Source organism: Mesoplodon densirostris, chromosome 7 (assembly GCF_025265405.1).
Source record: "Mesoplodon densirostris isolate mMesDen1 chromosome 7, mMesDen1 primary haplotype, whole genome shotgun sequence".
Classification (NCBI taxonomy): domain Eukaryota; kingdom Metazoa; phylum Chordata; class Mammalia; order Artiodactyla; family Ziphiidae; genus Mesoplodon; species Mesoplodon densirostris.
Window position 1 is genome coordinate 16,429,778 of NC_082667.1, and position 143,382 is coordinate 16,573,159.

Below are 143,382 nucleotides of genomic sequence, written 5' to 3' on the forward strand. Positions count from 1 at the left end.
ACACTGGTCATTTTCTGCCGTATATGATAGATATTTGGGTAAAGGTCACGTCTGCCTTCCTGCAGCTCTTGAGGCCAAGTGTGAGCTGAGTCCTGCCGTGTGGTGCCCAAAGGGTGCTTAATCCAGTGCCTTGGACGCGAGCAAGGGGAACTGACATTTACTAATCTAGTAACTTTGCCCTTGCTAGTAGTTCTTACTTATCTCAGTAGTCCTCACACAGGCATGGCGAGGCAGGCAGTACCGTCCACATTTTACAGATGTGGCAACTCTCATAAACACTATCATTTTTTATTATTTACATTTTCCAGTAGTATTGAGACATACAAGCAGGATGGATTCTTTTCTGTGTTGATTTTGTATCTGGCAGCCTCGCTAAGTTCTCTTGTTAAGCCTAACACTATATCCATGAATTCTTTTGGGTTGTCCATGAAAAAAATCACATCATTTGCAAGTAGTTATTATTATTTTTTCTTTCCAATATTTATATCCTTTAATCTTAAAAAACTTAACTTTATCTTATTATCTGTCTTACCATGCTGTCTGGGACTTCCAATACAATACTGACTAGAAGTAGCATTAGTAGGCAACTTTGTCTTACGTCTGATTTTAAAAGGAATGTTTTCAATCACTCCTCATGCTTTATGATGTTTGCACTAGGGTTTCTGTAGCTACTACTTATTGGGCTAAAGAAATGTTTCTTCTCTTTCTAGGTTTCTAACAGTTTTTGTCATGAGGAGATATTGAAATTTATTGAACTTTTTCTGCATCTGTTGAGATTATTATATAGCATCTGTCCTTTGACTTGTCTGATGTGGTAAATTACATTAATCTATTTTCCAAAGTCAAACCAACTTTGCATTCCTGGGGTAAATTGAGCATGTCAGGATGTGTTGTCATTTTTATTCATTAGAATATTCAGTTTGCTAACATTTCGTCCAGAGCTTTATCTCTATGTTCACAAGTGAAGTAGCTTCCTTTTCCATCATGTTGTGTCTGGCTCTGGTATCAAGGTTTAACTTGTCTTATAAAAATGAGCTGGGGATTACCTTCATTTTTCTGACCTCTGGAATATTTTGTGTAAGATTAGAATTATCTGAAACTTGACTGTTTGGTATAACTTGCCTATAAAGCTGTGTGAGCCTGGTGTTTTCCATTTGGAAAGTCTGGAACTTCAGATTCCATTTCTTCCGTGGTTCTAGAACTATTTAGATGGCGGGGGGCGGGGGGTGGCATATGCACAATTTTAGAGACACGATTTTACCTTGTATTTCTTCTGGTTCCAATTTTTAAAGTTTTATTTTTCTAAGAATTCATTCATGTCACATAATTTTAAAAATGTATTTGAAGAAAGTTCATAATATCTTCTGATAATTTTGGCAGTTTAATTGAGCTATAACTGACATGAATTAACTTTACATATACAAAGCATGAAATCTGATGAGTTTTGACAGAGGTATACACTTGTGAAACCATCACTACTTTCAAGATAGTGAACACATCTCTTATCACCCCAAAATTTCCTCATGTCCCTTGGTAATTCCTTCCTGCCTCCCCGACTTTCCGTCCAGGTAGCTACTGATCTGCTTTATGTCACTATACATTTGTTTTCATTTCCTAGAATTTTATAAAATAGAATCATACAATACATACTCTATTTTGTTTGGCTTCCTCACTCAGTAGAATTATTTTGAGGTCTCCCTAAATTGCTATGTATATCAATAGTTCATTCTTTTTTATTACTCAGGAATATTCCACTGTACGGATATACCACAATTTGTTTATCCTTTTCCCTTTCAATGGACATGTGGGTTGTTTCTAATTTTGGTGACTAGAAATAAAGCTGCCATGAACATTGGTGTACAAATCTCTGAATGAAACACATGATGGAGCTGGAATGGCTGGGATGTATGGTTGGTATATGTTTAACTTTTCAACAAACTGCCAAACTGTTTCCAAAGTGGTTGTACCATTTTACATTCCCATCAGCAGTGTGTGAGTTCTTAACATATCCTCACTGACACTTGGTATGGTCAGTCTTTTTCATTTTAGACATTATAATAGTGTATATTGATATCTCATTGTGGTTTTAATTTGCATTTCCCTGTTTGGCTAATGATGTGGAGCACATTTTCATGTGCTTATTTGACATCTGTATTGTATATCTTCCTTGGCAAAGTATCTGTTCAAAATTTTGCCCATTTCTGGTTTTTATTTGTTGACTTTTAAAAGTTCATTATGTATCCTGGACTTGTCTTTTCATTCTGTTAACAAAGTCATTTGAAGACCGCAAGTTCTTATTTTTGAGGAAGTCTAGTTTCTCCACTTTTTCTTTAATGGCTCAAGGTCACAAAGATCTTCTCTTACATCTTCTTTCAGAAGTTTTATAACTTTAGATTTTACATTTAGGCCTATTACTTATCTTGAGTTCATTTTTGTATATTGTGTGAGGTATGGATCAAAGTTAATTTTTAAAATACAGACGTCCAATTGTTCAGCACCATGTCTTGACAAGACTACTGTTATGACTTTGTTAAATTAACACTTGTTAAGTAGAGCACAGGGCGTGGGATGGTGAGTCTCAGTTCAACATGAGACCACAAAAGACATCAAAATAGAGAAATTTATTACTCACAGGTCCAGAGGAAGCACATGGCATACCTCAAGGGGCCACAGTGGGAGGTCAAGGCAGAGTGCAGACAGAGAGAGCAATAGGACCTAGAGCAACAACCCTTTATTAGGATCCGTGGGTGGAGTGCTTTGGGGTTCCCAAGCCAATCCCAATCTTAAAGCCAGATTGGTGAATTCAAACCAAAAGAACAAGTTTTTGGTAAACTCTATGGGGTCTCATCTAAGGGGTACAAAAGGGGAAGGCCCTGGGAGGCGGGGTTGACTTGATCAACAAGGGCTTTTTGTCATATCAGAACTTATACTTGCTTCTGACTCTTCAAGCTTCTATCTAGGTCATGCGCTTACATGAGGAGGCTGGTATTATTTTAAGGCTGCTGCAGGCCGCTTGGCCAAACAAAACAGATGTCGTGGCTGCAATACATGGAATAGACTAGCTAAACTCAAAAACTATCCTTTCTCCACTGAATTGCCTTTGTACCTTTGTCCAAAATCATTTAATTGTATACACATGAGTCTAGTAACAGACTATCAGTTCCATCAAACTATTTGTCTATTTTTGATGCTAATACCACACTGTTTTGATTACTGTAGCTTTATACTAAGTCCTGAAGTGAGGTAGTATAAGTCTTCCAACTCTGTTCTTCTTTTTCAAAATTGTTTTAGCTGATTCTAGGTCCTTCACATGGCCAAATGAATTTTAGAATGAGTTTGTCAGTGTCTGAATCTGTAGATGGATCTGAGGAGAACTGACATATTAACAACACTGAGCCTTCCAATCCATGAACGCAGTATGTCTCTCCATTTTTTTTAGCCTTCTTTAACCTCTTTCAGCAGTGTTTGTTAGTTTTCAGCGTACAGATTTTTCACATCTTTTCTCAGATTTATCCCTAAGTTTTTCATATTTTTGATAGATTATAAGTGATATTTTTTGCTTCATTTTCCTATTGTGACCAGTATATTGAAATACAATTAATTTTTATATATTGATCTTATATCCCATCACCTTTATCAATTCACTTATTAATTATTGCAGTATTTTTGCTATTCCAGGGGATTAGTTGCATAGATCATCATGTCGCTTGAAAATAAAGGCAGTTTTACTTCTTCCTTTCAAATCAGAATCCCTTTTATTTCTTTTTCTTGCCACATGCACTGGCCAGAACCTCCAGTACAATGTTGAATTGAAGTGGTGACAGGGGACATCCCTGCCTTCTTCCTGATCTTGGGGGAAAAACACTCAGTCTTTCATCATTAAGTATGATGTTAGTTGTAGGGTTTTATAGTTACTCTTTTTTATGTTGAGGAAGTTCCCTTCTATTTTATTCTATTGCTCAGAGTTTTTATAAGGAATGGATATTGGATTTGACAAATGCTTTTATTTCTTCCATTCAGATGATCAAATGGCTTTTCTTTTTTTTAGTCCCTTAATAGGGTGATTTGTATTGATTGATTTTTGAATGTTAACCCAACCTTACATTTTTGTAATAAAACCACACTTGGTTGTGATGCATTATCAATTTAATGGCTATCATTAAAAAGTCAGATAATGGGCTTCCCTGGTGGCACAGTGGTTGAGAATCTGCCTGCCAATACAGGGGACACGGCTTCGAGCCCTGGTCTGGGAAGATCCCACATGCCGCGGAGCAACTAGGCCTGTGAGCAACAACTACTGAGCCTGCGCGTCTGGAGCCTGTGCTCCGCAACAAGAGAGGCTGCGATAGTGAGAGGCCCACGCACCACGATGAAGAGTGGCCCCCGCTTGCCGCAACTAGAGAAAGCCCTCGCACAGAAACGAAGACCTAACACAGCCAAAAATAAATAAAAATAAATAAATAAAAATTAAAAAAAAATAAAGTCAGATAATAATAAGTGTTGGAGAGGGTGTGGAGAAATTGGAACCCTGACATTTTGCTAATGTGGTGCAGCCATTCTGGAAAAATCTTGTCAGTTCCTCAAAAGGTCAAACATAGAGTTTTACCATATGACCCCCCAATTCCAGTCCTAGAAAACAAATGTCTACACAAAAACTTATACATGAATGTTCATAGCATCTTCATTCATAATAGCCGAAAAGTAGAAACAACCCAAATGTCCTTTGGCTGATGAATGGCTGGGTAAAATGTCTGTCTGTCAGACAATGGGATATTATCTGGCAATAAAAAGGAAGGAAGTACTGAAACATGCTACAACCTGGGTGAACCTTAGAAAGATTATGCTAAGTGAAAGAAGCCAGTCACAAAGCAGCACATAATGTGTGATTCCGTTTATGTGAAATGTCCAGGACAGGGAAATCTATAGAGACAGAAAGTTGAACGTAGTGGCTACTTAGGGCTGGGGATTTTGAGAGAAATGGGGAGTGACTGCTAATGGGCATGGGGTATCTTTCAGGGGTGATGAAAATGTTTTAAAATTGATGGTTGTGCAACCCTGTGGACATACTAAAAACCACTGATTTGCAAACTTTAAATCGGTGAATCGTGTGGTATATGAATTATACCTTAATAAAGCTACTATTTAAAAGAAGAAAGGCAGGAACATACAAGCAAACATAGGCGCAAAGATTAAAAAATAACTAGCTTTGGGCTTCCCTGGTGGTGCAGTGGTTGAGAGTCCGCCTGCCGATGCCGGGGACACGGGCTCGTGCCCCTGTCTGGGAAGATCCCACATACCGCGGAGTGGCTAGGCCCGTGAGCCATGGCCACCGGGCCTGCGCGTCCGGAGCCTGTGCTCCTCTGCAGCGGGAGAGGCCACAACAGTGAGAGGCCCGCGTACCGCAAAAAAAAAAAAAAAAAAAACTAGCTTAGAGCTGGAATTTAACTTTTAATTGAGTCTAAAATTTTGTCTTTTAATGAGAACATTTAGTCCATTTGTATTGAATGTGATTACTGTTTAATGGGTTTATTCCCACCATTTTATTTTGTGCTTTTATTTGTACAGCTCTTCCTGTTTCTTTTCTTTTATGCTTCACTTTGAATGAAATGGGTTTGGCCCTCACTGAAGAACACATTAACAGGAGAAAAACAAACAGGAGGGACAAAAAGTAATGTTATCTGCCAATTCCCCCAGATCCAGCCCCCAGAAAAGTCAATCTGTTTTATTTTTGTTTTGTTTGTTTGTTTTCCTATTTATTTATTTATTTGGCTGCGTTGGGTCTTCATTGCTGAGCGCAGGCTTTCTTTGTTGCGGTGCGTGGGCTTCCCACTGCGGTGGCTTCTCTTGTTGTGGAGCAGGGGCTCTAGGTGTGCAGGCTCAGTAGTTGTGGTGCACAGGCTTAGTGGCTCTGCGGCATGTGGGCTCTTCCCAGACCGGGGCATGAACCCATGTCCCCTGCACTGGCAGGCGGATTCTTAACCACTGCGCCATCAGGGAAGCCCCGGTCAATCTCTTCTGAGGTGAGCTTTATCTTCTCTATGGCACTCTGCCCGTAGAGCCAGCTGTTCTGGGATCTGCTTATATGCCCAGTCGAAGTCCAGATTTCCATGCATATTGAGTTCCATTCCCTCCCCACTAGTTCAACAGTTTTATTTTCTTTATCAATTCTTTGTTACCTTTAATATTTTCACATTCTTACGTAGCATAACAAAGCTAAGTTCTACCTCTTTATATTAGACTCCCTTCAATTAGACATTATTTGCTTTGTATGATACAGTCATTGGGTTTAGAATTTAACCACACATTTACCATCATTGCTCACCATTCTTTCTTGCATCTCAGTCCTTCCAACTCTGAGATATTTTCTTTTCTGCTTAGAGTACATTTTTAAAAAACTGCTTTATTGAGCTACAGTTCATATACCATATAATTCATTCATTTAAATTGTACAGTTCAATGATTTTTTAACATATTCACAGAGTTGCTTAAACACCACCACAGTCAACTTTTGAATATTTTCATCACCCCAGTAGGAAACTCCGTAACCTTAACCATTTGTAGTCAGTCTACATTTCCCCCCAAATCCCCCAGCCCTAGGAAACAACTAAACTATTTTCTATTTCTGTAGATTTGCCTATTCTGACATTTCACATAAATGGAATCATACAGTACATTTTTTCTGTGATTGGCTTCTTTCACTTAGCATAATCCTTTCAAATTTATCACGTTGTAGCATGTATTAGTACTTCATTCCTTTTTATTGCCAACTAATGTTCCATTGTATGAATATACCACATTTTATTTATCTATTCATCAGCCAAAGGACATATGGGTTGTTTCCACTTTTTTATTGAGTTGTTTCCAATAATGCTGCTATGAACATTTGTGTATAATTTTTTTGTGTGGTTGTATGTTTTCATTTCTCTTGGGTATATATCTAGGAGTGGAATTGCTGGCTCATATGGTAACTCCATGTTTAATATTTTGCGGAATTGCCAAACTGTTTTCCCAAGTGACTACACCATTTTACATTCCCATCAGCAATGTATGAGGGTTCTAACTTCCCCCAGTCCTCACCAATACTTGACATTTTCTTTCCTTCTGGGTGTAAAGTGGTATCTCATTGTAGTTTTGAATTGCAGTTCTGTGATGACATTATATTAAGCATGTACTTCTGTTTTCATGCACTTGTTGGCCATTCGTATGTATTCTTTGGAGAAATGTCTATTTAAGTCTTGTGCCTATGTTTCACCTCGGTTATTGGTCGGGTTGTCTTTTTACTATTGAGTTGTAAAAGTTCTTTATATATTCTGGTTAGTTCTTTATCAGATAGATGATTTGCAAATATATTCTCCCATTCTCTGTTTGTCTTTTCATTTTCTTGTTGGTGTCCTTTGAAACATGAAAGTTTTAAATTTTGATTAAGTCTAATTTATCTATTTTTTCTTTTGTTGCTTGTGTTTTTGGTATTGTATCCAAGAAGGATCTAAGATTTACACCAAGGTCACTAATATTTACACCTATGTTTTCTTCTAAGAGTTTTATAGTTTTAGCTCTTACATTTTGGTTTATGATCTATTCTAAGTTAGTTTTCATGTGTGATGTAAAGAAGGGTCCAACTTCATTCTTTTGTACAGGGATATCCAGTTGTCCTCGTACCATTTGTTGAAAAGATTATTCTTTCCCCATTGAATTGTCTTGGCACCATTTGCCATAAATGTACTAGTTTATTCCTGGATTTTCAGTTCTGTTCCATTGATCTATATGTCTATCCTTATGCCAGTACCACACTGTCTTAATTACTACAGCTTTGTAATAGGTTTTAAATTCAGGAAATGTGAGTCCTCCACTTTGTTCTTTTTCAAGTTTTAGCTATTCTTGATCTCTTGAATTTCCATATAAATTTTAGGATCTGCTCATCATTTTTTTTTTTTTTTTGGAAACAGCCAGCTGGGATTTTGAAAGAGGTTGCCTTGAATTTGTAAATTACTTTGTAGTGTACTGTCATCTCAACAATACTAAATCTCTCAATCCATGAACAGGAGATCTCTTCCCATTTACTTTGTTCTTCTTGATTTATTTCACAAGTGTCCAGCAGGTGAAAGCTGGCATTGATATTGATTTACATCCCAAATTTCCTGAATTGAAAATCATTTTTGGCCTCTGTTAGTTTTTGTTTTATAATATTTTATCTGGCTTGTTTTAGTTGATGTATTTAGGAGGGAATGTCAGAGTAGCTCATTCTTCATATGACTTGAAGAGCCCAAGCATTTTACATGTATAAACTCACTTAATATTCTTAACAACCCTGTATATAGGTACTATTATTATACCCTTTTACAGAAAAGAAAACTGAGGTGTAGGGAAGTTAATTAACGTGTCGACCATTGCACAGCTAGCAGTGCGGAAATGGAGATTTTAGCCCAGGGACTCTGGCTTCAGATTCATGCACTCAGCCACTGTGCTCCAGCTGCCTCTAAGTGCAAGGGAGGACGAAACCAGTGGCAGCATCCAGATGGAAAAGCTCAAATGGAAATTACTTGAGTCATCCTGAAGGTCACCTATACTGGCTGCCATTAGGTGACATGTTCTTTGGTAATAGCCACAATTAAACTCTCAGTCCAAACTTCTCAATGATCCAGAGTTGATCAGGTTCATGGACGCTGATTCACACCTCCCACCTCCCAAAGGATGCTGTATAAGTCAGAATGCCAGCTGGTAACGTACATAATCACGACTGCCTGTATGTCAGCTTCCCACTAGGAAAGCCAAGGCTCCAGACGTTAGCATGGGGAAAGGGGAGCTAGATGTGTGATTTGAGTGTGCACTAGTTCCCAAAGTATACTCTGAAAGTCACCCCTTCTACAAGATTAGTGTTATGGATGTCAGAGGAGTTTGACAAATACCAAAGGAGAAGGAAAAAAGGTAAAGCCATTTTTTTTTTACTGAAGTATAGGTGATTTACAATGTTGTGCTGTTTTTTAATACCAGAGCTCATTCATTCATTCATTTATTCACTCAAAAATATTAACTGAGGTTCTCCCGTTTTCTCCTTCGGCTGCCTTGCGGATAAGCCGTGTCTTTGCTGTAGACGTCAGCGTCTCCGCGTTTTGGTTGCTGTGCTTCAGAGTCTCCAGGACTGTGGGGTCTTCCCTAAAAGGGTGGCTGAGAGAGCATCGCAGGTGACCACGGCCAAGAATCACCCATCCTGACGTGTCCCTGAATAAAGGACAGTCCTTCACAGATACACCAGAAATACAGCTACACGTGGAACAACTCCTACAGAACACCTACTGAACGCTGGCAGAAGACCCCAGACCTCCCAAAGGCAAGAAACTCCCCACATACCTGGGTAGGGCAAAGCAGAGAGATTCCCGCACAGAGGAGCGGTGCCGAGCGGCACTCACCAGGCCGGGAGGCTTGTCTGCTCCCCCGCCGGGGCGGGCGGCGCTGGAGCTGAGGCTCGGGCTTCGGTCAGAGCGCAGGGAGAGGACTGGGGCTGGGGGCGAGAACTCAGCCTGAAGGGGGCTAATGTGCCACAGCTAGCCGGGAGGGAGTCCGGGAAAACTCTGGAGCTGACAAAGAGGCAGGAGACTTTTTCTTCCCTCTTGGTTTCCTGGTGCACGAGGAGAGGGGATTAAGAGCGCCGCGTAAAGGAGCTCCAGAGAAGGGCGCGAGTCGCGGCTGAAAGCGCGGAGCCCAGAGACGGGCGTGGGACGCTGGGGCTGCTGCTGCCGCCGCCAAGAAGCCTGTGTGCGAGCGCAGGTCACTGTCCACACCGCCCTTCCGGGAGCCTGTGCAGCCTGCCACTGCCGGGGTCCCGGGATCCAGGGGCGGCTTCCCTGGGAGAACGCACGGCGCGCCTCGGGCTGGTGCAACGTCACGCCGACCTCTGCCGCTGCAGGCTCGCCCCGCACTCCGTGCCCCTCCCTCCCGCCCAGCCTGAGTGAGCCAGAGTCCCCGAAGAGCCTGCTCCTTTAACCCTGTCCTGTATGAGCGAAGAACAGACGCCCTCCGGCGACCTACACGCAGAGGCGGGGCCAAATCCAAAGCTGAGACCCAGGAGCTGTGAGAACAAAGAAGAGAAAGGGAAACCTCTCCCAGCAGCCTCAGAAGCAGCGGATTAAAGCTCCACAATCAACTTCATGTACCCTGCATCTGTGGAATACATGAATAGACAACAAATCATCCCAAATTGAGGAGCCAGGAGTCAGTGCTGTGCCTCTGAGGTGGGAGAGCGAACTTCAGGAAACTGGTCCACAAGAGACCTCCCAGCTCCACATAATATCAAACGGCGAAAATCTTCCAGAGATCTCCATCTCAACACCAGCACCCAGCTTCACTCAACGACCAGCAAGCTACAGTGCTGGACACCCTATGCCAAACAACTAGCAAGACAGGAACACAACGCCACCCATTAGCAGAGAGGCTGCCTCAAATCATAAAAAGTCCGCAAACACCCCAAAACACACCACCAGACGTGGACCTGCCCACCAGAAAGACAAGATCCAGCCTCATCCACCAGAACACAGGCAGTAGTCCCCTCCACCAAGAAGCCTACACAACCCACTAAACCAACCTTAGCCACTGGGGACAGACACCAAAAACAACGGGAACTACGAACCTGCAGCCTGCAAAAAGGAGACCCCAAACACAGTAACATAAGCAAAATGAGAAGACAGAAAAACACACAGCAGGAGAAGGAGCAAGATAAAAACCCACCAGACCTAACAAATGAAGAGGTAATAGGCAGTCTATCTGAAAAAGAATTCAGAATAATGATGGTAAAGATGATCCAAAATCTTGGAAATAGAATAGACAAAATGCAAGAAACAGTTAACAAGGACCTAGAAGAACTAAAGACGAATCAAGCATCGATTAAAAACACAATAAATGAAATAAAAAATACTCTAGATGGGATCAATAGCAGAATAACTGAGGCAGAAGAACGGATAAGTGAGGTGGAAGATAAAATAGTGGAAATAACTGCTGCACAGCAAAATAAAGAAAAAAGAATGAAAAGAACAGAGGACAGTCTCAGAGACCTCTGGGACAACATTAAACGCACCAACATTCGAATTATAGGGGTTCCAGAAGAAGAAGAGAAAAAGAAAGGGACTGAGAAAATATTTGAAGAGATTATAGTTGAAAACTTCCCTAATATGGGAAAGGAAATAGTTCATCAAGTCCAGGAGGCACAGAGAGTCCCATACAGAATAAATCCAAGGAGAAATACACCAAGACACATATTAATCAAACTGTCAAAAATTAAACACAAAGAAATCATATTAAAAGCAGCAAGGCAAAAACAACAAATAACACACAAGGGAATCCCCATCAGGATAACAGCTGATCTCTCAGCAGAAACTCTACAAGCCAGAAGGGAGTGGCAGGACATACTTAAAGTGATGAAGGAGAAAAACCTGCAACCAAGATTACTCTACCCAGCAAGGATCTCATTCAGATTTGATGGAGAAATTAAAACCTTTACAGACAAGCAAAAGCTGAGAGAGTTCAGCACCACCAAACCAGCATTACAACAAATGCTAAAGGAACTTCTCTAGGCAAGAAACACAACAGAAGGAAAAGAACTACAATAACGAACCCAAAACAATTAAGAAAATGGGAATAGGAACATACATATCAATAATTACCTTAAATGTAAATGGACTAAATGCTCCCACCAAAAGACACAGACTGGCTGAATGGATACAAAAACAAGACCCATATATATGCTGTCTACAAGAGACCCACTTCAGACCTAGAGACACATACAGACTGAAAGTAAGGGGATGGAAAAAGATATTCCATGCAAATGGAAACCAAAAGAAAGCTGGAGTAGCAATTCTCATATCAGACAAAATAGACTTTAAAATAAAGACTACTAGAAGAGACAAAGAAGGACACTACATAATGATCAAGGGATCAATCCAAGAAGAAGACATAACAATTGTAAATATTTATGCACCCAACATAGGAGCACCTCAATACATAAGGGAAATATTAACAGCCATAAAAGGAGAAATCGACAGTAACACAATCATAGTAGGGGACTTTAACACCCCACTTTCACCAATGGACAGGTCATCCAAAATGAAAATAAATAAGGAAACACAAGCTTTAAATGATACATTAAACAAGATGGACTTAATTGATATCTATAGGACATTCCATCCAAAAACAACAGAATACACATTTTTCTCAAGTGCTCATGGAACATTCTCCAGGATAGATCATATCTTGGGTCACAAATCAAGCCTTGGTAAATTTAAGAAAATTGAAATTGTATCAAGTATCTTTTCCGACCACAATGCTATGAGACTAGATATCAATTACAGGAAAAGAGCTGTAAAAAATACAAACACATGGAGGCTAAACAATACACTACTTAATAACAAAGTGATCACTGAAGAAATCAAAGGGGAAATTAAAAAATACCTAGAAACAAATGACAATGGAGACACGACGACCCAAAACCTATGGGATGCAGCAAAAGCAGTTCTAAGAGGGAAGTTTATAGCAATACAATCCCACCTTAAGAAACAGGAAACATCTCGAATAAACAACCTAACCTTGCATCTAAAGCAATTAGAGAAAGAAGAACAAAAACATCCCAAAGTTAGCAGAAGGAAAGAAATCATAAAAATCAGATCAGAAATAAATGAAAAAGAAATGAAGGAAACGATAGCAAAGATCAATAAAACTAAAAGCTGGTTCTTTGAGAAGATAAACAAAATTGATAAACCATTAGCCAGACTCATCAAGAAAACAAGGGAGAAGACTCAAATCAATAGAATTAGAAATGAAAAAGGAGAAGTAACAACTGACACTGCAGAAATACAAAAGATCATGAGAGATTACTATAAGCAACTCTATGCCAATAAAATGGACAACCTGGAAGAAATGGACAAATTCTTAGAAATGCACAACCTGCCAAGACTGAATCAGGAAGAAATAGAAAATATGAACAGACCAATCACAAGCACTGAAATTGAAACTGTGATTAAAAATCTTCCAACAAACAAAAGCCCAGGACCAGATGGCTTCACAGGCGAATTCTATCAAGCATTTAGAGAAGAGCTAACACCTATCCTTCTCAAACTCTTCCAAAATATAGCAGAGGGAGGAACACTCCCAAACTCATTCTACGAGGCCACCATCACCTTGATACCAAAACCAGACAAGGATGTCACAAAGAAAGAAAACTACAGGCCAATATCACTGATGAACATAGATGCAAAAATCCTCAACAAAATCCAACAGCACATTAAAAGGATCATACACCATGATCAAGTGGGGTTTATTCCAGGAATGCAAGGATTCTTCAATATACGCAAATCAATCAATGTGATACACCATATTAACAAACTGAAGGAGAAAAACCATATGATCATCTCAATAGATGCAGAGAAAGCTTTTGACAAAATTCAACACCCATTTATGATAAAAACCCTGCAGAAAGTAGGCATAGAGGGAACTTTCCTCAACATAATAAAGGCCATATATGACAAACCCACAGCCAGCATCGTCCTCAATGGTGAAAAACTGAAACCATTTCCACTAAGATCAGGAACAAGACAAGGTTGCCCACTCTCACCACTCTTATTCAACATAGTTTTGGAAGTTTTAGCCACAGCAATCAGAGAAGAAAAGGAAATAAAAGGAATCCAAATTGGAAAAGAAGAAGTAAAGCTGTCACTGTTTGCAGATGACATGATACTATACATAGAGAATCCTAAAGATGCTACCAGAAAACTACTAGAGCTAATCAATGAATTTGGTAAAGTTGCAGGATACAAAATTAATGCACAGAAATCTCTGGCATTCCTATATACTAATGATGAAAAATCTGAAAGTGAAATCAAGGAAACACTCCCATTTACCATTGCAACAAAAAGAATAAAATATCTAGGAATAAACCTACCTAAGGAGACAAAAGACCTGTATGCAGAAAATTATAAGACACTGATGAAAGAAATTAAAGATGATACAAATAGATGGAGAGATGTACCATGTTCTTGGATTGGAAGAATCAACATTGTGAAAATGAGTCTACTACCCAAAGCAATCTACAGATTCAATGCAATACCTATCAAACTACCAATGGCATTTTTCACAGAACTAGAACAAAAAATTTCACAATTTGTATGGAAACACAAAAGACCCCGAATAGCCAAAGCAATCTTGAGAACGAAAAACGGAGCTGGAGGAATCAGGCTCCCTAACTTCAGACTATACTACAAAGCTACAGTAATCAAGACAGTATGGTACTGGCACAAAAACAGAAAGATAGATCAATGGAACAGGATAGAAAGCCCAGAGATAAACCCACGGACATATGGTCACCTTATCTTTGATAAAGGAGGCAGGAATGTACAGTGGAGAAAGGACAGTCTCTTCAATAAGTGGTGCTGGGAAAACTGGACAGGGACATGTAAAAGTATGAGATTAGATCACTCCCTAACACCATACACAAAAATTAGCTCAAAATGGATTAAAGACCTAAATGTAAGGCCAGACACTATCAAACTCCTAGAGGAAAACATAGGCAGAACACTCTATGACATAAATCACAGCAAGATCCTTTTTGACCCACCTCCTAGAGAAATGCAAATAAAGACAAAAATAAACACATGGGACCTAATGAAACTTCAAAGCTTTTGCACAGCAAAGGAAACCATAAACAAGACGAAAAGACAACCCTCAGAATGGGAGAAAATATTTGCAAATGAAGCAACTGACAAAGGATTAATCTCCAAAATTTATAAGCAGCTCATGCAGCTCAATAGCAAAATAACAAACAATCCAATCCAAAAATGGGCAGAAGACCTAAATAGACATTTCTCCACAGAAGATATACAGACAGCCAACAAACACATGAAAGGATGCTCAACATCTTTACTCATTAGAGAAATGCAAATCAAAACTACAATGAGATATCATCTCACACCAGTCAGAATGGCCATCATCAAAAAATCTAGAAACAATAAATGCTGGAGAGGGTGTGGAAAAAAGGGAACACTCTTGCACTGCTGGTGGGAATGTGAATTGGTACAGCCACTATGGAGAACGGTATAGAGGTTCCTTAAAAAACTACAAATAGAACTACCATATGACCCAGCAATCCCACTACTGGGCATATACCCTGAGAAAACCATAATTCAAAAAGAGACATGTACCAAAATGTTCATAGCAGCCCTATTTACAATAGCCCGGAGATGGAAACAACCTAAGTGTCCATCATCGGATGAATGGATAAAGAAGATGTGGCACATATATACAATGGAATATTACTCAGCCATAAAAAGAAATGAAATTGAGCTATTTGTAATGAGGTGGATGGACCTAGAGTCTGTCATACAGAGTGAAGTAAGTCAGAAAGAGAAAGACAAATACTGTATGCTGACACATATATATGGAATTTAAGAAAAAAATGTCATCAAGAACATAGGGGTAAGACAGGAATAAAGACACAGACCTACTAGAGCATGGACTTGAGGATATGGGGAGGGGGAAGGGTAAGCTGTGACAAAGTGAAAGAGCGGCATGGACATATATACACTACCAAACGTGAGGTAGATGGCTAGTGGGAGGCAGCCGCATAGCACAGGGAGATTTTGTGACCGCCTGGAGGGGTGGGATGGGGAGGGTGGGAGGGAGACGCAAGGGGGAGGGGATATGGGAACGTATGTATATGTATAACTGATTAAATTTGTAAAATAAAAAAATATATATATATATATTAACTGAGCATCTACTCTATGCCTGGCTCTGTACTAGACACTGGGGACACAGTGAAGAAGAGCAAAGCAGACAGAAATCCACCACGAGGGTGAAGCTGCCAGTCTAGCGAAGTACAGATGACAAACCTATATGCTAAACGATCCATAGCACAGTGTCAGGTGGTGTTTTATGCTATGAAGGAAAACAAAACTGGGTGAGGACAGCAGAGCATAACATGGGGTGGGGGACTATCTAATTAGGGCGGCCATGGAAGGTGTCCGAAGAGGGGACCTGAGCTGAACCCTGAGTGAGCGGAGGAACTTTATCTTCAGTTTATATTTGTCTCCATCGTGTGAGCTTTTTACTGTAACCATGTGTTATTTTTATAACAGAAGCTTAAAGTGTTCACCATGAAAAGCCAAGGTGGGGTTGGGTAGATGGGGGGAGGTGGGGAAGGTTTTTTGCCTTGCTTGCCGAATTTACTCAACCACATACCCTCACTACCGTTATTTTACTGGTGGTGGTGGTGGCAGTGGCGTGTGTAGGTGTGTATCTGATGAAGCACCTTGCAGGACTGGCATCCTGGGGGACACAGCTGAGAGGTGTTGGCTGGGTGGCACCTGCTGGGGCAACCTGGGGGATCTCCTCCGTGGAGAACTCCAGGGGCAGCCAGAGGATGTGATGCAGGAGAGCGATCTCCCAGCGGGAGGGACGGGAAGGCTCTCCCCTCTCCCTGCTAAGCCAGCCGCCCTCTGCATTCGAATTCTGGGTCCCAGGTGGCAGCCGGGGGGGATTAAGAGCCTCACTGTGTTTCAAGGTCATTCCTGAATAAAACCTCCATCCAGGTATTTGCTCGGGAGTCACAATCCCCTTGATGGGAAGGATGAACAGCCAGTGCTGGTATTGTAGCCTTGGCTCCCAGCTGGAGCTCCTGCAACCAGAGCGGTCCGGTGCCGAGAATTTGCACACGTGGCCGTGCCTCACACTGGCTGCTGTGGTGCCAGGAGGTGGGTGTTGAAAGCATGGGTGGGAGGTCCTCGTCCCCCAGATGGCCATGACAGCAAAGGACCAGACATTTAACTTTGAAATGGACCTTGAGGACTTAGGAATAAACATCCCACTGGCAACCAAGATGGCCCAAAGATCCCATTCCCCCGGGCGGGACCCTGATGGACATGACCCCATTTAAGCCTCACAATCTTCCTGCGAGGCAAGTCTGATTACTGTCCTCGTTTTAGAGATGAGGCTTAAGGAGATAAAGTTACTTGTCCAGGGCCGCCCAGCTGGTGAGTGGAGAAGCCTGAGTGTGTATTTGTATCTGATGGCTCTGCCTTTAGGACCATGACTGCTCCAGCCAAGACAGAGAACCAGCTCAGAGGGGAGAGGCAAGGCAGCCTGAGCATGCTAAGCCCAGGGCTGAGGACCCAGGGGACAGCTCCCTCCCCGACCCAGGATGTGTTATATTCTCAGGGGCAGCCAAGGGTGAAGGGTAAGCTGGCTGGGGTGGGGTCGGACTCTGGAGGGTGACATCACCACCTTCTCAGTAATGCTTTGGCAGACCTGAAGCTCCCACCTTGGGAGGGAGGGGTGAGGAGGGGCAGCATTGGAGCCAGCGGCCAGGAGGCTGCCAAGTTGGTGATCAGGAATGGGCACCCTGCCATAAGCACCCAGGACCAGGCCTCCCGGGCAGGGGGTCTCCGGGAAAGGAGAATTCCCAGAGTCTTGGGAGGGGACTCCGGAAGGGAGTGTCCACATCGGATTGAGTGTGGAGTGATGGTCTGTCTGGCAAGGCTGGCAGCCGGACATCCCCTGATCGATGCTCTACTATCTGATGGCCTGACCATTCATTCTCCTCACTGTGTGATGGACTGTCTGATTTATGTGACTGACACTTGAAGATGGTGGCAGGGATGGGCTGAATCTCTGTCTACTTTTATGAAGCCTTGGGCTAACTTCTCACAGGTGCCAGATGCCATCCTTTCTGAGCACTCAGGGTCAGGTGGAAGGCAGGGAGGAAATTAACATCCAAGGGTGGCCAGGTGCCGGAGGAACGGAGGTGAATCTGACAGAGGGCCTTCCCACAAGCAGCTTGCATACTGGGAGGGGAGACAAATACATACCCATGAGGACAGAAACCAGTGAGCACTTGGGACAAGCTGGACTCATGGGGTGGACATGGAAAGCAGTTTTACTCTTGTCTCCTGATGTCTCTTTACAATCTCTTCATGGGAGCAAGTTCTTCCCCCATTCCTGGATGAAAACTCAGGCAGTTCCTCTAGTTTTCCATCTTCCATTAGGGGACAAAAATTCTTACGTCACTTTAAGTTGCAAACATGAAGTCAAGCTAACAATTCAAAGCATCTGGTCCCAGGTAAGAGTCACACCTTTGAACTTGGTTTAGACTTAATACTCCTGCCCTTGCTGTCCCTCACTGTCTGTGAGCTGGAGAAGGGCGTTAGACCCTCCTTCACCCCTACATGGGCCCTTGCTCTTCCTCCCTCTTCCCTCATCTTGTTTTTGAGTTTCAGAGGCTGCCAGAGCCTAGAGAGGAAGAGACAGAAGTCGAGGGAAGGAAAGGTTTGATTTCACTGGTTCCTTTCTGAGCTGGATTCTGCTCATGGGACCCTGCAGAGGGTAGGACTGACTCGGGGGGTCCTCAGGCCGTTTCCACCTCTCACGATGTGGGCGTGTGCCTTCTCCATGTGGCTGCTCCCCCGTCAACCTCAGGCTTTCCAGGGCCACACAGACTCTCTGATTATTGTTTCTCGAATTTACTAGACCACATAATGGTGATGATGTTCTGTGTCTTGTAAAACACCTCGGCAGACCAGGCCCACGTGTGGATCACAGAAAACACACATGTGTCCTGTACGAGCTCTGGGGTCCTGGGCCATTCTGCTCACCCCTAGCAGGTAGCAGCCCTTTTCTGGCCCTTTTAGATTTCCCTGGTGGGAGCCAACTACGTCTGGGCCACTATGTGCCAACCTACTGGAGACACACGTGACCATCTTCTTATGGTCCCCTGGGAAGCCTCTCACCAAGCCGGAAGGAGGGGTGAGTAGTCCCACCTCTCCCCCCTTCACAGGGGCCGGAAATTCAAGCACCCTCAGATCTCCCTCTAAAGAAGTCCTTTTGACAAAATCTCTCTCCTCCTCTGCAGCCACCTGACCCATTTACACCCTCAACATGGCGTGTCGAAAATCTGTTTTCTGCCCAAGTTCCTGTTCATCATGACCCCTTATTTGTTCCCAGTCATGCCCCTCCTCCAGGTTCCCAAGCTTGTAAATGTCCCGTCATCATATTCAGTTGCCCAAGCTGGAACCTGGGAACCTTCTCTGACCCTTCCTCTCTAACCCCAGTCGGCCCCCTTGTTCTGGGGACTCACCCATCCTGGAGTGACCAACGCATCCCGTTTGCCTGGGACTTTCCAGGTTTTAGCACTGACAGTCCCACATCCCGGAGAATCCCTCAGTCCCAGGTAGACCAGGATGGCTGGTCACCCTCCTCCATCTCCCCTGCTCCAAATAGTCCAGGCTGCCAACACCTCTTATTCGGACTACTGGTCTCCCTGCCCCTACTCAAGCCCTTCCAACCTGCTTTCCACACAGCAGCCAGAGTTATTCTTCAAGGTACAAATAGGGTCACGGCTCCCTCCTCTGACACCCTCCCAAACCCTCAACACTTGGTCCTCACTCACCTCTCCTCCCTCCTCTCTCTCCTCTCCCTAGCTCTGTACTTTCTGCCCCAACCGCGGGGCCTGGAAATTTCCATCGCTAAGAAGAGACTCAGGTGATTGTTAAATCAGGAAAGTGTGGGGCACTGCTCAAGGGATCGTTGCCTGAGCTCTTTTCTGCATCACCCTATTTCATTCTGGCATGGAAATGACATTATGTTCATTCATTCAACAAATATGCATCAAATGCCTGTCTGTGCCAGGCATTGTGTTCCAAGCTGGGGGCACGGCAAAGAACAAGCCAGAAGCCCCCTGCCCTCCAAGAACTGAGAGTTCAACAGAAGACACAAACTTTAACCAGCAATTACAATTTACTGTCACCAGAGCTCCAATGGGGAAACAGTGCCCGTATCTGGCCCTGAGAGTCTGCTCCTGGTTGGGCAGCAGTTCTAGGCCTGCACATGTGCTAATTCACTCCATCCCTCCAGCAACCCTTTGAGGTGGGACTATGATTATGCCCGTTTTACAGAGGAAGAAACAGAAGGTTAACCCACTCACTGAGGGTCACACAGCTTGGGAGGGCAGGGTCTGTATTTGAACCCGTGGCCCATGTGCGGGCAGCCAGGAGGCCGTGCTATCTTGTCTCGGGAGGAGATCTTGGGAAGAGAGGGCCGTGGGCGAGCAGAGCAAGGCCACCCATGTCATTAGGGGGTGTGGTCAGGGAAGCTCCCTGAAGGCTGACCTGAAGGCGGAGCAGGGCTCGACACAAGACCAGAGGGAGATTGTTTCAGGTGAAGCGGACTCGTTTCTGAGCGCGCTAGCACGACAGAGGAATTCAGGGCGCTCAGGGAGTACAGGGTCAGCAACAGTCCAGAGCACCAGGTGAGTAAGTGTGGGAGGGCCACCTGCCCAGCAGCTGATGAATCTGGCAGGGTGTCCACGCACTTGCAAATGGTACCTCCCCCAGAAGGAGGGCCAGCGGCCATGAGGCCGAGCCCCTGTGCTGGAAATTGGGGTGGCTCAGTTCAAATGCCCTGTGGCCACCCATTTGCCAGCTGTGAGACTCGGCAAGCTACCTAACCTTGCCAAACCTCCTCAGTTTTCTCACCCGTAAATGGGGAGGATGCTAAGAATTTTTCGGTCTTAGGGTTGTTTGGAAAAATAACTAAGATACTGTGCCGTGAAGTTCTGAGCGCTTGCTAAACGTTGGTTTTAGCTGCTGTGCGTACATGGCTCTGAGCGCTCTCTGTCCAGTTTAAAGATGAAGAGATGGAGGACCAGAGAGACAGAGTGACTTGTCGAAGGTTTCTCAGCCCGTGGGGGCCCCTAGTGCAGGGATCTTCCCGGCACCCAAGTTGAGCCAGGGGAAGAGAGCCACGTGTAGCTGCGGGGTGTGAAATCCCTGCCATCGCTGAGAAGACCCTCAGGCCTCCTAGCCTAGTCTCTCTGTGCCCTTCCTGCCCTGCAGACACACCTGCTGCTGCTCCTGGGCCACGCGAAGGCTCCTTGCAGCTAGACTCTGATCGGTCGGGGCAGCTAGGTGAGGCCTGCTGCCAGCCTGGAGGAGACAGCCTTGGTGGGAACAGGACTCTGGCAAACTTCGAAGGCCTATGGCTAAGCCCCCAGCCTGGGAGTGTAATCACCCTGGGAGGAGGAGACAGCCTGGACCGTCCCTGAATTCCCCGTTTGTAAACAGTTCAGCCAGGAGGAACAGGGCACTGTGCCCGGTGCCTGGTGCTGGAAGATGGCTGCGGTCCAGCAGCTAAGCAGAGGGGAGGGGCTGGTGGAAGGGGGTTGAAGGATGGCTGGGACTTGTCAGCTGTGGACACAGGGGAGCAAGATGGAGGCTGTGGTTGTCTCTCCACCCCACCGCACATGCTCCCTCTTTCCTGGCCTGATGCAGCTCACAGGGTTACCTGGGCCTGAGCATTGTGGCAGGGCGCCTGACAGCTCTTGGAGTCAGGGAACATTCTCCAGCACCCCACTATGCTTCCTTTCTCGTCTCAGCCTCCCAGTCCCCTATCTGCTACTCAGAGCCCAGGGTAAATTTCAAAAAAAGTCTTTTTTTAAAAAAGCCACAGCTATGGTGATAGAGTAAGAAGAGGACCATCCTGAACTCAGCCAAATCTGGAATAAAATCATGTCCCAGCCACTTACTAGTTAGGTGGCCACTTCACTTCTCTGGAACCTCAGTTTTCCCATCTGTAAAGTGGGGATGATCTTAACTACCCCAGTGTTGCTGTAAGGATTACATATACTAAGTGAGGGCCTGCCACACAATAGGGGTTCAGGAAATGTCATGAGAGAAAGAATGCTATGGAAATAGGCACATGACAGACCCTCAATAAGTATTTTCTGATTAAATAGGAGGTTGAATAAAAAAGAAATAAATGACCCCAATATCTGTGCCTTTGTCTTTCTAAAACACATGGGAATTAGAAGTATTGGCTGGGGTGAGAGAGGAGCAGGGTGAGACAAGGCATAATTCTGGGGGAATGGAAGTCTGAGAACATTCTTAATGACGTCAGCTCCTGTGTGCAGAATACATTATGATCTCAAGGGCTGCTGGCTTGCTCTGACACTGAGGTTCATCTAGGAAGGAGATTCAGAACTGAGTCCATGAAAACAGACTTTAGGTTCCAATCTTGCTTCTGCCACCGGCCATTCAGGCAGGCATGGACGAGGCCCATGTCTTCCCCGAGTCTCAGTTTTCTTGTCTGTAAAGCAAAGATCTGAACACCAATGCTCAGAGCTGCTAGGAGGATTAAATGAGGTGATCTATGTCGAGAGCTTGGGCCTGGGCCTGGTGTACAGTAGGCTCAACAAATGATAGCCATCATTATTATTACCTAAGCTCATCACTGTATCAGTTAGCTATTGCCGTGTAATAACTACCCTCAAATTTAGGGGCCTAAAACAACCACCATTTAGTTAGCTCACGATTCTGTTTAGCACATTAACAATTTAGGTGAGCTCAGCTGGGTGATTCCTTGGCTCTCCTCTTGCGTCTGTGGCTGGCCAGAGGTGAGCTGGGCAGCTCTGCTTCCAAGGGGATGCTGGCTACCAGCTGGGGTTATGAGGTGACTGAGAGGATGCTTCTCATCCTCCAGCAGGCCAACCTGGGCTTCTTCACTGGGCAGTGGCAGGGTTTTGAGAGAGAGAGAGTGGCAGTGCCCAAAACTTCTTGAGGCTTGGGCTCAGATCTGACCTGCTATCCCTTCCCCAGCATCCCATTCACCACAGCAATTCTCAAGGCCAGTCAAGATTCGGGGGCGGGGCAGCGGGGGGAGCTAGCTGCACGGTCATGGTGCAAAGGGCATTGACACAGGAAGGGGGAGAGTGTGCCCATTTCTGGAAACAACTGACCACGGTGCAGCCTATGAGGGGACCTCTGGGACAGGAACCAGGTCTCTTGATTCGCAGTGCAGTGACCCCCCCTCAGCTACCTGCTCTGCCCTGCGACACCAGCAGCAAAGTCTGGTGCTTTCTCAGATGGCTCCACTGCTCCAAGCCCCAACCCCAGTCAGAGCCAGGTTGCCACCTTCAAATGCCTGCACCCTTAGGAGATGGAGCCCAGGCTCTGCACAGGGCCAGACACATGCATCCCGTTCATTCATGAAGTCATGGGAACCTGATGACCTGCATCCGCCATGGAAACTCTACGGAGTCCCTGTCCCCTCAGTCCTCAGGGGAAGGAAATATACACAGCACACCTGGACATGCATGTGTCCTCTGCCCTCCCCACAGGGCAGCCCCAGCTGTCTGCTAATTAAACTCATTAAACTTATCTCTGACGAGGTGTTTTAGGCCATCGTAAGCTATAGATAGCTCCTTCTGCCCACGTTGCATGGACAGGAGGGCATGTCCGTTCCCCTTGGGGGTAGGGGGTACCTGGTTCTCATTTGCATTCACATTTTGATCGGTTCCTGTGCATCCTCTCCGGTCGGCCAGCCTCCTGGTAGAGCGGCAGCCCTGCAGTGCTCCAGGCCATGAGGACGTCAGGTCAGGTGGGCAGTCTGGGGACAGGCGTCTTCCACCCTCTGTGCATTTACTGACAGGCAGAGACACAGTCTTGGTCATACGTCCCCGATAGGGGGCACATTTTCCAGTTTATGTTTGTACTTATGGCCTGTGCCCCACCCTAGACTGTAAGCTCCACCATGTCAGGGATGATGGCGAACCCTGATTCCTTCCACAGAGCCTGGCACACAGTGGTTGCCCAATAGTTATTGCATGGATGGATGGATGAAAAGTTGGATTTAATTGCATTGAGCCTCCTCACAGAAGGCTTACCTCCCCTACTCCTTTTCTGAACCAGGGGTCTTTACTCCCATTGGCCTTGAGGCCTAGTAGAAAGAGCCATGAACACAGAGCCACAGGCCTGGGGGCCAATCCCAGCTCCTCCGCTTACTGTGTGACCGTGGACACGAGGTGGTCACGTGCAGTGGTACTGGCTGTCTACTGCCGCCTCCGGGGGGAGCCATTTATTTAGACTACAATGTGAATGACTCCTCCTGGGCTCGTGCAGTGGGGCAGGCCTGCAGCAAGCGACTTAGATGTTCCACGTCTCAGTTTCCACAACCATAGGGTGCGTCTACTGTGCTGGGGTGTGAAGGGTAAAGGTTGACGCTAAGTACATGGCGGTTGCTGTGACGGTGCTGCTGATGGTGATGATGACTGGGAAGGAAGCAGGTGCCAGGGAAATGCGCCTGGACCGCACGTCTGCTGGCTGCCCGCCCTCTCTCCTCTTGCCTCCCCGCCTGCCCCCTGTCAAGTCATGCCTTGCCCTGCAGAGTTGGCCCAGCTCTTATTCCCAGCTCTGCCGCCGGCCAGGGTCCTGTTCACAGCATCCTTCTCACCCTCGCCCTCCCGACCTCCTCTCTGCGGCTCCCTGGGTGAGCCTGCCCGTCCTCTCATCCTAGCAGACCCCAGGACAGGGACACCTATGGGTCCCCCAAGACCCTGAGTCCCCCAGGGACCGTCACCAAGAGGGTCGTTGTCCCCCCGGAAGCCCCAGAGTGGGCTCACCCAGGTGTGTGACGCGGGGCAGAGGCCAGACCGCTCCACTCCTGTCAGCTGCCGTCAGCAATTTCCCACCCCTGGAGGCTGCTGGGGCCTCTTCAGCTCCCACCTTGCATCCTTCCCTCGCGCCAGCCCCTCTGTACTTGAAGCTGTTCCTGCCGATACCCCTACACCCCCAGCATCCTGCAGGAAGCCCACTCCTGTTTCCAGAGGGCGCTGCTTGAGGCATCTGAGGTAATAGTGAGCGAGCAGGGAGCTTGGCTCTGGGCCTGACATCCCCCCAGCCCAGAAGGCAGGTGCTGGGGAAGTGACTTCAGAGGGGGCAGCTGGCGTGGGGGGTGCTCATAGCTCGCTGCCCTCTAGCGGCCCCTCCTACCCGCTGCACCTTCCCCAGAAGCTGGGAGGCTCCGCCCCACCGGGCAGGGGCCTGGACACAGATTCCTTCCTGCTGGCAGCAGCCTCTTGGACCAACCAGCAGTTCCTGAGCCGGAGGCTCCAACCTGCCCGTTCCGGTCCAAGGAGGCCCACCCCAAGGGGATGAGGAATCCCACTGAGGCCAAGGACAGTCATGGGAATAGGCGGCATGGGAAGTAGCTCATTTTGTACCTTACATCATTTGATTCCCACGATAACCCTGGGAGTTAGGAATTATAGTCCCCATTTCACAGATGAGACTAAGAGAGGTGAAGTCACTGGGCCCATCAGCCCCCAGGACCAGGAGGTGTTTTGATTTTATTTGGTTTCGGCTGGAAAGGGGGTGGCCAGGGGAATGGCTGACTCGTGTGGAGTGTGACTGGAGCGGAGGGGGCTGAGTGATGGGCCTTCCACCCCCTTTCCTGTTTGTTCCACTCGCTGTTCATTATTCTACTTCCTTCCACAGGATGCCAGAGGCCTTGGATGGGCCCCAGGGGTCCCAAGCAACACTCAGCAGGGACCGCGCTGTCAGCAGCTGGCGGTTGTGTGCGTGCACATGTAGATGTGTGCAGGTGAGTGTACAAGACTCCCTACATTCACCAGAACACAAGTGCCATGTAAGTGTCTTCACAGCCGTGTTATCAAGAGCCTAGAACAGTGCCTGGCACATAGCAGGTGGCCATTAAGTATTCCTGGCATGAATAAATGAATGAATGAATGAATGAGCCTTAGCCCACAGGTTCCAAAGACCCCAGGGAGCAGTGGGCTATTTTCCCTGAGGCAGTGTGGTAACTTAGGTCTCTGTCCCTCTGCAGGGGAAGGAGGTGGTGGCAGTCCTTGCCCACAGCAAGTGCTGGTGGCTGGCCACTCCAGTGTCACGGTGACCCCCTTCACTGCTCCTTGGCCTGGGGGACTTGCTCACCTGGAAGACCCCAGGGCAGGGCCTGGAGGAGGCTCTGCCCTGAAACAGGCAGGATCGGGGTCGGTGGTGGGTTGCTCTGCCTGTTCTGGAATGTTCCAGGCTGGCAGACATTTGGCCTTTCCTGCCTACCACTGGCTGGCCACCCACAGCTTAGTCTGAGCAGAGAAGAGCTGGGAGTCTTCCCAGCCGGGAATGGACTGAGCTCAGGGGGTTTCAGGGCCCCTGTGTGTGTGTGTGTGTGCACACACGCGTGCACACAGGGGTGACGTCCAGCAGTACTCACCCATACAGCCATGCCAGTTATTAAAACACGGAAATAGTTCTCTACTGGTGGATGAGAATCCCCCCAGGCCAGCCCCTAGGTGGCCCTGCACCGCCCACCAATCCACACAGAAGGACCCTATTCCAGCTCAAGTGTGGCTTCCATTCCCAGTGGTCAGTGTCCATGCCACACAGCTCCTCTGAAGTCCAGCCTCCTGGACACTTCCTGGGCACTGCCATTGGCTCCCCTAAAACCCAGAGAGCAAGCTGGCGCCCACCTAGGCCTCCTGCCTGGCCCCAGGGGCTCAGCAGCCAGGCACCGTGGGACCCTTGGCCAGTCCTCAGAATGGCATGTGCCCTGGCCTGGACCTTGGTGGGACAGACAGCGGCCCGGGGGTGGCCCCGCCCCACAGAAGGCCTGGCAGCAGCTCAGCTGGCCCAGCCGCCAGGGAGGGAGGTCAGAGGCTGGAGGCCCTAGGCCCCTGTGGATACATGACCGGCTCTCGGGGCCAGCTGGAAATTAGAGAAGCCAGTCCACAGCACCTCCCTGTGGAATTTCACAGGCCTGGGGCAGAAGCAGGTGGAGAAACTCGGTCCTCCCAGGAGGTAGGAGTGAGCGGCCAGCAGGCTCAGGGCGATGGTGACCAGGTTTCACAACACAACCCTGGGGTCATCCCAGGAAATCTGGGGCAGAGGGAGGCTGTGGAGGCAGGAGGATGTCCTTAGAGTCCGCTCCATGCCGTTCCAGTCCTGGCTCTGGCACTTTCCAGCTGCCAGGCCAGCACGTGCCTCAGGAGGTGGGCATGCCAGAAGAAGCCGGCTCTGGGATTTAGCCCACCCCCTAATCACTTATGACATCTTCTCTGTCTTCTCTAAAATATTTTCGGGCACAGTTTTGAACCCATTCCTACTCTCTGTGGCACAGGGCCCGTGAGGAGAGGCCAGGTAGAACCTTCTATACTCCCCCATCCCTCCGCTTCACCCACTCGAGAGGGAGGTAGCCAAGGTCCCATTTAGGTCGGAGGTCAGCAGGTGGCCGGGACAGGAGTTACCTCAGGTCTCGCTTGCCCCCCCACCTTCTTGAGACTCCCAGCCTCAGCCCCAGAGCCCCAGGCATCGGGGCCTGACCCACCCAGATTTCACGCTGTGTTCTCAGCCAGCTAACATCTGCTGTTGCTTTTTGGGGAAGGGGCTCTGGGCTTCCTGGACCATCCTGGCTCCCCCATTCTTCCACCCAGGATGAGGAGGGTGGAGGAGAGCTGTGCACGGGGAAGAAAGGGGCCCGAGGTTTCCTTGTGCTCATCTGATTGCTAGCCCCACCCTGGTGTCGTCCCCAACTCCTGGGTCCTGATGGATCCTGAGAAAGGAGAAAGCGCCCGGGCAGAGACCCCTGTCTGCAACACCCAACACCCTCACACCTACCTTTCCAGGTGTCCCACTAGGGGCCCCATCCGCAGGCATCACTGAAGGGCAGGAAAGCGCTGCCATCTGGGCACCTAGACTCTCCCGCCACTGCCTACAGGGCCCCGGGCTCCTCCGCCCCCACCTCCTGCAGCCCCTCACTGTGCATTTGCCATCAACAGGTTGGGCAAATCAAATAAACTTGTGTTTATTTCACCCAAGTCTATACTTCCTCATAAATGTACTTTTCTCTAAGTTTTTATATTTTATTTGATGTACTTCCTTTGTGGAATGAGGCAGATTATAAATAAAATAAGCTGGAACAGCTTCACTCAGAGCCCTCAGCCCTCTGAGCTTGGTAAGAGTTCCAGGGAGAGTCCCTGACTGCGGTGAACAGCCCCTCGGAGTTTAAGGTTTTTTCAGCCCAGGGCTGTGCCCGGCATCTCCCACAGGCCCGAAAGCGGGTTTGCCCTGGATTTTAGCGGCAGAAAGCCTCTTGCAAGAAATTAACTGGGTTCAGATCAAGAATTAGACTGTCTCTAAGGTGTACCCCCTCCCTCCTTCCTGTATAGACAAGGGCTATCTTTCCCAGGTCCACCCTCCAGCCCATCTCTCTTTGGGGAGCATCTGTAGCTACATCTTTTCAGAGCCTGAGAAACTAAAGCAACTTGATTCAGGAATTACCTTGGAGGGCTGCTCAAGATGCAGTTTCTTTCTCCCCAGCCCAGATCTGCTGAGCCCTGGAATCTGCACTTTAACCAACCCACCCGACTGAGAGACCCACAGGCCTGGAGCTGGTGAAGCACCTGGAGTGACCTGGCAACAACTCTGGGTTCCACCAGCTCCAAGGCTGGGGCAGCAGCGCCCCCTGGTGGGTCCCGCTGAAACACCTCCACCACCCTTCTCGCCCCACTTTAGGGAGGCAAGTCCCCCGCCGGCCCCTTCCTCTGTCTCTAGGGCCCCGGAGAAGTTGGAGAGGAGGAGATGGCAGAGCAAGTGCCACCCTAGACTGGCCGTTCTCCCAGCCTTCCCCACCCACCACACCGCCCCCCTCCACCCCAGGGAACTTCCTCCATCCTATGTCCTAAAGCCGCCGTGATGGCAGAGCGTCTGAACCCCTCCTCTGGGCTTCGTGATGCTGGGCAGGGGGTGTGCTGGGGCTCACCCCTGTGCACAAGTAAGAGCTTTCTTTAAAGTCTCACCTTGCATCTTTAAAAACCTCCCGAACTGTGCACATCTTACTCCATCACATTTCTTTAATATGAAAATGTTTCCTTCCTTTGTGAAAAACAGATGCTCTAGAAAGGGGCTGAGTTTATTCTGTGGCTTCACTGATGCACCCCCGCGGCTAGCCCAGGGGCACCTGTACCCTGGTCTCGGAGGCCGGAACCTAGGGGTACCATCTACACCTGTTTGAACACACAAATCAAACTCCAGCCACGCCGGCAGCCAGGCAAATGGACAAGAGCCAGGCATCACTCTTCTCATGGTCCCAGCTTGAACAGGGGACCAGAGATGCCCCAAAAGGGCCCCGGGCCCTGGAGACAGCAGTGAGGCGCCCACAACTCTCTCCTGCAGACCCAGCCACTCTGTTAACATTACCTCTCCCCTTTGGTCCTCCCCCAACCCAGGGAAGCAGCATCCCCACCATGGCAGGCTGGATTGTTACAAATCCTCTTTAATAATCAGTCATCTATGTTTTACAGAACTGTACACAGGGCCCCTCCCCACTCCCCTACAAGGCACAGCCTTACCCACCCGTTCCCCGGGGGACAGGGGACAGGAAAAAGCATCCTCTAGCTTCCCTGGACAGCTCAGGGTCCTGGAGAATGCAGGGCCAGCTCTGTGCCACACCCAGAGGGTTCACCTCTCTGATTCCCTAAGCGGCCCAGGGCCAGTCCAGACCCTCTGGCCCAGGCAGCCCCGCTCCAGCCCAGCTCACCTAGGCACTGTTCCCACAGCACGGCCCAGACTGATCTGAGCTGCCTGGGTGGGGCTGGCTCAGGCTGGGGAAGGGGTGCTGCTCCTCATGTCAGGTAAAGCCCCCCTCTCCCGTTACCTCAACGAAAATGTGAAAACCGAGGACAGAAGCATCGTAGTGGAAACAAAGTTGACCCACGCAGTGGGCAGTCACCTGACAGCCCAGGGTGCCTTATCCACCCCACCTCCAAGTTTTTAATACACTTTCTCCCGTACAATATACACAGCCCCCAAGGCAGGTAGAAACCCAGCCCACCTGTGCAGGGAGAGTTTTCTCGGAATTGCTAAGACAACCCTGGCAGACAGTGAGTGGAGGAACCACAGAAGAGCTGGGGCTTAAGGCTGGCGGCAGAAAATCAAAGGAGAGGGGTCCAGGCCCCAGGACGCCCCCCACTTCCAGCCAGCACAGGACGGACAAGGGGTGTTGGCAGTGAGGTGGGAGGCAGGCCTGGAGGGGGAGCCAGGGAGACCCCTAGGAGCCCTGAGGTTGGGGGACAGGCAGGGAGGCGGGGACAGCGGCCGCTTCAGTACTTGGGGACCTTGCTGTAGTCTTCGGAATGGACGTGCCGGCACAAGAACATGGAGAGGAGCATCCCCAGGAGCTGTCGAGGGAGAGGGCGAGAGTCAGAGTCAGGCAGGGCTGCCTGGGTTCCCAGAGGCCCCAGAGCAGCATCCCGCTGTCCGGGTCAACACACGGGACTTGACCTGGATGAAGCTGACCCTCAACTAGAGCCTCAGGACCAGCCTGTGATTCAGGCGGCAGAGGGGCCGGTGAGGGGCAGTGGTCAGGCCAGGCTAGCCGCAGGACCTCTAGAAGCTGCTGAGCCTCAACCCACCCCTCCCCGCACCGGACATCTGCAGAGCAGGGACGATCTGGGAGGGCAGCATGGGGAGGGTTGGAGGGGATGGGACCCAGACCTCGATGACAGCGACGCCCACACACACGCCAAGGATGATGCCCAGGTTCTCCTGCAGCCAGGCCTGCACCTTCTCCATGCAGCCCTATAAGCGGAGAACACAGCCACGTCACCCCACGATGGGCCGCTTCAACCCGTCACTCAGAATCACCTGCAGGGGCCACCCCCAGCCTGGAGGGCCGGCAGAGAGGGGTCTGGGTGTTCCTTGAATGGATACATTGATGAATACATAGATGAAGGTGCACATGACAAGCAAACAAATGAATCAAAGGCAGGAACAGCTCAGTGAAGAAAGGTCGATGGAGCAACAGGCCAGGCGAGCCAGGGGGACTGAGGGTCTGAAGCCACTGTGCCGAGCCCAGCCCTAGCCGACAGCCAAGCACGCACCTCCTTGTACACAGGCCAGTCATCGGGGTCGTTGCTGCTCTGGGTCCTACTGCCAGCGGGGGCCTCGCAGAAGCCCATCTGCGGCAAAATGCTGCTTTCATTCTTGCTCTTTTTCTCACAGGAACAGGGGTAGGTGGTATTGGTGCGATTCATGAGCTCGGCGTTTTCCGTCCAGTTGTAGAAGCTGACCCAGCCGCAGCACTGCACCTGCGCAGAGAAGGGGACAGGCTGTTCGAGCCCATTGCCCACTCAACCGGGGTCTCCCTGGACAGGAGCTCAGATCTGCCTCTTCCAGCTCCCCCAAACCCCGGTCTCAGCCAAACCACCAGGATTAGAGTTTAGGTTTCACTTTGGCATTTGTGAGCCACAAGGAATTTAAAGGGGTTCTCAGGATATACCATAAACTATGAAAACAGCAGGAAACAAAATCAGCAAAAATATAAAGCAGAGCAGGAGGGATGGTCAAGTTGAAAGGAGATGGTCAAGGTATACGGGACGTGAGGAGGGCAGATGGCATACGGCTAAGAGTATGGGGGCTGGAGTCAGGCTACCGGGTTCAAATCCCATTTCTGCCACCTACCAGCTACTCAACTCTGATCAAAGTGCTGACCTCAACTTCCCCATCTGCAAAATGGAGGGAACAAAGGTTCCTAACTCGGTCTGTTATAAGGACTAAATGAGACGAGGCAGGCAAGGCATCCAGCCCAGGTTGGAGAGCACAGTAATCGCCCAGGTAAGGCCAGTTCCACTGTTAGGCTCTGAGAACATGCTGGAGCTGAGGTTTGGCTCTGAGCTTACTGGTTGCCAGAGTGAAAGGGGAGACACGGTGCATCTGCCTTTTTAGAGGAGAAAATGCTCTAGTTCCTGAGGCAAAGAAAGACTTTCTGGGCTCCATGGGGTTCATGAAGAGGACCCCGAGAGGCTTCAGATCACATGTGGGCTTGAATTCCCGACAGGACTGGGACCTCAGGGACTAAGCCTGTGCCGGGCCAGGAAGGCAGAGCAGAGTCGGGGGAGGGCCCTTTCAATTTCTGGCCCTGCCCTGAGCCTCGGTTTCCTCACCGGAGAACGGGGTGATGACAGCCACTCTGCTAGGGCCCCCGGGAGGCTGAAAGGCTAGCATGGGAGAGCTGTGTGCCACCTTGCCCAGCACGAGGTCACTTCCCCACCTGCTTCCTTCCTATCTCAGGTGGGAAGTCCCTGACCAGCAGCCCGGTGGCCAGCAGAGGGCGTGCCAGGCACGCTCAGGCGTTCTCCGGCTCCAGGCAGTTTCTAGTCTAGGATTTATTTTTTATGTTGCAGGTGCCTGGCTGCCTCCTCTCCAGCAAGAAAGGCTGGCACCTCAAACCTCTGAGGGGCACCCACAGGCCCTCCCATACCCAAGCAAAATGAGGCAGCTTTCCTTGGTCCTTCGACTGCACCAGGCAGAGCCCCGCTCACCAGGACCCCCTGCACCGACCCGCCCTGTGTCTCAGTGGTTGTGCATGATGATTAAACATCACCACCCACATGCCACATGATAAGTGCCTCGGGCTTTATAAACTCATCTCACGTGAGCATGGGTCAACAGCCCCATTTTATACATGAGGAAACAGGCTCAGAGAAGGCCTGGCCAGGAAGTAGCTGAGTTTTGTATTTCAGCTCTGGGAGCCTGACTCACCGTCTGTTTTCTTACCACCATCCCAAGCAGCATCTGACAGACATCAAATCACCTAGAGGCCCTGCGAACTGCAGGAATCCCCAAGTCAGTCCACCACCTCCCATGACGGGGTGCTCATCACCTCCCCAGGGACCCGCCTCTGCCCCCAGGCTCCTTGAAGGGTGACACTTGTTCATCCTGGGACACCCCGCTCCCTCTAATCTTAGCAAAGGGTCTCAGCCACTGCGGATCAAACCAAAGGTGGCATGAAAAAAGTCTTCCTGTGCGCCTGGAGCCCTCCAGATGACACAGGCCCCCCGTGTCACCAAAACTCTGTGACGCACACAGCCCAGAAAGTGTCACAGCTCAGATGATGGACGTGCCCATGTTGCCGGGACAGAGAACCATCTAGTCTCCACGCTGTCCTGGTGTCAGGCTTTCTCGTGCTGTCCTGTCCCTGCCCCTCACATCCCACAGGTCTCCCCAAAGGCAGCCGGCAGGCAGTGCCGGCAGGTCCTAAGTGATTGTTGTGTGCAGGGCCCTCTTGTGACAGAGGGGGAGGCTGCAGCCTGGAGAGGGCGGCTCCTGGCCAAGGGCACACAACATCTGGGACCACCAAAGGCGGGCGGCTGGGATCCCATCACTGAGGGCGCTTTGCGTGTGTGCTGATTGGTTCATCGTCGAGGCAGGCTGGGAACCCAGTCAGTCAGTCAGTCAGTCAGTCGTCAGTTGTTTCATCCATCAGTCTGTCATTCATTCGTTTCGACAATCAGTCAGTCATTCTGTCAGCCGGTTTGTCAGTCATTCTGTCAGTCGGTCTGCTTGTGAGTCAGTCAGCCCATCAGTCATTCTGTTAGTCTGTCATTCTATCAAGCAGTCAGTTAGTCTGGTATTTTGTCAGTCAGTAAGTCAGTCGGTCAATCAGTCAGTCAGCCAGTCTCTCTCTTTCGCTTTAACTGAGGGGGAAGTCACACACACACCAAAGTGTACAAATTCAGCTTGACGAACTTTTCCACCCATATTGGCAAAACCACCACCTGGATCAAGATTTGAATAGAACATTCCTTTCACCCCTGAAGGTTCCCACGGCTCCTCCCCAAGGCAGCCTCCACTCGGACCTGCGTCAGCATCTCAGGTCTGGCACCCAGTTTCTTTTTTTTTTTTTTTTTTGATCAAATATTTTTATTTGAGGAACTTAAGGCTAATCAATAGTAAGAAATCTGACAACATACCTTATTATATCAGCAAATCATATAATCATTTTAATAGGTAAGGAAGTTTTCAATAAAAGTTAATTTTCATTCCCAATTAAACTAGAAGTAAAATGGAAACAAGGGAATTCTTTGGGGCAGTACATTTTAGCTGACAACCATTATTTAAAAAATTAAGCTTTCTTACCTTTATGATAAATACAAGTATTCTGAACTTGCTAACCAGCTGATCGCAAACAGCTGGCCAGGTAACCACATAAATTTCCAGAGAACTAGTTAGCCAGACAAGTTATCCTTTTTTAGCTAACCACCAAACTCTTTTATGTTACAAAATGCTCATGACATTCTGCAGAATGTCATGGCACCCAGTTTCTTAACCTCCGGGCTGAGCTGCCAGCGTGCCCCAGTCCGGCTTGAGAGGAGAGGGTCGAGGGCTACTCCTGCTTCTGGCCACTTGGGGAGCACTGTGAGCCCTGGAGCAGCCTCCAGGGCCTGGGGCCCCTGGGTGAGGAACTGCTGGGGTTGGCAGGAAGCAGGGCTGCTCAGGAGCCTTGCCCCCAACAGACACACACTGACACTCAAACACTCAAAACACTCAAAAAATCTTCTGTCTGTCAGGCACACCCAGGCCCCCAGACGACCAGCCACAGACACACAGACACACAGAGGCCAGTCTCCCAAGTCCCCTCACCTGAGCCTGCACGTAGTCCCAGGCCTCCTGAAGGCTGTCCTCGTGACCATCCGTGTAGTTCTGAATGAGCTTGGTCACGATGCTGCCCATCTCCTGCTTCAGCTGCAGAGAGGAGAGTGAGGACCGAGGTCAGAGTCCCTGAAACCCGCACCCCACCTCTGGTCACATGTGCTTAAGCTGCCTCTCCCCCACTCCCCCCAAACACTGGGGACACACTCACAGCTCAAAAGCGTTTCGTCACCCATTCCAACCAATTTCCACTTCCCTGGTACTTCCTGGGTACCTCCTCCCCTGGTCACCATGCTAAGCCCAGCGTGGTCAGGGTCAAAAACTCCCACCTGACCGTCTCCTCCTCAGCACTCAGCAGCACATGACCCTTTAGATGGGAATCTGTCCACGTCACTGCTAAAAAACATCCAGGGGCCTCTCACCACGTTCCGGAGTAACACGCCATCTTCTCAACAGCCCACAAGGCCCTACACCATTTGGCCCTGCTTTTTCCAGACCTCGTTTCCTCTGCTTGTCCTCCCGCTATTTCAGTTACACAGGTCTTGCTGTCTTTGTGAGAGGCATACTCCTGCCTCAGGGCCTTTGCACTTGCTGTCCCCTCCGCCTAGGATCCTGTTTCCCCAAATATGAATGTAGCTGACTCTTCCACTTTCTTTAGAGCTCTACTCAAATGGCACCTCCTCAGAAAGGCCTTCCTGGACCACCCAAAAACTGTCAGCCCTTCTCTATGTCCTCCAAGACCCTCCTTATCCTACAAGGGGAAGCATGATATATTTTTCTTCATAGTCTCGTCATTACCTGCTCCTCTGTCTCCAGGATTTATGGTCTCTCTCCCCGACTGGAACATCAGCTCTGCGGGGGCAGGGACTGGGTCTGACCCAGCCTGGCCAGAGTATGTGTGTGGCGAGCACGGATAAGGGACGCATGTGTAACCCCGCCACCTGCCCCACACCAGGGCCCCACAAAGTTCGCATCCCGCCTGTGCTGGGACTCCAGGGCCCCCCATGGAGGAAGAGAGAAGCACCTGCTTTTCACTAACCCCACAGAGAAAACAGTCATTTACAGTGAAGGCAGGCGAGGGGTGCAGGGATCAAAGGGCTTCAGCCCCCAAGGCCTCTTACTGGGGCTCTGAATAGAGGATCTTACCATGGCAGCTTTTCAGGAGCAAGTCAGCTGTGCAAGGGAGGCAAACCCGAAACCAGCCTAAGGGCTGCGGACATGCTTCCCTCGGCCCAGAGGCCGGGCCCCACCTGCCGACTTTGCCCAGGGGCCTCCCCGGGTGCCCCAGCAGGGACAGGCTGGTCATGGTCACCTGCTGTCCCTGCAGAACCCGGGGGCGAGGTGCCCGAGAGGGGTAGGGGCACCGAAGGGACAGCCCCGCACCTGGTCCTCTGCTGCTGAGAAAGAGGAATTGGGGAGATGGGACAGGTGCCTCCAAGCGGGGGCTTTCAGAGCCTGGCTCAGAAGCCCGTGAACAGGGCTTCCGCCAGTTCCTCATGAATGCAGCGCTCAGAGAACCCACATCCTCCAGACCGACCTTTGAGCTGCGGGCCTGGCTCCCCGCCCCACTCCCTTCACCAACCCTGCGAGACCAGCCCCACCCCCAGGCAGCCCCACCCTCTGGAACTGCTCTCTGCCCCTCTCCCTTTCCATAAAACTCTTAGCGAAGCATCAATACTTCTTTGATATCACTCACACGGAGCTCTACGATTTGCAAAGCTTGCCTGTCAGTAACTTATCACAACAACAGCAGCAGGTAACTTTGATCAAATGCTTATTATTACCAGCACCATGCTAAGGACTTTTAATGCAGTATTTCACTTGAATCCTCTGAGCAGACCTATGGCCCAGGTACTGACCTCGTTCCCTCATTATGGAGATGCAGAAAACGAGGCCCAGAGAGGTTAATTAACTTGCCCAAGGACTCACAGACAACATGTGAAGAGCTGGGGTTTGAACCCAGGCTTGTCTGATTCCGGAACCCAAGTTTTTACGCATTAAGCTCTATCGGCATTTAAACCACACGGCCGTACCTTGCAGCAGGTCAGAGCAGTTTTAAGGAGGGCCCAGAGAAGCTCAGTTGTTTGCCCATGTCACACAGCAGGGGCTGTCTGCCTGCAGAATCTCAGTCTTTTTGCCCCCACTGTCTCTGCTCCACCTCGACTCCCCGGTGAGCAGATGATCCCTGAGGCATGGAAAGGAGGGGGTCCCCAGAGGCATGTGCATAGACAGCCATCTCCCCACATCCTCCCACCCACCCTCCCCCACCGACCTGGGCTCTATTTATACCCGCAGCAGCACAGACTTCCCTGTTTCAGGCCCCAGAAATGAGAAGGTCATGGAAGCTGGGTGGTTTCCACTGAGGCTGGGTGGTTTCCATGGAAACACCACATCCATCCTCCAGCCCAGAATGGGGCTGAGGGACACAACTGGGCCATGGGGACCATGGCTGCAGGGGCTGGTTCAGCTTGGAGCTGAAGCCAATGCCCAAGAGGCGGTGTCAGGAGCCCAGGAAAGTTACCCTGGCAACCAGGTCATTCCTGAGACAAGAAGGAGCAGAGAGGGAGACTGAGAAGACACTCACCATCTCACTTCATCCCTGCGGCAGCCTCTCTGTGGTTTCTGCCTGCCCCACGGCTACTCTCCCATCTTGAAACAGCAGTTCCCTTGCTTAGCAGTAAGCACCCCTCAATCCCTCCATGGGGCTGGGAAGCCCTGCCCCCTTGCTGCCATGGGCAAAGACCCAGGCTGCCACTTAGTGCCTTCCACACCCTGACCACAGCAAGCGGTCTAGGGATGGGCATGTGACCCGAGGTCACACACATGGCCCTCTATTTCCGCTAATCTGGTGGGATGAGGGCCTGAGCTGTTGGTGGCCACGCCAAGAGCCACTGGGGATAGCTGGCCTGAGGAGGGAGCCAACGGAGGAGAGCAGGGTTGAGGATGGAGAGGGACAGTCTTGGTGGCAGCCTTCAGAAACCTGGATCCAGCTGAGCCTGAAGTCAGATCTGGCCAGATCTGGGTTACTTTCACATGTAATAAAGAGTCTTGCCCAGGAATGGGCTCATAACTTACAACCCAGTGCAAAATGAAAATGCAGCACTCCTTATTTCAAAGTGATTACGAATTTCAAGACATCAAACCAAGCACGGGGCCCTTCTAAGTGTGGGACACTGTGTGGCTGCTCAGGGTACACACCCAGGAAGCCAGCCCTGGTCTTGCCCAATACCATCCTCCCCACTTCCCAGAAGAGAAAACCAAGGCTCAGGGAGTGAGAACAACTTCCCAAGATTAGACAGCCGGCAAGCAGACGAGATATGACCATAACCTGCCATATGCAGCTCTGGAACCCTGAGATTCTAATCATAGCAAGCCACCCACCATCTCCACCTGGCCTGAGATCCTGCCATCCTCTGGCATGACTCTCTTCCCCCCCAACCCCATGCTGTGCTTTTATGTCACCTTGTAGTGTGACTTTTCTCAGAGAGATAGAAATAGAAGACACCTTTGAGTCCAACGTATCATCCAAATGTAAGAATCCTCCCCATACTTTTCCAGGCTCTGCTTAAATGCTCCCTGTGATGGGGACCTCAGTACCACACAAAATAGCACATTGCAGGTTGGGGAGGCTCTTGATACAAGCAATTCACTTTAAGTTGAGCCTAAATGACTTCTACCCATTAGTTTTTATCCTCCCTCTCCCTCCCAAGTCCCAGCTGGGACCACAGAAAACAAATCAAATTGTTCTCTCCCAGGACAAACGTCATTCAGATATTTGAGACTCAACCACGTCTCCCTTTACCGCCTCCTCCCCAGGGTAAGTCTCCAGGCTCCTCTGATGGCTCTTTGGGATGGTGTTCAGCCCTCTCTCCATGCTCTAATGTGTCAAATTGCCTCTTACAATGAGGTGCCCCCATGCAATGTAAGGGACCCACACCTTCCTGTCCCCTCCCCGGTTTCCCACAGAATGTGTTGCCAATGCTTTGAGGCTTCATCCTGGGATCCTGGCAAGAAATAAGGACCCTTTGCCCTGGTGAATGTGGAGGGGGTGGCATGTTTACTTTTAGTGACCATCCAAGTCTTTTCTGAGAGTCCGGCTGCAATCTACATAACCAGCTACCCCAGATTTCAGCAGGAGGACCACATCGTGTGCTCCCGGCCCTGCCCCCATAGGCGCCCTGAGGGTGGGGCCTGAGTCAGCTATGGGAGCCAGGCACGCAGGTGCTTGAGAGTCTCCGCCCATTGCTCTCCACATTCCTTTCCAGAAGGACAGCCTGGACGCCTTCTTCCCCCCTTCCCAAAAGGGAAGAGAAAGATCACCATCGCCTCCCCCTGTCCTGGCTCCAGCTGCCTCCCTATGGCAGTAGAAACCCAAGCTAGTGGGTCAGGAAGCTTCCACCGCAGGGAAACAGACATCTCAGATGTCTCACAGAGCGGCACTGTCCTCAAGGAACACGTTTTACCACGTGTGCGCTCAGTCCTTACGCGCATGGTTATTTGGCTACTTTGGGCTTCTTAGGTGGGAGAGGGAAGGAGGAGGGAGGGAATCACAGTTCTCCTGGCTGGCCACCCTCTCTGGGGAGCACACGGCAGTCCAGCCCAGCCAAGGTCACCACCCCCACCCCCCGGCTCCCACCCAGACCCTGCGAGCCCCTTCCCTCCACGCTCTCAGCCCTCAGACCTTCTGCACAAGCCCCTGACATAACCTTTCAGAGCCTCAGCAGTCTCACACGTGCAGGTCAGTGGTGCAGCCTGCGTGAGGGCACCAAACCCAGCTCCCAGCACACCCTGGGAAACAGTTACAAGTTCACCTCCTTCCTCACGGACCTCCCACCCTTCACTGCCTGGAGAGAACAAGTCAGAATCCCAGAGTGGCAGAGCTGGGAATGGCCCAAGAGGTCACCTGAGGCTCAGAGAGGCTGGGTAACATGTCCAAGGTCACACAGCAAATAGCGGCCGAGCCCCACCCCCCACCAGAACACAGGGCCCTGAATCCCAGACCTGTCCTTTTCCCACTAAACGGGGGCTAGATAATGATCAGCTGAGGAAACAGCCAGAGGAATCTTAACTCCACACCTAAATCCTGGTTCCCACAGCCCTTGTTAATACGAATATTAATACTGGTGACAACAGGAACAGCTGCCATTTACTGGGCCCTTACTAGGCATTAGCGAAGTTAGTAATGGTGACAGTAATAATAAACTCTTGCAACGACGCCAGCAAACATCTGCTCTGCACCAGGCGGACACTATGCCCTTCCCGTCTGTCAATGCTCTCCATCCTTGCCACCACGCTATCAGGTGGCCTTTGGGGCCAGTGGGCTCTGGCACTGAGAAATGTTCAGATTTTAGGAAGAGCTGGGAGCTTTGTGTCACCCCGCCCCCGACAACCTCTCCCATTCATATTTCCCAAGGGGCACCTAAAGGGGGTAAACCATGGCCATCAACAAGCTCATTTCCGTTCAGGTTCCATTTTGCCACCAAATGAGTTGCAAATGGTATTTTTGTTTTTCAAAGTGTTTTTTTGGACTTTGGAATCGCAGATAGGTGAGAGCAGACCTGTAGGATTACTACCATTTGACAGAGGAGGGAACTGAGGCACAGAGAGAGGCTGAGTAACTTGCCGAGGGTGTCAGAGCAGGGCTCCAGCATGGGCAGTTTGGTGCTGGGGTCCAAGCCCTGGGCCACCACTCTATATTTTCTACGAGCCTCGCAGTCTGGGTTCCCTGCAACCCTGGCAGGGGTGGGGGCCAGCCAGGTCTCTTCTCCTCCATTGACAGACGCAGAACCCACGGCTTGGAAGGCCTGTGCTTTGCCCAAGGCACCCAGCCTCCCCTGTTGCTGCCCTGGGAACAGTGGCTGATGGGAGGAAGGACAGATGGCGGCCCTGGAGACCACCTCAGGGAGAGCCCAGAGGCTCAGTCCCTCCCACCTGCCCAGGAGGCCTGGAGAGAGAAGGAAGGTTGGACCCATCGCCTTCCAGAAAGCCTGTTTCCTTCAGGCTCACGCAAGTCCCACCTCCCCAACTGGGCCTCATCTGCAGGAATAAACACCACCAGGGCATGTTTAGTCTTCCACTGGGATTTACAATGCGCTAGGAAAGAAAAAATAAAGCATTCATTCCAACTCGGGCGATCGAGTGGCGCCAGAACTTCCCCAGCAAAGCCAGGAAATTTCCCCCTGCTTTCCAGAGAAGGAGGTGGGCCAAGGTGAGGCCGGCTGGGGGAAGGAGGTGTGAGATGTGGAGCCTGGGGGTTGCGGGGAAGCACAGGAGGGGATGGTGAGGTAACACGACAGATATAGCCTGGACTGGAGTCGGGAGAGCTGATTCTCCAAACAAGCCCTGCTCTGGGGCCGGGGGGCGCCTCTAAGGCATGGCTCCCTGTCAGCAGCCAGGCAGATTATACCAGCTCGAGGGGAGGAGCATGGAGTAGAGGAAGGCATGGCCTTGGGTCGGAGGGATGGAGATGGAAATCTCTGCTCTGATGCATCTGAGCTGAGTGTGACCATGGCCCAAAGTCACTGTTTTTCTGGGCCTCAATTTCTTAAACTTGAAAATGCTCTTAAAACTAAAACGTGCGCCAAGTGACTAGCTCAGCCCCTGGGACGTGGTTGGCGCTCATAGATGGGCACTGTCTTTATTACTGTGAGATGGGGAAACACGGGGGTGAAAAGGTAGACTGCCTGACACCCCTGCCATGTTGACCAGCTTCTGAGTCACAGGAACCCGCTCACTGGGGCCCAGTTCTTAACCACTCTCTTTGTAATGTACCACTGACTGGGTCCCAGAGAAGCCCCAGGTGCCACAGGGTGGAAATGAAGACCTAATCCCATAGTCCTTGCACTGGAAAAGTAGTTTCCCTTCCCTAAACACTGGCTTTCTGTCTGGCACCAAGCAAACTTCCTTTCATCTACTAAACTGCTATTTCCCCTTTTGCCTTGGCTGCCAGGAAGCTCAGTGTTCAAGTTAGCTCTCAGCTGCTGTGGGTATGCTGTCCCCTAGCTTCAGGAACAATGGCCTTCTTCTGTCCCAGTGTGCATTTGGATCTTTCTCATACTGATTTTAGTTGCTCTATGCCTATGTTGAAAGCCAGCTCCAATTCTCCTGGGAAACAGGCTGGGTGGATTATAAATAAGTAAAGCAGATTCAGGTAGGAACCACTATAATGAAAAATTCACCAGCATGAACCCAGAAGCCAGGCTGCCAGGGTTCAAATCCTGGCTTTGCCACTTACTAGCCGTGTGACCTTTGGCCCAGTGACTTAACCTCTCTGTGCCTCAGCTTCCACATCTGAAAATGAGGGTATTCATACCCATGACCTCAAAGGCTTGCTGTGAGGAACGAATAATTAAATGCAGTATATGCAAAGCGTTTAGTGCCAGGCTTGTTCTAAATTCTATTAAGCATTAGTTGTTGACGTTGCTGTAATGTTTTCTCAGCTTCCTTCCAAGAGAGATCTGTGGCAACTTGACCTTCAAGTGGTAAAATGTAGGAGATCACCTGGCTGCTGGCTCTGCCAGCCCAGTCAGTGGACAAGAACTGTAGCCCTGGAGGAAGGCAGGGTCCCAGCCTCAGCTGAGCCATGGGTGAACTCCGACTGGCCTCAGGGAGCTTGGGCTCTCACCTGGCCTGGCCACTGACCACTGTGTGCCCTCACCCCTCACCTGTAGGATGAGGAGGTGAGGCTCAGGGAAAGAAGGAACGTAAAGTGACTAACACTGTGCCCAGGATCTGGTGTGTGCCGAACAGGGATTAGGGATGAGGGGTTATCGTCACTACTTCTGATGCTGTCATTGTTATTCATCTCTCTGGGCATCTGCTTCTCTGCCCGTCAACGTGACACTTACACGGCAGAGCTGCTGGGAGGACGAGACAATGTATATAAAGCTTCTAGAAAATACCATGTGCACGGAGTAGGTGCTCCACAATGATAACTGTGACAGCCACAATCGACTGGCAGGCCCAACAGCCATGACCAGCTCCCTTCTCTCTTGTCTCTGTCTTTAGAGCCTGAAGGCTGGATACTCACTTTCTCAGCCTCCCTTGAAGATAGGGGTGTGTTAATAACCCAGACTGGGGGAGACTGTTGGGAGACTTGCTTTTCTGATAAAAGGGGAGGCCATGGCTGGCACTACCCCACTCCCTTCCTTCAGGCCACAGCAGCACAGATGTTGTACCTGGTGCTGTGGCAGCCATCTTGCGGCCATGAGATGAGTGGCAATATGAAGGAAAGCCATCACAATGAGGATGCTGAACAGGCAGCCAGAACCAGGGCCTCTGAGCTTCCAAACCTGACTTCTGGTTAAGTCAACAACAAATGTCCTTAGAGTTGAAGCCCCAGTATGTCTGATTTTTTATTCCTCAACGCTGACTGTCTTGCCTCTGACACGGGAATAATGTGTTTTTTTGTTGTTTTTTGGGGTTTTTTTGCGGTACGTGGGCCTCTCACTGTTGCGGCCTCTCCCGTCGCAGAGCACAGGCTCCGGACGCGCAGGCTCAGCGGCCATGGCTCACGGGCCCAGCCGCTCCGCGGCATGTGGGATCTTCCCGGACCGGGTCACGAACCCGTGTCCCCTGCATTGGCAGGCGGACTCCCAACCACTGCGCCATCAGGGAAGCCCAAGGGAATAATGTTTTTATTGACAGTCTCCTCCCTGGGCCTCATCTGTGGATGAGGTACCGAGAACTGTGCTAAGTGTTTTGCTAAGATAAAGATCATCTCACTGAATCATCACAGAAACCCTGAGAGTTAAATTTATTAATGTCTCCAGTTTACAGAAGGTGAAACAGGCACAGAGAGGAAAGCAGCTTGCCCACGGCCACACAGCTAGAAAGTGGTGGGATGGAGCCAAGATTTGGGCCCAGCAGCGACTCCACCGACCTGTACTGTCCTCTCCTCTAACGTTCTGCCATGTGATCACAGGGAGCTGGAAGCCTGGGAGCCTGACCTGGCACCTATGGGTTTCCTGTTTTTCTTTTCTCGGCTGCAATGCATGGCTTGCGGGATCCTAGTTCCCTGACCAGGGATTGAACCCGCACCCCTGGCCGTGAAAGTGCGGAGTCCTAACCACTGCACCACCAGGGAATTCCCCACCTAGGGGTTTCTCTGTGACAACTAAGAGGCCTCTTGTCTAGCCCCCATCCCCAGGCCAACCCTGCCCCCGACCCCGCGTGGCTGGTCCAGCCCAGGTCGGGGGGGTGGGGACGAGGGGGGTGCTTACCTTGCCCATGTTGAAGTAGAATAAGACCCCAGCAGTCACCTGGGCGATGAGAATCAGGAGGAGGAAGGCAAAGTACTGGGAACACAGAGCAGGCACAGAGTCAGCTGGGGGCTCCCCCCAAGTCCTACGCCCCTCAGACGCCCTCACCCAGGCTGGGCCGGGGCTCTACTCAGGCCCCTCTGGGCAGGATGAGGGGGGCTGGGCGGGCGGTGGTGGAGGACCATACTCACCATCCCCAGCAGGCAGCGGACCTCATTGACAGCACCAATGCAGCCCAGGAAGCCCATGAGCATGGTGAAGCCCCCCACGCCGATGAAGACATAGGCCCCCGCCTTGAGAGAGGTGGAGGAGGTTTCTGCGGGTGGACAAGGGCATCCGATTCAGCCCGACTATCTGGCCCTTATTAAGTACAAAACCGGGGCAGGGCTGCTACCAAATCCCTGCCTTGGGGTCAGGGCACTGGGGTCAGCCATCCCGCCGGAAGCCTGTTCCTTCTCCAGCTTTGGAAGCTGCCTCCCCTAGATGTGCACCCCATCCCCCATCTATCCTATCCCCACCTCCCACCCGTCCCCGCTTTAGCTTTTCTCCTTAGCACTTACCAGCACTGAAAGGACTCTCGTTCTACTGGCCTATCTTGCTCATTGCTTCCTCCACAAGCCTGTGAGCTGCACGAAGGCAGGGACTCTGGTCCCTGCTGAACCCCCCGCCCCCAGAACTGTGTCTGGCACAGCAAAGTGCTGTATGAATAACTGTTGAATGAAAGACACAGCCTGGCAGGTTCCGCTGAGGCCACAGATGCTGAGCGCCTGCCTTCCTCCTCGTCCGTGAACAAATGCCGGCCTCCCTCGCCCACTCCCTAGGCCTCAGGGGCTTCACATGTGCCGTCTCCCCTCTGCCAGAACTCTACCCAGTAGGTACGAGCACAGCCATCTCACAGATGAGAAAACCGAGGCTCAGAGAGGCACAGCAGCATGGGCCAGAGCTGGGATTTGGAGACAGGCAAAGCCCCAGCGCCACACTCTTCGAAATGAAGCACCGGGCACGTGTACTGACACAGGCGTGACGCTCATTCATGTGTTCAGCCCCCAGAGATTTACCAGGGGCCCACTGTATGCCAGGCGCTGTGCCGCCTGCTGGGGATACAGCCGTCAGCCTGCCGAGGTCCCCACGCCGTGAAGCTGATGGGGTGAGGAGTGTCTCTTCTGGCTGTGTGAAGGGTCGGGAAGCTACTGACGCCGGCTAAGGTCAAGGACGTGGGCAGGGAGGGGCCGGGGTGGTGGGGGAACCCTGGTCTGAGCAGGTGACATGATCGCTCAGATGAGAATGAAGAAGTCAGAGTGAAGATCTGAGGAAAAGCATTCCAGGCCGTGGGAACAGCAGGTGCAAAGGCCTGAGGAAGGAGTAAGCTCGGCGTGTATGAAAAATAAAAAGCAGGTGAGAAAGAATGGATCAGTGTGAGTGAGAGAGGAGTCTGACAGGAGACACACCTGAGTTGGAGAGACAGGGGCCTACAGGCAATGACAGAGCCCCCGGAGTGGAGGTGGAGGTCAGAAGTTTCACTGGGGCACTGGACCAGCATTTCCTAAGAATCCCAATGGATCACACAGGGCGAAGCTCATGTCCTTCTCCAGCTCCCCGGTGTGGGGTGCGTGGGGTCCCCTCTACCCTGAGGCTGTGATGCGCTAGGTGGCCCAGGGTGGACACGCCCCGCCGGCAGGCAGGGCGCTGCGGGCTCTCTCCCGACAGCCCAGGCACTCCAGAGAGGCTGGCGCGGCACTCTCGGGGTGTGGGGTGTTTCTAGAAGGGTCCATATTTCTTGCCTCAATTAACTTTCTTTCAGGAAAGTGTTCCACTATCCCAAAGTCTGATTTACACAGAGCTGCCACTGCATCCTAGATACACCTCTACCTTAGCACCTTTGTATTTATTGGTGCAGAACATCCCGGAGAGCCTCAGCAGATCAGCAGGACCTCTCAGGGAGGCAGACCCCCGGGTCTGTCAGAGCCAGGCAGACTTTCCAGGAGACGGTCTGGAATCTGCACGGTGAATGTGCTTCCCCGGTGACTCTGGCACAGCCAGGGATGCCACAGTTGCCCGTCAATAGGCTGACTGACCACCATTCCCTGGGGGCACCTCAGAGGGGCTGAGATCCCCACCTCGACCACAGACGGGGCGTTAGGGCCCTTAAGGAATAGCGACAAAGCTGGAGTGTGGGTGGGTAGGAGAGTGTGATCCAGCTCCATCCACTTCTGGGCACAGACAGAATGTTCTGGAGCTCAGGAAAAGCCCTGGCCAGCCCACTCCACGCTCAGGCACCAGGGCAGGGAGGCCCCCGCTCAGCTCCTCACAGGAGCCCCCAGGAGCCGGACAGAGGCCCCGAGGGGCTGAGTGAGGGGCTTCCTTTTTCCTCCAGGCCCTCACCGCTCTGGCTCTCAGCCATCAACAACAGCAGGGGAAGGCCATCAGAGTTTGCTTTGCTTAAACTTCCTGGGTTTGGGTTCCAACAAGCCTTCCCAGCGAATACTCCCCCATCAAAAGGCAAGTGGCACTGCCTGGAAATCCACGGTGTGCCAGCCCTGAAAAAGGCCCTTTATCCAAACCATCCTGCTGAATTTCTGCCGTGGCCCAATGAGGGTAGATCTGCACCCTGATCTGTCTGTAAGGGCCCAGAGGCCCAGAGCAGGCAAGAGGCCGCAGATGGGGCCCAAGGGGCAAGGCTGGAGGCTGAGACCCCCGCTCGGGTCCTTCTCTTGGGAGGCCAGCCGAGCTGCGGTGTGGCGTCTCTCTTTTCTCAGAAAATTTCATCAATACCAGTCCCTGTCCTCCTCCTGGGTCTCAGGCTGGCCCTGATCTGAGGAACCTGACTTAGGGAGGAGTGGGGTAGCCCGCCCACTGTGCACCAAGACCAGCATCTTCTTGGTTTTATCGGGCCTCGGAGGTACCAGCGAGGTGGGGAGGAAGTGGCCCAAACTGAAAGTGACTGAGGAGCACGAGAAGAGGGTGCCACTTAATCCCAGCTTTGCTGCTAACAGGCTCTGACCCCGGGCAAGCCATTTTCTGGGCCTCTATTTTTGGCTCTGTGAAATAAAACTAATTCCTACTTCTTAAAGATGTTCTAAGGTTCAGATGGTCTAATAAACTAATTTAACAATCACTTAGGTAGGGTTTACTATTTACTAGAAACTGTTATTAACTCGCCTCGTGTCTCACGATAGCCTTATGACATATTGTCTATTATTGTCTCCACTTCACAGATGAGGAGACACAGAGGGTGGAGTAACTTGCCCAGGATCACACAGCTAGTAGACAGCAGAGCCAGGATGGGAACCGTGGCTGCCCGGCTCCACGGTTTGTGCTCTTAACCACTGTGCTTGCTTCCGCCTGTTACGGTGTGAATGCGTGGCGTGCTGCAGAGCCCTGTGGTACAGGGGATGGGGGCTCAGGAGCCATGCCCCCTGGTTCACATCCCAGCTCCCTCACCCTCTAGCTGTGTGTGTGCCCTTGGACACGTTCCTTCCCTTCCCTTCAATTTCCTCCATTGTAAAATGGGGTTAGTAATGCCTAGCCCCATGGACCCATGGAGAGGATTCAGTTGGTAAGGGAAGAGCCGTGTCACGCAGGCCTGGCACACCATAGGCCCTGGGTTCCCAGTTCTGACCCTCACTTGCTGTGTGACGCTTAGCAAGTCTTTCTCCTCTTCTCTGAGCCTCAGTTTACCCAAGGGTATAGTGACCGGGCTAGCAGATGGGTGTTTTTGAACTCTGGCTGCCCGGGGAACCCCTGGGAAGATTCTTAAAAACCTCAGTGCTGATCTGAAGTCAGATCCCTTGGGGTGGGGCTAGGCCTTGGTATCTGTAAAAGCACTCGGGTGCATCCAGGGGGCCTCTAAAGCTTGGCCGGCCTGAGATTCTCAGCCCTGAACGGGGAGGAGCAGCAGGAGGTCCCCGGAGCCCCAGTCGGGGTGCAGAGGGCGAAAATGCAGCGGGCGGGTTGGGCTTTGAGACTTTGCCCCGAGATGCAGTGCCCGCTGGGTGTGGGCCACAGCCCAGGAAGCGGGAGCCTGGGCCGAGCAGGGCCAAGGAGGATGTGTCCCATGTGGGGAGGGCGTGGGGCTGGAAACCTAAACCTTAGCCCCAGAATGGGGAGCAGCCCCAGCAGAAGTGAGGACTGACAGCCCCAGATGCGTCGGAAGTGGCTGGAGGGTGGATCATCCTTGCTTCCCTTCATGTGTGAGGGGAGGCCGAGCCCCCAGGGCCCCTCCATCACCCATCCTAGCCTGGTTCCGTTTCATTTAAATCAAGCAGCTGTCATGGGCCTGAGTCCAAACCCGCTGCCTCGGGCAGGGCAGCTGCTGGGAGGGGAAGTGAGCCAAGGCTGCACTTGCTGAGGGGAGTGGCATCTCTGGGCTCTGCTGTGCTTCCCTCCCTCCTCAGGACGTCCTCTAGAGCCTAGTGCAGCAAGCCTGGCAGCCTTCCTGGAGGTGACCGTGAGTAGATCGGAAAGGCCTCTCATCATCATCATTGGGCTTCTTCTCCTCCAGCTTCAAGAGTGAGACAAGGGGCTTCCCCTACCATGTGCAGCATTTAGGACCAAAGCTCTGGGGGTTCGAGTCCCACAGCTATCACTCAGAGGCTGGGTGAACCTGAGCAAGGGACGTTACTTCTCTGAGCCTCATTTCTTCATTTGTAAGGCAGGAAGTTGCTACTGCACGGGGCTGTTGTGAGATTAAGACAGTTTACCTATGCCAAATGCTTGGCCCCATGCCCGGCCCATCATGACCACAAAGGATAGACACTGGGCCCAGCACCTCCTCGTCAGCACACTTGCCTGACCCACCTGGCTGGTGCCAGGCACACAGTAGGCGCTTCACGCATACTGGACGATCTGCCACTCCTGTGGCCCTTTTTCTGAACTAGGAAGGGGAGGGGCTGTTGGCCACAGTTTGCTGAGCAGGCAAATGGAAGAACTGAGGATGTAAGAGGCTTTCTCAGGTCAGGGCAGAGGGAGGGGCCAGGATGAAGAACACGCCTCTCTCATCCCCCACCCAGTGTTCTCCAGACAACAGCAGCTTTGTCTGGGGAGGGAGAGAAAATTCCTTCTGGAAACCCCTGCAGAGAGGCCCAAGGCGGAGCGGTCAGCATGCAGGACCTAAGCGAGGCCCTGAGGGCAGCTGGAAAAGGGACCGGCGTTGAGGTTCAAGTACTCGTGGGAGCAGCCCTGCCTGCTGCCCCGGCCCCCTTTCAGAGGCAGCTGGGGCAGGCGGAGCAGAGGGGTCCTTACGCAGGACAGAGATGAAACTGCTCCTGTCAGCCAGGATCCACACCCCGAAGCCCAGGATCACCGCGCCCAGGACCTGGAAGGAGAAAGGGGCACTTAGTGGGGGGCCGCTCCCAGCCACCCCTGCAGCCTGGCCGGGGGGACACAGGGGAGCTGCCTACGTCCTGGTCCAGCCCAGGGATGTCAGGGTAGCCTCAGGCCCCGCACCTCAAGTCCAGTCAACTCCGGCAACCCAGACAGCAGGGCCGTGAGTGGGGAGGCCCTCCTGCCTCCCGTCTCCCCTACCCTACGCCCGCGTGTGGTCAACCTGAGCATACCGGCTCTGGGGGTGCAGCCTCCTGCCATGGGTACCCTCCTACTTATCTCCTGGCCCTGCCCCAGCCTGGGGGCTGGGAGCTTCCCCAACAAGCCAGGCTCAGGGTGGGGAAACCCTCAGGAGACATGACCGTCAGAGCCCAACCCGTCTTCCAGATCTCTCCGCTCCAAGGCCACCTTCCGCAGGAGGCTTCCTGACCCCCAGGCAGACTAAGGGGCCTCTACTGTGTGGCAACCACCGTGGGACCCTTCTTTAATAGCCTTTCCCTCTGGGTTTAACTCTGCCACGTGTCTCTCTGGCTAGACTGTGAGCTCCCTGAGGGCAGGGCTGGGTTGCATGCAGCTCTGTGGGCCTGGGCGCACCAGGTGCTGAGGGCCCCGCGGGTGAGTGAGTTCATGAACCAAACTGTGTAAAGTCAGGATTAGAAAAGCAAATGAAGGGTGGTGGGGACGGGGTAGGGTGGCTGGCATAGGCCCAGGTATTCCCTGCCTCTCTTCCCTCCACCAGGGGGCAGACCCACAACCGGAGCCCACCTCCCCCAGCCAAGATCAGCCCAGCAAGATCCCATTAAGCCAGCCAAGGCTGGGGAAGGGCCTGCAGTCTAGGCAAAAGCACAGATTCCCTTGAGGGTATGGAGGTGGGGAGGTTTGCATCACCCCATAAGTTTGGCCTTTCCCTGGGGCCTGGCCTGGGTCTACCTGGGGGATAACCCACCTTCAGGGTCCCAGCATGTCACCACCCACCTTTACTACCAGCCCGGGATCCCCGCCTCAGCCAGCATCCTGTAAAGGTGCAAGAGCAGCAGCTGCTGATAAAGCCCTCAGCCTGGGGTGAGCCGCTGGGTCCCAGGGGTTTATCAGCCTTGCTCTACAGATCTTAAAAACCAGAGCTGGGACGCTGGGTAAGGTGAGTGGGGCATTTGCCTCACATGTGAAAATTCAGGGGACACCAAAAACACTCAGGAACCAAGATAAATGAGTTTATAGCGATCATTTTTAAGAAGTGAAAATTAATGGGGAAAAAATCCATCATGATGAACAAAATATCAAGCTTTTAAATAAAGACAGGCTTGGTGTTCCTGATTTTTCCTTTTTTTTTTTTTTTTTTGCGGTACGCGGGCCTCTCACTGTTGCAGCCTCTCCCATTGCGGAGCACAGGCTCCAGACGCGCAGGCTCAGCGGCCATGGCTCACGGGCCCAGCCGCTCCACCGCATGTGGGATCTTCCCGGACCGGGGCACGAACCCGTGTCCCCTGCATCGGCAGGCGGACTCTCAACCACTGTGCCACCAGGGAAGCCCTCTGATTTTTCCTTTTGAAAAGGAGCGGGGCCTCGATGTGATGCAGTGCCGTGCTGTTTCTGATCCCAAAGTGAGTGCCTCACTCGTCTCACCCTGGCCCGGGTTCCTTAAAGACAACAGCAGCTGACGACCAGGAAGAGGAAGGCACAAGGACCTCCCCACATTTGTCCCCAGCAACTCACTTGTCCCCTCCTCTCTCCTTGTCAGATGGGCCCTGTTATTGTCCTCACTTGAGAGATGGGGAAACTGAGGTCCTAACCTCACCCGAGGTCACCCAATTCACTCATCAGGGGCTCCAAGTCAGGTCTGACTATACAGCTACGCCAGATGGTGGCACATCAGCTGCAGGGATACTTCGGGTCCGTCCCGGGCCTTAGCCTAGAAAGCCAGTCCCTGGGGAGAGGAAGTGCCCACCCGTAAGTGGGGGCACCTCAGACCGCACAGCTTGCGGGGAGGAAGGTGGGCTTTACAGGACCTGGCAGGTAGGTTCCCAAAGACTCCTGAAGCCCTGCTCACCCCAGCCTCACACCTCACAGCACAGCTGGCCCGTGGTCTGCCCCTGCTACCTCAGACCCACGTGGCGGAGCCCCTGTCCGCTCACCTCCTGCACTCACGGGGCAGGGCTGCAGGGAGAACAGTCCTCCCAAATAGAGAATTCAAGACGGCAGAAAATTCCCTCTGGGCAAATATAATCCCAAAGAGAGTAAAATCCCAGACTGCCCAGCCAAGCTCCTCAGCTCGCCTCCCGCAACCCAGGGAGCGAAGTACCTGGGGCTGCCATCTCAGCTCCCCTGCACGTCTGATGACTATGGCCTGAGCGCCAGGTATGGCTGGATCAGCGCCAGGCCACGGGACAGCCAGAAACGAGGCCAGGGCAGGGGGCCGACCAGACTGGGGGAGGAATCACGAAACCCCCTTTCTCTGTGAACCACCACTGGGGCCGCAGGACACACCCCACATTAACCCACCCCCCCAGACCCACCAGAATCTCCCGACAGGAGCCAGGAGTCTCACAGCCAGTGTCCTATCCCCAGAACGGCCACGGCCGCTGCGGCCTCAGGGTCTCCTAGGATCTGAGAAAAGCTGACGACAGGGCAGTTTCCTGGGGAGTTTGGGGTCCGGAGGGAGTGAAGGCGAGGATGTACACGTGGACCCGCGCGTGTGCCTGAGCACACACGGCAACCAGAGTGATTCTGCCAGACCGCGAGTTCAATCATGTCACCGCTTCCCACTGTGCATGAAACAAAGACCCAGATCCTTCCTGGAAGGGCTACGCGGCCCAAGCCCCGGAGAGGCACGCTCTAGCCCACTCCCCCTGTGCTGGACTTCCACTCCTGCTGCCGGGACCCCACTCTCCCCAGCCTCACATATAACTCCAGGCAGCTCTTGCTGACCACCCTGACAAGGTCAAGTGCCTTATTATCTGCTCTCCCTTAGGGGCCATATCCTTCTTTCCCAGGACCGCCTACAACTGCAATTTTATCATCCATTTGAGTAAGCATTTGATCAAAGCCCATCACCCCCCAGAACATAAGCCCTGTGAGTGAAGAAGTCACGGCTCTTCTGCTGGTGAATGTCTAGCTGGCACCCAGGACGGGGTCTGAATACACAGGGGTGTCAAATACACATTTGGTGGATAAGTATTTGTGAAGGCACACACACACACACACACACACACACACACACACACACAGTCTCCTCTCACTCTCTCCTTTCCCTCTCACCCTCCTGTGATAAAAGCTTCCCCTCTCCCCCACTACATCCCCTCCACCACCATCCATCCTGATGGGCCCCATCCTGGGCCCCAGCACACAGGGAGTGAACACCTGTCCCCCAGGGCCCTGGAGTAGCTGGGAGGAGGCCAAGCGAGACCAGTCCCCAGAGCTCGGGCCCAAGGGAAGCTCTTCTAGGCTCTGGCTCCATAGGGGAGACTGGGAGCGGAAGGGACACCTTGGCCCCAAACCATCAACTCCTCTCCCTTTCTCCATGAAGTCTCTACCTCCCTCCCTCCCACTGCATGGGGGGAGAGGGGGTGTCTGTGCCCTTGAACCCCAAGCCCCGCCACCTCCTAGGCTATAGCCCAGACTCCTCCCTCCAGTCCCTAGAGCCCCAGGGACAGAACCACAGGGCTCCCACGCTCCCCACCCAATCCTGGCCAGCTGGCCCTTAAAGCTGGGCCTCAGCCTGGGAGCCAAGTGCCTGCCAGGAAAGGCGTGCCTGTGTGGGCAGCCACTTTTTCCCAGAAGCCTGGCCCAGCTGGGAGGGACCTGACTGCCAAGCTGGGAAACCCAGGTGCCCAGGCCCGGCTGCCATCAGTGGAGGGCCAGAGCTGCAGTGGGGCCCCAGCGCCATCCTTGAAGCGGGGAGCTGGGGCCGGAGCCAAGGTGGACGACCAGTAGGGCAGGCAACACCAGGGCTGTCCACGTGCATGTGCGTGTGTGTGTGTGTGTGTGCATGTGGGTGTACTTGTGTGTGCCAGGAACACACTTGTAAGTATCTGTGTGTTGGGTTAAAGTTATGAGGGGGAGTTTAGAAAGGTTCTTTATTTTCCAAACTTTCTATAATCCTTTGTAACTTGTAATGTAAAACTTTTTTTTTCTACAAGAAATTCATGTCTGTTGTAGAAAATTTGGAAACTGCAGAGAAGCAATAAAGAATAAAACCCAAATTCCCAGGAACCCCAACACTAACATTAGGAGGTATTTTCTTCTCCTCTCAAAAATATTCATGTATGTGTACATTTTTAAAACTAAAATTGAATCATAATAAATATCCTATTAAAAAATCTGATGTTTTTAACAGTATAGGGTGAACCAACACCATGAGAGGCCATAGTCTCCAGCAGCACTCCTTTGAAGGTCTCTCCAGGCCACTCTCCCCACAGCCCCACCCCCATCAGACACACTCACACTCCCACACATGCACACTCATATACTCACACACACACTTGCTCACACACCCACACCCTCACACCCATATACACTCACACATACACACACTCACACAAAACCTCATATATACTCACACACATATATACTCACACATAATCTCACACACGCACACACTCATTCCATCATCCTGGCAACTCCAAGGCAGGAGTCTGTCTTGCCAAACCAGAGAGGAAAATTGGGGCCCCAGGAAAAGCAGCTCCAGATGTGCACAGAGCTTATATCTGGGCGGCCCCGGGGCTCATGACCGGGTGAGGCCTGCCAGGGAGGGTCTGGGGAAGGGTCACTGTGTCCTCACCCCGGCCCAGAGCCCAGCCTCCTCTTGCCCACCCTCTGGCAGCTCCAGGGACACCCTCCACCGTGTGGGTGGGAGTGTGATGGGGGCAGTTGAGACCCAGACCTGTAACAGGCAAATTCTTCAGAGCGGGCGGAGGAGGATGGGGAGTCAGGAGAGGAAGAGAAAGATCCCAGAGGCTCCCCTACAACTTCCTGATGAGGAGTCAGGGGATGCCCCAGGGGTTCTCCTCTCCCCACGCCCACCTCCGGCCCTGATAGCCCGGGTACGGCGGCCTCGGTGCTCCAGGAAGGGGGAGTGCTGGGGGGGGGCATCCAGCGCTCTGCCATCCAGCCAGCTGGAAACGCTGGGAATCTCCTCACTGCTCCCACCTGCTTCCATTTCCAACAGTCTGGCCTCAGCCCCCTGACCCCAGCCACACCCCACCACCATCCCCAGGCTGGAGGGTCTTGGACGGGGATGTGCCCGGGAGGAGCATCTCTTTTGGAGGCATCTGGGTAGCACGGGTCATACTTACAAAGAAGAGCAAGTTGAAGAGGAAGAGGAAGTATTTGGTGACTTTGATACAGGCTGACCCCATCCTGCTGGTCCGGGAGCTCCCTGGGGAGAAGGCAGGTCGGTCAGCACGGGGCGGGACCTGGCTGGGGGCTGGGGAGAGGAGAGGGAATCGGTGCTGGTGGGTACCCCAGACCCACCGGCCCCAAATCATCCCAGCCCACCCCCCCCCCACCCACCCAACAACCTCATGAGGTAGGTACTAAGGTCAGGTCCTGTTTCAGGGGACCCGGAGGCCCAGAGAGCTTAGATGACTGACCCAAAGCCATGCAGCAGGGTGTGGGTGGTAGGTGGCAGCTGGGGTCCGGGTCAGCCACTCCACCAGGGCTCAGCCTAGAGGAAAATTATGGAGGAGACCCTCAGGCTCCCTGAGGCCAGAAACCCCAGAAATGGCCGTGGCCGTCATGCCCCATGGGGCTAAGGGAGCCAGTACAGGCAGCTGGGGCTGAGACAGCCGGACTGGGACAGCTGTGTGGGCAGAGCTGGGCTGGGGGGTGGGGAGAAGCAGGCCACTGAGCAGAGGGAACAGAGGGCCCAAGGCATGGGCTTTATCCCTTCTTCCTCCTGCAGGGGTGAAAGGCAGTCCTAAGCCTTGGGACTCTCCCCTGTCCACACGGAGGTCCCCTCGCCCTTCTCGTATCATTTTTGCCAAGTGGGAGCCCAGCTTCGACTTTACACCTCCAGTGACCGGGGTAGGGGAGTTAAGGGGGAGATTTGGGCACAGCATGAAGCAAAGCCTCCAACGAAGCAAAAGACTGCCTGGCAACGAGCACCCTGTCACAAGTGGCATGGAAGCAATATCTGACTAAAGACTTATGGGGAATTCAAGAGCTACGTGGGGAGATGAGACTGAACACTCTTCCAGGCTCCAGGGTCCAAGACCTGGGTCTGAGAAATGCGGGGACAGCAGTGACTCAGAACCAAGGAAGCCCGGCCTCAGCAACTCCACCTGGGGCTTCCCCCAGGCCCAGAGGGGGAGAAAACAAGGGCTTCCCCCCCGCGCCCCACCCCCATGGCAGGAGATCCTGAGATCTGAGATCCTGAACCCAGGCCTGGCCCCAGGAAGGCCTGCTGGGGATGGTCCACATGAAGGAGAGCTATTGTTTCCGCTCTCCCCTCCCAGCGCAGCGCCTGACAACCACAGGCGCTTCGTGAACTGGCGCGGAGTGAAACAGCAAGAGAGGAAAGAGTGTCTCACCAAAGGAGGCCTGTTTTTCTTTCCTATCAGGGACCTGCTTGAGTCTCTCAGCCCCAAGCAGCTTATAGATAAATCATCATTTCCCCAGAAGAACTCCACCACAGCATCTGAGCGGGCAGCAGCAGGAACGGGACGCTGGCTGCATTCTTGTGAAATTGGAGAAGTGTTGAAACGGTCCTTTGGCAACTGATGTCCGCCAGCAGTGTTGCACAGGCAAGGGAGTTTCTCCACTCTCCGGCTCCTACATCCTCCGCTCAGGCTGGGTGTCTGGGGCAGCCTTGCTGGGTGGTGGGTGTTCAGAAAGGGGCAGTTCTTAGACAACAGTGAACAGCATCTGCTCTGGACAGCCATTGGCATGTGTCATCCCTTTAATCCTCACGACCTGCCCAGAAGGTGAGGAAGGTCTTCCTGTCCTGGGGAGCATGGGGTCGGGGGACAGCCTCAGAGAGATGAGGTAACTTGCCCGAGAAACATAGCTCGTTAGGCAGTGGTAACTCCCGAGGTCAAGATCTGTAAAGGGCTACCTTCCGGGGAGCGGCCACGGCTGTATAAAGGGGTCTCTGGGGATGGCTAGGAGTCCATTGTCCAGGGAGGTGGTGAGCACCAAGGTCACTGCTCAAAGGAGCTCTGGTTTGTGGGCAAGGAGGCAGAGGCTGCTGGGCTGGTATCCCCCGATTCTCCGGGCAACCCCGCTGGCCTCTCGTCACTCACACAAACTGAACTAGGCGTAGGGCAAAGAAAGCCCTTCAGCATCCTACAAGCAAACTAAAGCTCAGAGGGGTGAAGGAGCTTGCCCAAGGTCACAGGTACATGGACCAGCAAGGACAGAACCCAGCCCTCCTGGCCTCTTAGGCCGCCTCCTCCTCTCCAGGAGGCAGCTGGGTGGGTTCAGACACTAAAACAGGAGCCAGGCAGCCCCATGACTGGCAGGTGGGTTGGCCAATCAGGGCAGGCCCAGAGACTACCTGGGAATCACCTGAGGGAAGAGAAGGGGCTGAGAATCAGAGCCTGGGGTGGGTGGCTCCGGGGCCTGTTGGCCAAGATCCAGGATACAAAGTGTTTCTGCCGCGCAAGTGTTGACATTCCCCGCTCACAGAAGCAGGGAGCAGGAGATGAACACCTTCTCCATAGTGGGCAGAAGCTGGGCGGTTCCACGAAGGGCTGCGAGTCAGCTCAGGCTGGGGGCGTATCCAGGTTGCCCTATGATGGGGGCTGGCATCAACCTCAGGGAGCCCATAACCACCACCAAGCCCCGGGGAGACCCCAAAGTCGGACTCAGAGGGCCTGGGGTTACACTCTAGCTCTGCTCGCCCACCCTGAGAGGCCTGAACCTCAGTCTCCTCAGCCACAACAATAAGAAGAAGGGTTGGTGTAGGGCAGGGATTAGCCAGTTGGGGCCTGTGGATCAAATCCAACCCACCGCCTCTAGTCTGTACGGCTTGCAAGCTAAGAACAGATTTTTCATTTTCAAATAGTTGGGAAAAAATAAAAAGACTATTTTGTAACACGGAAAATTAAAATAAATAAGTTCAGTTGTATTGGCCCCCAGCTGTATTGTCCACAGCTGCTGTCACAGGCAACGGCAGAGTGGGCCGGTTAGGACAAGAGGCCACTGCCCCGCAAAGCCTAAAACATTTACTGCCTGGCCCTTTATGGAAGAAGTTTGCCAGCCCCTGGGGCAGGGGATCAGATGGTACACACACACAATGTCTGTAAAAGGTGGCAAGGATTAGGACCGCCATTAGCTCGGGATCTTGGGGGAGGACGAGCTGGGCGGCAGGAATCGAATAGACAAGGGTTCGAATCCTAGCTCTGCCAACGCACAGCCACAGAGAAAGGACTCCCAGGGCCTCGTTTCCCAACTGAACTCCCTGTTATAAAGAAAAGTGAGATCAGCGCCTCACACAGTCGGGGCTGGATGAGCTGGAGCTGGGTAAGCGTCTTTATCGGCACTTGTGGAAGGAGTGAAGGGTGAGCGTTTCACTTGCCCATGAAACTAAACAAAGAGAGATTCTCCCAATATTGTGCTTTACAGAAACACTAGAAGGTCTGGCCATGCTTTCCTGTGAGGATGTCTGGAAAGCCACAAAACAAGGGAACGAGATGCAAGCACATCTTATTTGGAAAATTCTGGAACAGTCACTGACAGCTCTGTGAGCAGTAGCAAGGAGGTGCTGATTTTATGTTATACTCTATAGCAGGTAAACTGACCATTTCTAAGCAACTCCAATTTAAATTGACCAAATATATAATTTTATGCCATATCAGTTTATACAATGGAATTATCATACTACTAATATTTTACTAACTCCTGCTCATCCTTGTATACACACCTCAGACATCCACCTCCTCCAGGACACCTCCTACTCCAGCCACCCTTGTCACCACCATCAGGGCTACACGCTCCCCACCAACACATATGCTGGTTAGGAGCCCTCGCCCTCTGCTTCCTTCCAATGGCACTGGATAGTAGAGCAGTTCCTGCGATGGGCTCTGGCATCAAACTGCCTGGGTTTGAATGATGTTCTATCACCTCCTAGCTGTGTGACCTTGGACAAGTGACTTAACTCCCTGAATCTCAACTAACTCATCTGTGAGAAGAGGAAAATAAAACCTTTTTGGCAGATTTGCCCAGAGATTAAATGAGATAATGTGGGTAAAATGGCTGGCATGAAGTAGGTTTTCAATAAATGGAGGTTACTATTATCACTCATGACGCTGTACAGTAATTTCCTACTTACTTGCCCATCTCCCCCGTGGACTGTGATAGCTTGAGGGGAGAGACCATGTATTATTTACGAGGTCAAAGTAGGCTCCCAACAAATTTGCTGAAGGAAAGACTAGATGCATGGATGGAGGAAGGGATGGAGGGAGAGAAGGAGGGATGAGTACATGGATGAAGGGATAGATGGGTGATGGAGGGATGGGTGGATGGAGGGAGGGATGAGTGGACGGACGGTTGGGTGGATAGATGGAGAGGTGAAGGGGAGGGGAAGGAACTTCCACATAGAACACCGGGACTTTCAAGTACTGTCACCCAAAGGGAGTCTTAGATCCACTGCCCCTAAATCAGCTGAGACTCTCTTTTCAGCCTTCTTCTGTCTTCCCGCAAGGGGTGGGGTGGGGGATGTGTAGGGTGAGCACGCTGAGCCACCTCTGCATGCCAGGACCCACAAGCAAGGCTCCCTCGCCTTCCCCAGAGCCCCTGGGGAAGAACCCCTTCTTTAAGAGAACCTCTTGTCTGTGTTGGGGCTCTGTGACTCCACCCCTGCAGAGTAGGAGGTTGGTTTATCCTCCACTTGAGGTTGGAGGAGGAGCCCTCCAGCCTGACTCCAGAACCTGGGTGTCCCTGAATAGCTTTGGGGAAACCAAGTGGTGCGGTGGTGCAGCCCCTCTAGAGCCAGAGTCTAGAGGTTCGTGCTCGGCGCCTGCTCTGATGGGACGTGCTGTTTGAGACTTAGCACAGGTGACTGTCCCCGGACTGTCCCCGGACCTCCCCCCGCCCCCGGGCCTGCCTCCTCAATGATCAAACAACAGGCTGGGGCCAGAGCAGCAGCATTTTCCACAGTAGTTCTTCAGAACACAAGTCCTAGAAGACACGACCTTAAGAACAAGAGTCTTTGCTGTCACCAAGTTTGTGGAGCGCCAATTCTCCCCGAGAGTCACTGTGCATTAGGCACTTAGTGTCTCCAAGACACCTGGCAGTAAACACTGCTGACTTAAAACCATCTTTCACTCAACAGCCTAACATCACGTGGAATACATATTAGGCTCTTGAGGGTCCCTTGGGGGCCAGGGCTCCTGGACTCTACGTGCTGCAGGATTCAGAGGAGGCGAGGAGATGCACGGCCCTTCGACCCACCAGCTGGCTCAGACCCAGCACCTATGAGCCATGCTCGGGTCTCTTCCTCATTCCCCTCATCCCACAGCCCAAATGCATCTCCTCCGATCCACCACCTCTCCCGGCCCCATGCCTCACCTGCCCCCTGGACCAGTGCAGCTCCCTGATTGGTCACAGGCTCCACTCCTGCCCTTGTCAAGCTATTGTGCACACTGCAGGGAGGACTCTTTGAAAAATGCAAACTAGATCTTGTCACTCCCTTGCCTGCAACCCTCCAATGGTGATGCAGCTGACACTTTGCTATAAAATCCAGACTCTTACGTGGCCAGAGGGGCCCTGCCTGGTTGGCCCTGCCCCTCCCCGGTCCTCAGGACCTCCATCCTCCCCAAGGCCGCTCTGTCTTACTGTTCTGTACACCAGGCCCCTGCCCACCTGAGCGCCTTTGCCCTCACGGTTCCTCTGCCAGGAGCACGCTTCCCCCAAAGCCCCTGGCTGGCTCCTTCCCTTCCTATAAGTAGACTGAGCTACTCCTCCCAGAGGCCCTACCCGAACACCTGATCTATACAGCAGGCCTCAACTCTAGCTGCGCATTAGAACCAAATATGCCCGTGCACAGCCGCCTGTCCTTGCCCTAGGCCAGTCATCAGACTCTTGGGTATGGGGGGCTTCCCTGACAACTCTAAGGAACAGCAGCTTTGACACCTGGGCCTGTCACATGACCCTGCTCATTGCAGTCATCCTACGGGTCCACTGGGGCATCTGGAGTCCCCATGAGAATATGGTCCCTTCAGGGGAGGGGCTGCGTCTGTCTCACTTGCCCTGTACCCTAGAGCCTAGGACAGTGCCTAGCAGGTAGTAACCCCTGGGTGTGTATTTTCAGGAAGAAGGAACAGAAAGGGGAGTCTGGGGAGGTCAGGAAAGGTTTCTTAGAGGAGATAAGAAAAACCAACTTTGATCCTGCAACTGGAGGTCTCTGGGCCTTAAAAATGACATCATTGGGGCTTCCCTGGTGGCGCAGTGGTTGAGAGTCCGCCTGCCGATGCAGGGGACACAGGTTCGTGTCCCGATCCGGGAAGATCCCACGTGCCGCGGAGCGGCTGGGCCCGTGAGCCATGGCCGCTGAGCCTGCGCGTCCGGAGCCTGTGCTCCGCAACGAGAGAGGTCACAACAGTAAGAGGCCCGCGTACTGCAAAAAAAAAAAAAAAAAAAAAAAAAAAAAAAAATGACATCATTGGCTTGTGGGGAGGGGGTTGCTTCCTCCCAGGACTGGATTTTAATCTCCTTTTGGGTCAGAAAAGCCTGATAGAAGCCGTGAACCCTCTCTCTATAAAGATGCATGAAGACAGGCAGGCACACGCTTTCATCCAGTTTCAGGGGGCCACTAACCCCGGAAAGCCAGGACTTACTTTCCCCTTCTCCCAGTTGCTTTAGAGCAGTGGCCCCCAGTCTTGGCCATACATTAGAATTATCCGGAGAGCTCTAAAACATGCTGGTGCCTGTCCCGCCAATCCCTTCCCCCAAGCCCCTGAGATCCTGCTTTAATTGGCCTGGGGTGCAGCCTGGGCATTGGGGTTTTTTTTAGGCTTCCCAGGGGATTCTCATGTATTGAGACCCAGCATGGCCTGGTCCCTCTGCTCTGAGTGGGATGCAGAAAGGCCTGGGGTCCCTGGTGCAGCAGGTCCTGGCCGGGGAGAATCTCACATGAAGCTTCCTGTACCTTTGCTCCATCCTCCACTTCCTGAAGGCACATTCCCAGCATCATTCACCAGAGAGCAATATCCGCTGTGCAGAAGACTTTTGAGATCATTGCCTTTCTCAGAGGGGCCAGAGAAAGCAGGAGACCACAGGTCACAGAGCAAAATCAGGGCTGCACACACAGTGGAGGACCCGCAGATTCCTGGTCCAGGCTTTTCTCTTTCCATCTGCTGCCCTGCCCCAGCTCACCGGGCCTTCCGCAGAGAGATTTAAGGAGAACTGGACACAGAGTCACACAGCAGTCCTTGGTTCCCACCCCTGGATCTGCTACATACGGGCCACGTAACCTACAGAGCTGCCTCCTTATCAGTGAATGGGGAGACTAAACCCACCCACCCCTCACAGGTGTGAAGGTGAACTGTAATCAGGCTAGCACATAGTAGGGCTCGATCCATGCTGGCACCCTAGCCCCCTCCTCCCACTCTCTCTGCCTGAAGATGCCAAATCTGCCACATCTTACCAGCTGTGTGGCTTTGGGCAATCACTTCATCCCTCTGCCTCAACTTTCCCACCTGTAAAATGGACTTAATAATGGGCTATGGTGAGGCTTACATGAGTTAGTATCCATAAAATGCCTGGCACCTAGTAAGTGTCAAGTAAAAGCCACCAATTACGTTGATGATGATTATTACCTGGAAGTTGTTGATTTCCTGAGCAACAGTCTGAAGCCCTCTGGGGGCCTAGATCCAGCCTCCAGATACATGCCCAGCCTGGAGGCTTCTGTGCCAGAGAGTAACTACTGCTGCTCTCAGGCAAGGCGGGTGGGGTGAAACAGGGCGGGGCTGGGCCACCTAAGGAAGGAGACCTCTGCCCTCCACAGGGTGGGGGGCCTCTGTCCCTAAGCCTCCGGGCTGTGCCTCAGGGGCCTGCCTGAGACCTGGACGTCCAGCCAGTTTGGTGAGTCAGACAACTGATCCCGTGGGAGCTCAGTCAGCTTGGATAGAAAGTGGAGTGAGAAAGCCTGGCCTGGCTGTTCTACTCTGGAAACCTGCCTGTCAGCAGACACTCCACCTGCAAGCTGGTTCTTAGCCACCCAGCTCTGCAGTTCTCTGGACTTTGTCCCGATTGCCCGTGAAAAGAGACTGGTCACAGGTGGCTGTGTTTGTTTTCACGTGTGACAGGTGATGTGTTTCCTGAAACCCATGTTGACTCCAGGGGCTGGCTTTTTGACCTCCCTACTACCTTATTTTTCCATCTTGGGTCTTACCTTTTCCCCTTGTTGTTAAAACAGAAAAATAAAAATAAAAAGCTGTTACCCGGGACTTCCCTGGTGGCACAGTGGTTAAGAATCTGCCTGCCAATGCAGGGGACACGGGTTCGAGCCCTGGTCCGGGAAGATCCCACATGCCGTGAAGCAACTAAGCCCGTGAGCCACAACTACTAAGCCTGCTCTCTAGAGCCCGCAAGCTACAACTACTGAGCCTGCGTGCCACAACTACTGAAGCCTGTGCACCTAGAGCCCGTGCTCCACAACAAGAGAAGCCACCGTGATGAGAAGCCCACGCACCACAATGAAGAGTAGCCCCTGCTCGCCGCAACTAGAGAAAGCCCGAGTATGCAGCAATGAAAGACCCGATGCAGCCAAACATAAATTAAAAAAAAAAAAAAAAAAAGCTCTTACCCTGGCAACCAGAAAATCAGGAGGCCATAAAGCATGATTAGGATCTCACATTTCCTTCAAGACTTAGGTTTGAATCCCAGCTCTGCTTCCTCCTGTGTGACCTTAAGCAAGGGAGTTACCGAACCTCTCTGAGGCCAACGTCTCATCTCTAACATGGGGATACTAGCAGGACCCCCTGTCTCGTAGGGTTGTTGGGGGACTGAGATGGGGCGAATAAAGAGCTCTGGGGGGACTGTCAGCTGCTCACAACACAAGTAAGAAAACCCCGCCGCCACCAACACCATGGGGTGGAAGAAACACATCCAGATCAGACCTCCCCAGGAATCCCAGGATCTTAGAGCCCAAGGCCTCCCATTTGTCTTATAGATGCTGAACCCAAGGAGCAATGAAGGACAACCCCATCACATGATCCCATGAGCCGGTGTGACAGGCTCCTGTTCTCCTGAGGACCTTAACAGCCTGAAGCTGGGACTGACCCCTGACATTTGGGGGAAGGAGGCCGGGGGTGGCAGAGGAATGCAGGCCACCAGCCACCCTGGCCAGACTATGGCAGTAGAGTGACAGCACTTTTTCATTTGCATAATGCCATTCCCACTGTCTCTCATTTAATCTCTGTAACAACCCCCTGAGATATTACTACCCCTATTTAGCAGATGAAGAAACTGAGACTCAGGTTCAGTGATTTGCCTAAGGTCACACAAGTAAGTGGCTAAGCCCTGATTGAACTTCAGGTCTGACCTGAGACAAGAGCTCCTTTCTCTCCACCTGCTGCCAAAGTGAATGAGGTCAATGGTGGAGCCCGTCCGCCCCACCCTGCCACACCTCTGCTTGCCTGACTGCCACAGTCTGCTTGCCTGACACCCCATCTTACCCCAGCTCTGAGGCCTGACCCTTGGCTTCCATCAGGAAGGAAAAGATCAGCTCCACAAATCCTGGCCACACTGTTCCTTCACTGGCTGATGAGGCCAACAGATGTGGTCCTTCCTTGCTTTTCTCTGAAACCCAAGTAATGAGACCAGAGCGCTTTCAGCATGAAGAAGGGGCCACTCTGACAGAGGGTGCAGTTTTGGGGAGAGCAGACACTTTGAAACTTGCAGCTTCTCCACCTGGCCCAATGCAGCCAAAGATTCAAGTTGAGGTTGAGCCATAGTCTCTGACCTCTCCCTCTCCATGGCTCCCTTTCCTATTTTTTGCAGGCTGCTTGGGCCCCATGCAAACCCTGCTCCCTCCCAACCCCAGGTTCTAAGGCTTGTACACTCAGATTCACAGTGCTAGAAAGGCCTTTGACATCACCTACTTCAGTCTCCATTTGTAAGATGAAGAGACTGAGGCCCAGAGAGGACCACGAATCCCCACCCTTCTGGGGAATGTATTTGTACAGGGCAGGGAGGGGACTGGTTAGAGCCATCAGTACTTCCCAACATGTTTCACACCATGATACATGTAGAGAAGTACACATATTTGTTCAGCACCTTGATGTGGACAGACAACACTGAGCCTGGTCTGAGGTGACCCACCAGAGCTCTGTTCCTGGGACTGAGGAGATAACCAGCCATTCGGGCACATCAGTTGGGAAGCCCTAAGTTAGAGAGATATTTAGGACTATATGAGAGGCTGCCCAGGAGCCCCACAGTCTAGGGGCCCTAACAAGAAGACCCAGATTCCCAGATGGGTTCTCAGGGGTCAACTACCTTCTGAGGACCCCTCCCCAGCCCCATGGTGGGAGGGAGAATAATGAACCAGTTCATAGTATGGACTTTGAATTGAGAGAGACCTAAATTCTAATCCCATTTCACAGAGCTGTGTAACCTTTGGCAAGCTGCCTACCCCACTGGGCCTCAGTGTCCTTATCTGTAAAATGGGGATATCAAGGCTTGTCCAGGAAGATGGTGGAATCAGCTTGCCAAACCCTAGAAAGCAAGCATGACAGAGGCAGGAGTCTCTGAGAAGAGGTGGTATTAGGCAAAGAGTCCCTTCCTTACATGGCAGGAGGAGGGTATGCATAAAGACTCTCCCTTGAGATGTGGGACACACAAAGATTCCTACAAACTGACCCTGGAAAGTTATCGTCACCCAAGAACTTGAAATAGATGTCAGGCAGAGGGAGGACTGATGAAATGAATGTTAATGAAAGCATCCCCATGTGAGCGGTGCTTCACAGATCTTATCTGATTTAACCCCACATCCCCCTGCCATGTGGAGAGCATGGCTTCATCATCTCTGTTTTACAAGCAGGGTGTCTGGGGCTCAGGAAGGTGGTGGCCCTTGCTCCAGTCATATGGAGGACAGTGGCCGAGCTGAACTTTGTCCTCCAGACCCTCTGACTCTGGAGTCTGATGTCCTACCTGCTTTGTGATACTGCTCCTTACTGACAAGCCCTCTCACGTGGGGTCACCCAGCATCAAAGCCCATGGAATCAGAGTACCCAGGAGTGGGGCCAGGTGTCTGCAGGTGTAACAAGCACACAGGGGCTGTGGAACTCTTACCCTACACCAGCCAGCTATGGCAGTGGTGGGTGCAGAGGGCCAGGCTGAACCACCAGGATGTGAGTGAACCCAGGCCTAACCCTCAGAGGCCACCTCAAGGGGGCAGCAAGCCTCCCCCCAGAACTGCTCATGGGTCAGAAGGCCTGAGGGGCTGCCCTCCCAGAGGGCTCCCAAGAGGCCATCTCTGCTCCGTTTCCATCCTGAATCAATGTAGTTCTTTGACCCCCACAACTCTGGCTGGGCCCGGAGCTGGACATAGGAAGTGGATGGATGGAACCCATCCCTGCCCTCAGGGAGTGCTCAGGCTGGAGAAGGCAGAGACAGGAAAATAAGCAATTACACACCAGCATCATCATAAAGCAGCACGGTGATTCCACCCAGCCTCCAGCTCTTCCTCTGTGGGACAGGATGGGCTCTTTAGAACACAGCTCTCAGTATTCGATAATAACAAAAGCTAATGTTTTTGCAGTTACTATTTGCCAGAGATTGTGCTAAGCGCTTCACATGGCTTACTTTATCCTTGCAATGACCCTATGAGGTAAGCACTGCTTTTAACCCCATTTCACAGTTGAAGAAACTGAGACTCAGGGTGAAGGGACTTGCCCATGGTTACACAGACTATAGGGCTGGGAGTTGAACCCCAAAACCTCACCCAGAGCCCCTGAGCATTACTGTCATGCTGCACTGCCTGCAGAAATGAAGTTATAAATGATACATAACTAAAATAACCTCACCAAGGTCCAACCTACATTAACTGGGTTTCACAGCCCAGCCTCCAGACCCAGCCAACAGAAGACACTCTGGGAAGGCACTAGGCATCAGGGACCAGCTCAGACACCCATCCCGGGGCCTGGCTAGCTGGGCACAGGTGGCTAACAAAGGGTTACCCTCTGGGTCAGGGCTGCGGAGATGGAGGCTGGGAGCTGGGTGTGGGGAGGCTGGGAGCTGGGTGTGGGCCCTCCGCAGGGTGGCAGGGTGATTAGGGAGAAGGAGGGGGGCTCTAATCAGGAACTTCACATGGCAGCAGTCACAGCACTCACCCTCCAGACCCTGGGCTCAGGAAGGAAGAGGTGGGGCCACTGAGATGCCACCTCCTCTGAGCAGCCTTCCCAGAGCATTCTCCTGCACAGACGCTCATGGAGCACTACCTGGCAGCCCCAATCATCTTGGCATGAGTAGTTAGGGTGGGCATCGGACGGATGTGGGTTCAAACCCTGGCTCTGTCTACCCATCACTGTCACTTAACTTTTCTGAGCCTCAGTTCCCTCATCTGTAAAATGGGCTAATACTTCCTACTTCCCAAGCTGTAGTTCTCAGCACCTTCCTAGGCTTAAGAGCTATTTTGGCTTTGGGGATATTTGATGAGAGAGAGACAGAGACAGAGAGGGAGGTGAGTGAGACACAGTAAAGGCAAAGTGCTGCACACACAGGTATACACAGGTACGTTTCCTCTCATGGGTCCTGGGGGGAAAACACAGAAAAGATGGAGAGTGAGGAGAGCAAGGGCAGGTCTGTAACTCCAAGAATTTGGAGGTGCAGGGTAGGGGGTAGAGGGGGTCTTCCACCTGAGACCCAGCTAGAGGCCACTCGGCCAGGGGAGGAGGGGGCACTGCAGGGCCTCTGGGCCCTCCCTACTCTGTCCTTCAGTCCCTCCGCCTCACCAGTCTCTTCCCCTCTGTATCTGTCCCTCTCTCTGTTGGTGGCTTCCTCCAGCCTTCCCCTCTGTTTGTCTCTCCCTGTTTCTGAGACCAGCTCTCAGGTCTCTCCCTCTCATATCCTGAGGGCCTCAGAACATCCAGAGCATCCAGGGCACTCACTCCAGACACAGGGCCCAGACTCCGGCACAGCCAGTCCTCCCCGTGGCGGGCACCTGGCTCCAGGAAGGAGTGGCCCGGGGGCCCCATTTCCACAGTCAGCTGCAGGGGTCCAGGCCCTCCGGGGCTGGGAGGAAGGGCTGCACCTCCCACATGGCAAGCAGAGCCCAAGCCCCAAGTTTCCAGGCAGGGCGGCGGCCATTTAACCCACCCGGACACATGGCAGTTGGGGCAGGAAAGCGGGTCACAGAGGAGACCAGCACAGCCTGTCAGGGATCCCTGTCCAGGGCTCCCTGGGCCTCTTGGGTCCTCAGGGATTGCTAAGGAGCAGGGCTGGGACGGCTCCAGCTCCCCTAGACTGGGCTCAGCCAGGGTGGCCTTGGGCCTCAATACCTGCTACACCCTCCAGAGATGCTCTGGCTTCAGAGGCATGGGAGACTGATGGGGGCATTGGTTGTGGGGCAGGTAAAAAGAGAGGCAGGGGAGAGTGAGAGAGGCGGAGGCAGAGATGAGGGAAGAGAGACAGAGAATGGTAGGCAGAGAAGGACAGACAGATCCCAGGTGAAGGGAGCCTCCCGTGCAGCCAGGGCTCCAGCCCACAGACCTCAGGTCCTCTCTGGTCTCCACGGAAAGCCCCCAGGGGAGGCCTGAAGCAAAAGCTCTCCTGGCGTGCAGGCCTTGCTGGCCCAGGCAGGACCCCACCCTGGGAGCCAGCCCAGCTCTGCCCTGCAGCCCGCCCGGGGTGCTCACCACCATCCCGCCCCCAGTCTTCAACAATGGCCCATCCCTTCCCCAGACTCCCTTCCCCAGACCATTCTTCTTAGCCTTGGCCTCCCCCAGATTCTGGGAGCACCAAGCGTCACACACACACACACACACGCACACGCGCGCACACACACACACACACACACACACACACACACACACACACACACCTCCGGAGACTCTGAGCAGGCTGGGTCTTTGTCACCAGAAAGGTGCTGGAGCCACTCCCAGGCCCTAAGGGAGCTGAGGCAGGGTGAGGGACTTGACCTCAGCCCACAGCGCCTAAGCCACAATGAGCACCCAGGTCTCACACAGCCCCATGGAATCCCCCCAACTCAAGCCCTGGGGAGGAAAGAGCAAAGCCCAGCCAGGTCCTCACTATCTCATTCCTCTCCCATCAACCTCAACTTCCCCCCCTCAGCAATGGGGATAATCCCTACGCCAGCCCCAGAAGCAGGGGTACTGCCCCCGCAACCCTGGAGACCTAGGACTCCGCCACCCTCGCCTTCTCTCAACCCACTTCCCACTCCCAACTCCAGGGGCACGCCTACAGCAAAATTCAGCCAAGAATATGAGCACCCACTGAGGGCTGGGGTACGGAGCTGGGCAGAGAGGTCGTGAGTCCCCACTGCGGGCTTTGAAAAGTCCTTTTCCCTCTCTGGGACGACAACAATTCACTCCTACCTTATAGGGAGGAGACAGGCTTGAGCAATCAAAATGCTCTAGCACAATTAAGGGAAGTATGGTGATTATTATCACCGTGAGAAGGTTCCAGGCCACAGAGAGTTAGGAGGAGTGTGTGCAGACAGACAGAAATGGAAAGGAAAGGGGCTTGGTGCTACCGGAAGGGGTCTGTGTCCCCAGTGAGCCCCAGGGGCCAGGGGTGGGGTTCTGAGAGTTCTCAGCGCAGGGACCTTGAGTCAGGCAGGGCTTCAGGCCCGGGCCAGCTCCCTGCGCTGCACAGGAAGAAACGAGTCCAGACGAACGGTGACCCCGTATGCCAGGCCCAGAGCCAAGAGCACAGCAGCCTGGTGAGCTTCCAGGTGGCCAGAGGGAAAGGGGGCTGTCTGTGTCGCAGCAGGAATGCGGACATGGAAATGAACTGTGACTGGCTGGACGCCAGGCTCCTGGGAGGGAGTACGCAGCACTTCAGGTCACCTGGATTCCCACCCCTACTCCTCCAGCTCTCCCAGGAAGCCCTGTGTGACCCTGAGAACACAGGTCAGAGGCGTATGCCCCCTCCACAGACCTGGAAACTGAGGCTCAGGAGGTACTGTGCCCAGGGTCACAACGTGAGGCTGGCAGAGCCTGTTTGGAGCTAATTCTGTCCCTCTGCCCAATCCTTCCCCTGTTATCTGCCTAGAATACCTCCCAGCTAGAGAAGATAGAGTTCAGGCCTGACACCAATGCCCAACCAGACACCCATCCCAGGGGATTGGGTGGGTGGAGGAGGAATGAAACCCAAGCTGATTGCAGGCAAGGGGTGGGGGGGGGGATCTGCACTTCCCGAGCACCTGGAACCCAGGAGACATCAGCGGCAGGTGTTTTGCATATTGCATCTCACCTCACGCCAGCCTCACAGTGGTTGGTGAGGAAGATAGCTTTCTTATTTTTATAAAGAAGCCAGTGGTCAAAGAGAAGTGGCTTGCTCAGGGCGGGGCAGGGGGGCAAAGTATGAGTCACAGGTCTGAGGCTGACCCTGAGGGACTCAGCTGTCCCCAGCCCATGCAGACCCAGTGCCCTGAGCCCTGCCAGCCTGACAGACCCCCCCAGGGCTTGGGCCCAAAGGAACCACAGTCCCTGCTCTCATGGCCACCCTGGTGAGTTATCTAACCCTGTTAGCCAGTTTACCCGTTGGACAGAACCCAAGACAGTTGAGTTGCCTTGGCCACAGGGAAGAAGGCGGCTAGAACTGGGTCTGGAGGGACAAGGAAGACACAGATCAGAAGATAAGGGATGAGCTGAGGGCATTCAGGCAGAACCACAGGGCAGGGGCACCGAGGCCTGAGAGTCTGGAAAATTTTGTATCGTGTATCAGGAGGGCAGGCACAGTCCTCAGAGCAACCAGGAGCTGAGGTGGGAGGGGGACCTTGGCCAGACCCTCCTTCCCACCAGGGACCTCAAATGTCCGGGTCTGGGCAGGAACCAGTAACAGGGGCAGCCTGGACCACCCTATCTTCCTTCCCCACGGTTTTTGGCCCAGAGTGAGGATCTCCGGCCAGCCTTTCCTGGAGTCCTGGGACCCTGGCACCCAAGAGCCACCACCCCAACTAAGAGCCCTGGGATCTGCAATCCTGAGCTGAGAATAGAGTGTAGCCCAGAGTTCTCCCTCCTTACTTAGGATGCAGCTTGGGGTGATGGACCAGCCTCAGGATGGGGAGCAAAGGCAACACAGGTTCAAGTCCCGGCTCTATCTCCTCCTGAGCTGTAGGATCCTGGGCATCTCACTCACAGCCTCTGTCGTGATCTGTAAAATGGGCTGAGTGATAATAACCTCCCTGCCTATTTCATAAGGTGCTGGGAGGCTTGCAAGAGTAAGTACGTGAGAAAATGTCCACTGCTAAAAGCTATAAAGCATAAGGTATCATTCTGAGGTGAATGAAGCATGATCTGAACTGGGTCTCCTGGTGGCTGGGCCAGGGTCCTCCCACTGCAAGACCCTGAGTCCCAGGGGAGCCCTGCCCCTCGGGCTGACCCTCTCTGCATGGATGGTGGTGGAGCACAGGCTGAGTCCCCCACATCCCAGCTCCTTCCGTCCAGGATCCGCTGCCACTCCAGACCAGGGGCCCCAGTCTTGGAGTTTGGAACTGAAAGCCCAGCTCTGCCTCCTTCAGCTGTGACGTTGGGCAAGTCATTTCAGCCCTGGGAGCCTCAGTTCCCTCATCTGTGAATGGGGGCTGACGATAACCTCTGCTGGGGGGAGGGTGCTGCTGGGAGGATGACCTGACATCACGGCTGCAAAGTGCCCAGGGACGGGCCTGGCACACATCAGATGCTCAACAGGTGAGGGTTCTCTCCCCTCCCTCTGCTGTGCCTGCCACACAGCGCCCAGGCTCAACCAGAGAAAGTTTCTAGCCCCCCGGAAAAGTGGCCCAGAACAATAACTGGGAATGTAAACTGGCTGGAGAACACTGGATCTCGGAAGAAGATCACGTTGCTGAATGGTTAGTGGGGGTAAAAAGTAGAGCAAAACCCTGGCTCAGAGATGGGGAACGTGCCTTCCCAGCCCCCTCACTTGGAGTTCCCCAGGGCAGGCACAGGGTTCAGGGAAGGCACCTCTACTCCTGCATCACACCTGCATGAGGTAAGCCCAGAGAGTGTGTGTGTGTGTTGGTGGGGGGGGGTGGGGAATGAGATTCAGGAGGAGCAGGGAGAGGTGACAAGGCCAGCGGTCCTGTATTAGCACTCCTGCCGGCTTTCAGAGCATCCCTGGATCTATCAGATAGCCTGTCAGAGCCTCAGTTTTCCTTACTGTAAAATGGGGATGGTGGTAATCATCTTATCCTCTTGCACATGGCTATATAACAGTGCATACTGGAGAAGGGGTGATGAAGTGGGGGTAGGGGGAAGGTGAGTTCAGATCTCACACAAGCCTTTATTAAAGGAGGCAAGGTTCCTACTGGCAGCAGCCCCAGGAGCTGAAATTCACTACACAGCCTCCCCTGTCCCAATCCACTACTCCATTTGTTCTCAAAGTGTGGTCCCACACCCAGAGCAGCAGCGTCTCCTGGGAACGTGTTAGCAACACACATTCCTAGGCTGTACCCCAGACCAATGGAACCAGAAACTCTGGGGGTATGATCTGTGCTTTAACAAACCCTCCAGGAGACTCTGAGGTATATCAGGGTTTGAGAACCACTGCGCCAGCCCATGACCCCCAGCCCTACTCCAGAGAAACCTCCTCCTACCGACTCATCTCACTTTCCCTGGCTCCCAGAAGGCTGTTGGGGAGGAAGGAGTCACCATGGAGAGAGGTCATTAAAGAGTAAAGATCCCATAATTAGTTAATGACGCTGCAGGCTCCCGGAGATGAGGAGGGTCCAAAGTCAGACCACAATGGAGGAGGAAAAGCTCCTCCGTATCTGTCTTTCTCTTTCTGTCTCACTCCTGTGCACCCACACACGCCCCAAGAGCCTGCCCCCTTCCCTCCGTGAGCTTGCTAACCGGCACCGAGGGACAGACAGTGCCTCTCGTCCCAGGAGAGCTGGAGCTACATGTGCGGGTACACGCTGGTGCGTATCAGGGAAAGGGCTCTCCCCCAGGAATCTGGTCCTTGGACCTTGAGTTTAAAAACCATGTGACAAGACAGCCACTTCGAAGAATTCAGTCTGTGAAGATCATTAAAGTTGAGAACAAAACAGAAATATGGACCAGGTAGTCACTATAGCAATGTGGGTACTAATGAAAAATTCTCAACAGCCTAAGTGTGCAACAGCAGAGGAATGCTTAACTGGGTCACGGCAGATCCACGTGGTATGAAACTAGGGAGCCGGGAAACACGCTGTGGAAGAATATTGAATAACGTGGAAAAATCCTCCCTCTACGACGTTAACCTAAAAGTGGCAGCACAGGACGTGGTTCACAGGGTAGGATCCCGATCTTGTGTGTGTGTGTGTGTGTGTGTGTGTGTGTGTGTGTGTGTGTGTGTGAACACCAAACTGTTCACAGGACATCTCTGAGCAGTTATTTCCTCCTTTGCATCTGTTCTTCACCCTCCAACTTTTCCCACAAAACTGTTTCTTCAATGGGCCTTTTTTTTAAAGGGCCCATTGGTTCAGGTAGAGAGGAAGGCTTTTTTTAAAAGTTGACAGAAATGGATTGCGATTGACATACACACACTACAATATATAAAATAGATAACTCACAGGAACCTACTGTATTGCACAGGGAACAGGGTCAACACTCTGTAATGACCAAAAGGGGAAAGAATCTAAAAAAGAGTGGATATATGTATAACTGATTCACTTTGCTGTACATCAGAAACGAACAGAACATTGTAAATCAACTATGCTCCAATAAAAATTAGTAAAATAAACAACAACAAAAAGTTGAGAGAAATGTCTCTTTGCTACATCAGAATCACTGGCCTGAGGGTGGGGCGGGGCATGACAAGGGAGGTCTGGTTACCCTCCCCCACACCCAGAGAGCCATCATACTCTACATGGTCCCCAAGTGGTCCCCAAAGCATGATCAGGACCAACAAGTCAAGGGAGAGTGGGTTTGTTCAAATTCTACACAATATTTTTTAAGAGTCAGATATGTCCAGACATGAAAGGTAGTGAGCTCTCCAAGCCTTAAGGTGTGCAAGCAAAGGCTGAATGTTGTCCATGGGATCGGACCGAGTAGGTAGGTTGACTCAATGAACTATAATGCTGCCCACAAGACTATGATCTTGTGAATCTAGTCACAAGCCCCCAACTTTGCCCTCATACTAAGCCAAAAGCACCCAGGTCGAGGCTGGGCTCAGACAGTCTTATAGAGGACCAGGCCCATAGAGGTCTAAGGTCCTCCTGACCCCCAGATCTCCAAACAGCCCTGGATAACTCCTTCACTCCAGACCAGGGACCTCGGTCTTTGGGGAGGAGGACTCTGTCATTTCCTCAGAGGGGTGGAAGGCGCAGCCTTCATTCATCACTATCACCCTCATCAAGCACTGGCTTGTATGGAAGCAGTATTGTGTGCTGGGCCCACCACTAAGCATTTTACCCAGAGAAGTTATCTCATTTAATCCTCACCAAAATTGGTGAGAAAGGGGATCAGAGGGGCATTTGAGAGCCCCTGAATGACACAGCCTCCTGCCACAGTTACTCCTCTGCTGTGAGTTCAGAGAGGTCAAAGGGTCAGGGAGGTGACTTGCCTATGTGACCGTCAGTGACCCAGGGCCTAGCTAGCCACCCACTCATTTGCGGTGGGATCTCACACAAATCAGTCATTCCCCACCCCCACTGAGTTTCTATTTCCTTTATAAATGAGGACGTCTCATCGTGTCCCGTTGCAACAACATTCTAATATTCCATATCCTAAGACAGTGGGTGGGAGAGTAATTTTTCCAACTTCAGTAGTAGAATTACTCATTGCTATATCATTATTGTTAGCAACGTCAAACTAACATTGAGTGTTTGCCTTCCAGGCATCATTGGAAACGCCCTGTAGTTATGAGGAGGAACACATATTTCTCTCTCCACTTGTTTCCCTGAGGAGGGACCTCTACGGGGAGAACACCTCTGGCCTCGCTCCACCCACTTCTTCACTTCAGGCCAGGACCCCAGCAGTGGGTTATCTGATTGGCTCATCTGGGAGACGTACTGGGCATGCTCAGCGGCTGCCCGCAGGCAGTGTTCATTCTGGGCTGCTCCTCTGCATAATACCGGCCCCTGCAGGGAGGCTGGCCCCTGTTCAGAGTTGCCTGTGACCGGACCGTAACTCTGCCAGTTCCAGGGCAGACGGTTAGCCAGCCCTCTGGGGACTGGATCTAAAGCCACGTTCTCGGGGCTTCCTTTGGAGCTCCATCTTTGTCAACTGTTCTTTTCACTTGGTTCCAGATTCAGAAGAAGAGGGCTTCCCTCGCAACTTAAAACAAGTGTGAAGCTCCTTTAACCTTCACAGCACCGCTCTGAATTATGTCTTATTATTATCCCCATTTTACACGTGAAGAAAGTAAGCCCGTCGGCGTCAAGGATTGTTGAAAAGCTTTCTAAACACCAGGCGGCACTTAGGGTGTGTCCACCACGATGGAAGCTGGATTATGATCCCATTCAGAATCTGACTCTTGTCTCCCTCCAAGTCACTCCCTCAGTCTTCTGAGGCTTGACAAATTGACATTAACTTCAAACCAACACCCGACCCCCTTTTGAAATAAATATGATTTATTAACAACAACAAGAACTTCAATATGATCCCACGTTCATATGCATTTTTGTTTAAATATATATAGTACGTTTTTTGATAGCTTTATTGTATAAGTGTGTTCTTTCTTTCTTGAGCATAAAAATAATGTGGGCTTACTGCAGAAGATTCAGAAAATGGGGAAAAGTAAAAAAAAAAAAGTCTGTAATTTGATCTAGATAATCCCATTATGTGTATATTTAAATGTTTCACCTACTTTTTAGCCTTGTTGAGTGCCATTGCGGGGGGCTGCCCTGTCGTTCTGTGTCTGCAGTACCTCTGTGACACTGTGGGAACCTGCCCACCTACTGTGGCTGTCTCAGGGCAGGAGAACAGGCTGGGCACCCAGAAGTCCTTTCCCTGAATAAAACCCTGCAGCTCTGCACTGTGATATCACATGTGCCTGTCTTACAAAAGCCAAGTGCAGCAAATGCAGGATAATAGCGTTTGGCAGCCCAAAGAGGACTGCAACTTGCCCAAGGTCACGTGGCAAGTAAAGGATGAGGTGGGGTAAGAACCCGGGTCTCCAAATTCCCAGACTCAAGCCATTCACCAAACACTTAAATTCTGCTTCCTATTTATAAGAGCAACACTATCCAAAACATCTGGTACATATAAAGCACTCACTATGTGCCAGGCACGTCTCACAAATGCTTCACATACATTAGTTCGTATCATTTTCAAACAACCCTATGAAGTAAGTATTATAACCAACTCCATTTTAGATGCTGAAACTGATGTACAGAGGGGTTAAGACACTTGCCTAAGGTCTCACCCAGCAGGTAAAGAGCAGAGGCAGAAATGATCATCCCTCAGCAGTTTGATTCCAGAGTCTACGGCATTGCCTATGGTTCGTCCTCCACTCTCCTGGGCCAGGGCCAGCTGGACCCCAGGCAGGCTTCTGGAGCATTTCTGCCTGAGGAGTAAGCAAACTGGCCTAGGAGGTCACCCCCCTGGAGCAGCTCACTCTGCAACTTCACAGCAGAGCCAGGAGCCGAACCCAGGCTTCCTAATGCCCAGCTTCCGGCACTTTGTCCACTTTTCTGCATGGGTCCTATGAGCCTAGGTCCAGAATCTTCAGGAACTCCCACCCCAGATCACCTCTTGACACAGCAGGGAAAGTCAGGGGTGGGGCCCAAAGAAAGGCAGAAGCTCCCACTTCCAGGAAAGAAGCCAGAGGAGAGAGTGGCAGGGCCTCCCAGAGCTGCCCACCTGGTGGTCTCCAGGGATAATGTGAGGGGTGGGCCTCCTGGAGGGCATCTTCCCATCCCCCAGCCCTGCGCCCACGCCTCATGGGGCAGGAGCACCTTCCACAAATAACTGCTGACTTGAACGTGACTTTTCTGCTGAGTTAGGGTTCACTAAGGGCCAGAGTGGTTCCCACAAGGCTGGGGCTGGAGGAAGTTGGGCTCTTCCCCTCTCAGGAGGGGAAAAGCTGGGCCTCATGAGGGAAGCCGGAGCCCGGGCTGAAGAAATCCCAGGCCAGCCACACCATTCCCACCTCCCTGGACCCCGGTTGCAGGCACGGGATGGGCAGGCCTGAAGGGCAAGGCAGGGGCATCCAGACCCTGCTTCCCAGCCCCGCCTTTGCCAAAAGGAGCCACTGAGGATCTGGCTCTGAACTGGGTCCTACTGGGCCACCCTGAGGAGAATCACTTATTCATTCAACCATCATTTCCTGAGTGCCCGATGTGGGCCAGGCCTTGTACCAGGAGTCAGGACACAGAGATGGATGGGGCAGTCCTTGGCTGGGAGGGTTCACAGAGATACTCCATATGCCACCAAACAGCAGCAAAGAGGCAAGTACTCAGTGTAGGCAAGCGCAGAGGAAGGAGGGGAAGGGAAAGGAGGGGTTTTGGAGAAAGTCTGCCATTGACGTTCAGACCTACTTCCCCTCAGGAAGCTCAGAGTCACGGTGGGGAGACCCAGCCACCCCCAGGAAGAGCACCACACAGGTGGAAATGACTGGTGTCTTGGAGCACGTACACACACGCTGGAGAGGCACAGAGGGCCCATACGGAAGGCTGGTGCTCTGGGGAATGTCTCTGGGGGCCTGAGAAGCAGCCTAGTATAAGCCTTGAAGACTGGCCAGATGCAGAAAATAAGGACAGCAGCAGCTCTCATTCATGGAGGATACACCATGTGTAGGTAGAAAATTGCTAAGCGCTTCACATGCCCTTTTTTTTTTTTTTTTTTTTTTTTGCGGTACGCGGGCCTCTCACTGTTGTGGCCTCTCCCGTTGCGGAGCACAGGCTCCGGACCCACAGGCTCTGCGGCCTTGGCTCACGGGCCCAGCCGCTCTGCGGCATGTGGGATCTTCCCGGACCGGGGCACGAACCCGTGTCCCCTGCATTGGCAGGCAGACTCTCAACCATTGCACCACCAGGGAAGCCCCAACACATGCACTTTTTTGTTTTATCCTCACGTCACCCTATGAAGTAGTTACCATTATTATCCCCAATTTAGAGATTCAGAAACTGAGGCTCAGAAAGGGTCAAATAGCTAGGAATGGTCAGGGCCAAGATTTTGCTCCAAGTCCAACTCTTCACCACCACGCTGTACCATCTCCCTCATCTGTGGACAGGCAGAAGGTAGACAAGGGTGCTTCAGGTTGGGGGCAGGCAAGGTTAGGAGGTAGACTTGTCCAGTTCCACGCTGTACTGAGACCCTGTGTTGTATGTGTGTGTGTGTGTGTGTGGTGTGTGTGTGCACTCACATGTGCCCTACTTTACAAATGACAGAGTCCAGATTACAGAACCCCCTGAGAGCCAAGTAAAGAATAGGCCACTAGCAGAGGAGGGAAGGAAAGCCCAGAGAGGAGAAGGAACTCATGAAAGGTCACACAGCCTGTAAACAGAAGAGCTGGAACTAACTCTAAGAACCAGAAGACAGGCCTCCTCCCTCCCCTCAGCTGCGTCTCCATGTCAGCACAGAGTGAATCAGCTGCTGACAGGAAAACCACGGTGTAGGGGGAACCCCAGGGGTGAGTCAGGAACCAGACAGCCCCCAGACACCAGCGGGGCCGTCACAGGGGTCCTGGGCCTGTGGTTGGCCTCCTCACAGGCAGCATCAGGGGGCGAAGGGAAGAGGGAAGCAAGCGTAGCATGAAGCTCGGCCAATGTTTACCTCCAGGCTTCCCTCCTGGCCCTTCAGATCCAGGCTTAGAGGAGGGGAAGCCGGTGGGCAGGGCAGTCCCTGCTGAGATTAAACTGGACCCCCAACCCTGGCCCCGGCCTGTTGCACACAGGGGCCCAGGCTCTTCCCTCCTGCCTGCCTCTCACAGAGCCAACTCCTGACTGTTTGATTCTTCTGTGAAATCATAACCGCCCCCTGAGTTTCCCGTGGGGTGGAGGAAGTGGGTTTAAAGATTTGGAGCAGGGGGTCAAGGCTGAGGCAAAACCAGGGGGTGCCAGCTGGCCCCAGATGCTCCAAATCGAAAGGAATGCTCGGGGCTTGGGGCTGCTCTGCCCTGGGCCAGGAGGGGCTGTCTGGTCCTCAGGGTGAACAGGGGCTGCGTCCCCATGGTTGGAGGGTACGAAAAGGGGGTGAGGCGCTTCCAGGAAGTGGTTCAAAAGTCTGAGGCCACAAGAGAGAGGGCACTGCCCCACATTGCAGAAACTTCAGAGGAGCCCTGGAGGAACCCAAAATCCACCCCCCTGCCGCATGTGGGAACTTTGTGCCCCAGCTGGCTAACCTCTCACCCTGGCCTTCCCTGGGCTGGGACTAGGAGGGAAGAGCTGCAGGCACTTCTTTCCAGCCGCCCTGCTCTCCCGCCCCCACAGCCCCTGCTGACTGGCTCAAGTTCCCTCCACTCGGCCCAGAGGCCTCCCCTTCATGGGCAAACACAGAGCCTTCTTGGGCGGCTCCCTCTCTATCACTCTGTAGCACCTGTCACCCTCCCCAGTGCCTTTACCCACCCAATCCAGCCACCTTCCTGAGCACCTGCTATGCACCAGGGTCTAGGCTCCATGGGGGATCGAAAGAAACAAAGGGCACCCACTGGGGCACTTGTTCCCCCTCCCCTCCAACAGTGCCTTTCCTTTCCCCCAGCTGCAGACATCCCCAAAGCCCCCCAGGCCCCTGCTTCCCCATCATCACAGCCATCGGTTCGTTATCCCTTGACCACTGGGTCCTGCAACCCAGTGCATCTGGCAAGACTGTCTTTCCAAAAGTGCCACCCTGACTATGTCACTCCCCTGCTTGGAAACCTTCAGCGGCCTTCACTTTCTACAAATCAAATCCAAACATCTCACCTTGGCATTCAAGGTCCTCCACAAGTTGATCCAACCGACCATTCCCCCTTCGCATCCCTGCACAGTCCCAGCTCTTCAGCCAGACTGATCAATCTAGCAGTTTCCTAAAAGTCCCCTGAACCCTCTGGTTCCCTTTCCCATCGGATCTGAACCCTGGTCTTGGTGGTTGTAAAAGTACCAAAGCTGTGCTCATGGTGTCTGCTATGTAGTATGAGGGCTACTTTCAAACAAGGCTGAAAAAAAAACAAAATCCCCTGAACATACTGACCTCCTTGTCTTCCCCTAGGTATCCTCCTCTTCCCAAAACACTATATTTGCTGTGGCTACTGAAACCTTTGCAATCCTTAAGGCCCACCCAGAACTCCACTTCCTCCATGAAGCTTTCCTGAAGATCTCTCTGACCCTTCATCTATCTCCTATCAGAGTCCCCTTGTCTAAGTTCCTCACCAGATGGTAAGCAACTAAGGATGGGGTCAGTGTGTCATTGTCCATCATTCATCACGTGGGGTGGAGGGGTGGTAGGAGGACTTTCCAGTAGATGTTAACTAAGCACTGTTTGAAATGAACATCTCCTCCCTGCCCCCCACACAGGCAACACCTACTGACCCTTCTCCCTCCCCACCAGACCAAACTCTAATCTTAAGCCACTCAAATGCTTGGAGAGGGGAGTCTGGGGCCCCAAGTTGATCCAAGCCCAACCAGAACTTGGGATCTCAGGCAGAAAGCCCTGTTCAAGTCTCACCACCTCCCTTTCTCCCGTGTCTCACCTACCCTGAGCACCACCCTCCCATACATACACACGCTGTTTCCTCCACATAGCACAGCCCTCAGTCAAACTCTGTCCCATAGTGCTTTCCAGCTGGTTCCACAGTGTAGGGCTCATCTCCCCAGGAGATGCAGGGAGCCAGCCACCTTCAGTGCCAACCCTGATCAAACAGATAAAAGGTGCCCGCACTGCCCCTCACCTCCACCCCGAGCCAAGCATGCAATGGAAGAGCTGGATTCTGGCCACCAGGGCAGTACAAACCCATGAGATCTCATCTGGCCTTGAGCTCTGGGTGTAAGTTACCCTCTCCAGCAGAGGCATGGTGGGGATGGGGACCTCACTGTCAGCAACTCAAAATGAGGGCAGAACCCAGAGGCTATTTCACCTCTGTATTACCTAGCTCCATCTAATATATAGTAGGTGCTAAGTAAACATTTGGGGGTTTATTTAATGGGACACCTAACAACTGCAAGCAATATTACTGAAAACTCAGCTACTCTTTGGTCCAGATGACACATTCCCCAACCCCAAAATGGGCAAAGTGATGCTGGTGGCAGGTGGCAAGTTTTGGCTCTCACAAGGTCAAGAGGAGCTGCAGCCAGCCCTCCAAAAACAGTCTCATTCCCAGGCAGGAAGCCAGTCTATCACCTGCCCATCCACATCAGAGCAGCTGTCATACAATGAGGCCTCACTGGGTGCCTGGCGCCTTGCTAAGCACTATATACACATTATTCTATTAAGTCCTCACTACTAACGTTGAGTACCATCACTACCCCCATTTAACAGATGAGGAAACTGAAGCTTGAAGGGGGAGTGGAATCCAAATTTGGTCCCAAGTCCTTGACCACTGAACTAGGCTGCCCAACTACTATGGCCCTGGCACAGAGCACCTACCGCCACCAGGGACAGAAACCTCCAGCCCAAGGAAGGAACCCTGGGCATGCAGCAAGAGCCCCGGCTCTGGGCTTGACTCTGGGCCCAATGTTTGCGGGGGGTTTCCCTTGTCTTCCCCACTCACCCGAATAAGAACTTGTCCACTAGTTTCCGCCAGGGGCCTCCCAAGCCAGCTCACTTGGAAAAGCCCTGGGAGGGGACAAATGCCCTGCTGAGTTTCCCACCCCAAGTCTTACTAGGCTCTCAGAGCTGGGGGGAAGGGGAGGCTGAAACCTCCCTGACTTGGGCACCCACCCCACCCCCCCCGGCTCTGCCCCCCGGTTCCCAGGCCTGTGGGTTCAAGTCCCATGCGAGGAACTAGTGTGACCTTTAAAGCAATTCGCTTCACACTCGCAGAGAGTTCGCTTTGCTCAGTGTCACTCTGCAGGGAAACAAACTGTAGTCTGGGCGACGCAATCCGAATACCTGTTGAGTCCGTTCTCACCTGCCAGCCTCACCTTCCGGGGTTTCAGTGGAAAGGGCAATAAGAACACGGAGTCCACCTAGTTCAACCTCCTCCTTTTACTGGAACCCGAGAGGTCCAGGGCAAGGTGGGGGGACGCGCCCGGGGTCACACAGCTGGAGCACGGAGGAGCCGGAGAACTGGGGGTCAGGACTTGGGAACTTAAGCTCCTTCTCACCCACCAGCTGCCTTCTTGGCCCGACCTGTCACTTGTTGCGAGAAAACTGCCCGAGCGGTCTCTGGAAGTGGGGACGAAAACTAACTTTGCTCGTGGTTGCCGGCAGGCCTCCCCCCACCCCGTTCTCACCTGCTGGCTCTGCTTTTTGCTCGGCGCTGCAAGCCTGGCGTCGCCCGTTCGCGCCCCAGTCAGCGTCCGACTGCGCAGCCCTGGGTTCAGTAGCTCGGTCGTCCCCCTCCCGGCAGTTGACGGGGAACGCAAAGGCCTCGGCCAGGCCACGCCCTCCTGAGGCCACGCCCTAGACACGCCCCTCGGCCTCCTGACTTGAGCCCGCCAGCCCCGCCCCCAGACCCTGCAGGAATGTTGACTGGCTTCCAGCCGGATCGAGCTCTGTCCGCTACGGCCACCCTGCTCTAACTGGCCAGCCCCGGCCCCGGTCCTGCGGGGGACGGAGCTACGCCCCTCGCCCCGCCCCGCTACGGCCCAACTTCACCCTGTGGATGGGGCCCTCCCCGGGCTTGCCTCCTCGGCCGGGTCTTCTGTGCCCTTCCAGGCCCCGGGCCCTGCCCGGATAAAGCCTTGTCTGGGTGGGCATGAGCCTCAGCCCTGCCGGGTGGGAAACCTCACTCCCAGCGCTTCCTAACGGTCCCGCCCCTCCTCGGCCTTCCCACGCTCCTCCCAGGCCGCTGGCCACTTCCCTAGGCCCTCCCACCACCCCCGCCTCCGACTCCCTCTCCTCCGGGCTTATCCCCGCCCCCGGCCCTCCTAGTTTGAGGCCTCTCCCCAGGAACGCCCCTTCCTCGCTTCATCGCCTCCCTAATCTTACCCTGCCCTACTCTGGCAACCCTACCCAAGGCAGGCAGGCCTCCGGATCCCCACGCTGGCATTCCGGGGCGGGTGTATCCGGGTGCAACCGGGGAACGGCGTGGGAGCGGTTTGCGTTCCAAGTCCGGGCCTCTACCAGGAGGTGGCTTGGGCCCACTAACAGCTACCACTGATTGAACTTTCGCCAGCGGCCAGGCTGTGTGCCAAGCTGTGGCTTAGAAAAGTACTTTAAAAGTACTGGCCGTTGAATTCGCACAACTCTATGCAGATGTTGCGCCCATTTTACCAATGAGCAACCTGAGGCTTAGAGAAGGGAAGTCACGGCCTCTGAACCTCACAAGGGTGGTGAGCAGGACTCAGTCCCAGGCCGTGAATCACAAGGCTTGATGCTGCACCAGCTTGCCTGGACTGGCCCCTGGAGGAGTAGCCCGGACCAGCCGTCTGCTGAGGCAGTGCTAGGAGGCTGCCAGAGGTAAGGGAGGAGGCATGGGTTGATGAGCTGGGGGGCATCAGGGGCTGCTGGTCCATCCATGAGAAGCTGGCTTTCTCCCTTGAGAAGAAGTGGCTCAGAATTAAGATGGGCTGCAAAAGATCTCCGGATGGCTGTGATACCCGCACCTGCATCCCAGCCCTCCACACACCCAGACCCCAGGGACCAGCCTCAGGTCCCTGGGTTATGACCAGAGCCATTGAGCTGTGCAGCTGACAAAGCTCTTTCACTCCCATTATCTCACTGACATTTCACAAGGACGTCTTTGTGGGGAAGGTATGATTGTGCTGGTTTTGCATGGGTGCAGTAGGGCGGGGAGCTGGATCCCCGCCCAGCAAGGTGGTTCCCAAAGCACGGTCCTTGGACCAGCAGCAGCAGCAGCATCTGGAAACTTGTTAGGAACGTGTGTTTGGGGGCCCCATCCCAGATCTACCGAGTCAGAAACTCTGGGGGATGAGCCTAGCAGTTTGCTTTATCAAGGCTTCAAGGTGATTCTGAATCCCACTTCAGTTTGAGAACCACTGTTTAGCATAAAGGTGAAGAAGTCAGGGTGCTCTGAGAATCACACAGACCAAGTAGCCTCCTGGGAGCCTTGTCACCCAAGGCAAGGCAAGGAAGCTACTTAACCCCTCTAGACTGAGCCCTTAAAAGGGATATCATGATAATAAAAATAATACCAATCTTGAGGGTGGCTGTTGAGGATTAAACGTGGTAGTGCTCGTGAAGTGTTTGTCCACTCGTGGACACTGTGCATGCTCAATAAATAAATGTTTTCTTTCCAGTAAAAAGTCCCTTTCATAGAATCCCCACATCAAGCCGGAGGAGTGGGGCTGGGGAGTTCTTTAAGCCCAGAAGTGTCCCATACTGTTTTCCTTCCCACAGAAGGACACCATCTTTCCTGCAAGGGGCCAAGAGCCTAAAAAGCTCTGGATGATGTTGATGCTACTGGTCCAGGGACCATACTTCGGGAAGCACAGTGTTATTCTGTCTTGGCCTGGACTCCAGCTCCCCACCCTAGCCAATCTGTGCAAAATGGGCATGAAATACCTTCCTCTCCTACCTTGCTCCGGATCCCCTCCCCTCAAGCTGGGGGTGTTGGTGATGGTGATTGGCAGGTGGCAAAACAGCTGGATTCCATCAGCAACGCCCCTCTTCCCCCAGGCAGGCATTAGGTCACATGAGTCCCATCTGCCACCCCTTCCTGTCTCTGTCGCTCCAGATTAGAGATGGAGGCAGCTGGGGCGACATGGAGGGCAGTCTGCAATCTCTGCCAGACTCTCCCACCATCCTCTGCAGCCCACAGAAGAGGGTCTCCTATAGGAGTTACAGCCTGGGGCACTGGTCCGGTTCCACAGAGCTACTCTGACATGTTGATTGCGAAAACTGAGGCCCACATATATATCTAAACATTTAACAGACTGTAAAATAAAATATGTCTATTCTCCTGCCTTGAGAAATAGTCTTTATAATGACCAAGAAGGCCATGTTGAAATTTAGAATTCTTGTACTCTTTGTAAGTCTATGCAGGGACATGGTGGGTGTAGGGGTGAGTCAGCCCTGACCCTAGCCTTCAGCACACCCACCCTAATTCTCTCCCTAGCACCGTCTGTGTCCTGTGTCACACGTAGCCTAGGACTCAGGCCTGTGAACACCTCAGCCCACATGCCCAAACTCTGTCCACACACCTTGCCTATAGCTACCACTCAAGTCTCCCCTCTAGAGGTGCACACGGGGGCATGTTGTACCCTCAGACGGATGGACCTGGAGAAGTCACTTGTGTAAGCCCTAAAACTGGGCTTGGGCCATCTAGGCAGAGATTTCTAGGTTTTTAGATACCTGAAGCATGAGGGAGGAGGAGGGTGGGGTGCAGGCTTTGGGTGGTCACAGGTGGCTTTCCTGTCCAAGTCTGTGGGTGGCACTGCCATTCAGCTTTGTCTTCCCAGCACCCAGCATAATGCTGGGCACACATTGGGAGCTTAAGGGACAGTCAATGAATAGATGTGTGTCTCAGTTATTTACTGAAATGTCAAATTGGGTTGGTTTTTCAGCGTTTCCTCTCTTCCAGCGGGAGTCAGGCTTCACCGTGACTTACCTCGGTCATTTTTCCAGGCAGAGAGCACAGCCACCTCTAGTGAGAGATTACTTCCATCTTTTGGGAAATTCTCCAGTCCATTCCAGAAGTGAAACCAGGAGTTTTGGAGGCAGGAAAAGGGGCAAGAAGAACCACTCTAGGGAGTTCCCTGGTGGCCTAGTGGTTAGGATTACAGGCTTTCACTGTTGTGGCCTGGGTTCAGTCGCTGGTCGGGGAGCTGAGATCCCTCAAGCCACATGGCATGGCCAAAAAATATCAAATGGTCAACTTGGAGGTAGGGGAGATGGTGATTATAAGACCTCAAAAGGGTATGGCCATGGGGTTCCCAGCCTCCCAAAGGTTCTCCACCCCAAAGGTGGCAAAGCAGGAGATCTGAAGGTCCTTGTGGACAAGAACATGGATGTCAGGGTCTCTTCAGTGCCTGGGCCTAGGAAAAGCCCCAAGACTCTTGTACAGCTCTGGGAGGAAAGAGGAGGAGAGGGATGGGGGAGAGTGGTGCATCTGTTTCCTATTGCTATGTAACAAACCACCCAGTCATTTATTTAGCCCATAAATTGGTCATTTGGGGTACGTTCAGTGGGGAAGGCTTATCTCTGCTCTAGGCAATATCAGCTGATTCAGCTGGAGGTTGAGGATCCATTTTCAAGATGGTGCACTCACTCAGCTGGCTAGCAAGTTGGTGCTGGCTGTCAGCTGGGAGCTCAGCTAGAGCTGGCGCCCAAGGCCTCAGTTCCTCTCGATGAGGCCTCTCGGCAGGCTGCTGGGGCCTCTTCACAGCAAGATGGCTGGGTTTCAAGAGCTAACAGAGAACAAGATAGAAGCATATGGCATTTTATGGCATTTTATGACCTAGCCTCAGAAATCATGTAGTATCACTTCCTTTGTATTCTATGAGCGGAGGCAATTACAAAAGCCCACCTGGTTCAAGGGGAGGGGACATAGTCTCCTTCTCTTGATGAGGGGTGGCAATGTTCTAGAAGCGCTTGCAGAAGGGCAGAAGATATTGTTGCAGATATTCTAGTTGGTGGGAAACTCAATCTGGAAAACACAGTCTGTCCCAAGTGGGACCTCAGAATGACTGGAGTAGATATTCCTCTGGTGGGAACTGAGAGTCTGAATTCAGCTGATTTAAAGAAAAAGGTGCCCAATATTTTCTTACACAACCATTTGTGCACAAATGAATCAGAAGTCTGGCAGCAGACACTTAGTCCTGAGTGTTTAGGTTATTTAGGATCATCCTTCTTCAGAGAGTCCTCAGAACAGATTTAGCACCTCCCTCCCTTCGACCTGCATGGTTTCCTTAAAATTATAAACTTAAATAGCACCCCTGGATCCTCATAACAACGACCCTAGGAGGTACATACTGTTACGATGCCCATTTCCAAGATGTGGGAATGGAGGCATTGAGAAGGTAGGTAACCAACTCAAGGTCATACAACTAGTAAGTGACAAGAAAAGTGATAGTTTATAGCCAACTTAGTTTTCGGTTGCAGAAATTGACCGTAACAGGAAAAGCCCAAGTTGCATAGGACCTAGGTACCCAGATTCTGACCACCAACACTAAACCATGTGGTCTATTCCTAAAAGCTCACACTGCATCAAAGAGCACCCCCCAGGGCCTTGAAAGGACCCTGCTTCCTGCTTGAGAAGTAGAAAGAATGCTGGTCCCCGGACGCTTGACATAAATCTGCTCCGTACTCTGTCCTCTTGCCGGGTCTTGGGCCAGGAAATGGTTAATAGCCATTTATCAATCCTGAGTCTATTGCTAAGCACAGTAACTCCTGCATTTGAATGGATTCAACAGGGCCAGGGCCTTTCTTCTCCAAAGAACTGGATGAGGATCTAAACTCTGAGCCCCTTATAGCTGGGTTGTAGCTGGGACAGGATCCAAGTTCCCAGAAGAGACTGAGCCGTTGATTTTTCTCCATCTCAGCCATTTAACAAAGATCATTTAGACCCCTGCTCAAATCCCACCCTGCCCCCCGCTACATCTGAAGGTCCAGGGGTTAATCCCACGCAGCCCTGGCCTCAATGGGGCTTTCAGCACAGTGGGCCAGCTGACCCAGAAACCAGTGCAGTGGTACCCCACAGTGTTACAATACCAAGAGCAACAGCAAAAAATAATAACAGAGCCTCCATTTTTAAAGCAAACTCTTAACATGCTCCAGACAATTTAAAAATGACTTTGGGTATATTTAACTAATTTGATAACAAGCATTTGTGTAGTGCTTTACATATTATGAAGCTTTTTTTTTTTTTTTTTTTTAAACAACTGTGGCACTTGGGTAACTTTGAAACTATTGAATGATGTCTCCCCATCCACCATTCCCTGTTATGCCTGTTGTTTTCCCCTTTCAGGCATCAGGTCAACCCCACGGCAGGAGTTGGGTACCCCAAGCAGTCATGAGCCCCCATGCCAATGTGTGTTAGTTTATTTATTTATAATCGAGATGTATGCACTAATTTGCTACCATTTGGCATATTCCGAGCCATACACAAAAACAAAATTTGAAAAGACAAGATAAAAAGTTATTTAAGGGGCTTCCCTGGTGGCGCAGTGGTTGAGAGTCCGCCTGCCGATGCAGGGGATACGGGTTCGTGCCCCGGTCCGGGAAAATCCCACATGCCGCGGAGCGGCTGGGCCCGTGAGCCATGGCCGCTGAGCCAGCAAGTCCGGAGCCTGTGCTCCGCAACAGGAGAGGCCACAACAGTGAGAGGCCCGCCTACCGCAAAAAAAAAAAAATGTTATTTAAAATATTCAAGATATACAAATATAAAGCACTCCTATCATTTTCTCCTTGAACCCCAGTAGATCCTGTTAGAGACCATTTCTTGTGACCTCTGTGCCCACAGGGAAGAGTTGTTGGAGCAGAAAAGCAGAAAACAGAAAAGGCTCCTCTGGACAACCCTGTTTTGGTGTCTCCAGATACCCCTGAGTCCCTGAGATGGATGGGGAGCTGCTACCAAAAGGGGACTAGAAATGGCAGCTCTCACTCCTGCCATTGGGTGGAGCTGCGCAAAACCAGCGTGAGATCCTTCCCTGAAACCAGCACAAGGCTAAAAAGAACACTCCTGTGGCCCAAGGAGCCAATGGTGTAGACAGTCTCCCCATTGTAAGGTTGAGAACGCCAAGGCTCAGAGAGTTGAGTTGAAAAAGTTTTGCATTTGTCACGGGTATTTCAACATTGAGGGATTTCATAACATTTAGACATACAGCTTCTGATAAAAAACAGAAAAACCCAAACACCCTGACGTGCATCCTGACAGGGCAAGAGCTGGTGGACCTGAGTGTGGTGTCCCCTTCGTTTGTAACATTCACCCTCCAGCTGGCCACAGTCCCCCCCACTCCCCATTGCCTACCCGACCTGCTCTCCTCATTTTTGTGACCTGCCTAGTCCCCATGGGCAACTAAGGTTGCAGTCCTGGGCTCAACAGATGCTGGTTGAATTGGCATTTGTACTGAAAGCTCTCTGAGTGGCAACACAGCCACACAGACGTCTGTAGGAAAACACCACAGTCTTTTCTTCCCTTCTCTCCATGACCCTCCCTAAGAAAACTACGGTGTTAGCACAGTCCTCCTCTCTGAGAGATGGTTTATGTTCAAGTCCCTGCCCTGATAACTTTCTAGCCCTGTGACCTTAAGCTTGCATCTTCACCTGTCTGGGTCTGTTTCCTCACCTGTAAGCTGTGGGCAATGCACATACAACATTTGTTCTATTAGGGTTATAAGACAGACTGGTTAGTTGTCTCCAAGTCGTTTCTTTCCCTAACAGAAATGTAGAGATTAAAACATACACACACCAAAAAAAAAAAAAAAAAAAAAAAAATTCCCACACGCTTCCCTCCAAAATGAGCATTTAGCGCCCTCTGGTGTCCATATCACCCAGTGCAGCCAATCAAGAGAAACGTGGAGTGAGACCAGGAGAGGAAAGCCTGGAGAAACAGGGGAGGGTTCCCACCTCCCACCCTGGGCCTCAGGTCAATTCAGGCTCCCAGGAGCAGAGTGTAGGCCCCGCTTGAGAGCCAGGCGAGGGCAGACACGGAATTAGGTCTCCTTAACAGGTTCCAACTGCAGGTTCCCCACCCTGCCCAGACAAGGAACTTGGTGTGGGATTTACCAGCCAATGCTAGTTGGCCTGCAGTCCCCCTGGGTATCTGGAGGCCTCGAAGACCGATGACTCTTGTTTAATATGGTAATGAAATAATATTAATTCTAGTAAGTATTGTAAGCATACGAAATACAGTCTAGTAGTTCATGCAGAAAAATTTACTAAGAGGTATTGCAAAGCCCCCTGAATTGTTGAGTGGGGGACTGGGGTTGGCTGGAGAGTCAGGCTCAAGCTCAGTTTCCAGAAATAAGACCTCAAACTATGCTGAAGCACCAGCCTAATAAGACAACTATCACTGTCACATCCTCCATCCGATGCCCCTCTACCCCAGGAAGCCAACTTTGCAAACCCCTGGGATCCTACCACCAGGAGGTTACGTCCATCATGACGGCAAAACACAGAAGCTCCTCACAAAGCCTACTGCCTCTGAATCCAATCCTTGCAGCCAAGTGTCAGACCCCAGGCACCGAGGCCACTGCCCTGCAGGCTGGCTGCCAGCGAGGCTGGGAGTTAGAGTTCTGATGCCTGCTCTGGGAGGTTGAACTTGTAATGTGGGAATTTCCTCAAACATAGAAAGACTATTCCAAAGACGCAGGGCAGCTATGACTATGACTGATGTCCACCGCAACTCCTGCTGATGGAGGGTGTACCACATGCCGACACTGGGCATTATCTCATCTAATCCTCACACTGACCCTCAGAGGCAGAAAAATTACCATCCCCATTTTGTGGAGAAGGCGACTAAGGCTTGGTGAGTTTAAATAATTTGAATAAGATCTCGTGGCTGGTGAGTGGCGAAGCCAGGAGCAAGTCAGGACTGCCTGACTCTAGACGCTAAAAGATATGCTATATTGTTTTCCTAAAGTGTCTCTTTTTTCCTAAAGTGACTCATGTCCCATTTACTGAGAACAAGCCAGGGAGTCTAGAATGAGGGCCTAGAAGGGAATTCAGAGGTCATTTAACCTAACTACTTCTCTAGTGCTACTCCTTAGCCCTGTATCAGCCAGCTTTTGTGAGGTTATGCTGCAGTAACAAAGAACCCTGAAAATCTTGTCGACTTAATAACAACCAAGTTTTAGTTCTCATTGATGTTAAGTGATTGCTGAAGATTGCCATGTGTCAGGTGAGGTTCTGCTCCTTGTGTCTTTGTCACTCCTACATTCAAGATGAAAATTTGGCCCCTCTTTGGGATATGCTGTTCTCATGGGACAAGGAAAAAGAGCAATGGCCAAGCCACATGATGGCTCTCAAAGCATCTGCTCGGACGTGGCATCTGTCCCTTCTGCCCACATTCCATTGGTTAAAGCTCCACATCAGTGGGCAGAGACCTATCCTCCCTCAGGGAGGTGCCTCTAGTCATGTGACAATGTGCGGGGCTGTCTAATCTTATAGGGATGGGGAGTGGTTAATTGGGAACAAAAGTACACTCTACCACCAGCTCTTCTAGCACCCATAGCTGCATTCTAGGTAGCAGAGTTACCATACGAACCAGTTGCAAAGCAACCGAATGCAAAAAATCGTGCTTAACACTAACTCACATTTAATGATCATTCACTCCTTCATCCCATAAATGTTTGTTGAGTGTCTAGTGTGTACTGGGCAATATTCTAGCACTGAGAGGACAGCAGCAAACAGAACAGTCAAGGCCCTGCCTCTTGGAGCTTCTTACCTTCCAGTGAAGGACAGAAAATAATATATAATATGGCAGGTGGCAACAAGTGGATTGGAGATATTGAAGCAGGGTAGAGGGTAGGGAGTTTCTGGAAGAGGGAAGTTGTTTCATATAACAGATCAAGGAAGCCCATCTGAGAAGATAACATGTGAGCGGAGACCTGAATGAAGTGAGGGAGTGAGACTACCTAGAGGAAGAGCATCCCAGGCAGAGCAGGTACACGTGCAAAGGCCCTGAGGCTGAAGCTATATTGGAATAGGGTGTGTGAGGGGCAAGTAATAGGAAATGAGGCCGGAGAGGTGGCAGGGCCAGATGATGGGGGGCCTTCCCAGCTTGGGCTTTTACTCAGAGGGAAGCATTTGAGCTGGGAAATGGCATGATCTGACTCATGTTTTAATAGGATCCCTTAGGCTGCTGGGTTGTAAACAGACCTTAGGGAGGCAAGGCTAGAAGAGGGGAGACCAAGGAGGAGGCTACTGCAATAATCCAGGCAGGAGATGTTAACCTGGACCAAGGGGGCCCAGCGAGCATTCAGAAGTACATTTATCGATTTACTTATATCCCCAGGAGCAGCCGGCAATCACAAGAGCAGACATTGTCAACAAACGCAAAAATGATGGAGGTCATGATATAAAGGAAAAGAGAAATTATATCTGTAAAAAGCCCAGTTGAGAAAAGCTCTAACAAGTGAGCACAAAATCGAGTCACTGCAGTGCTGTAAATATGAAAATAATCTGGTTCAGTGCTCTTCAAGCTTTGCAGTGATGTATATCTTCATATCTTTGTGGACGTGCGTGGAGTCCACTAGGGTGGTTCCAGGGGCGGGGCTTCGGGCTCCACTACCCCGTTCCTCGGGCAGCTCTGCGCTCAACTGTTTTGTATATATCACAAAAAGACTTCTTCTGAAGAAAGGGTGACACACACACACACACACTCTCTCTCTCAAAAGGACCTGAAAAAAATATTTACCCAAAATTCACTCTCTGACTAAAGAACGAAATCCTGCTCTAATGATTCTGCGGGAACATGGCGTAAAGACATTTACACCGCGGGTGGATCCGGTACAAAGATTGTGGGAGCGGCGGCAGCATCCCAGCGGTTCTTCCCGGAGATCCACGTCCAGTGTCTACACTGTGTAACGGGCCGTGAGCCGACACTGTCGTCTTCCCCACGTTATGAAGTGTAAATGCTTCCTACGAAAGGGAAAAAGCCTGCGAAGAAAGAAGGTGAGTCCGGAGACCTGGAATATCTAATCTACTTAATAGAAAAGCTTGGCAATGGAGGAAATGAGCGTATGAGACGGTGCATTTGCCCATTCGTGTGCCTCCAGCTACTACACATTTTTTTTTTTTTATGTGCAAGAAAGTAAAGATAAAGACGTTATTGGTTCTGGAATGCATTACCGCATTTCCTGAAGCGTGATGGGGTGCTTTTGAAAAACCTAGAGAAATGGTTGCGTGGCAGCCTGCAGCCTTCATCCACCAAGGAGCCCGAGCTTCGTATCTACACAGCGTGCACCCTGAGGACAAACAGACCCGCTCATGAGTCCAACAGAGGTTGAGTATTTAGACAGTTGGTGTTTTAGCTGCTTCATGTTATGCAGAAATCCTTAGTCGATTATTATATATGTTTACATGATATTTGGGTAATCAGTTGGGAATTTTGACTAGGTTAAGAGTGCATTGTTTGCATTATTATTTTTTGCACTGAGAAAAAGAAGAATGTAGTCCCTCATGCAAAATTTACAGTCTGATACTTTAGGCATGGATGAGATATTTATACTGAGGCACACTTCTATATGTAAAATTAAAGACCTGGTCATAATGATATCTAATATGAATGAGTCTTCCCCATGTCCTGGGGCTGTGCTTAAGCCTTTAACATGCTGTAATTTATTTGACACTTAAAACAGGCCTATCGGTAAGATATGTTTATTATGATCAATGCTAGTTTACAAATGAGGAAAGAGAAGAGAGAAACGGAGGAACTATCCCAAGGTCACAATTACTGGCTTGGGTAGACAAACATTTGATTTTAACATTGTCCTTGTAGTAGGCACATTTTCATATACACTTGTGTTCTAAGTTTCATCATAAATAAAAGAAGATATTAATAGAAGTAAAGGGACTAATCCCTAACTCACTCTATGAAGCCAGCATTACCTTAACACCAAAAAACAAAGACATTACAAGAAAAGAAGACTACAGACCAATATCCCTCATGAACATAGATGCAAAAATTATCAACGAAATATTAGCAAATCAAAGCCAACAATGCATTCTGGTTTCCCACTATATCCTCAGCGTCTAGAACAATGGCTGACACATAGCAGTGATTCTATAAATACTTTTGAGTGAATTGATTGGCTCCTGAGGCAAACTAGAAACATATCCCGCCCCCAAACTCCAAGTAAATTAAAAACTAGGCTTGTGGCCATATGTTCTCCATGGTGAAGACCAATCACTTTTTCACCTCTCCCCTCCTGCCCTCTGCTTCCGTGGCTGCTGGCCCAGTTCAGCCCCTTAACTCTGATCACAGACTCCAGTCCTGAGCCCCTTGGTCCTGTCAACTGAAGAAAAATGCACACCTAAAAGTTGCAAGTTAGGTTTTATTCGGAGACCTTACTGAGGACTGTAGCCTGGGAAAGAGCCTCTCGGCTAGCTCTGAGGAACTGTTCCCAAGAGATAAGGGAGGAGACAGGATATATAGGAGTTTTTGCTGAAAAAAAACAATGTAGGGCCTCCCTGGTGGCGCAGTGGTTGAGAGTCCGCCTGCCGATGCAGGGGATACGGGTTCGTGCCCCGGTCTGGGAGGATCCCATATGCTGCGGAGCGGCTGGGCCCGTGAGCCATGGCCGCTGGGCCTGCGCATCCGGAGCCTGTGCTCCGCAGTGGGAGAGGCCACAACAGTGAGAGGCCCACATAACGCAAAAAAAAAAAAAAAAAAAAAAAAAAAAAAAAACCAATGTAGTCAAATATTAAAAGATTACTGCATATATGTCCATGCCTCTCTCTCGCTTTGTCACAGCTTACCCTTCCCCCTCCCCATATCCTCAAGTCCATTCTCAAGTAGGTCTGTGTCTTTATTCCTGTTTTAACCCTAGATTCTTCATGACATTTTTTTTCTTAAGTTCCATATATATGTGTTAGCATACGGTATTTGTCTTTCTCTTTCTGACTTACTTCACTCTGTATGACAGACTCTAGGTCTATCCACCTCATTACAAATAGCTCAATTTCGTTTCTTTTTATGGCTGAGTAATATTCCATTGTATATATGCACCACATCTTCTTTATCCATTCATCCGATGACCAAATGTAAGGTAGATAGATAGTGGGAAGCAGGCGCATAGCACAGGGAGATCAGCTCGGTGCTTTGTGACCACCTGGAGGGGTGGGATAGGGAGGGTGGGAGGGAGGGAGACTCAAGAGGGAAGGGATATGGGAACAGATGTATATGTATAACTGATTCACCTTGTTATAAAGCAGAAACTAATTAAAAAATAAAAATAAAATAAAAGTGACAAGAGCAAAAAAAAAAGATTACTGCTAATCATAAAAAACCAGACATCTCAAGTTAATGATTTTAGTGCTTTTCTATGTATGGGAAGATGCAAGAGTCTGAGTTCAATGAAATTATTCCTTAGATATGCATCTTAACTATCTAGGGCCAGTATCCTGTTTTTCTTCATCTTGAATTCCCCTCAGGGCACACCACTGGGGGAGGCTGCAGTGGCTGGTGGCTTGATGGCAGGCAACATTCGTGGTTTACTGGAATGGCAGGCAGTATTTTTTGTCCACAGCCCACCTTGGAGTAATCATTACAACATGCAAATCTAATTGTTCCTCTTCTGTGCTTAAAATCTATCAACATCTCCATGTGAGGTGTGCACTGATTTCCACACTGAGGTCAACAGCTGTTGATGACCCCTTGGGTGTCCAGAGGAGGTGAGGGATGGGCTGAACAAGCATGACTCCTCAGCCACCCCCCTTCCTTTCAGCCAGAGAAGCCTCACTTGTGTAACCTATACACAGAGGCAGTGTGACATTGAGATGAAGGTCAAGGCGTCTAGAGCCATCCTGCCTGAATTCAAATCCTGACTCTGCATCTCACAAGCTGTGTGACCCTGGCCAGGTTACTCCGCTTCTCTGATCACTCGTTTGCAAATGGAGTTAATATTCTTACCATGTACATGATATCACATGTTGCTAGTAATATACTTACTATCTGAAAATGGAGCTGATGACAGTGCCTGCCTCCTAAGGTTGTTGGGAGGATTAAATGAGTTTGTTCAGGTAAAGCACTTAGGACAGTTCCTGGCCTGTAGTAAATGTCCAGTAGTGTTGGATATTACTGTAAATTACACTTCCGTGTAGGATTTAATTTTCCCTGATTAAGAGGAAAAAATATGTGAAAATTTGGTTTTCATGCTTTGCATTGCAATTATTATTCTATAACAATATTATATGCTTGAAGTTTCTTGAGGGAAACTTCTCTCATGCTGGAGGTTTCTTGAAGGAAAAGATCACATTTGGCTTTGTGTCCCTAACACCTTGGACTATGCCTGGCACAGAGCAGGCCTTCTATACAGGCACACTGAGGGTCTGGGGAAAGGAGAGAGTGAAAGTGCCCTGGCATCTTCCCGGGCTACTCCCAAAGCATTTAGCAGCATGCCATACTCATGAACTGCCACCAGGAGTCGCCCTTGTCTCTGAAATGGGGTCTTCTGGGCCTTGCCACTGTGGTCCAGGCTCATGCAAGGGCAAGTGACACCCGAAGATGCTGCTGGCCCAGTGGATGGGCAAGAAGGGAGTTGTTCAGCACCCAGGGGAAGACACTGGGAGAGGCGTGAAAAGCCTCACCATAGCAAGCCTCATGCGCTGTAGAGTCCCAAGGCCTGGGTTCTGGTCCCAGCTGGGAACACCAAGACAGTCCCTTCACCCCTCTAAGCCTCAGTTTCCTCATCTGCCAAGTGGGGGCAATAATGCCACGTCTGGACATAGGTATCCTATCCAGGCCCTACTGGATAGTCGATAAGGATTTGATTTGCTTTCTTGTTTCCTTGCTTGTTTTTAGGTTTCCCCTGCATTTGCCAGGGAAGCCGGGGGCATTTGCAGACCTTCCCACCTTATCCCACCTCTCTGAGTGGAATGAAGTGAAAAATTTACCAGCCTGGAGTTCTGAGGAGGAAGGGACAAATAATGAAGAATAAATGGGATTGGGTTGCCCAAAGATGTCAGAAGAGCCAATGGCCTGGGTACACCTCTGGGTGACTCTTCTGTGCCTGCATGAGCCCACCTGGGTAGACTAAAGATCTTTCTTGAGACGCAACCATGCTAGTGTTAGGGGGATAAGGGAGGTGGCGTGGATGCTCCTCTCTTACCTCAGTCCCTTCAGCCTTCTTTGCTGTGTGACTCAAGCCAGTCCCTTTCCCTCTCTGGGCCGTTCTATCTGTGAAATGGGATGGGCCTAGGTCAGCAGTTTGCAAGCTGATCTTTAGCAGTAGAAGCTGCTTCAAGCCACATTCCCCTGTGGAAGGAGATAAAGCAACACCGTCAGGGTCTGGAGGGGCCAGGAGAGGAGCTGTGAGCCCTCTGACCCCCTCCCCTGCACTCACCCTGAGCATCCCCTAAGGTCCCCTCCAAGTGCAGCTTGATGACTCTGCAGGTCCTCCTCTCCCAGTCACCTAGCTGTCCTCCCACAGCCAAGCCTCCCCCCTCCCCCACCCCTGAGACTTCTCATCCCCCCCGAACTTTCCCCACATTCTCAGGCCTAGGGAATGTGAGGTTTGGAAGGGAGCCCCTGGAAGGGGGCCACCAGCTTCATCCATCACTTTTTTAGAGGGGAAAGGGATCGAGAAGTGAGTAGGGACTAGTGCAAGGTCACCAGGGCCTGGGGACAGAGCTGGGGCTGGAAGCCAGGTCCCCAGACCCCCAGGTCTGAGCCAGATCCTCCCTGCCAACCTGTGCCCCACCTCTGCCCCTCACCCTAGAGCTTCTCCCAGGTCTGCTTGAGAGGGGCCGGATGTCTGTGGGTGCCAGGCCAGGTGCCGGGGCCACTGGGACGCCGGCCCGCCTCTGAAGGTCAACATCCTCGCCCTCCCCTCCCGGCAGCTAATCAAGTCCAGGCCAGGCCTGGCCCGCCGCAGCTCCCTGGACGCTCCTGACTCCCCAGAGCTGGGGTGAGCCCAGCTTCCCGGGCCTGCTGAGGTCACGGCCCAGCCCCGCCCCCGCCCTCACTGCTCCTCCTGGCCCATCTCGAGGACATTTTAGGAGTTACCCATGCTCTGCGGGTTATTTGCTTACCTACCCACAGGGCGTGGCCTCCGAAGGGGCATAAAGTCCTGTAAGACCGGGCCCCGTCCTTGAGTTGCTCCCCAGGACATCTGTCCACAGAGCACAGGCAGGTCCATTCAAAACTTCTATCCACCCTCCCAGCAAATGGATGCCCGATCGGACCCTGCATCCCATCTGCCCTGCCTCCAGCCCAGATACTAGACCGTCTCACCCGGACAACTCCGGTTGCCACCCTGCTTCCTGTAGTGTGCCGTCCAGTCCGTTCTCAGCCAGCATCCAGAGCCATCTGTTGAAGAGGAAGATCCCATCCTGATACAACCTGCCGAACTCCTTACCCAGACTCACCCAGTGTGTCCTGGCCCTGCCCTCCTCACCCATGTCAACTGGTCCTTCCCCACACAGCTCGCCATGTTCCAGCTGCACTGGCCTTCACTCTAGTGAGAGATTTGTACCTGCCCCAGGACCCTTGCACTGGCTGTTCCCATTGCCTGGAGTACCCTTCCTCCAGAGAGTCACATCATCCAGGTGCCAGCTCAAATGTCCCTTCTCAGAGAGGCATCTTTAGGGACCCAAAGGTGGCCCTGCCACTCCCCAAAGCTCATGCCACCATGTCTTTTCCTCACAGCTCTTACCATCTAAAATCATTGTGTCCTGTCTCTTGCCTCTCACCTCCCCATCAGCTTGTATGCCCGTGATGCAGAACTGTGTCTGCCTCTTTTTCCTGGCTCTGGGCTTTGATTTCTTTGACTTCTCCAGCCCTGGCAGCCCCACTGAGCCAGGGCCCCATGCCCAGCCATAACTGCGGGTTCGGCTCACCCTCAGAAACCCCGCACCTCATACCCTTGAGCCTCTCTTCTCACCCAGGAGCCTCTGCAGTCAGGGAAAGTAACATATGTCCTTCTGGGTTTGCTGCTAGGATTAGCCAAGGAAGGGCCTCCCTGGTCCAGGGCTATCCATGTTATCATGTGAGTGCTCGGCTTGGTGGCCTGGCCACAGGTCTCTGGGACAGAGAGCATCTCCAGATGCCTTGCTTGGAATGAGGAAGTCTGGGAGCAGGCTGTCCAGGAACGTAGGAGATACAAAGTGCAGACATAGAAATATGAGTTGGAAGGGAAGCCTGCTGGGCATCTGTAGACCACCTTCTGAGCTTGGTGTCCAGCCTGGAAACATGAAGAATAATGGACCATGTGAGCAGGAAAGAACCCAGATTGCCCTGAGGTGAGCTCCCTGGGCAGTTGGGATGTGTGCCCTGGTGGGCCATCCCTGGAGTTCCAGAGGATGACTTTAAAAGGCTACAAAGACCCAACAGTACATAGCATTGAGTCGCAGAACCAGAGAGCTGTTTGTTCTCTTTACTTCTTTTCCTCCTTCTGATGAAACCCATGAGGAGGTCTCAGTTTGCTGCTCCTCCATCTTTAACACCCCTTCGATATTCTCAACTTCCCCAGCTAACAGCAGCCTCCCTGCTACCTTAATGACCCTTCCGCCAGCTCACTCGGCTACAAGGTTCCTCAGATACAGGGGAACACTCCTGCCTCAGGGATTTTGCACTTGCTGCTCTCTCTAATCTGGATGCTCTTTTTTTTTTTTTAATAAATTTATTTATTTTATTATTTTATTTTATTTATTTATTTTTTCTGGTTGTGTTGGGTCTTCGTTGCTGCACGTGGGCTTTTCTCTGGTTGAAGCGAGTGGGGGCTACTCTTCATTGTGGTTTGCAGGCTTCTCACCGTGGTGGCTTCTCTTGTTGTAGAGCATGGGCTCTAAGCGTGCAGGCTTCAGTAATTGTGGCACATGGGCTCAGTAGTTGTGGCTCGTGGGCTCAGTAGTTGTGGCTCGTGGGCTCTAGAGTACAGGTTCAGTAGTTGTGGCGCACGGGCTTAGCTGCCCTGCAGCATGCGGGATCTTCCCGGATCAGGGATCGAACTTGTGTCCCCTGCACTGGCAGGCGGATTATCAACCACTGCGCCACCGGGGAAGCCCTGTATGCTCTTTTCTTAAAGACCCACGTGGCTCTGCCTTGGCTCCTTTCAGAGCTTTGCTCAAATTCACATTGAGACCCTCCCCAACCCTCAGTAAGGTAGTGACATGTCCTTCATCTGCTTTCTTTTCTTCCACAGCATGTGCCTCTACCATACTGCATTTATTTTACTTATTTCCTGTTTCCCTCCACTAGGGCATGAGCTCCATGCAAGCAGGGACTTTATCTATTTCTTTTTAATTGCTTTATTCCAGCACCAGAACAGTGCCTGGCGCATGGAAGGAGCTTCTGGAACAGTCATCAGCTGAATGGGTAGGAGAGAGAGTGGAACGTTGGGACCACAGCCCTCGGCAGGGAACAGTTTCCAGTGAGGCTAATAACACTATTTTCCCTTCATTGAATTTATTTTTCTGGTTACCTTTTTTTTTCTTACGGCAAACGATACTGAGTTTTTCCATTTGCAGAAGTGATTTAAAATTCCCTTCTAAAATAAATCCACTTAATTAGAAAAAGTACATTTATTTCAAGAATAATATTCAGTTAATAGAGTTACAGGTGGTAGGCGGATGCAGCAAAATCTGGGAAGGAGAGACAGGAGTGACCAAGACTGTGTGATTGCTGGAGTCCAGGTCTCCCATTTGACAGATGGGGAAGCTGAGGCCCAGAGCCCGAGTTACTCATTCAAGGTCACAGAATGAGTTAATGGCAAGGTGAGCACTTACACCCTGGTTCTGCTTCCAGGTGTGCCTTTTCCTTCTAGATTCTCTATTTCATCTGTCAGTGGACACTTAAGGGAGGTGGGGCTGGGGGCAGCTTGTGCTGAAGATAAAAGGACTGAGGACATTTTTTTTTTTTTTTCGTGGTAAGCGGACCTCTCACTGTTGTGGCCTCTCCCGTTGCGGAGCACAGGCTCCGGACGCACAGGCTCAACGGCCATGGCTCACGGGCCTAGCCACTCCGCGGCATGTGGGATCTTCCCGGACTGGGGCACGAACCCACGTCCCCTGCATCGACAGGCGGACTCTCAACCACTTGCAGCACCAGGGAAGCCCCTGAGGACATTTTTAAAATGACTTTATCTCCATCACCAGAACAGTGCCTGGCAGGAGGCACATGTTAGATGCATGAATAGAAAAGAGACTAGAAGACCTTGAACCCCAAATCCTTCCCTGATGAGTACCCAGTGCTGCTGGGGAGAGGTACCAAGCCCAGGGCAGCAGAGGCAGGCTGTGGAGATCACCTGTTGACATAAATCTCTGCAGGTAGATGCCCCAGTACAGAGAAGCAGTGGGGATGCTGGTGCTGAAAATAGGGAGGGAGGTGCACCCTTTGGGATCTAGAGAGAGATGTGTGCTTCGTGGGGCAGCCTGGGTTGCAGGGAGCAGTGAAGAGCAGGATGTGGGTGATTCCTTCTTCCCGAGGGCGCCCACAGCCGTGGGCTCTAGTGTGGAGACGAAGGCTCAAGCCCTGCATCGGACAGCTCTAGCTTGGAGCCTGGCCCCTGCCACTCACCAGCACCATCTTCTTTATCATCTTCATCTCCTTCCTCCTCCTCCAGAGGGCTGACATCAGGACTACGTGAGAAAGTCCTCCTAGAGTGCTCACTGTAGCATCGGGGCCATAGATGGAGCTCAGAAAATGCTAATGCCCGATACTTTAAGGTAAGGGTCAGGTTCATTGATGGGTTAAGAGCACCAGGATGTTTGCTGTGCACATTTCTTGGTAACAACTTTCTAAGGCTGTCCATTCCTATTTATTTGAGGAGAATCAGTGACGCTAAAAGGTCCTGACCCTTTGGGGTTGGGGCTGGAGAAGTGAGAGGCTGGGAGGCTGAATCAGGAGGCTGGAGAGAGCTCAGGAGTAACAGGGTGGTGGAAAGAGTCTCAGGGGGCTCAAGCCCATTGCCATGACCCCAAAACTGAGTGGGGATTGGAGGCCAAGTGCGTGGATCCCATACTCTATGTTCTGCTCCTTGCTCCTGGCAGCTTCCAGACTCAAGAATTGGAAATTCCCTTGCGTTGGCCAAGTGAGATATGACAGGTCATCCTGGCATTGTAGCTGAGTTGGCCCTGAATGACTCAGGACAGAACCTGAGCCTCAGTTTATCCCTCTGCCGAATGGGGAGAAAGGTACTGCCTAGTCTGTCTCAGTCAGCAACCTGAAAGTTGAATGAACTAGTTCTTATTTCCCTTTGATTCCTCCTCCAATTATTTTGATTATTCTGATTTCTTAGCTGCCTGGCTCAGCCTCTGGAGGCCCGGGGACACCTGAGGACAGAGCTCACACCCCCTCCAGGCCTGAAGACTTGGGGAACGGGGTCTCAGAAGCCAGGCCTCGGGGCTCTACGGAAGCGTGGGGACTCTTTCCCAGGGCCCTGCCTGAGAAGGATTTACGGTTTGGTCTGCAATGTGGTGAACTGTTAAATATGCAGATTATGGGTACAAATCCGGGGGTGGCAGGAAAGGCTGCCAGGTGGGGTGGGGGGTGTGCCGGTGATCTGGCTGCTGGACCACGTGTGCGTGTGGGGCCTGGCTGCTCCAGATGGGGCTGCAGATGTGCCTGTGGGAGTGCTCTGGACGGGGGCGGGCTGGGGGGCTGCAGCATTGTGGCCTCACCCCACCTCCTGGCCCTCCATGGGCTTCCAGGCCAGACCAGCTGAGCTGCTCCCCCCGAGGCCGCAGCCGCTGAAGCCCTCTGGGTGTTGAGTCCTTGAGCAGCTGGACAACGGGAGAGGTGGGGGGGATGGAGAGAAGGGGCATGTTCACTGCTCAGATGGGGCAATCAAGGCACAACGATGTGGGGTTATGTCCCCCAGGTCACACAGCAACTTGGTGACCAGGTTTGAAACCAAAGGCAGGTCTCTTGACTCTTGGTCAGCACTGGGCATGACTGGGCAGGAAGAGGGGTGACTCAGCCCGTAGCAGCTCAGATCAGATCCCAAACAACCCAGGGCACAAGGGGTGGTCACTGCTGTTACACACATGAGGAGCAGGAGACACACTGCCCGAGGTGCCCAGCTGGAGGCAGTTGAGCTGGCTTTGTCCCAGGGCTGGGGAGGGAGGCTTCGGGGAGGAAGGGGCCTCAGTGAACATAGGATGGCTTCCTTAGGTAAGCTGGAAGTTTCCTGGACAACAAAGCTGGGTTGCCGGAGGGCAGTGGACTCAGGATGTAGCTGTATTATAGGTGAAAGATGAGGAGCGTGAAGCTGGAGGGTCCTACAGTCCCAAAGCGGGTATGGGGAAGGGTGTCATCCCTCCCACCTTTTCCCATAGGGGAGACAAGGCACAGAGAGGGCCAGTCATTCCTTCAAGGAACACAACATTTGGGTGGACTCATAGCAAACGGATTTGATGTCTTGGGTTCCTTCCCAGGGTGCCTGGGGTGAAAGAAAGTGGTGCTGAGTGCTGAGACCAGAACCTTCCCTTGTCCTTGGCTGAGGGGTCCAAGCGTCCCCTCCCTGCCCCCAGTCCAGGCCCCTCGGCCTGACCCATGGCTGGTCCTAAGGATAAGGCAGGTCAGGGGTGCCTGGGACTCCCACCCCATCCAGCCAATCGCCTCCTCCTCAGCAGGAGTACCAAACTATGGGAGCCCTACCCAGTGCAGAGGAGATGGTTCACTCTCCCCAGCTTCCTGTTTCTAGGTCCTGGACCCCCAGGCACTTGGCCTAAGATGGCAACGGGGAAGCGGGACATCAGAGACTCAAAGTGGCAGGCGTCAGGATGTATGGGCAAATCCATCAATAGGAAATGCAAAATGAAATCGGAAGTGCTGGGGCCCTGGGAAGCAGAGTCTACTCAGGTGTCTGAGTCAACAAGATGTTCCCGGAACAGCTGGGGTTTTTCTCAGGGAAGAGTGGCACTGCCCAGAACATGACCAGCACAGGCGAAAGCGGCCACTCCCATCACGTACAACAAGGGCTGCCAGAGGGACGGTGACTGCTGCAGGGCCTCTGCCCTGCTCCTCTCCCTGCCCCTCCCTCCTTCACCGCAGGATTCTGACCTGAGGGCCTTCCTCTTCTCCACCTACTCATGGATCCCCACATTCTACCTTGGAAGTTGTACATGGCTTCTGGGGAGGTATTCTCAAGGATGGAATAAGCTAAGCATGAGCTGGGAGTCTGATGGACCCAGGTATGAATCTGAGTCTCTTCTGTTAGCTGTGTGACCTTGGGCAAGTAACTTAACTTCTCTGAGCCTCATAGAATAAGGGTTGCGGGCCTCTCACTGTTGTGGCCTCTCCCGTTGCGGAGCACAGGCTCCGGACGCGCAGGCTCAGCGGCCATGGCTCACGGGCCCAGCTGCTCCACGGCATGTGGGATCTTCCCGGACCGGGGCACGAACCCGTGTCCCCGGCATCGGCAGGCGGACTCTCAACCACTGCGCCACCAGGGAAGCCCCATCCCCCTTCTTTTGTTTCCCCTTGAGAGGAAACTTTTGTTGCTCCACCCCTCCTATTGCCAATATACCCCATATGCTCCTTCTCCTCCAACTTACTTCTTCCTTAGTGATAACAGGACTGTAGGGAAGTGAATAAGTAGCAGCCTTAGCTACCAGGCCCTGTGCTGGGTGTTTCCATCACTGCTGGGGAACTGAAGCACAGAGAGGTAAGGTCACTTGCTCAAAGTCACACAGCAACTGAGAGACTAAGGAGACAAAAGTCCAGATCTGTGGGAGCCCAAGGCTTTGCCTTTCCAGTCCGCCTTTCTGTCTGCCTCTTCTAATGAATCATAGACAGGCTTCAGACTCAAAAGATCAATAAGGTAGCGGCGGGGGACGACACTGGGGCCATGGGGATGAGGGCACAGCCTGATGGGGTCTGGAAAAGAGAAGAGGGCTTGAGGGCAGGGTTTGTCTCCTCACGGTTTTGCAGAGGGGAGGGCCTGCCCCATGCTGTTGGGTGACTCACAGGACTGGGGGGCCCAGGGGAGGGTCAGGCTGGGGCTGTTGGGGACTAAGAAGGCCAGGAGAGGGCCAGAGATGGGCCCAGACCTTGGGCACCCACTGGTCCTGCTCTTTGCTCCTGGGAGGGCAGGGATTTCTCCTTTGCTTTCAGGGGAAGCTCCAGGCTTCAGAACGCTTGTCCCCACTCCTAGCCCCTACCCCCAAGCTAGCCACAAGAGGAGGGCTTTCATCCTGGGAAAGGAACATTTTTCCCCCATGTCGTTTTATTGAATTCAGCAGAGCCTTTTATTTCTAATTCAGGAAGTGTCCTGACAATAAAGACATCATCGATACATTAACTCACTTCAAAATTTCAAGCACATTCTGGAGAGAGATTTTCCAAATGGAAAACAACGCTGCAATAAAGGGAACAGTGTGGTCCTGGCTGTCACTGCGTTTATGGTTGGGCTTTGAGCAGGGGAGGGAGTGTGAGGGGAGAAAACGAATAAAAAAACCTAACAAACCAACCAGGAAAGGCAAACTCCCACCATCGCGTCAAGGCGTTCGTTCCAGAATTGGCCTCCGTGACTGGGCATTGCTTCACTTCACTTCCATCTGCTGTAGCAGAAAAATTACAAGAAGCAACAGCTATGTTTTAGTGCCCCTGGCCATGATATTAATGCTATTGACACTCTCTCAGGAAGACATTCAAGCTCATTCTCTAATTTCCAGTGGTCACGGGTGTCTGTGAAGTCTCTTATTGCACACAGAGGCCTGTGATAGGATTTATTTTCAGGGACTCTTTCAGTTCAGGCCTCCCAGCACGCTCTGGAGCGGAGACGTCTCTCCCCACTTTAGAGGTGAGGAAAGCTGAGACTTGTTCAATGTCACACAGCTAGAAGGCGACAGTCAGGGTGGTGTCCAAGTGCTCGGACCCAGACATCCCTGCTGAGAGGAAGACTTTGGTTCTTGGAGGGCAGTGGGGATGGAGGCCCTCCAGCCTGACACCCTGCTTTACCTTCAGTGTCAAAGTTGAGCCAACTTCTCCTTAGTGGGAATTCACTCATTCATTCATTTATTCAACAGATACTTATGGAGAATCTTCTAGAAGCCAAGGCTTGTGCTAGTGCAGGGGTGGAGTAATAAATAAAAACAGCAAATCCCAGACTCACTGATTTTCAGGGTCAGGCCCCTTTCTCCTGCCATCCCCTCCTCACTGAAGAAGAGCAGCTTTGGCCCCGGACCTGCCTTAGATTTCTTCTCCACCCACCAGGAGCAGCCCCCAGACGGGCGTGAGACCAAGGCTGGTGCCTCCCACTCCCTCCCCACAACCCACCCCTGGCCTCTGCCCCAGACCCTTCTGGTTTCAGCTCTGCCTGGGACAGGCCAGGGGCAAGGGAGCCCCCGGGGAGCCTGGAGCAACAGCCATGAGGGGGTGGGGAAGGGAAGCGGGGCAAGCAGAGGTGTGTTTTGAAATCTGCTTCCTTTTGGCCACGCTTGAACTTCCAAGCAGCCGGGTTTGACTGACAGGCGCGGAAAGGGAGCCCCGGCTCCCCGTGGAGCCCGGGGCAGAGAGGGAGCGGCTCCGAGGGGGCTGGGGCTCCAGGGCCCTCTTCCTCTGCCCTTCCTCCCTGCTCTCTGCAGGGGAGAGCCTGGGGGCCTGGGTTCCGGCTCCCTGGGCCCAAAAAGGCCAGGCTGAGGGTGGAGGTCTTGGAGTCTGAGACAGGAAAATCCCAGAATCGCTGCAAGACTGAGCCCTTTCAAGCGTGTTTGCCAACAGCAGCCCCGTCAACAAGGGCAGGCAGCATTTACTGAGTGCCTACTGTTTATTCTTTACATATGCTTATTAAATGAGTTCATCTTTGTAAAAATCTTAGAATAGTGTCCAGTGCGTATATATGCATATATGCATATGCATATATATAATCATATATATGCATTCCTAAATGAATAAAGAAGTTGAGGCTTGGCTCTGCCATTTGCCTGTTCAACTCAGATCTGTCCCCTGCTCTTTCTTTATCCTTCTCTGTGTTAAGGGTTGACTCTGGCCAAACGACATCTCCCAGGCTCTCTTGCCAACCGACTTCCTGTTATCCTTGGCCAATGTGAAGAGCCGGTTAGAGATTAGAGGGTGGGAGCCAGGGTTCTTCTCCCCCTCCCCACCCTGATCTTCTGCTGTCATCCTGGGCAGTGTCTGAGCCACCCCTGTGGTACCAGGTCCTGGGGACAGGCCCTCCCTCTGTGTCCCAGCTTCTGTGGTCAGCTCCTGCCTAACTGTGGTTCCAGTGTCCCTCCCCGATCCTGGCTCCTGGTCTCTCGTGTCCCTCTTGTCCCAGGGATGTTGCAGCTTCCTGCTGATACTTGCCCCTGAGTTGCCCTCTCATCCCATAAAGCCTTTCAGCTCTTCTAACCCCTTCAAAATGAGTGCCCTGTATTAAATTCCTTCTGTTGAAATAACTGCAGTTCTGGTTTCCTGACCAGATCGAATAAAATCCCCAACTATGTGCCACGCTCAGGTGCCTGCCTTCAAGAAGTTTATGGGCTTCCCTGGTGGCGCAGTGGTTGAGAGTCTGCCTGCTGACGCAGGGGACACGGGTTCGTGCCCCGGTCTGGGAGGATCCCACATGCCACGGAGCCGCTGGGCCCGTGAGCCATGGCCGCTGGGCTTGCGCGTCCAGAGCCTGTGCTCCGCAACGGGAGAGGCCACAACAGTGAGAGGCCTGCGTACCGCCAAAAAAAAAAAAAAAAAAAAAAGGAAGTTTATAATCCAGTAGGGAAGAAGGGTGTTCATCCAATCATCACATAAGTACATATATAATTACAGACAGCAATCAGGGCTGTCAAGGACAGAGTCTATAAAGAAAGGTCCTATCAATGGGACCTGGATTTCACCTTGGGGTCAGGTTTCCCCGAGGAATGGACATGTTTTCCAGGCACTGCATGAGATGCTTTCCATACACCAGTTAACCTCATGGCAATACTGCAAGGTAAGTGTTATTATCCGCATTTCATGGATAAAGAGGGGAAGGTCCAGCAAGATTCAATCTTCTACTGCAGCCACACAATCCTGGGGGGCCTGGGCTGTGAGGGGGACCCGGAGCCTGCCTAATCTTTGCCTGGCTCCATGCTGCCTACTGTCTGGAACTGAAATTTTGCAAAGGAAAGAATAGGCCTGGAGAAGGACAGTGACTTCCCCAGGGTCCCCAAACCAGGAGAAGCTGGATCACTTTGTTCCATAACAGATCCCAGGGCCACCTCTGCCCTGTGAACTTCTCCAGTCACTGCTCAGCTGCAGACTCAGTGTTTCCTCCCCTTCCCCCTCCCCGAGCTTCCCTCCAACCCCAAGGCTGAGGCCCACAGTTCTGGGCCCAGTGCCAGAGCCTGCCCCTTAGGCGACCCCTTTCCCACTGTCCTGAGTTTCTGAAACTTGCTCTTTGTCTCAGGGGAAAGAAAGCTTCTGCAGCCCTCTTGAGGCCATGTGTATGTGAGTGAGTGTGTGTGTGCGCGTGCACGCGTGCGCTCACGCTTACCTAGGGCACGTCTCCCCTGTGGTAGGAGGTGGGGGACCCTTCCAAGCAGCCCTCACTGTGAGTCAACCCCCTTAAAAGTCATGCCTAGGTGTGGGCACGAACTACTGCTGCAGGGGGCATAGATAGGTGGGGGAATGTGGAGAGCTGGGGGTCCTGGGGGCTTTTCAGGGCAGAGCAGCCCCTGCCACAGGCTCTGGGGTCAGAGGGAGGGGCCCAGGGCTTTCTGGCTGGGAGCCGGTGGGGACAGAGAGCTGGCCCAGGGACAGTGGGAGAGGCAAGACTCCAGGACATCTGGGCTGGGGGAAGGTGAAAATTATTCATTCAGGAGGTAAAGGCCTGGCTCTGCGTGGCCCTGAGGTCTCTGACGGGAAGTTAAGGCCTCAGGGAAGAGGGAGCTTGGCTGGGAAAGGGCTGGGGGAGGGAACCAGCCACAGAGAGAAGCTGGCTGATGCCTCCTTGAGCAGATGGGGACACTGAGACTGAGAGCTGGATGATATGTTCAAGGAAGAGACTGGAAATGACCTAACTTTCAGTACTTCCGACTTTCCACCCCATCATTCCTATATCCATGCCAACCAGGAGCCACTTCTTTAAAATCCCAACCACCTTAGCCTAATTTTCTGTGAGAGATGGGAGGTAGCACTGGGCTACAATAGCCAGCATTTATTAGACTTTATCATTGTATTTTATTTTATTTTATTTTGGGGCTGCACCACGTGGCATGTGGGACTTTAGTTCCCCAACCAGGGATCGAACCCCTGCCCCCTGCAGTGGAAGCGCGGAGCCTTAACCACTGGACCGCTAGGGAAGTCCAGCCAGCATTTATTAAACTCTCACTATGAGTCAGAATCTGTCTAAATAAACTCACAACTGTCATTCCATGTGTCTTCACAGTAACCCAACTAGGTAGATGCTATACTCATCCCCATTGTACAGATGAAGAAACTGAGGATAAGGAAGGTTAATACTTGCCCTAGATCACTCAAATAGGCAGTGGGAGATCCAGGATTTAATCCAAGGATCCAGAGCCCCTGCGGTGCCACCAAAGACTTGAAGGAAAATGCCCTCCTCCCCACTGTGTACCCTCACGGCAGCAGCCCATGACTGTCCTCTGTGGGAACTTCAACAGGGGCCTTATCAGCTGTCTCAGGCATCCTGGGCTCTGCACACACTGCGGTTCCTTTGCCTTCATTCATTCCTCCATTCATTCATTCCTCATCCTACAGGAATTTATTGAGCATCTACTACATGCCAGGTGCTGGAGACTGAGCACAAAATCATCACCATCTCCACTGTCATGGTGTTTACATTCTAGCGGGAAAGACGGAAAATAAAGAAATACATATAATACCAAATACTCATACTGTTAATAAATAATCAACAAAGGGGATGGAGATTGACAGGGTGGTATTTTAGAAACAGGGGTCAGGGAAAGTCTCTCTGAGGAGGTGATACTGAAGCAGAGCTGTAGGGAAGTGATTTATCACAGCATAAATGAATTATTCTCTGAAAGTCTATCTAATGTCTGTCTTTCCCACCAGACTGTCGCTCCATGAAAACAAAACATTTGCCTGTCTTGTCCATAATGGTATCTCAATGCTTAGAACAGTGCCTCTCACAGAGTAGGTGCTCAATGAACAGTGCCTTGCCCACTGTGGGTGAATGAATGAATGAATGAATGAGGCAGAAAATCTTTGCAGGCTCAAGTTCTAACTGTGCTCCTGCCCCAAAGAGGATACAGACTTGTCAGTTTCCTCCTCAAAGCCTCCCTTCCCTCCCAAAAAGCAAGTGAACAGGGAGCTTGACTGATCCTTTGGGACAGATGTTGAGAATCCCAACTCAAACATCTGGGCCCAAAACAGATGATTAAGGAAAGCCAGCAAGCAGCGAGGCTACAGGGACGTGGAGTGAGAAGAGGGAGAGCTGGAGATGGGACCAGCTTACAGTGCTCCTGCTCTTCTCCAGACAGCCCCCGTGCGCCGTCATCCACAGCCCTGTTAGAAGCAGGGCCCCCGCCAGGGAGGCCAAGGTGGTGGGAGAAGGCTGCTTCCTCACAGCTGTGTCGACCCTGGAGCTGCAGGGCTGGACAGGAAGGGGGATGGGGAGGGCACCTCCAGCCCCAGCACAGGGGGGCTGTAAGTGGGCAGGAGGTCAGGGCCATCTGGGAGTGTCCCAGGCTCAGGAGAGTCAAGGCTGGCTGGCAGCTAGGGGCTTTATTCTACCAAAGGGAAAGATCCCTTCCAGGGTGGGGGCTGTTAGCGAGGGCCTGGGCTTTGGGGATACTCTTCTGCTCCCCAATGCAAGGGCCAAGAGTCCACCTGCAGAGTCTCAGCATCCCTCAGGTCGGCCCTCCTGAGCTGAGATTGGACTGAGAGGGAGGAGGTGTGGGAGTAGCTGAGGGGCTGTGGGGAGAGGGCGGGACGTCCACCTCAAAAGCTCTGGCCCAGCCACCTGCTGGCTGTGGCCCTGGCACGTGTGTCCCCTCTCTGGACCTCAGTTTTCTCACTCTGTAAAATGGGATGATCACAACAACACCGACCTCACAGGATTGCTATGGGGATCAATAGGTGTAGTCACATTATTGTGCAAAGGCAAAGCGTAGGCACTGGATGATGGACTCCGAGGAAAAAGAAAACTTGTTCCATGTTTTGCTGATTTCTCCCCGCAAGCTGGCGCTGAGCTCAACAGGCCAGCACTTCTGTTTTGGAATCAGACTTTGAATCCTGTCTAATGATGCTCTGAGCCTCAGTTTCCGTGCCTGTAAAATGAATAAACACAGCACAGCTTCTGGCACATGGGAAGATATAAACGGCAGTTTATATCACGGAGTAAATGTCAGGGGCTCAAGATGAAGAAAGGTGGGCTCCCTGCCCTCAAGCTCATGGTCACTTGGGGATAGATACCAAATGACTGTGGGAGAGGTTAGTAAGGGCCAGGAGGGGGCCTGGATGGAGCAGGGATGCCAAAGCAAGCGTGCCAACAGCAGGTGGCATAGACGCCAAGGCTGCGAGGGCAGGTGGGACTTCTCCAGGGCACCCAGCACTCCAGGCAGAGGGACCTGCGTGGGTAAAGGCAAGGAGGCTGGAAAAGCACAGAGGCGTAAATTGGCTGAGGACAGGGCACCCGGAGGCTCCCTACCAGAGGTCCCCAGGGCCAGCCAACATAAGGAAGGGGGGCAAACCCCACACCCCTCTGTGCGTGACCCTGAGTCACCGTTGCCCTGCAGGGCCCGACCTATTTTTCCCTGGATTGCGCAGGGCGGAAATCCAGCAGGGGCAGCCAGGCTGACATCAAACCCTCCCACCACAGGCCTGGCCTCAGCCCCTCTCCAGGCCTCAGCGAAGCCATAAATCCCCGGGCAGGGCGGTGGGAGGGGCAGGCCCCCGCACATGTCCCGGCGGCTGGACAGAGGCCGGCATCTCTGGCTGGCGGTGACTGAGCGCCCCGACACCCCATCACTCATCCCGCACGCCCAGCTGCCCCCACCTTGGCAGCAGCCCATCCATCTCAGCCGGACGCTTTCAAGTCCAGCCCCAGGCCTCTCTGCTTAGTGTTAAGATGAGCCTGGGCTCACGCGGACTGTTCTTATTTATCTTCAGGTTCATCCCCCAGCGGCCATCACTCTGCGGGACAGCCCCAGTTCTCAGGACAGGCCTCCAGAATGCGGTCCTCCTCCGGCTTCCTTTTCAGTTCCCCACCTGGCAATGCACAGAGAAGGCTTGCTGCCCGAGGGCGATTCGTCTTCGTCACAGACCGTTATAACTGGGCGTTTGGGCCTCTGCTATCTCTTGGCAGCCCTTTGAAGCATTAGTGTCTGTGCACTATACTGGGGGAAATGGAGGCACAGAGCGGGGAGCCGCTCGGCTCAGGGGTCTCCTGGCTGCATGGCTCTGCTGCGGGCACCAGTGGCCGATCTTTGGCCAAATCACGCAAGGCCTTGTGGGGCCTTTGCCTTGATGTCCTGCAGGTCTGAGCACACCTATTCGTGTCCAGTGTCCTCTGCTAGACTGGGAAGTCCTCCAGGCAAGGCCCACGCTGCCCCAGATCTCCCACCCCAATCACAGGATTCTAGACTCAGGCACGGGAAGGAAACTTAGTGCTGGGATTCAGAAGTGGGGTTCTGGAATCAGACGGGGCTGGAGCCCTGACTCTCCACATCCCACCTCGTGACCTTGGGAGCTGGTAAGGTCTCCGAGTCTTAGTTCTTCCCGTATAGACTGAGGACAGGTAATAGAACCTGTGAGGTAACACGTGGAAACTTCCTGGAACCATACAGGGCATAGGAGGTGAGCTCCATGAAGGCCCATGACTGCGTGTCTTATCACCATCACCCTCCCAGGGGCTCTTGACCTGGGGCCCTCAGAGAGGTAACAGAATAGGTATCATCCCATTATTCTGGCAATTGCAAGGCCCTTACACCCCCAGCTTGGAGAATCCTGCCTGGACAGAGAATGTTCTCTCTTAGGGGTGATTAGAATTCCAGCAGCCCAGTGTGGACACAGCAGTCATCTCAGAGGATGACCGCAGGCATGTTGGAGGGATAGAAGGAGGGAGGAATAAATTAATTATTACTTTAAAACAAAGTTTGTTCAAGAGATAAGATCTTTCAAAACACAGGATAATGAAAGCTTGGAAAAAAGACTGGGAAGCTCTAATTTGGTCCAGCACCATCCCTGCCCCCCCCCACCCCAGCTCTGGGCTTGATGCTGCTTTGATGACCCCTCCTGTTGGCCCCCTGAGGGTGGTCCCATTCTCCAGGTGAGGACACTGAGTTTTAGGGAGGTGACCTGACTTGCCCATTGTCACACTGGTGGAGGCCAGGTCAGGCCTCCACGCTGCAGAGGTAGAGGCCTTAGGAAGGAAGACACAACACGGGCTTTGGAGTTAGGCAGACCTGGATCCCAGCCCGGGTCTGCTACCCACTGCTGTGAGATTGTGAGCAAACCTCATTTCCTCATCTGGAAAAAGGGTGTGAAACCACTTGAGGGAGTTAAAGACTAATTCTCTAGGTGATCTGACTCGTGGGCACATTGTCAGAGATGAGGCCTCACACTTCCTGACACCCACGGGTCTGGTGGCCAAGGTCCCCAGTTCCCACACCCTCCATCTGCAGCCCCCGAGGTCTGTTCCTGGAGCCAAGAGCCATGGTCTGGCTGCCAGGGTGAGGTGGAACTTCCCCAAACAGGGGCTCTTGTCTTCTGCTGCCACCCTTGTGGAGACCTCCTTGGTCACAGAAGATTGTGTCTTTGAGTGGTTGTAATCCCCTTTGACCTCAGGATGAGGAGGAGAGAAAGGGGGTGGAAGAGAACTGGAGAGTTCATCATTAGGCAACATAGACACCCAGGCCTCCGTTTCCACCCCTGTGAAATGGGTGAGCAGGAATGAGATTAGATGATCTCTTAGGACACTTCCAACTGAGGGCTGGGTGTGGACCTCCGCAGTGCTGGGGCAGGAGGCAGCGTCTCTGTGCCCCTTGCTCCCAAAGATTTGCAGCCCCCATGAAGTCAGAGCTGGGAGAGACTTGAGTGACCACCTCCTTTTACAAATGAACACAGAGAAGGAAAGGAACTCACCCAAAGCCACACAGGATGTACATGGCAAAGCCCAGGGAGCAACCCAGGTGTTCTGACCTCAGCCCAGGCCTCACCTGCTACGCCACGCTGTGTGCAATAGAAAGATCCTGGTTGTTGAATGAATGAATGAATGAATGTCAGTTCAGTGAGAAGCCCCAACCTCCTCCCTCCCTCCCTCCCTCCCTCCCTCCCTCCCTCTCTTCCTCCTCCCTTCCTTCATTCTTGCCTTTCTCTTCTCCTTTCTTTCCCTCCTCCACACTCCAAATGTCTGTTCTGGGCCAGGCCTTGTCCCAGATAATGGGGCCTCCAAGCTGAGCCGACCACATCCCAGTCCTCTGATAACTCTTAGACAAGTGGGCAAGAAAGATCCTCCTGGGAGCCTCCTGACCCTGATAGGCCCCCAGGAGTCCCTCTCACCCCACATGCCACGCCCAGGATGTGAGGGGGTTAAAAAGCACAGGGCAGAACAGGCCCACTCATGGCCCGTTCCCCGGCCAGCCAGCCAGGCCACCTCTGGGGGCTTTGCTGTGTTTCTTTTCCCCTCCTCCTCCTCTCTCCTTCTCTTTTTTTTTTTTTCAAGAAACACATGTCATTCGCCATAACTCATGCGCTTATTATAATCATGACCAGATGGTTAATGGGATGTAATAAAACCACCACTAACCTGGCCCTGCTCACAAATCTCTCCCCCTTGCCTCCACCCTGTGGCCAGCTCGCCTGCCCCTCAGCTACTTCAACACTTTTTCATGGCAAGATCGACCTGAGGAAAAGGGAGAAAAGGGGAGTGAACGCTGTCATTCACTTTTCGTTCATTTGTTCATTCATTCATTCATTCGTCATTCGTCTCTCATCCATTCACTTTTTATTGAATGCATAGTGTATGCCAGGCCCTGAAGATGCAACAGTAAAGGACAGGCTCACCTGTGTCCTCCTTGGTCCTCTGGCAGGAAAGATAGATGCCTTATAAACAGGCAATTAAACCCTTAATTAATTACAGTTAATTACAGAGGGGATGGCCTTACAGGAAGGCCAACCAAGACTGGATGGTCGCCTTCAAGAGCAGAACTGTGTCCCTTTGATGCATCCATGTATACTGGGTCCCTAGGAGGTCCTTTATGAATATTGGTCCAGTGAATGAATGAATGAATGAATGAGTGAGCTGTAGATCAGAAAAGGCTTTCCTGAAGGTCAGAAGTTGAGTTCCCAAATAATGTCTCCCAAATGGAGGGTCCAGTGGATTACATGAAGAAAAGAGTAGAAGTTCTATTTATTTTTATTTCTCAATTTTAAAATAAGAAACTAACCTTTTCTCTGATTATATATACAGACCGATGATAGACTCTGTGGTATATACATGAAGTTCACAAATAGCTCTACATGCAGTGGGGTGTGCTCTGTGTTTTTACGGCTGGGGAGAGGCGTGTGGTCAAGAGTTGGGGGACCCCTCGTCTTAGCTCAGGCTGCCCTCACCAACTACCATACACTGCATGGTTTAAACAACAGAAATTTATTTCTCATGTTTCTAGAGGCTGGGAAGTCCAAGATCAAGGTGTTGGCCAATTTGTTTCCTGGCGAGAGCTCTCTTCCTGGCTTGCAGCTGACTACCTTTTCCCTGCGTCCTCACACAGCTTGTGTGCACGTGGGTGGAGAGAGAGGCCCCTCTTTCTTCCTCTTCTTATAAGGCCACCTAGCCTATCAGACTAGGCTCCCATCGTATGACCTCACTGAACCTTAATTCCCTGCTAAGAGACTTATCTCCAAATGTAATCACATTGGAGGTTAGGGCTTCAACATATGAGTCTGGGAGGGCATACCTCTGCTCTAAAGGATGGACAGGTGAGGTCCTGGATGAAGGGTGAAGGTGCTGGGAGAAGGGGACCCACATTCTAGAAGCAGTGGCTGTTTCAAAAGCCCTGACATGGGGATGAGTTTGGGGACAAGAGGAATAAAATTCCCACCTTTCCATTTGCCATCCTTAGGAAGGTATTTCTTCTCTCTAGTCACGCTTTGTGTTGACATGAACCTAGTACTTATTTAGATGCACAAAACAACGTAGGAGGTAGAATTGGAGGATGGTCTGAGAGTCCAAGCCCAGGGAGGCTTCTGGACAGTGGGGTGGCTCAATGGAGGTGGTCATAATATAAAGATGTAGTGTGGATGTAATGTCACAGTGTGCACTCCAGGGCAACACCTAGGACGTAAAGCTTCATTCTCTGCTGTCCTGATGCCAAGACTCCCCTACCCACTCTCCCTCTCCAGTCTCTCCTTGCCCCAGAGCAGGCCCCCACCTGCACTGCTCCCAGCACCCACTCGGGCCTTCCCGAGGTCTATCCCACAGGAGGACAGGATGCAGAGGGCATCCTGTTAAAGCAGATAAGCATGCCACTCACAGGCTTAAACCCTCAGAGCTTCTGCCACCCTCAGAATACATCCCAGTCCCTACCATGGCCCCTAGGCATGGACTGCATGAGCTGGCTTCTGACCACCTCTTCCAAATTCACTCCTATCCCACCTTCGGCTGCCACATGGGCCTTCTTGCACATGCTTGAACACATGGAACACTCCCACCCCGGGGCCTTTGCACTTGCTGCTACTTCTCCCTGGATCACTCTCTCTTCTTTTATCCCAGTGTCTCACTCCCTCACACTTCACTTTGGTCTCTACCCAAATGACATTGCTTCAAAGAGGTCTTCTGGGGCCACCCCATTCCTTATTCTTCTTTCTTTTTAAATAACACTTATCACAATCTGACGTATTATATATGTGTTTGTTTATTTGTAATATTGCCTCTCTCCCACTAGAATGTAAGCTCTAGGAGAACAGGAATGTGTGTCTGTTCCTTACTGCATTCTGAGGGCTTATAAAATTATCTGGCCCCCAGCAGGTGCTTATGAAACATTTGTCAAATGACTGAATTAATAAGCAAATGAATAGAAAGCTTTTTTGCAACTTATCAAGCAGAAGGAGATGGGAGAGAAGGAAGGAGATGGACCACGAGAGACTAGGAGACCCTGGTAGGAAGTCTGGAGTTTGTACTAACTGAAATAGGGAGATACTGAAGAATCTAACATGATTTGGTTTATATTTTGTAAAGCTTTTTTGACTATGGAATTGGGGGAAATTAGGGGCAATCTGATAAAATTATGGGGAAAGCAACACTTTCAGCCTCAGTCTCCCCATCCATCCTCTCTCCCTGTGCCTCCCAACATCTCTCTAAGGTCCCATTTTGGTTAAAAAAAAAAAGACAAAGGAATAAATATAGGGGTGTTAAAATCACTGTCCACCACGTCCAGCCCTCCGTGATTTTTCTATCTGTTCCCTGCGTGTCCTCCCCATTCCCGAGTGTGTGAGAAGAGGGTCCGGCGCTGATTTATGCTGCTGACAGAAAATCTAATGAATTGAAGACATAAAAGCATAACAAGGTTCCCCCTGGGATAAATCCATTCTGGATTCGGGCCTTTGAGAGGGGCACGGGGCCCCCCTGACAGCCCAGTGTCCGTGATGGATGTGGCTCTGGACGCCGCCCTCGGGGGCACCGAGGATCTCGTTGGGGGTGGTAATGGGAGGAGCTGATGGAGACTCAGGAGGCTCTAAAACATCCGAACCTTGTAGCGAAAGGAGCTTAAGGCAAATCCAAAACGGAGATTCCAAGCACGTGTGGGGTGCACGCGGGCTGATTTCACCGTACGGGAAGGATGCATGGAGAAGCCGGGGCAGATGGAGGCATGGGGTGAGGACCCAGGGACTTTGGTCCCGGCCTTGGGCCAAACGTTGTCACTAAATGCAACCTTGGACAACCTTCTAGCAGGGCATGTATGTCCACCTGTAACATAAGGCTTTAAATAAATCAGGGACCGAAAATGTCAGTGCTCATGGGAGGCCAGGACAGATTTTGCATAAATGGGAGACGTGAGCTAGGTAGAAGCTGTAGGAAAAAGGAGAACATTTGCCCTGTTTGTAACAAGTGGCCAGCATTCAGCTCTGACCAATGGGATTATTGTCAGAGTTGGGTCCAGGAGGGAAGCAGCGGCAACTCTTCTGCTTATGAAAGAGAAGTCAGAAAGTCATCACTGTGGTGACTTTTTTATTATTCGTCTCAGCAAGCCAGTTAGACTGGCTCCCGAGGCAAGGCCCCTACACGGTACTCTGGTGCCCTCAACAGTACCCTGCACATTTTAGGGGCTCTGCACTCTGAAGTGTCATCCTGTGCCTGGTGTGAAATGACTCTTAAATAACTGAATGCATAGGTGGGTGGATTGTGTAGCAGGAGAAGGAAGGACAAACGTAACCAGTTCAATATTTCAAGTATTTTCTTCAGTTGAAAGACCACTCTCCTTTTTCCTTCCCTTTAACCATACTCCAGACAAAGGGAGAACAGATGTCCCCTTAGTCATACCACGGGTGCCCCAGAATTGGCGAGACACCATCTGGGGCCAGCTCCATGTCTCCCACTGGGAAAGAGGGATTCCGGATGTTTCCGTGGAACTGGCTGCTCAACCCACAGGTGGTGTCGTAGAGGAGAGATCGGGGTCTCTGCGTGTCAGGAGAGGGCACGGCAGGAAGCCCAGCTCTGGGACACACACCGGGGAAGTGCTCGATGCTTGTGTGTTGCGACACAAGCTCACGAGTGTAGAGGTTTTTCTCACCCCAACATCATGTCATGGAATGTGTCAGAGATGGTTGGAATCCACCAAATATTCCAAGGGCTCCTTCATCTCCCAGAATCCCTTGCAGCAGGGATGGGGCCCCTCGACTCCCTGGGCTAGTCGACTCTGAATGGAGACTCCGGGTGCCCCTGCCAGGCACAGGCAGTTAGAGCCAGCATCCCTTCCTTGTCTTTCTCTCCTCTGCCTCGGGACCTAGGCAGCCACCTATTCCAGAGTCTGCTGCTAACACACAGCAGAGTTGATAAGAGTGAGAAATACAAGGGTAATGGCCCAAGCCGCTGAGCTGTGTGGGTCTGTCAGTTACCATAGCACAGCCTGGTCTGTCCTAACTAGTAGCTGGATTCACATCTAAGCAAGTCTCCTGCATGTTTCAGAGATAGGCAAGAGCTCGTAGTTTTATCAACACGAGAGTTCATTTTAAGGACTCTCAGTCTTCTGGTTCAACCACCCCCTTTTCACAGATGGAGAAACTGAGGCAGGCCCAGAGAGGAGGAGCAACTGCACCAGTGAGGCACCAGGGTGGTCTGGGTGAGTCCTCAGCTGGGGTCTCCTGGTCTGCAGCCCATCATGGCCACTCTGATCAAATCAAAGTTTCAATGAAATATACTCTAAAATTTCAAAAGACTGGCTCCTCCAAAGAAGCCTAAAAAGACACTTTGTCTGTGGGGCAGGCTTCTACTGTAAACCACCCTGGCTTCCTTCAACCCTTCAAAGACCCCTCTTTCCCCTTCCCCGGCCCCTCACTGCCCCTCCGTCTCTCACCTTCTGGAATTCTGCCTGCTGGACATCTCAAGTGAGATTTAAGCTCGTCGCTGACGCCCAGAGATGGGCTCCACCACATGTGTGTGGCTGAGAATCCAGCCCTTCGTGAAGCTATTAAGTTCCCTTCTAGAAGCCACAGGCTTTACCATGTAATGAGCAGCCTGTACAAGACGAGCGCCACCATTAACATGAACAGTCTCTCAACTCCCAGATGTCTGTGTGTCCCTCTTCAGGATCGAGAGGCATCAGCTGGTGCAGGGCTGGCTACAGGAATTGACAGAGTAGTTCAATGTATGCATTGAACCGTTTACTATACACCCTCCTATGAACATGATACATTCCCCGCACCCAGGAGTGGATGTTCTGGCAAGAGAGCAGACATAAAACAATTAATTAATTGCAATTGTGTTAAGTGCCATGTGTGAGATATACAGGGCAATGTGGGAGCAAATAACATCATCTAGGATCGGGTGGTAGGAAGGCCCTCTGTGATAGGATCTAATCAGGTGAGAAAGGAGATGGGGGAAGCACTCCTGGCAGCAGGATCTGCATGTGCAAAGGCCCTGGGACACGAAGGAGTTTGGAATGTTTGATGACTTGAAAGAAGGCTGATGTGACAGGAGGAGAGAGAAAGACAGACTGTGAGATGGACAGAGGGAAGGAGGGAGGGAGAGAGAGAGAGGAGATGAAACAAGGGAAGATAAGAGCCTGGTCATCACAAGACCACATCATAGATCTGGGACTGTATTATTTTTATCCAGAAAGCCACTGAAGGACTTTAGAGCGATGATGATGGCTGCTTTGTGGTGAACTGATGTAGGGAAGCAGGAAGACCAATTTGGAGGCTACTGCAGTGGACCAGGGTAGAGATGGGCCTTTAATTAAGATGGCGACGGGGGAGATGGAGGGAAAAAGATAGATTTGGGAATACTTGGGGGGTCTAATGGGCAGGCCTTGGTGATATGTTTGATGTGGGTCTTTGCTGGAGGTGGGGGAAGCGTTGTCAAATTTCTGTCTTGGGCAACTGACTGGAGGACAGTGGTGCCAATTCCTGAGATGGAGAAGGCTAGGTTCATGGGGTAAGTGATCAGTTTAGCACTGGATGTGGCTTTGAGTGGTGGAACCAGCAGGTGGGCTCTGATTGAGAACTCCCTACCTTATAGGCAGTGGTAGAGTTGTCAGGTGTCTACCTCTACATGTTCTCCCTTTCCTCTTTAGTATATAATATAACCCCTGATTCTTAGCTGGGCACGTAGCCACCTGGAATAAAGAGCCACTTCCCAGCATTCCTACTATCAAGATGTAAGCAGAAATGCTGTGTTCAACTACTGAGCAGTGCCCCAGTAGGCTACCTTCCTTTGTTTTTTCTTCCTCCTTCTGGATAACTGGAAAGTGGACTTGATGTCTGGAGCTCAAGCATCCATCTTGGATCACGAGGAGTAAGTCACATGCTGAGAATGTGGAATAGCAACATGGAAGGAGCTGGGGATGTGACACTGTGTAATGTCACACCAGCCCCAAACTACCTACTTCTGGACTTCTTTGCCAGGCACCTGACCTGGTCCTAGTTAATACTAGGAAATCTGACCCCTGACTATCAGATGGTCCTCACTTCCTACCCCTCTCCCTCTTACTCACTCCATGCCAGCTACAGTGGCTTTCCTGTTCCTATAATGCTCCAAGCTTATTCCCACCTGGAGACTTTATACTCTCTGTTCTATCTTCCTGGAACGCTCTTCTTCTTCATCTTCCCATCTGGCTCTGCTCAAACATCCCCTCTTCAGAGAGGGCATCCCCGACCACCTTCCTAACGAGGTTCCTTCCCCTAAGATTTCCTCTAGCTAGCATCCTATTTCCTTTCTTGCACAGCATTTTTTCACAGTCTGGGTATTTTGCTTCTGTGTGTGTTTACTTGGGATTTACTGCTTCTTCCCATGAGAATGGGTGCTTTATAAGAACAGGAGCCCTGATCTTTGTCTACCCGGCATCTCCCAAAACTAAGCAGAAATCAGCAAGGACTACGGGCTTAATACATAATTATTGACTAATTAACAAAAGAAACTAGAGTAAGGGCCTCATTTTACCAAGACGGTTGAGGCCAGAAAAGGAAATTAACTTGCCCAAGGTCACTGTTCAGGTCAAGGACAGTCCTGGAGTCCAGGCCTCTCAGCACCCAGTCCAGGGTGTGCCCCTCCCACACCTCAGCAGGGACAGGCAGACCCTTGCTGGAGGCACCACCATCCCCTCTCTGCCTCAGGGGCAGGGATTTCTGCATCCATGACCTTCCACCAGCCTGGCTGGGCTGGCCTGGCTCCTGCGACCCCAAGACACAGTCCCTAAAGGCCTTTTGTCCCTCTCCTCTAGCGCAGCATCGCCCTGAGGGGCCTGCGTGGGAAGAGGGCAGGGGGGAAAGAAGCCTGCTGGGGATGGGCCTTGGGCCACATCTGGAATTAAGAGCCAGAAACCCAGCTCAGTGCTGATAACGCTTTATTGAGAGGAGATGAAAGTCGGGAGAGCTATCCCTCTCCCCGCGCCAGCTCGCATTGCTTTACGAGGTGTGATGCTCTCCCGTAACTTCAGCGGGCCCTGCCCGCCCCCCTTCCTGCTCCCAGCCCACATTAGAGCCTTTACAGGCAGGAGCCCCCGGTCTGCACTCCCACCCTTGGACTTGGCGGGGGAGGCGGGGGAAGGGTGGTGTGCGGGACAGGGTGGCCCCCCCTTGGAAAAGACTAAAGAGGCCCAGGAAAGTGACGGCTTGTTCCCACAGGACCCGGAAATCAGGAGCTTCCCATTTCCAGCAGCCTCAACTGAGGCAAACCTTAATTCTCCCATCATGTAACATATCACAGGTTCTGGGAATTAGGACGTATCTGAGGGGTGGCATTTTCTGCCAATCACACAGGTTCAGAGAGAGACCCTCCTGAGTGTGTGTGTGTGTAAAGAGAACTGGACCTTCTAGCAAACTCATAGTGTGAGGTAGGACAATAAGGCAGGTATACGTTCTACAGGCAGGTGAGCAAATAAATGTAACTTTTTTTTTTTTTTTTTTTTTTTTTTGGCGGTACGCGGGCCTCTCACTGTTGTGGCCTCTCCTGTTGCAGAGCACAGGCTCCGGACGTGCAGGCTCAGCGGCCATGACTCACGAGCCCAGCCGCTCCGCGGCATGTGGGATCTTCCCGGACCGGGGCACGAACCCATGTCCCCTGCATCGGCAGGCGGACTCTCAACCACTGCGCCACCAAGGAAGCCCGTGACTTCTGTTTTTTCTGTGACAAACCTTTATTTCTCTCCGGAGCCCTCATTGTGCTGATGCAACAAAATTTGGTCACATCCAGGCGGATGCACCGACAGCAGTGAGTTTCTCGGGCTTTCGCTAGGCCAGCATGGGAGGCAGGCATTACTCAGTAGGGGGCCACTGCCCCATCCTTCCTCCTTTGGAGGCAGTTCTCAGCTGCTGGCCCCTCAGGCTGGTGCCCGTGGAAGCAGCTCAGGCTCCGTTGGACCTCTCCTTGCCAGCTCCCCAGGGCTCGGGGTTCTCCTCCGCTTTGGGCCCCTGCCTTTCTGTCATTTAGCCAACTTGAGTCCCACAGAAGCCGTGGGGAGGTGTCCCTGGACACCCACCCAGAGGCTCTTGCCACACTGTGGAGCCACTCTCGCTCCAAGCCCTGCTTGCTTGGGGGACACTGGCACAGTCCCCTGGTGCGGTCATTGTCACTTCTTGCAGGATGAAGGGCTGTGCTCCAGGCTTGCCTGGACAACCCCCTGGACTGCAAGGCACCACCTCCGTGCGCCTGCCCATCTCCCAGCATAACAGGGGCTGTTCTTCCCACCTTCTCTGGATTCTGCCCCAGCGCTGGCAGAGCCCCCATTCCAATGCAAAGCCTCCGGCTACCTCCCCCAAACGCTGCCTTTCCTGAAACAAACCCTCTTCCCAAATTACTTAGCTTTTTACCTAAATTATAGAATGTTGGAAACTTTGGCCTTTCTCAGTTGCTTGTGACACCTCCCTGGGGACCGCATCTAAAGGCTAGTTAAAGCTAAAAGGTACAGTACGCAGAGGTGAGAGGTGGGGAGTGTCAAAGGGTTAAGAAAGTTGTAGAAAAGCATATGAATTATGCGTCGCTTATCAGCCTGCCGTGATCCCAGCATGATGGTCCACCATCGCTGAAGTCCAGTTCCCTTTTCTGTAAAATGGGTACAGGGAGGCTGCTATCCACATCAGAAGATTGTTTGAGGGCTACATGGGACTGTATGTGAGGGTCTTAACCCAGAGGCTGGCACCCTTCACAGGCAGGATATCGGGCAGTAGCTGCTCTTTTCAGGTGGCAGGTAAGCTGTGTTGGGGGACTTCCCATGAATAATATGCAATGTTTAAAAGTCATTTGTTTACAGTAGCTTCAAACTTTGCTCCAAGAATATTGATTTTGTAATCTTGCATATATTGCTTGTTTTTAAACTCAGAGTTGAAAACATGGGGCCCCGTGTCCATTGGAAACATCTCCATCTTGACAAAGTCTCAGAGGTTACCCCAGCTGTTTCTCCCTCTCCCCAAGAGCAGCAACCGCTGACTATGAGGGTAGAGTCCACAGAGTGTGACCTGTGGGTATGGGGATTTCTCTCCTGCTTGAGCCACAGAGCAGAGGGCACACAGGATGTGTACAGTATCTATTGCATGTGTGCTTGTGGGGAGCTTTTCATCTGGCTTTATGTCTAGATGGACTTCTCATTTTAGAAAGGCTCCATGGAATCATACTGGATGAATTCACCCAGTGCCTTGTAACCACACCTCCACAGACACCTGCCCATTTTGCAGATGTGGACAGTCATGGGCCCAGCTTTCTTGTAGGCACTCTAGCTCAGTGGCCAAGGATGTGAATTCTGGAGCCAGAGAGACCTGGGTTTAAATCTCTACTCTGCCATTCCTCATGCTGGGTGATCTGGGCAAGTGACTTCATCAACTCCAGCCTAAGTCTCCCCCTCTAACAAATAAAGACACTAATAGCACCTATTGTTGAGACAACACCTACCTTACACTGTTGTCAGGAGAACTGAATGAGGTCGTGTACAGATCCATTTTACAGACGGGTAAACTGAGACCCACATCACTATCCCAGAGACTCATCTGAGGCCACACAAGTCCCTAGAGAAGAATTGGAGGTAAGAATCTGGGTCTTCACTTCAAAACGTGAAAATCCCTGGCAAAAAAAACCTCTCCTCTCAGAGGCTGTGAGCTAGGCACAGGCCCCTCACCCTTCCAACAGCAACCTTCCCTCCCCTCCCCTTTCTCCAGTGGCATCCTCCTCCCTGTCTCAGGGATGTCACTGGTGTTCATGTTTCCCTGGCTCTCTAGACAATGTGACCATGCAAAGACTTGGAAGAGAGGAGAGGGTACAGCAAGTGCAAAGACCCTTAGCTGGAAGGAGCTTGGCACGTTCAAGACTGACATGGAGGGGGAATTCCCTGGTGTTCCAGTGGTTAGGACTTGGCACTCTCACTGCCAGGGCCCAAGGTTTGATCCCTGGTCAGGGAACTAAGATCCCGCAAGCTGCACGGCACGTCCAAAAAAGCAAAAAACAAAAAAGACTGATACGGAGGCTGGTGTGAATGGTGTGTAGTGGCCCTGGGAGAAAAAGGAAGAGGGGACATTGGAGAACTCAGCACGACCAGGTCTCCCAGGGCCTTGCAGGCTGTGGAGAGTGCAAGAGAATTACACGGTCCCAGTTAGAATTCTAAAATATCCACTTTCTCTGGAGTATAATGTGCATGTGGGTTGGGGAAAGAAGCAAGAGAGAAAGCAGAGACTCCAGTTCAGAGGTGTATTCATTTGCTAGGGCTGCCGCAACAAAGAACCACTGGCTGGGCAGCTTAAACTACAGAAATATCTCGTCTCACAATTCTGGAGGCTGGAAGTCTGAGATCAAGGTGTTGGCAGGGTTGGTTCCTTCTGAGGGCTAGAAGGGAGAAGCTATTCGTGCCCCTCCCCTAGCTTCTGATGGCTTGCTGATGATCTTTGGCATTCCTTAGCTTATAGAAGCATCACCCTCATCTCGGCCTCCATCTTCACGTGACATTCTCCCTGTGTGCACATCTGTGTCCCAATTTCCCCTTTTTATAAGGACACCAGTCATGTTGGATTAGCGGCGCATCCTACTCCAGTATGACCTCATCATAATAAATTACATCTATAAGGACCCTATTCCCCACTAAGGTCATATTCTGTGGTTTGGGAGTCTAGGACTTCAACATATGAATTCAAAATTTTTGAATTTTTCAGTCCATACCAGGAGGCTAGTGCAATAGTCCAGGAGAGATAGAACACGTGGCCTGGACCAGGTGATGTCAGTGGAGGCGGAGAGAGCGGTCAGACAGAAGGCATATTTTGAGAGCAGCGCTGATGGGACCTGCTGATGGATTAGGTATGTGGGCGAAGTGGTGGTGGTGGGCGGGAGGACCCACTTGGACTTCAGATTCTGGCTTGAGGAGCCAGCGAGATGTCGGGTGGGGGCTGGGAAGTAGGTCTGGGGGCGAGAAGTCAAGAGCAAGGTTTTGCAGCCAGCTGTGGCAGACACATCTGGCGTTTGCCCCGGCTTACCTCTCGGGTCCACCTTGTCCTGGGCTGGAAGAAGCCGGCCCTAATGAGAGGCAGCTGTGGGCAGGCGGCCGGCTCACATTTGTTCTTCTTTCAGCATCAAAGGCCTTAGAAGAGGTTGTCCAGCCCTGAAGGCCATGACCATCCATCTTGGAGGCTACTCCGCCAAGAAGCCAGGTCCCCATGGCCAGCGCCTGTTCTCTCCGTGAGGAGGACCCTCTCCCGCTTTCCAGCACAATTTCCTGGCTGCGGCTTTGGAAACTTCCCCTCCACCCAACACCCCTCCCACCCCCACCCAGGATTGGTTCATCCCTGCCCGAGATCAATCACATGAGATAAAAGGGAACTGTGAAGGCAGAGAGGGAGAGGCTCATGGGACATATCTGACTGTCCCCAAAGTGGTTCCCAAATGTGTGCAATTCTACTTAATAACCAAGGAAGGGAGCCATCATGCTCTGGCATCATCGTGCCTATTTTAGAGCCTAGATCTGCTTCTTATCAGCATCTGTAAAGTGGAGGGAGAAGTGATACCTACATCATAAGGTAATTATGAAACCTAAGTGCTTGTCACGTGGTACATTCCTGTTATTATTACTATTGCCATTTTTCTTGCTGTTTGGAAGTAATCATTTTATATCAAAATCGTATATTTCAAATGTTCACCCTTACAAACCAACAAAGGCTCAAACATTCTAGATAGATCTTCTACTTAAGGTAGAAATTTAAGCACTTATAGTATGATAGAGCCTCAAAATTAGTAATAAAAATATTTATATCCCAGCCATGTGCTGATGTGGAAAGATCACCTACTGTAGAAGCAGGCCTGGAATTCTAATCTCAGCTCTGCTGTTTGCTAACTGTGTGACCCTCGGCAAGTTACTGCACCTCTCTGAGGCTCTAAATCAGGGACAGAATGGTAATACTCATGTATTAAAGATCATATATAAAGGATCTGGCCCAGGACATGGCTCACGGTAAATACACAATAAATGATGAGTTTTGTGGTAGATGGTGTTAATACCTCTACCACCTCCCCACCTCCCCACCCTCTGCCTAATTCTTTACCCCATCACAGGTCCTCACTCTCTGTTATGTACATTTTTAGTGTCATGCCTCTCTGACTGTGACTTGGACATGTGACTGGCTTTAAACAATAGAATGTTAGCTTATACAGTTGACCCTTGAACAACATGGGGTTTAGAGGCACCAACCCTCTCTGCAGTCAAAAATCCAAGTATAACTTAGGGTTGTCCCTTTGTATATACAGGTCCCTTCTACCTGTGGATCCTCCATATCCATGGTTCCACATCCACAGATTCAACCAACCACGGATCTTTAGTACTATAGTATTTGTTATTGAAAAAACTAGTGTATGAGTGGACCCTGCGCAGTTCAAACCCATGTTGTTCAAGGGTCAACTGTACTTCAAGAAACACCTTCACATAGGTCTGGGCATTCCTGCCAGAGGATGTGACACATGCAGCAGAGCTGGGTCAGCCCAGTCATCTCAGACGAGGCCAACCTAGATCAGCCAGAAGCCAGCCAACTCCAGGCATGTGCACAGACTCAGCCAAGTTAAAGCTGCCCAGACAACCCGCAGCTGGCAGCAGATGCATGAGCAAGTCCAGCTGAAGTCAGCCAAGCCCACCCCCATCGGTGGAACCCTACAGACTCTTGAGCCAAATACATGTTTACTGTTGTAGGCATCCAAGTCTCTGTGGTTGTAAATCAGCATTATTGTGGCAACAGATAATAGATACAGATCTTAATATGCCATATTAGTGATGCTTGCTTATGAAATCGAGACTCCTTTAGATGGCTCTTCAGGCATTTAGAACCCAGAGATATTGACATTTGTAATGAGAGTTCACCCCTGTCTTAATCCCCATAAGACTATTTAACTGTGAACCCATAAACCTCCAAATCTGAAATATAGTTTTTAAAAAGCTTCATTATTTTGTTTTGCTTTGTTCTGTTTGAGGTAAAGAGCCAAGAGCAGAAACATTAATGATGTTGGCCAGACAGACGAAGTGAGAGGAGAAAATAGGCCACGTCACTCTCTCTTTCTTTTTTTTTTTTTTTTTTTTTCTGGACACGCAGGCTCAGCGGCCATGGCTCACGGGCCCAGCCGCTCTGCGGCATGTGGGATCTTCCCGGACCGGGGCACGAACCCGTGTCCCCTGCATCGGCAGGTGGACTCTCAACCACTGCGTGACCAGGGAAGCCCCGCTCTCTCTTTCTATGTCTTCTAACCCAAACCTTGTAGCATTCTTGGCTCCAGGATCATAAATTAGAGCCCTCTCTTCAGGACCTTCCCTGTTAATTATACAAATCTGATTCTAAGCATCTTAATATGATGGCTTTAGCCACCTCCTGGGCAATCGTTCATTGTTGTAAAGAAAAATCTCCTTATGAGTCTGGCAATCCACTTAGCTCCCACCAGCCTAGGAAGGAAGGCCAGCACAGAACCTGTGAGTCTGGCTTGGCTTCAGGAGCCCTGGCCTTGTATCCCAGCAGCCCTACTTTCCAGCTGTGCAGCCTTCAGCAAATCACAGAACTTCTCTGTGAGGTTTTCACAGAGGCTCCTTCTCTGTAAAATGGACATAAACTTGGTTTAATAGGATTCAGGGGGATAAAGCAAGGGAAGAGTCAGCACACAGGAAGTGCTTAATGATTTGGATCTGTCATGATGGATATATTCATTTAGTCCAGGTACAACATTGAGCCTGTGTGTCTCAAACTGTCACAACAGGGTCAGTCCTGGGACCTAAGGGCTATAACTGATGCACTGCCCCATCCTGCTGTTTCCAGATTTGTTGAGGCTTTTCTCTGAGCCTCATGTCAATTTTATAACTTGGGTTGGATTTTCAGGATGATCAGATGGCTAAGTAATCATTGACAACTGGATCAGTTGTTAGTTGATACTAAAAATAGAGTAAATCCCAAGATCTTAGTTGTTTAACATAATAGAAGCTATTTCTCATCCATGTAAAGTCTAAATGGCAGTGGGATACCAGGGAGCTGTTAGCCCCGTGTTCTCAGGGACCCAGGTTGATGGAGGCTATGCCATCTTCATCTCCTAGGTTCAAAGGTCACACTGGGCATCAACATTCAGCCAGAGACATAAGAGGGAGGATGTGGAGGCCACCAGGAGAGATTCTGTGGGCCCAGCCTGAAGGAACTCATCACGCTATCCACAGCCCATCAAGCAGAACCAGTCATGTGACCACACACCGATGAGGGGGCTATCAAATGTCGTCCTCGGCTGCATGGCTGTTTGCCAGTAATGACTCTATACTCTGGAAGGAGGGCATAATTCTTGGTGGATAGACAACCACCGCTGGCTATGTGCCTGGCTAGCACTCCCTGGTTATGTGCCTGGTCCCACGTGATACCCTTTACACCCATCATTCATGGATGCTCATGGCAGCTCCATAGGGGAGGACCCTTCGTATCACCCTCATCTTACAGCCGAGGAATGAGACCCTGAGGGATGACCCCTTGCTGCAGCACTGTCTCTCAGAAACGGCGGTTTCTCCTGTGTTCTAATTGTGCTGGCAAGGTGGCTGGGTTCGCATTTCTGAACTCTGGCTTGAAGGCTGACTGTTGGCACTGTCTTACCAACACAGCACTGCTGTTCTTTCAGACTCTGCATTGCACACTCTCCATCACCACCTGTGCAGAGTATCCTGGGCTAATCTCCCTGCTCAGCATCACTGCCATTGCCAACCCTCAGCTCTCACCAAGCCATTAGCCTTTCTATGGCTCTAAATTAACATGCCTTGCTCTGCTCTCTGTCCTAGCTAAGATCAGGTAGACCAGCTCCCTAGACTTCAAACCGCAGTGTATGAAAGAACTATAGGTAGGGTTTCGTCCTTGGCTGTCTTATCAGTGTGGCTGCTGGGATTACCATTTGTGGTGGACGGTATGATGCACACCCCCCCAAGTTGTCCACATCTTAATCCCCCGCAACTGTGAATGTGTCATTTTACATAACAAAGGGGAATTTGAAGATGTGGTTAACTTTAGGAATTTGAGAGGAGTGGATGATCCTGGGTTATCAAGGTGGGCTCAGTATAATCACAAGCATCATATAAGAGGAAGGCAAGAGAATCGGAGAGGAGAAGTGACGATGGAAGCAGAGATTGAAATGATGTGTTTCAAAGATGGAGTAAGGGGGTTGTGCCTTCTTTGCTCTAACGTGGGTCCTTTGGTCCGATGCAATATTGTGCACGATCTGGGTGGGTGGACAAACACCTGGCTAGACCTTGAATACTGGTAGGTATGGGCTACAGCCTTGCGGGCAGAAACACAAACTCATACCTTGAGTATGTGTCACTTTTAGTCAAGATAAATCTGCTCCTTCCTGGGTGGACAGAATCCAACACAGTCGCTTGCCACTGAGAAGCTGTTTGTTCTCCTTAAGGGAAACCGCCATGTGGGGGACTCAGCGTTGGTCCCACTCCTGGGACCAACTGTTCCAGCAGTGGCAATAGCTAGATCAGCCTTGAGGACTGGGACCCCTCGCATGCATAGCCTCCATCCCAGCCACCGTGCCTACTCCATTCAGTGCCAGTTGTACAGGCACTGGGTGGGGGGGGTGTGTGTGATATCTCTTTGGCTGACATCATCTGGCTGAGTCGTTCTGTCTGTTTAGTTGGTTAATGCCTCTTCTGAGGTGGACGCTCCCTTCCAGACATTAACATGCAATGGAAAAATCTTCACATTTTATGCCTGTTCCCTTAAATCCATCCACCCATTTCTTCCAAATTTTCTCTTTCCAGTTTCCTGAACAGCCAATCAAGCCATTCACCTCTGCCTATGAATCTGTCCATATTCTAACCTCAGGCCAATTCTCTTTCTACACTAAGTGGATGACCAGGTCACTGCCCAAAACTCCACCCAGGGCTAGAATCTCCCACCATCACTGTTTTTCAGGCACTGCTTGCATCCACACGTCAAGCTAACCCATCTGTGAATTTTTTTTAAACTGTTTTTTTTTAAATTGAAGTAGAGTTGATTAACAATGCTGTGCCAATCTCTGCTGTACAGCAAAGTGACTCAGTTATACACATATAGACATTCTTTTTTTTAAATATTCTTTTGCATTATGGTTTATCCCAGGAGATTGGATATAGTTCCCTGTGCTATACAGTAGGACCTTGTTGTTTATCCATTCTAAATGTCATCTGTGAACTTTCCCCCTCCTCTATCAGTTATTTATAAGGACCCTGCATATGGACATGGGGTGAGTGGAACAGTGGCCAATGATGTGGGGATTTGGGTTATTTGCCTGTCAGCTTATTTGTACCCTCTGGTCCTGTTTGGCCAAACTTATGGTTTTGCAGTGCTGTCTGAACTCAGCTAGTGATGGACAGCTCTGGCTACCTGGAGGCTTGCTGTCCATGGTTGGGTACTCCAGTATCAGTATCAGTATCAGTATCATTCCAGGAGCTGTTTTTGAACGATGTATATTTTTCTACTGCAGATGGCATGAACTTGCTTCAGAACTTCAGAGGTCTACACTGAGAGTCTCCTACTGGGGCTCACCATAAAATCTACATAGCACTTTTTCCCACCTTGGAGAGCTCCAGTACCATATAGTTTGTTGGGTCATATGGCCCAAGCAGCTGAACTTCTTACACTACAGTCTGGGTCTGTTGTAGACAGACCCTGCTCTGGTCTCCATTGAAAGCTGGCTGCTTCTCATGTATTTCGATGTATAGGGGGAACACATGTAAAATATGCTGGCTCTAGAACCTGAAGAGGTCTACCAGGATGCAATAATGTGCCCTTTACTTTAGAGGGAATGTCATGGTATGCTCTAGACCGGGACTAGATTGGACCCTTAACTTCACTAATGTGGCTCCTAAATCTTCTAGGACTACCTCCCACTCCCTGGAGGAGTTATACCAAGGCTTCCAATGTATTTGCTACTTATTGTTCATCTAGTCCTGTTAACTTGATGTCATCAACCTAGAAGACTAATGTGATGCTCTGCAGGCTGTCCAGATGGTGCAGTTCCTTCAGATTATATTATGACAGAGGGTGAAATAATTAACATAGCCCCAGGGGCAAGACAGTAAAGATATACTGTTGCTCCTTCCAAGTGAACGCAAACTGTTCCTGACCCTCCTGTCCGATAGATGGAAAATAACACCTTCACCAGATCAGTGGTCAGGTCATTTCCTAGAGCCCACACTAATCTGTTCTAGCAGAGAAACCACACCTGGCACAGTAGCTGCAATAGGGGCTACTAATTGGTTAAGTTTGCAGTAGTCTATGGTCATCATTCAGGATCTGTCTGGCTTTTATAGGGGCCAGACTGGTGGATTAAATGGAAAGAGGATGGGACCACCATCCATGCATCCTTTAGAATTTTGAGGGCCACTAATTGCTGCCATTTCCCCTACACCCTACACCAACTCTGGGGTACAATATTTTTTTATTTACTATCTTGGTTGGGATGAGGGGGCCAGTTTCAAAAGCTGACACTTGGATCTTCCTTCACATGCCAAGGAACCAATGTATTCTGACAACTTCTAAGTGTAGACATTACAGTGATAAATTTGGGGACAAGGCAAATGATCTGAGTAAGACCATAGACCCAGTGGACCCACTGTAAGCTGGGGCTGGCTCCCACATGCACTCACTCTAACAGAAGGCCCATGATGATGCTTTGAGTCCCTGAGTATCAGAGTCAACTCATGCCCTGTGTCTAATAGTCCTTCAAATGTTTAGGAATACCTCTTTCCCCAGTGTTCAGTTACCCAAGTAAATGGCTATAGGTCCCTTTGGTGGAAGGGCTGGGGAAATCTTTATCATACACACTTGCCATGATGTCTCAGGCTCCTTCCTCCTGGAGACCCAGCCTCTTCTTCAGCCAATGGGTTTAGGTCTGAAAACTGACTCAGGATCAGAAACTGGTCAAGGGATCATGGCTTTTTACTGGGTGGCTGCTCTCAGACTCCTGATTGTTCATTCTTAAATTTAATCGTATAGATTAAGAAAAACCCTTGTTGGTTGCCCGTCCAACCCAAGGATGTCATTTCCTCTTAACCAACTCCGGTTGGCTCTATCTGTTCAGAATATAGTCCCTTTCCCCTCTTAGAAGGTCCAGCACATCCCTGCCTGAGTTATATTGTGAATTAATCCTAATTATTGGTCTGATGGTCAGGAGGGGAGGTAGGAGCACATTCTAAGGGAGGCATGTATTGCCTGTAAGTCAGAGGCCTCTGCACTGCCATCAAGCAATGGTCAGAAGATTCAAGGTTATCTGGAGACAAAAGATTTTCAAGTGTATCAGTCCAGATGTCCCCAGCTCATATCTCAGGGTCCTACTCCTTCCTAAAGGTCTGACCTTTCATAGAAACTCCTTTCCTGGAGCTCTTCTACCCTAAAGAGTAGAAGTCCTGGACCCCATCCTCAGTTTTTCTTGCCTTCTGGTGTCAAGCGATTATAGTCACTTTTAAGCTGCCAAGAGGCCCTCTGGCTTTCACAATTAGCTTTTTTTTTTAATTTAAACTTTTAATTTTATATTGGAATATAGTTGATTAACAAGGTGGTGTTAGTTTCAGGAGTACAGCAAAGTGATTCAGTTATACACATACATGTATCTATTCTTTTTCAAATTCTTTTCCCATTTAGGTTGTTACATAATATTGAGCAGAGTTCCCTGTGCTATGCAGTAGGTCCTTGTTGGTTGTCCATTTTAAATATAGCAGTGTGTACATGTCGATCCCAAACTCCCTGAACATCCCTCCCCACCACCCTTCCCCCCAGTAACCATAAATTCATTCTCTAAGTCTGTGAGTCTGTTTTGTAAATAAGTTCACTTATATCTTTTTTTTTAGATTCCACATATAAGCTATATCACATGATAGTTGTCTTTCTCTGACTTACTTCACTCAGTATGACAGTCTCTAGTTCCATCCATGTTGCTGCAAATGGAATTATTTCATTCTTTTTAATGGCTGAATAATATTCCATTGTATATATGTAGCACACCTTTATCCAGTCATCTGTCAATGGACATTCAGGTTGCTTCCACGTCTTCAGTATTGTAAATACTGCTGGAAATGAAAATGAAAGCACAATGATCCAAAACCTATGGGATGCAGCAAAAGCAGTTCTAAGAGGGAATTTTACAGCAATACCATCTTACCTCAGGAAAAAAGAAAAGTCTCAAATAAACAACCTAACCTTATACTTAAAGCAACTAGAGGAAGAAGAACAAATAAAACCTAAAGTAAGTAGAAGGAAAGAAATCATAGTGATCAGAGCAGAAATAAATGAAACAGAGATGAAGAAAACAATAACAAAGATCAATGAAACTGAAAGCTGGTTCTCTGAAAAGATAAGAAAGTTGATACAGCTTTAGCCAGGCTCATCAAGAAAAAAATGGAAAGGACTCAAATCAATAAAATTAGAAATGAAAAAGGAGAAGTTACAACAGACACCACAGAAATACAAAGGATCATAAGAGAATACTACAAGCAACTGTATGCCGATAAAATGGGCAACCTGGAATAAATCAACAAATTCTTAGAAAGGTACAATCTCCCAATATTGAACTAGGAAGAAATAGAAAATATGAACAGACCAATCACAAGTACTGAAATTGAAACTGTGATTTAAAAACTCCCAACAAACAAAAGTCTATGACCAGATGGCCTCACAAGCGAATTCTATCAAACATTTAGAGAGAGCTAATAACTGTCCTTCTGAAACTGTTCCAAAATATTGCAAAGGAAAGAAAACTCCTAAACTCATTCTATGAGGTCACCATCACCCTGATACAAAAACCAGACAAAGATATCACAAAGAAAGGAAATTACAGGCCAATATCATTGATGAACATAGACGCAAAAGTCCTCAACAAAATATGAGCAATCTGAATCCAACAATAGATTAAAGGGATCACACACCATGATCAAGTGGGATTTACCCCAGGGATGCAAGGATTTTTCAATATCCACAAATTAGTCAGCGTGATACACCACATCAGCAAATTGAAGAATAAAAACCATATGATCATCTCAATAGATGCAGAAAAAGCTTTTGACAAAATTCAAGGCCCATTTATGATAAAGACTCTGCAGAAAGTGGGCATACAGGGAACATACTTCAACATAATAAAGGCCATATACGACAAACCTACAGCTAACATCATACGCAATGGTGAAAAGCTGAAAGCATTTCCTCTAAGATCAGGAAAAATACAAGGGTGTCCACTCTCACCAATTTTATCCAACATAGTTTTGGAAGCCCTAGCTATGGCAATCAGAGAAGGAAAAACAATTAGCTATTTTTTTTAACAAATCTTTATTGGAGTATAATTGCTTCACAATACTGTGTTAGTTTCTGTTGTACAACAAAGTGAATCAGCCATATGCATACATATATCCCCATATCCCCTCCCTCTTGAGCCTCCCTCCCACCCTCCCTATCCCACCCCTCTAGGTGGTCACAAAGCACCGAGCTGACCACCCTGTGCCATGCTGCTGCTTCCCACTAGATGACTAGTTTACATTCAGTAGTGTATATATGTCGATGCTACTCTCACTTCACCCCAGCTTCCCCCTCCCCCCACCCCATGTCCTCAAATCCATTCTAAACTCCTTCAGCCTTTCCTTGTCTATCTCCAAAGCATCTATTGCCCCTAGCAACAGTCATTCAATTCTACTGTCCTTAGAATTACTATTTCCCCCATACCTGTCACTCTTGTTACATTGTCCAAACCTTCTGTTCCTTTCTACTCCAAACCACCCCAGTTCACTACTAGTCAAAGACTAATAATTTCGTTGCTAAAGTGCTCTAGTGATGATCAGTGCTCCACGTGCCAACAGCGATGAGGCCCTCATTGCCAGCCGGGCAGCAGATAATCCAGCTCAAAAATCCCATTTTAAAATCTGCCTCCTTGGACCACTCATGGCACCAAATAGCACAGGTCGGGTTTCCTGGGAATCAGACTCAGACAGAGATTTGCTTGTGGGAGGTTTATTGGAAGATGTTCTCAGCATCGACATTGGCAAGGGAGTAAAGGAAGCATTTCTTGGGCTCAAGGAGGAGTTAGGTTGCAATGCAGACGCAACAAAAGCCTCAGCCAATCCCACAGGGAGTTCTGGGGCTAGAGTTACCCCACATTGGGCTGAGAAGGTTAAGTCTTTATACACCTCCATTAACCAGTCATTGGATTCAGGCTATGACCTTGGGCAAGATGCTTCTTTTCAGCGGAGAGCAATCCCTGGGGTGGCTGGAGTGAGGGTGGTTCTCAGCTGTCAGCTGCCCACCCTCTTAGTAGCTGAAGGAGGATCTGGGCAAAATACCACAGCATCCACTACACCACAGTTTTTCTCACATGAAAATATGTGTAAGAACCACCGGAAAGACAGAGATTTATTCTCCGTATTTTGCACATTTAAAATGTTGATTGATATGGCCAAATTTCTCTCCAGAAAGCTTGAACCAATTTATACTCCTACCAGCAATGTATGAAAATGCCTATTTCCGAACCTCTTAGCCAACTTTGAGTATCTGATCTTTGAAAACTGTCAATGGGGGGGCACGGGGGGTGGAAAATATATTTCATTGTTCTAATTTTTCATTTCTATTATTATTAGAGAGGTTGGTCATCTTTCTGAATATTGTTCAAACTCTTTGCTTTTTTTACTCATTGATTTGTAGAAACTCTTTCTATCTTACAGATAGTAAACATATCTCTGTCCTATTTTTTTCCCAAGTGAAGCTTGTCTTTCAACTTTATTTGCAATGTGTTTTATGGTAAAATCTGTAAAACCTCAAACTGCCTATCTTTTTCCATTATGGCTTCTGGGTCTCATTTGCCACTTATAAAGGCTTTTCCTTATAAAATATTCTTCCATCGTTTTTTCTAATATTTTTATGGTTTGGGTTTTTACATTTAAATTTTATTCCATCTGGAATTTATTCTGGTGAGAGAAGTATGCATCTGTCTTTATTTTTTTTTCCAAATGGCCAGCCAGTTGCCTACCTCATCTATTAAATAATATATTTCTCCCCTCTGATTAGAAGTGTCTCTTCTAGTGTACTAAGTTCTCATATTAAGTTGCACTTTCTAATCTACTCTATTGATGTCCTTATCTTTGATCCCATATCACAGCATCTATAGTATTCTGTTTTTATAAAGTATTTTAATATCTGCTAGTGCAACTTTTCCATCTTTTCTCATTTTTGCCCCAGATATTTATTTTCTCCTACTTATTCTTCCATGCTTTCAAGCTCCAAAGATAACCACACTGGAATTTAGGTTGAGATTGGGTTGGATTTTTCAATATGTTTTAGGAGAATTGACGGTTGTATAATTTTGAGGCCTTCTAGACAAGAAAAAGATACATATCTATTTACTCAAGTCCTCCTCTCTATACTTTTGGGGTTTATATATTTTTTTTTTCATGTATATATATTTTTATATGAACCTGCCAATATTTTATCTGTTGTTGTTAGTATTGTTGCTTTTGTGAATGAATTCTTTATTTCCACTATACTGGTTATTGTTTCTATATAACAAGGCTACTGACTTTTGTATATTTATTTTGTAACTATACTTTATACCAAGCCTTTTTATTGTTTATCATTGTTTTCCACAAATTATCTTGGCCTTTCCAGAGAGATGAAAATAATCTTCCTGCTTCCCAGGTCTATGCTTCAGAATGATTATTCTCTAGGAAAATATTGGGGTGGTAGAAGCTGGAAGCTCAGAGTGGGGTCTTAGCCCTAAATGGCCCATCATACTAAGTATGATTTCTTTCTTCTAATCTATGTTAAGACTGAAAACTTCAAGGTTAGTAGACAAGAATCCAGAAGTTCTGCCTATTGAATTGGTGATGAGGTAGAATGAATCTTCAATTTTTGAACTGTAATTTTGTCATGATTTATTCCAATATTATATTATAGGAAGCCAGTCTATGTAGATAAAGGATAATAATAAAATCAAACACCAAAGCAGCACTAGCTATGTGTGAAATACTCTTCTAAGCAATTTATATAAATTCTCTCATTTAACCTCCCTTTGAGGCGGGTACCCATTTTACAGGTGAAGAAACTGAGGCCCAGAAAGGCTGAGTGACTTTCCCACAGTCATTTAGTTTATAGTTTGTAGAGCCAAGATTTGAATCCATTGACTCTGGAGTCCATTTCCCGATAGTCACTGCAATAACATGAGTTAACCCAGTAGAAATCTGCTCTTTATTCAGAGCTCCAGAATAACCTCTGAAACCCAAACCCAGGTTGGCCACAGAGCTTGCCTTCTCTTTTTTGCATCTTCTGTGACTCAGCCACCCTGGGGAGGTCAGGGATTCCCAGCTTTCCAGGCAGTCCCAGGATATCAGACCAGACAAGCAGAGCCATTTGGGGAGGCTCCAAGTGTTGGGTGAGGAGATGAATTATATGGCAAAAACCAGATGCTGATTTGGTATGGCTGGGCCCTGGAAGATCTGTTTTTAAAATGCAAATTTTCCCTGGGTGGCTCTCTCATTTCATTACATTGTGGTCAATGGTTGGAGTTTTCTCCCTCTTTTGAAAATTGTTTCTAGTTTTTGGCCCTGACCTCTTCTTCTCTGGCCCATCAGTTGCACGATGGGGATGAAGTCTCCTTGCCTGTGCCAGCCTGTTCCTTGGTGGGGGTTCCAGGCCTCCAAGGCGACAAGCCTGAGCTATTCTCTCAGAAAAACCCTACAACAACCCTCATCAGCCCTGGACCACCTTACCTTAAAGCAGCTCAACCCCAGGTCAGCTGGCCAGTAGACATAGGCACAAAATGCTCCAGAAATCAGAGATGGCTTCAGAGAGGAGGTGATATTTGAGGCATTTCCAAATTCATTTTATATGAACAGTATTGCTATTAATCCCTACATTTAACAAATATTTACCAAGCTTTTATTATGTGCTGGGGATAGAGTGATAAACCAGACTGAGGGGTTCTTGCCCTCCAGGAACTTACATTCTAGGCACTAACAAGTAAGCAAATAACTAAGATAATTTCAAATAGGTGGAAGTGCTACAGATAAGATGATAAGATAAAGGGATAGAAAGTGAGGGGTGGGGAGGAATGACTTAAGACGGGTAGTTAGGAGAGGCTTCCCTGAGGAGCTGCAATTTAACTCGTACCCGAATGTTAAGAAGGATTCAGAGCTGTGGGGATCCGAGGGTGACTCCGGCCACTGTGTGGAGAATGGACCGTGGAGGGCAGGGGCAAATGGGAGGCCACTTGAGAAGCAGTAGAGTGAGCGAGGGGGCCATGATGGAGAGCTGGAAGGAGAGAAAGGGGGGGAAATGCAAAGACGTGGCCAACATGGGCAGATTCAGGAAGTGGCGCCAACTGTCTGTGGATCAGCCTTTGGGGGTAAAGGAAGTGTGCTATAAAGGTGACTCCTGGATTTGAGGCTTGAACATTGCTGGATACAGGGTGAGGCTGTTTTCCAAAGTGAGAAAGACAGAGGATGGAACAGGTTTTGGGTGGAAGGATATTTAAAACTCATGAATAGTTAACTGAACACAAAGTGCCTGCTGCTGGGTTACATTCATTCCTTAATTTATCAATAGTACTATGAACTAGATATTTTGCCATTTTCCAAATGGGAAAAGAGTTTTGGAGAGGGGAAGTGACCCTCAGCTCATAAAGGACACACCTGCCTGCTCTTAACTGTTAGACTCAATAGTGACTTTAAAATTAAACTTTTATAAACACAGCTGACCCTTGAACAACATGGACTCGAACTGCGCAGGTCCACTTATACTCAGGTTTTTTTCTATAAATGTATAGTCAGCCCTCCGTATTTGTGGGTTTCACATCCATGGTTATGGAGGGACCATCCTTTCATTGTATTAGGCCATTTTGTATAAGGGACTTGAACATCCATGGATTTTGGTATAAGAGGGGGCTCCTGGAACCAATCCCCTGTGGATACGATAATAGAATTTTTAAAAATTGTTGTGGAAACATTTTTAACAACTTTTAATCACTTGGATAACTTATTTGGCATTTCTTTAAAAAGAAATAAATAATAATGTCTATATGGATGTCAAAATCCTCCAGTGAGGGATGGACATTAGACACTCTGGTCATTGGGCAAGTTGCCCAACAGGCACACAAACCCAGGTGAAGACATGGATTGTCCCTCAAGTGTGGGGATACAGATTCTTAACATAGTGTCAAGGCCCTTCCTGGTCTGCCTCCCCCATCTCTCCTCCATGAATTTCAGCCCATCCCCTATGACTTTCTGCTCATTTCTGTCCTCCTGCTGACCGGGACTTAGGTTCACTTCCTGAAAAACTCCCTGCTCATCCAAACCTGGGCTCCTCATTCTTCTGCCCTCTCCCTCGGTTAACTCCTACTGATATGACAGAACACAAGGCAAGCCTCACCTCCTCCAGGAAGTCTTCCCAGACTCCCATCTGGTTCTTTGTGTCAGGCCTCATAGAATCAAGCTCCTCTTCTCTTCAGCACCTTCCCTTAGTTTTAATTCTCATTCATCACTGTGATTTCTCACCACCTCCCCACTAGGAATGAAGGGACTGTGTCTGCTTTTGTTCATCGGGGAACCCCAGGTCTTAACTTGGAGCTGGCACTGAGTGGGAACTCAGTAATTGGCAAGTGAATGAATCATGTCTCTTGGCAACTTTGAAGGCTTTGCCTCTTGCCTGTGAGGCCTCAGGGGAGACTCCTGGCTGAGATGCAGCTCTGCCACAGCAATACCTGGCATTCCCCTGTGGAAGAACCATCCTGGTCTCCATATGGCCAGACCCTTGCTCCCAGGTCACCTGCTTTCCAGGCCACAGTGCTCCAGGAGGGTGCCAGCATGGCTGCCAGAACTAGGAGGGCAGGAGGGGGGACCCTTGGAGGGGTGTTATGGGAAAGGGGAGTCGAAGGCCTTTTGTTGTGGTGTTATGGGGAGGGGTCCAGAGTCTCAGTGTGACAGGCAGTCAGTGAGCTCCCACAAGCTCAGCCCAGTTATCTGGAAATACTGCCCACCCAGGGGCTCCAGACAACCAGCAGCCCTGCCCTGTTGGGGGATTGGGAGTTCAGTTTCCATTAGGGAAAATGATGACTTCAACAGAGACCTCCCCCTTTCCCAGCCAGTAGACCTGTCTCCGGTCCCTTACAGGAAGGCTTCATTTTGAGGCCCAAGCCGAGGCTGAGTGGGGAGGCAAGCTGTACAGTCCAAATATATGTAAATGGAGCTGTTTTCCCAAGCAAAGCAGAACCAGATGCCACCTCCTCCAGTGGAGGCCAGACCTTGGCACTGGGCGGCAGGCTGGAGGCTGGGAGGCCTAGCTATAGAGTTATAAGGTGGAGGCTGGCCGGGGTTGCAACGTGGGGTCCTGGAAAGCTGGTTTCATGTTAGAGAGGGAGGATATTTTTATGCTGCCTGGCTAGACAGTGAGCCAGAGAAGGGCAGGGCCTGCATCTCACTCGTATCTGGGTTGCCAGCACACACTGAAGCCAGGTATGCCGTGGGAACCAGTCCATGTCTCCCAAAAGACTGGCTAGTCCCTAGGCCAGCTCTAGCAGTCACGTCAGTCAGACCTGGATTGGGCCACACCTAGTAGCTGCACAGCCTTAACCAAGTCACCTAACGGCTCTGTGCCTCAGTCGCCTCATCTGTGTAATGGGGATGATATAGTACCTGCCTCACAGGGTTGCCAGGGTGCCCAGGAGTCCATGTGGATAAATCTAGCCCTAAGCTTGGCCCAGAGTTGGCTCTATGGAAATGTTCACTCTTAGTAACGCCCAACCATCTGGGCAAGGAGCTGGGGGAAATCAGCAGAATGGGAGACACTGGTCCACGGAAGTGGCAGCATGTGGACTCTGTAGATGGGGGAAATGGGGAGGTGACAGGGCAAAAGGCAGAGCCCCAGATGGCTGGTAACCGTGGTTACAACAGGTCACATACGTTTCAGAGGCTCAGTTTAGAGGGATGCAAAGATCAGGAGCCTAATAATTTTTAGATTCTTCTTTCTTATGAAGCTCCTTTAAAAATACAAGTAGGTGTGGGTGGAGAGGAAAGAAGGACACCAGAGGGAGGCAGTGTGAAGCAGTGGTTAGCTATGGGCTCAGGGGTCAGGCTTCCAGGATCAAATCTCAGCTCTGCTGTGGTGCCAGCTAGCCCGCCTCTTTGTGCCTTTTTTTCCCCCTCATTTGTTAAATGGGGCTATTAGAGGTGCTGATGTCGTAGGGCTATGGTAGGCATTTGATGGGTGAATACCTATCAATGCCCAGAGTGGTGCCAGGCCTTGTTGTAATGTTTTTTTCTGTTTGCTTGAAAAGAGACAGCCTGGCAAAATGGAAAGTGTATGAGTTTGGTTCCAATATCTCAGTTCAAATCCAGTTTCCTCTCTTTCCCATCTATGTAATCTTGGATGAGTCACTGAGCCTCTCTGAATTTTGGGCACCTGCTTGGTAAAGTGGGAATAATGATGATGATGATGGTAGTGATGATGATGATGATGATGATGACGCTGGTGATGATGATGTGAGGGGCTAGTAGCACTCAGCAGGTAGCTGTGTCATGAGATTACCATGAGCTGAGATGCTCCTGGAGTGTGAAGTCTTAGTTCTCAAGAAAAACTGACCTAAAGGCTGGGCTTTCAAGGATCCCATGATGGTTAATTGTATGTGTCAACTTGAGTGGGCCATAGTGCCCAGATATTTTGTCAAATGTTATTCTGGATGTTTCTGTGAGGGTGTTTTTAGATGAAATTAACATTTAAATCAGTGGACTTTGAGTAAAGCAGATTGTCCTCCATAATGTGGGTGGGCCTTGTCCAAACAGTTGAAGTCCTGAATAGAACAAAAGACTGAATCCGCCGAGCAAGAGGAATTCTGCCAGAAGATGGCCTTTGGATTTGAACTGCAACAAGGACTAGTCTTTGGGTCTCTAGCCTGCTGAGCAACCCTGCAGATTTTGGATTGGTCAGCCTCTGTAACCACATGAGCCAATTCTTTAAAATAAATGTCTCTAAATATGTGTATATATATGTATACACACACACATATATACACACACACATATATACACATACACATTATACATTTATACATTATACATTATATGTGTACACACACATTATATGTAAACACACACCCTATTGGTTCTGTTTCTCTGGAGAACCCTGACTAATATAAATCCTATGTTTATTGATAATGAAAAGCATGCCCATGCAGCAACCACCTCATGGATGAAAAGTGGGAAAAGGGAAGTTCTCAGCAGGCTACTTTGGAATTCAACTGGAAGAATATCCTCAGGAAGTAGACCCTTGGGGCCTCAGGCCCTGGGCAAGCCCTGAGTCACCTGAGTCTGGTTACTCTGTGAAGCCACAGCAGATTCAGCAGAAGGAAAAAAAGCTCCTTCTTGGTGAAAATGTCAAGGTAGTGAGGTTGATGAGATATCCTTATGGAGCCCAGACTGTTCTCTATAAGGACCCACCTTGGGGAGAAGCCCTGTGAACGGAGAGATGTCTGGGGTCCTAGCCTGAGTTCCCTTCCATATCCCTGGGCCTCAGTCTCAGGACAAGGGAACTGGGTACGAGCGGAAGCAGCTCCTGGAATGCAACCCAAGCAACAGGCTGGGGAGAAACCTGTGTGGTAACCATGATTTTAACTCTGGGCGTGTTCAAGTTAAAAAGCTACTTCAAGGCTTGTTGGGTGGGTCACTGAGAAAGGAGAGGAACTCCTCCAGGTTCAGGGATTCAAGAAGAACAAAGGTTTTTTCCTGTGCCAACAAGTTTAATTTTTTCTTCAAAAACATGTAAAAATTATTCAGGCACACTCCACTCTAATCTAACCATCTAATTTAATTTTTTGTATGTTGTCATTAAAAAATAACCTTGGTGTTTGCTTTTTCTTCTTAGAAGCATGGTAAGTTTTTATTATAGCGTGTTAAGAAAATTAACATAAGCGCAAGGGGAAGAAATTTGCCATGCATTAATTACAGTAAGCCATCTGATGTTAATAAACAACTTCCAAATCTCAGTTGCTTAAAATAATAGATTGTTTTTGCTCATGCAAAAGTCCAATGACAGTATTTGATCCATGGCCTTTCTCTTGATGATTCTGATACCCGGAATCCTCATATCTTATGGCTCCATCATCCTCTAGGGCCCTGAGTTCTATGTCTCTAGCCAGTAGGTGGGAAAAAAGAGAGTAAAGACTGTGCAGCAGGTTTTATGGGTTAGGCTTGAAAACGGCAAGCGTTCTTTTCTTCTCACATTTCATTGGCCAGAATTCAGTCACATGGCTACATCTGACTGCAAGGGAAGCTGGGAAATGTAGTCTAACTGTGTGTCAGGAAGAAGAGAAATTGGGTCTGGTGAACATATCACCGTGTCTGCCATAACCCAAACTTCTGCACCCTGACAGAACTACTATTCACATTTTGAGGGACCTCCTTCCATTCTTTTTTGTATGTCATGAACATTTTGTGTAATAAAGCATTTGGCTGGGTTTTTATCTCCAGTTCTGGGATGCAACCTCTAAGCCCTTGGAATTTGCTGGGTAATAAGAGTGCATTATAATTCCTGGTGGGCTCCTGGGACCACACCTAATAGTTCATACTAACAGGGTGCCTCAGGATAGGGGCTGGCCATGCCTGAAAGACCAGTCCTATGATTAGAGGGTTAGGGCTTTGAGCTGCATGATACCAACTCAACATCTGGGGAAGGGAAGGGGCTGGAGATCAGCCAATCATACCTGTGCAATGAAGACTCATTAAAAACTCTGGACTCTGAAGCTCTGGCGAGGCTCCTGGTTGGCAGTACTC

At 50.8% G+C, this 143,382-nt stretch overlaps 1 protein-coding gene across 2 annotated transcripts; it reads right to left on the reverse strand.

Annotated features, from left to right (window-relative positions):
• Positions 1-29,144: 29,144 nt before the first annotated feature.
• On the reverse strand, positions 29,145-81,407 carry CD82 (CD82 molecule). Of its 2 annotated transcripts, none has more exons than XM_060104390.1 (9): positions 81,249-81,407; positions 54,124-54,206; positions 48,752-48,824; positions 43,702-43,826; positions 43,472-43,546; positions 34,242-34,343; positions 30,701-30,907; positions 30,315-30,398; positions 29,145-29,998 (listed from the first exon to the last, which is right to left on the reverse strand). In XM_060104390.1, exons 2-9 carry the CDS (start codon positions 54,184-54,186, stop codon positions 29,921-29,923), a joined length of 807 nt encoding a protein of 268 aa, XP_059960373.1. In that variant the 5' UTR covers positions 54,187-54,206; positions 81,249-81,407; the 3' UTR covers positions 29,145-29,920. The 2 variants fall into 2 exon arrangements, with proteins under 2 accessions (XP_059960373.1, XP_059960374.1); XM_060104391.1 differs by having other exon boundaries at positions 54,124-54,254.
• Positions 81,408-143,382: the final 61,975 nt, after the last annotated feature.

Bases quoted from the DNA above. Each gene is read 5' to 3' on its own strand.
- CD82 (XM_060104390.1), bottom strand. From the start codon at position 54,186: ATGGGGTCAGCCTGTATCAAAGTCACCAAATACTTCCTCTTCCTCTTC. The intron at 30,908-34,241 runs GTGAGGGGACTT...TTCTCTGCGCAG, and splicing joins GGGACTACGTGCAGGCTCAG to GTGCAGTGCTGCGGCTGGGT. The intron at 30,399-30,700 runs GTGCGTGCTTGG...CTCCGCTTATAG, and splicing joins ACTGGCCTGTGTACAAGGAG to GGCTGCATGGAGAAGGTGCA.